The sequence below is a fragment of the Giraffa tippelskirchi genome, chromosome 3 (genome assembly GCF_054371585.1).
Source record: "Giraffa tippelskirchi isolate mGirTip1 chromosome 3, T2T-mGirTip1v1.2.pri, whole genome shotgun sequence".
NCBI classification, from domain to species: domain Eukaryota; kingdom Metazoa; phylum Chordata; class Mammalia; order Artiodactyla; family Giraffidae; genus Giraffa; species Giraffa tippelskirchi.
The window spans coordinates 184,466,684-184,604,971 of NC_137277.1; the positions used below are offsets into that span (position 1 = coordinate 184,466,684).

The 138,288-nt window shown below is 52.8% G+C and overlaps 1 protein-coding gene across 2 annotated transcripts; it reads left to right on the forward strand.

Annotated features, from left to right (window-relative positions):
- The first annotated feature begins 54,458 nt into the window (after window positions 1–54,458).
- Window positions 54,459–119,812, forward strand: RUNX3 (RUNX family transcription factor 3). Of its 2 annotated transcripts, XM_081580608.1 has the most exons (6): window positions 54,459–55,145; window positions 88,546–88,820; window positions 90,755–90,911; window positions 100,011–100,115; window positions 111,375–111,533; window positions 116,657–119,812. In XM_081580608.1, the coding sequence occupies exons 1-6, from the start codon at window positions 55,088–55,090 to the stop codon at window positions 117,202–117,204; spliced, it is 1,302 nt and encodes a 433-aa protein (XP_081436734.1). In that variant the 5' UTR covers window positions 54,459–55,087; the 3' UTR covers window positions 117,205–119,812. The 2 variants fall into 2 exon arrangements, with proteins under 2 accessions (XP_081436734.1, XP_081436735.1); XM_081580609.1 differs by lacking the exon at window positions 54,459–55,145 and having other exon boundaries at window positions 88,072–88,820; window positions 118,842–119,812.
- The last annotated feature ends 18,476 nt before the right edge of the window (window positions 119,813–138,288 follow it).

Here is a 138,288-nt window from a genome sequence, read left to right on the forward strand (position 1 = left end):
GGTGACTGGGCCACGGTCACACAGCAGGCCAGTGGAGCCCTCAGCTACACCCCTCCAGGGGCCCACAACCCTGGGCAGCCCACTGATAGCATCATCACACATTTATTGAGCATCCTTTGGAGGGACCCAGGATGAAATAAGACGACATCCAGCTAGAATCACAAACATAACAACTAGCAGTCAGCGGGGCCCCGGGGTTCTCAGTGCTGGCTTCTCAGCCAGAGCTCTAGGCTTTGCAAAAATACCGATTCTAGTCTGAAACTACGATTCAGCGGATTGGGAATGCGCCCAGGAATCTGCATTTTATAAGATTCCTCCAATTGATCAGATGACAGACAGGCTCTGGGACAGACTATGAGTGGCTCCAGGGCAGATTTGCCCTGGAGGGTGATTTGCAAGGGCTTCTAATGGGAGTCTCAGGTGAGGCTACGGCCTTCCCCTCCTGCACCAACCTTGGCCTGCACACAGGGTCCGGCCCCAAGGGATCCCAGAGATGATGCATCACTGAGGCAGGGGCTGAATGAAAGGATATCCCCCACACCTTCCTCTTACAGGAAAAAGTGGGGGCCAGTACCTGAGCCCCAAATGTCTGCTCGCTCTTGACCTAATACTTAGGAAGCTTGGTTTTCTCTGGCCTGGTGGCACCTCTCTAGGGAATTTGGAAAGCAACCAGAAACTCACAGGCTGGGCTGCCTGGTGGTTAGGGGCTGGCCTGCCAACCCATCCCACCCTGTGCCTGCACTATGTCCAGCCGGGGTCAGGGAGGAGCCCTTGACCGACCAGGAGGGTCTGAGGCAGCTGGAGGAGCCCTCAGGTGAGCAGGAACTGTTTAGGTCCAGCACACGGTGCCCACCTTCTAAGGCCACCGGTCCTCTCAGAGACTCTGTGTCCTCTTCTATATAATGGGCGAAATCATTTCTTCCAACAGGAGCAGACGGAGTGGGGAGAGTGGCTGCTTGAGCGCCACAGTTTGGCTAATAGCAGCGGCCAGCAGGGCGGAGTGCGGGGGTAGGGTGGGTGTCTCCCCCTGCAGGCCCAGATGCTCCCCTGGGTGGGGTGTGTCCCGAGTGCCTCTCTGGTCTGTATGGAGGTCACGGTGAGGCAGCAGAGGGCCTCTTCAACCTCCCCAAGGCCTTTCTGGGGCAGGCCACACCCCCTCCAGGCCTCCATTTCCTTCGGGGAGATACCCCAACTCCAGAAGGTCATTGTGAGGATTAAATGAACACAACCACCTGACTGTGTGAAGAGCGATCCTTACTTCAGTTGATTGGTTTCTCACTAGCCTGTGAGTTCCAGGAGTGGAGGCTGGGTCTCTGCGTCCAGGGCCTGTCAGAGCCCCTGCTACATGGTGGGTGACCCGCTTGTGTTTGTGGAGGGAATAACGGGTTAGAGAGAGAGCTGCCTTCTCTCAGCATGAGTGTGTGTGCACATGCGTGGGTCTGTATGTGTGGGCCTGCACACTCACTCCTGTATGTGGGTTTGAGCCATTGTGGAAATGTGGGTCTGTGCATGGGCCTGTCTGGGTCTAGGTTTTGCATACGGGTCTAGCGTGTGTATATTTGCATGTATGTCTTAGTCTGTGTCCCTGGATGCATGGGCCCATGTGTATGAGTGTGCTCAGCCCACAGGTGTCCAGGCCGTATGTGGTTAGTTCTTTGTGTGGGGGGTGGGGTGGGTGGGTGCCCCTGACTCTCCTGACCTCGCCCTTCCCCTGAGACTCCAAGTAATGGGCCCACCTGGGAGAGCCAGACTATGCAAAACAGAGGCCAGGCCTGGGGAAGCCCCTGGAGAGCTGCCCCTGGGGACTGGCTAGGCCTCCACCCCACTCCGCCCCCCTCACAGCCCCCCTCCCATGCTCCCCACCCCCACCACCCACATAGAACAAACAGCCTGCCCCCTCCAGAGTCCTGTGAGCCTCCACTCCGGGGCCTTCACACTGTCAGGAGCCAGGTGCCTCGATTCCCCTGCTTCCCCAGCCCCGCCCTGCCTGCTCTCTGCCCCGGCCCTTGATGCCATGCCCGGCGTCTCTCTCCTTCCTCTCTGAGACTCCCTTTCACTTCTGCACCTCCCTGAGCTGCTGTTGCGAGCTGTACCTTGCAGCAGGTACTTGGCACTTTACCAACAGAGAGGTCTGGCAAGTGCCCCATTTTACTGATGAGGAAACGGAAGCTTAGAGAAGTTAAGGAAATTGTCCAGGGTCACACAGCAGGCAACTGAGCATCAGACATGAACCAGACTCCATATCCAGATGTCTTACCCACTAGGCAACACTGCTGTCACACTTCAAGTCGCCTATAAATGGCCAAGCCTTGCAAGGCTGACCTTGTTGTGAACCTCCCCCCTTCCAAAAGGGGCCTCAGGGGCTGGGCACCATCTCATACGCTCACAGCTAAAGAGATGGAGGCCTCGGACTCAGAAAAGGCTCAATGGCAGAACTGTGGTCTGTCCCAGGCTCTGGGTCTGAGCCACACTGGGTCTAGAAACTTCTGAGCTCACCCCAGTCAGGCCAACTCGAAGCCCCCCAAGTCTTCCCATTGCCTGGTGGTCCCCATGGAGAGATCAGAATCCCCTTCAACAGGGTGATTATTGTTCCTCCAGATCACGCTTCCATTTGGCAAGGGGATGTGTATTGGGGGAGCCATGTGGCTTTGATTTAAATCTCACCCTGGAAAAACAGTGGTTTGGATTAAGGGAAGAAACAATTGGTGAAAAGTCATGAAAAGAAAGGAGGGCAGAAGCAGGGCCCTTATAGCAAAATTGAGCCCCAAACTTTTAAACCCTTATTCCAGAGGTTTCTCAAAGCCTGCCATCCAGCCGTGATCTCCCACGCCAGCACACTCCTGCCCCTTCAGTAGCTGGGCCGGCGCTGCTGTTTGTGTAGGGGGGTGTCCTCCTGGCCCCCTCTGTCTTCTCTTACAGAGGAGGAAACTGAGGCTCGGAGAGGGTGACAATGGATTCTGGTGGCTTCCATGCAGAGAAGAATAAAGGTGGGGGGAACATGGGGCTCTGGTGCTCCCATTGTGTTGGCAAGGAACTTGCCCTCTTTAGGCCCTCTTCCCCCCTGAGAAAGGGAACGAAAGGGCATTACAGTAACTTATCACCACTGGAGCTGAGTAAAGCCCAGAAGCCCACGCAAAGGCAGCCTGTTCGGCTCTGACCTGCTGACCCTTTCCACTTGCCAGACTCTGCGCCAAAAGCTTCTCACACATCTCCTGCACGAGTCTTCCCAGGACCCCAAAATCCCCATTTCACAGATAAGCAGACTGAGGCTCTGAGAGTCTAAGAAATTGGCTGAGGTTCCCCTCGCCAGCTAGGATGTGGTGATTGTGTCTTGAGGCCAGGTCTTTGTGGCCCTGAGGGCTGTTTCTAACCACTGGGCTGTGAGACTGAGGCCAGGAAGTTAAGAGTGGAGGGGAGTCAGACTAGGGAAGTGAGAGCTGGGAAAAGTCTGGAAGCAGGCCCGCAAGAGCATTTTGTGTCTCCTGAATCACCAACCTTTAGAGCTGGGAAGGCCTCAAAGATTATCTATGCCTCCCTGGGGAATAGGAGGGCAGAGCAGAAATTGAGGCCAAGGAAGGTGGGACACATCCAGGGTCACACAGGGGTTGGTGCAGGGCCCAGTTACAACCACGTCTCCTGAGGGCCAGCCGGTGGCTTTGTGATGTGTATCCAAGCTGTCCCGGAGACATGTGGATGGCCTTCATTTTTGGGGATGACACCCCTGGCCCAGCAGGCCAGTCTCAGGAAGAGAGTGGCCTGTGCTCTTCCAGAACTCACATCTACGTCTCTGGCATGGCTACTTGGGATGCTGTGGCTGTGGTTATGGGTCCATCTGAGACCAGGGTCAGAGCATGATGTGTGGCTGACCCTGGTGTGTCAGTAATCTGGGCTTGGTCTGTGGCTGGGGTCAAGGCTGAGGAGTCCTAGACAATGAATACTGGAGTGGGTAGCCGTTTCCTTCTCCAGGGGATCTTCCCAACCCAGGGACCGAACCCAGGTCTCCCACTTTGCAGGCGGATTCTTTACCAGCTGAGCCACCAGGGAAGCCCGTGAATTGACTACGGAAGACCAAATGGACTTCAAGCCCTAAAAAACAGTGTTACTAATGGCACAGTTGCAGGAGCTATGATGTGCTGAGATAGAGGTAGGAAGCTGGACTCTGGAGTCTCTGAAGGCAGGAGACAGGGGCTCTTCATCCCATGCAGTTCCCCTTCACACCCACTGCTGCCTGGCTTCAGGTGTGCGAAGATGGTGGGAGCACCTGGCAACTCCCCTCCACCCTTTTCCTCTAAGGATAAGCAGCAGGCAATCAGGCCGTTCCCTCTCCCGACTTGCCGCCTATCGGACCAGAATAACCACTGCCCCTCAGTTCTGGGGTTACCTGGGCTCAGAGCCCAATCTTGGCCCCAGTAATGGGGACAAGGACCATCTGGAGGCCAGGAGAAGGGCAGTTCTGCTGGACTAGGTGTGGGGATGCTGAGCAGTGGATTGTCAAGGGTATTGTTCCAATTTAGGATGCTTCAGATCCCTAAACCCACTCCTGCCTCTGAACTATTCCTGTTCCTGGGCACTCAAGCCACATGCTGCTGCTGCTGCTGCTAAGTCGCGTCAGTCGTGTCCGACTCTGTGCGACCTCATAGACGGCAGCCCACCAGGCTCCTCCATCCCTGGGATTCTCCAGGCAAGAACACTAGAGTGGGTTGCCATTTCCTTCTCCAGTGCATGAAAGTGAAAAATGAAAGTGAAGTCGCTCAGCCGTGTCCGACTCTTCGCGACCCCATGGGCTGCAGCCTACCAGGCTCCGCCGTCCGTGGGGTTTCCCAGGCAAGAGTACTGGAGTGGGGTGCCATTGCCATCTCCCCAAGCCATATGAGGTTGAGCCAAATACCCCCATTTTATGGATAGGTAAGTGGAGAGCTCAAGATCACCAGCTGGCAGGATTGGAGCTGGGTTCACCATGCCAGCCAGCTCTGAGCCTGGGCCATACCCACTCTATACGTGGCCTCACCAGCTCCTTGGCTCGTCCTGGGCCCCTGGGGGCACCCCCAGCTGAACGGGCCAGGATGAGGCAACACCTGACCTGCCTTCTCAGGATCACAGGAGAAATGGTTTTCCCTGGAGGTGGGGAGCAAACCTCGGCTGATACAATTTGCTGATCTATCCTCTTCGGGTTTTGGTATCTGGTGTCCCCCTTACCAAGGCAATGATGATAATAGTAATAATGACTGGCACTTCTTGAGGGCTTCATATGCCTGGGGTACTATTCAAAGAAATTCCAAGCATTCACTTATTTTATCTTTCCGACAACCCCATGCTGCTGCTGCTGCTGAGTCACGTCAGTCGTGTCCGACTCTGTGCGACCCCATAGACAGCAGCCCACCAGGCTCCCCCGTCCCTGGGATTCTCCAGGCAAGAACACCGGAGTGGGTTGCCATTTCCTTCTCCAATGCATGAAAGTGAAAAGTGAAAGTGAAGTCGCTGAGTCGTGTCCGACTCTTAGCGACCCCATGGACTGCAGCCCACCAGGCTCCTCCGTCCATGGGATTTTCCAGGCAAGAGTACTGGAGTGGGGTGCCATTGCCTTCTCCGGACAACCCCATGAGGTAGGAACTATTACTAATCCGATTTTTAAAAGTCAGCTTTAGTTTTTGGAACAGTTTCAGATTTACAGAAAAATTGAGAGGCTAGTGCAGAGTTCCCATGTACCCTACACATACGGTCTGTTTCCCTGTTATTAACATCTGACATTCATCTGGTGTCTTTGTTACAACTAACAAATTGATATTATTAATTAATGTCCACACTTTACTCAGGTTTCTGTCATTTTTACCTGCTGTCCTTTTTCTTTTGCAGGATCCCACCTAGGACACCACATTATATTTAGTTGTAATGTCTCCCGAGGCTTCTCTTGGTTCTGACAGATTTTCCGACTTTCCTCTTTTTGTTTTTTTTTAATGTTCTTGACAGTTTCAAGAAGTTCTGATCAGGTATTTTGTAGAATGCCTCTCTCTTGGAATTTCTCTAATGTTTTTCTCACGATTAGACTGGCGTTATGGAATCTGGGAAGGAAGGCCATGCAGGTAAAATGCCATTTTCATCACATCGTATAAAGGTCACATAGTATCCGTATGGCTTACCACTGTTGATGTTGACCTTGATCACTAGCTGAGGTAGCATTTGTCAGATTTCTCTACTGTAAATTTATTCTCCCCACTCTTAAACATTTCCCTTTCCATACTGCTCCCCTTGGAAGGAAGTCATTAACCTATTTTACAGGTGCAAAAACGGGCCCAGAGAGGGTAAGTAACTTTCCTCATGTCACACAGCAAAGGGCAGAGCCAGGATTTGAACCCTTGTAGTCTGGCTCCTGAGCCCATGCTTCCAATTGTACCGACCAGAGTTCTTGGCCTTCTCCAATCAATAGAAATTGACTAGAGGACCAACAAGAAATTCAGGCAAGGCTTTATGGGGGCCACTGCCACGGGGGGGTCAAGAACAAACAACAAGTTCCTTTGTTTGCTCACTTCCCAAGCTTGTTCCTTATACAGGGTAAAGGTAGAGGTGTGTCCAAGAGTCAAACTGGAAGGGTAGCTTAGGTGGTTTGCCCACCCAGTAGGTGGTGGTGTGTGCAAGGGGCATGTTTTTTCTCCCAACACCCTGTTTTTGCTCCAGGCTCCTCAAAAAGTGTGGCAGTTGGAGTTTTTGGTCTCTTTGTATCTTTTGGATCCGGAATTGGCCCCCACGGTGTGAGCACACAGTTATTTTTAGTCCCATGCAGTTTCTTTGTATTTTGTTGCTCCAGGAGAGATGCATCCAGGTGCAGGCATTGCAGCAAAGGGTCCCAGATCCCAGCCTGTCTCACAACCAGTTGCCATAAACTTCCAAGAGCCTAGTGAGTAGCTATCCCATGATTTTAGCAAAGCAGGACAAAGTGGGGCAAAGTGCAGAGACTTGGGGCCACACGGCCTGAGTGTCAGGCTATATCCTGCCGTTGAGACTCTGAGAGGTCACCTCACATCACAGAGGCTGGCATGTAGGGTCAGTCAACAAACAGGGGCCTTCGAGTCTCAGCACCAGGCTGCAGATACAGGTGATGGCACACAGCCGGGGCAGGAGAAGCCAGCTTGAGCCTCCAAGCTGCGTCCCATGAGAAGGTGCCCCCTCCAGCCTGTCCTGCATGGGGACAGTTGGCAGCGCTGGCCTTGACTTTGCCAAAAGGATCGGGATCGGATCCAGGTGTCGCTCCCGACCTTTGTCTGCTCATGACGACCACACCCTCTGAAGACAGTGAAAAAACAATCCCCAAGAACTGAGTAGGAACCACCCTCTCCCCATTTTACAGAGCAGGGAATTGAAGCTTCAGGCTAGGAAGGGACTTGGCCAGCATCGTCCAGTGAGGTGCAAGCACGTGCCTGGCCCGAGAGGTGCCTGATGATAACAACAGGGGCTACCTTTGCCTGAGTAAAGCTCCCGCCAAGCCCCCGCAGTCTGGTCTCATCTAATTCCGTCAGGGCCATCCGACCACCAGCCTCATCTTGTTGGCGGTGCCACGGATGGGGGTCAGTTTAAGGTGACTCATTCTTCCAGCAGATGAAAGAGATTGCAGTCCAGGTTCGATGCATGAGACAGGGTGCTCAGGGCTCGTGCATTGGGATGACTCTGAGGGATGGGATGGGGAGGGAGGTGGGAGGGGGGTTCAGGATGGGGGACGCATGTACACCCATGACTAATTCATGTCAATGTATGGCAAAAACCACTACAATATTGTAAAGTAATGAGCCTCCAATTAAAATAAATTAATTAGTTTTAAAAAAATGAAAGAGGTGAGACTCAAGCCTGGCAGTCAGGCACCAAGCCCTGTGTCCCCACGGTGCTGCCAGCCTCACTCCCAGCGGCCCAGGCCAGCGGACCCCCAGGGTGTGGCAGCCTTATGCCCAGCCCCCCTCATCCCCACATCTTTGCAGAAGTCCGGCCCCTCTTGGTTCCACAAGGAACACTGTTCCCTTTACCCTCCAGCCCGTCTCACGAGAGGTAAGAGGAAGACAAAACCACAGACGCAGGCGAAGTGACCCCACACCTGCCACCATTTCCCCTGGTGGATTTTTCCTCTGCCTCTGAATTCAGAGGAACCAGCCAAACAGGAGAAGAAACTAGGCTGGGGGTGAAGCAGCTGTGGCCAGGGGTGAGTGTGGTAGATGAGGGTGGGCAGTACACGACCAATCAACTGCAATCAGTTCATTGAGCATCAGCCTTGAACAGTGGGCTTCCCTGGTGGCTCAGTGGTAAAGAATCCACCTGCAAATGCAAGAGACAAGGGTTCGATCCCTGGTCCAGGAAGACCCCACATGCCGTGGAGCAACTAAGCCCGTGCACCGCAACTATAGAGCCTGTGCTCTAGAGTCTGGGAGCCTCAACTACTGGGCCCATGTGCTGCACCTACTGAGTCCCACGTGCCTAGAACCCGTGGTCCGCAACAAAAGAAGCCACAGCAATGAGAAGCCGGCACACCACAACTAGAGAATAGCCCCTGCTTGCTGCAGCTAGAGAAAAGCCCATGCAGCAACGAAGACCGAGCACAGCCAAAAATAAATAGATAAAATTTTTAAAAAATAACCTTCGGCAGAGTCAGAATCCTGCTGGGTTGAGGGATGCCAAGACCCAGTTCTGGTGCCACTGCTTTGCTATGTGACCTTGGAGAAGTTGGCTTGGCTTCTCTGTCTTCATTACCCCACTTCTAAAATTAGAAGCTTGAATTCATCAGTGAGGCTCAACTCTGGCTGCACTCAGGGTCCTTTAAAGCATACACTTAGTTAAGGTTCTGGGGTGGGCACCATTTAAACCCACCCCAGGTGATTCAACTGGGCAGGCAGAGTTGAGGTCCCACCGCCAGGCTGTGTGTGGGGCCCTCAGGCTCTGACATTACCCACCCACTACCCCACAACCATCCAAAAAGTAGAACTCCCGTGGTCCCCTTTCCACAGAGAAGAAGCTGAGACACAGAGAGGTGGAGTAGGTTTCCCAAGGTCACAGAGCTAGGAAGGAGCAGAGTCAAGTTTCAAGTCCAGACTGCACACGTGAACAGCTGTGCCTTAAGAGCTCAGGGTAAGGGACCCGCATAAATTCAAGAGGGCTCCGGATTAAGCACCCAGACTTTCCAGCCTGCCGCCTGAAATCTCATCCCAGCTCTGTCACTTACTGGCTGTGTGACCTAGGGCAACTTACTCAACCTCTCTGTGCTTCAGTTTCCCCGTCAATGAAATGGGAATGGAAACCGAACACGTGGGGCTTATGGGGGTTGCTGGTGACGCTTCGTTTGCACATCAGCACGGTGCACAGTCAGCCCCATGTAAGCTGTGATCGTTATGAATATCTTACCTGTGCAAATGGGATGCACCCCAGCTGTGAGCAGTGGTTACTCTGGGAGTGGGCTGGCAGGATTTCCACCTCGTACTCACCACGCTTCAGTAGCATTTTGCTTTTTTTTTTTTTTTCAATGAGCATTTAACCTCTATTGTGATATACACCCTTTTTTTAAATAAAGAAAACCTTGGGCTGAGCTGAGGTGTGAGTAGGCGTCAAGAGGTCTCTTGTGGCAAGTTGCTCTCTTTAGAGAAATAGAAGAGGGGAGCATTTTGATTGTACTTCATAGAACCTGAGTCACGGCTCGTGGGTGTGCGAGAGGCCAAGGCATTTCCATCAGCTTGAACAAGAATCAGTTTCACCCCCACTGCACACTCGGGGCTGCAGGAGGAACACTGGACCGAGAGCCCCGAGATCTAGGATTAGCCTGACATTCTGCCATCACTTGTGATGGAGCCTTTATTTCTTTGCTCAGTATATTCTCCCCAGGGTCTCCTCAGGGTCTCCTCAGGGCCAGGCCCAGGGCCCCTTGGGTTCCGAGGGTCCGCTGCTTGCCAGTCCTGGTATGAGTCTTGGGGGACAAAATATAGGACAAGGCAGAGGTTGTCCTCAGACTTCTGTGACCAGCAGTCCATCAGGGGAGGCCAGTGCTATCAGATCACCCCACCAGCAAATGTTTAGTGGCCATCTAATGGGTGCTAGGGCAGCAGTGGGGGACAGGGGCTCTGAGAGCCTCGATGGGGGCTGGGAATGGTCAAGGTGAGGAGGAGACGAAGGATGCATTGCAGGGAGAGAGGACAGCATAAGCAAAGTCCAGGTAGCTCAAAGGAACATAGTGAGCCTCAGCGAGTGAAAATGTGCCTAGAGCGAAGAGGGCAAAGCGGAGCTTGGTGTGAAATAAGAGGGAATGGGGGCAGAACCAGGCCGTACAGGAGGTCATGCTGGGAATCTGGCCTTCATCCCTCAAAGCCACAGGCCATGAAAGGAAACCAGGTAAGAGTCATGAAGGTCTTACCTAGTGAGATTCCCCCAAAGCCTGGCGAGAAGAGATGAGGTAGAGGGTCAGAGTGGACCCCTTCCTCTAGCTCTAGATGGTCACAGAGCAGGATCAGTAAATAGCTCTTCCTCCATAAACTTCTTCATCAACTCATAGAGGCAAAATTTAGATCAGTCTTTTTTTATTTAATAACTTCTTTTCCTGAATACAAAATATGTACTCTGTAGTGCAGAACCATGGGGAATGACCAAATACAAAAGGCTGCCACGGGAATTAGGGGCTTAGCTTACTTCCTGAGTGTCTCATCAAATGGAGAACCAGGTGCACAGGGTGTAGCTATAAGTGTGTGTGTGCTCAGTCGCTCAGTCGTGTCTGACTCTTTGCAAATCCAAGGACCGTAGCCCGCCAGGCTCCTCTGTCCATGGAATTTTCCAGGCAAGAATGCTGCAGTGGGTTGCCACTTCCTCCTCCAGGGGATCTTCCCGACCCAGGGATTGAACCCGCATCTCTTGCATCTCCTGTGTTGGATTCTTTACCACTGAGCCATGTAGGAAGCCCATAAGGATAAAGAAGAGTTCCTCAACCTGTTCTAGGAGCTGTTAAGCTGCTACGATTTCTGGGTTCCTGGATGAGTAGTGAGTTCCTCATTCCAGGTAATATGTAAGCTGTCAGAGTAGAAGTTTTAAAAAAGAAGTATGACTCTTATTCAAATACAGATTAAACATACATCAAAAGTTTGTTTAACTCATGAATGAGAAAACCAGTAAGACAGTCATACTGATTCAAGGGAGAACAAGAGGAAGACAGTTACAGGATACTGGAGAAAGAAAATTGGAATAAAATAGCTCAGTTAAATACAAAACTGGTTAATGTCCTAAAGGACCAAAAATCTGTAGCCTTTGGGTGTTTTCTACTAGAGAGAAATCTATCAGTTAACGTATAACTTCTAAAGTCATGTCTTTTAATAGTATGTGCCAATTGGTCAAAGTTAAATCCTCCAGATAATTAAATACCCTTGGTGGGCCAGTTATACAGTGCTTCAATATGTCATTGAAAAGACACGTTGCCCTCTATTTGCCTGTTGCCAAGTTTCAGATAATTTTTCTTACAAAGCTGTGAAAATGGCTCCAATGAAAGGCTGCAGGGGAGTTCTGGTGGCAGAGGGTTGGTTGGCATATTATTTTTTGTGAAATAAAATATTACCCAAAACTTTGTGGGTTAAAACAATCAACTTTTATTATGCTGCAACTTCTACGGGTCAGGAATGGGAGAGCGGCCCAGCTGGCATTTCTGGTTCAGGGTCTCTCATGAGGTTGCAATCACATGTCAGATTGGGCTGCATTGACCTGAAGGCTTGACTGGGGCTGGAGGATTTTCTCCCAAGATGATTCAATCATGTGACTGGCAAATTCGTGCAGGCTTTTGGCAGGGCTTCTCATGTGGGTCTCTCCATGGTTGCTTGAGTATCCTCACGATATGGCGGCCAGCTTTGCTCAGTGATCCCAGAGAGTTAAAACAGAAGTTCAGTTCAGTTCAGTTCACGACTCTTTGCAACCCCATGGACTGCAGCACACCAGGCCTCCCTGTCCATCACCAACTCCCGGAGTTTACTCAAACTCATGTCCATCAAGTCGGTGATGCCATCCAACCATCTCATCCTCTGTCGTCCCCTTCTCCTCCCGCCTTCAATCTTTCCCAGCATCAGGGTCTTTTCCAATGAGTCAGTTCTCCGCATCAGGTGGCCAAAGTATTGGAGTTTCAGCTTCAGCATCAGTCTTTCCAGTGAATATTCAGGACTGATTTCCTTTAGGATGGACTGGTTGGATCTCCTTGCAGTCCAAGGGACTCTCAAGAGTCTTCTCCAACACCACAGTTCAAAAGCATCAGTTCTTCAGCAGCAATGTCTTTTATGACCTAGGCTCAGAAATCATGCTCCATCATTCCTCCAATAGGCTATTGGCTACACAGGTCATCCCTGCCCAGTGTGGCTGGGGACTTCACAAGGGGGTGAATATCAGAAGGTGAGGATCACTGGGGCCATCTTGGAAACTGTATCCACAGCTGGACGCCTTTAGGATTATTTCAGCTGGAGGCTGAGGTTAGTGCAGGTAGCAAGTAGAAGTTACCTTCAGCTGTCCCACTGCCCTTGACACTTCCTATTCAGTTCCTTAAAGCTGCTACCCAGCAAAGCTCATGGGGTAGGTGAGTCTGCACCAAAGTCTGTCATTGCAGCACCTGGTTGTATCTTCAGAACAAAAGCTGCTGTTCCCATCCCAGAATCTCAGCCCAGAACCAAGCCTTACTCTGGAAGAGCTAGGCTGATCAATCAGTCACACCTTAGTGTGAATTAGTAGAAGTAGAAAAAGAGATTTGGGATGGGAGCTGTTGGGAAGCAGAGTCAAGGGAAGGTAAGCCAAGCAGGGCACTTAGTGGGATTCTCCAGCAAGGAACAGCCTTTCTGGGGAACTTTCAGAGGGGACCATCTTGGGGGGAGCATTAGAAAGGGGACACCTTGGGCAGTGTAAGCGTGGGATGCTTAAATGGGTCAGTGATTGGGGAACTTGGGATGGGAGTGGGGCCCACTGCTCAGGGTCATCTTGGGGTCACTCAGTGCCCAGGTGAGGGCATCAGGAGAAGGCAGGAGGCATGCAGGGGCAAAGGGCACAGCAAAGAGAAACTTCCGACCCTGGTGGGCAGACACTGGATGGCAATTAGGACGTGGTGGGCTGGCTGCCCGCCGATGTGTCTGGTTGAGGGATGGTCCACGGCCCCCTAGTGACCTGCAATTGGGATACCCCAGGCCCCTCAGAAAGCTCCCTTGCGGAAGTGGAGCAGGAAGAAGAATCTGCACTTTGCACAGTAGGCTGGCAGGGACCCAGGGGATGGTGACCGTCCAAAAGGCTGCATTCCCAGGAGGCCTCTCAGGCATCAGGCCTATCAATAGAGGCCCACCCAAAGCTTCCAAGCGAGGGAGCTGGGACGCAGAGCCCCGAGTCCAGGGTCCAGTCTTGTCCCTGTCCTCCACTGCATCGAGCTGAGACCTCCGGCAGACTCCTTCCCTCCGTCTGATACTCAGTTCCCTTCTGTGGGAAAGGCTGGGGCACCATGATGGTGGAGCCAGCTCAGGGGGCTACCCCAAGGGTTGGCCTCTTCCCTAGCCAGGGCTGGGGGGCTGCCAGGCCAGTCCTCACTGAAAGAGGAGGTGGGCAAACAGAAGGGAGGACAATGATTCCCAGGGGCCCATGGCCAGCTGATGCCCAGGATCTGATCAGGGGTAGGCAACTTCTGGGGGAGGCGAGAGGCAAATCCAGCTGGGATTTGAGGTCTGTGAAACTGTCCTAGAGGCGTTTATGCAAGGAAGAAGGGGAGGGAGGCTGCCAGTTTAGGGGGTAATTATTTTGCAAAACTTTACAAAGTTTCGGAAAATCTTGTTTCCTCCTTCATTGAAACCATTGTTTTTCAAGGGAAATTGAATTAGAAGGTGGTGGCTGCTGGAGGGGTCTGGAGAGGGAAGAGTAAGCCACATGTTTTTCTAACTAACTGGGCGTCTGTCCTGTGCCAGCAATTCCAGAAGCTCCTCAACTCTGCGTCTAGGACCACCAGGACTGCGGCTGGGGCTGGGAGAGAGGCTCCAGCAGCTCTGGAGACAGTGGCAAGGCTGGCAGTGCCCCTAAATCAGTCCCCTTCATCTGGGCTGGGAGGGCAGTGGGCTTGAGCTGAGAAGTGGGGTCAAGCCCCTGGTGCTGGGATGGAAGCCTGAGAGAGGCTTTTGCAGAAAGCCAAGTGGCCTTGTGCCAGTCTTCTTGTCTCTCCACAACCAGTAACAGTAATCAGAAGGCAAGATAGGACAAAAGCTCTCCAGAAGGTGTAAAGTGAGGCATCTTCATTGCAATTAGCATCTCCATCATAACTGTGGTGAGAGATGGTTAACCAGTGCCATCCTTTAGGTCAATTCCATAGAGACTGGCCGGGGTGATTTGGAATTGGAAGTGAGTTCAGTGAGAGAGAGTACAGGGATTGACTGTTGATGCCTGTTATGGATGCAGATGGGGAAGTAATATCATGTGTGCTGGGGATTTGCCTTCTCTAATCCAGTCCAACTCCCTCAATTTTCTGATAAAGAAGCTGAACTCTGAAGAAGCAAAAGGGCGTTTCAAAAGGCGACTCTTGTGGCTTCCCAGGCTTATTGCCGCGTGGTCACTCAAAAATCTTCGGTGACTCCTGCTACCTAAAGAATAAAGTGACACGCTCTGAGCTGCTTCCAAGCACACTTTCCAAGTGTTAACTTCCCTCCCTAGGACTGTGTTCCAGCTGAGCAAGACCCTGCAAGACTTCATCTTACCCACCACCAGGGCTTCGTCCCTATGGTCCCTGTGCCTGTAATACCCTTCCCATGTCCCACCAGATCATTTTCTCTCCCACCCGAACCCTCACAGCCCCCCTCTCTATTTTCCCTCCTGGTCCTGGTCAAGCTTTATATTTTACTGATATTCCCAAATGTTCTCTTCGCTGCTGAGTTGTGAGCTCCTGAAACCAAGCAGGTTGGCTATAATTTTTTCCTCTCCCCTTTCCTCGCACAGGACCAGGCACACAGACCCTCAGCAAATACTCAGTGAGTAAATGAAATGAATGGCTAACCTCACCACAGGAGGCAGTAGCCTCCATAGGCTCAACCCTTGACTCTAGGATCAGAGTTTCTATGGAAATCTGGCTCTCCCCTGCCAGCTTTCTCTTGGCTTACCCAGGCCGGATAAGCCTCTTTTTCCTCCCCCCCTCACTCCCTCCCACTGACCCATCCGTCTTCCTTAGAGGCATCAGGGCTGGCCCCATTCAAGGCTGGCCTGATCTAGACTAACGACTAGAGGTGTGACAACCACCCCTCCCCAACAGAAGAAGAAAGCCTGGAGGCCCAACCTGAAACTCCATCATCTTCCCAGCCCCTGGACGCAGCCCATCTCTCTCCTCTGATGACCCTTTATCTCTAAGTGTGAAGGAACCCAGTGCAGTGAAAGAGCCCTAATTGGAGGGGCTGAGTCATATGCTCTGACTGCCTGACCTTGGACAAGTCCCTTCACCTCCCTGGGCCTCATCTGCACAGGAAATCAAAGGACCCCTCCAACTCTCCATGCTTCCCTGATGGCTCAGCGGTAAAGAATCTGCCTGCCAGTGCCTGCCACTGCAGGAGATGTGAGTTCGATCCCTGGGTCAGGAAGATCCCCTGGAGAAAAGCATGGCAACCCACTCCAGTATTCTTGCCTGGAAAATCCCATGGACAGAGGAGCCTGGCGGGCTATCATCCATGGGGTCGCAAAGAGTTGGACACGACTGAGCGACTAAACAGCAACAAAACCAACTCTAACAGGTGAGGCTCATTCGTGCCTCTCAGCAGAGCGAGGGGACTGGGACAATGGGGGTGGAGAAGGAAGCCCACTCGGTCTAGTCCTGAGGGTCCGGCCTCTTGCCCCGGCGCTTGAGCCCCCTTCTCCAGCACCCTGTGACTCAGACTGCCAGGCTGTGGCTCACGAGCCTGACTGTCCCAAAGACCTTCCTGGGCCAAAGTGATGGTGAGCTGGAAACCAGAAGACAAATCCTCTTTCTCTATACATTTGGCAAACTGAAACACCTTATTTGCTGGGAGGTGGGGGTGAGGTGGAGAGGTTAGGGAGGTGTGACTTTGATTAGAGACATTAACCTTAGTTTTTTTTTTAAGTTATATATATCTATAACTTTTATAAATTATATATATGTAAGTGTATATATATATGTTTATATATATATATACTAATTTACATTGAAAAAATACATTTCTGCAAAGAAAGGGAGGCTCTAGGAGAGAGAGAGGGAGAAAGGGGAGGGAAGAGGAGAACCAGGCACTGAAGACTGGGGCATCTCCATGCACTTCAGAGCTACACGCAGGCGTCCTGACTAGGTATTCAAGCCCTGCTTCACCTCCCACTCCTCCTCCTCACTCCTCCCCTAGGCTTCAGAAAGCAGACTCCAGCCTCTGAACGTTTGCTCCTGTAGTTTCTCCACCAAGAGTGTCCTCCCTACTGGCTCAGCCTTGCTGTTTCTTGGAGATGCAAGACAGGGTGAGATATTCAGGCTCTGGGCTCCAAAAAGATTAGGTTCCAGCCCTTCCTCTGCCACTTTCCTGCAAGTGATCTCACCTCTATGAGCCTAATTCCCTATCTGAAAGGGGAAGTAATAGTAGTAGCATCCACTGGGTTTGAGATTTCAGCTCTCTCAAATACTTAGAAGGGGGTCTGGTATGTGTTAAGTGTTTAAGTTGTCAGCTATTAAAAAATGATAAGATCCATAAATGCCCCGCTGACAGCCTGTCTTTGCTGACTACTCTGCAGGCAGCAGGTTCTCAGCAAATGTCTATCACTGGTGAGGCTGCAGGTGGGGAGGGCGGTGGAAGGGCTGGTCAGCATCTCATCAAAGCCCCAGCCCCTTGGCCGGCTTCATCCACAGCTGATCTCAGACAATCTTGTACTTTTTGCTGTTGGAACGACATGAGTATGTCACTAATTGCCCCGGTTGCTACTGCTGCATAACAAATTACCCTAAAATGCAACGACTTAAAGCAGTGACTTTTTTTGTTTGTTTGCTCATGAGGTTGCTGTGGTCAAGAAGTACTTGGCTGGGCATCTCTGGCGTGGGGTCCCTGATGCAGCTGCAGGCAGGTGTGGGCTGGGCTGCATTCATCTGAGGGCTTGATGGGGCTGGACATCCAAGCGGGCTCCCTCCCACAGCTGGCTACCCATGCTGGGTCTCGACTCGGGGCTCAGCCATGCTGGCAACTGGAGCACCTACATGTGGCCTAGCATGGTGACCTTAAGATAGTCAGGTGTGTTCCACTGAAGCTGACTTGTTAAGCAGCAGGGTCCCAAGAGAAGCAGGAAGAAACTGCATGGCCTTTTACAACCTAACACTGAAGTCTCATCATGTCACTTTCCTCAGATTCTGTCGATGGAAGCCGACACACGTCCACCCAGATTCAAAGGGAGGGGGGCATAAAGCCCACCTCTTGATGATACGAGTGTCAAAGAATGTAGGCTACTTTCTAATCTGCCAGATTGAATTTAATTTAATTGTTAAAACATTTAGAAAAAACTTACATCCCCACACTAAACAGAAAACCAATATCAAAAATAAATATAAGGAAACTGCAAGTGCAAAAGTAATTGCAAACATGAATATAAGGAAAGTAAAAACACTGCATTACTTTCCTATTGCTGTTTAATAAATGTATCAGCTTAACTCAACCGAAATTTATTATCTCACAGTTCCTGTAGGTCATGGCCCAGGCACAGGTTAGTTAGATTCCCCTGCTCAAGGTGTTGGCAGAAATGGGGCCCAGGCTCCTCTTTCAAACGCACTGGTGGTGGCAGAATTCAGTTTATCGTAGCTTTGGGGCTGTCTGCTTTCTTGCTAGTGATCAGCCAGGACGGCCCTCAGTTCCTAGAGGCCGCCCGCAGTTCCTTGTCACGTGGCCTCCCATATGCAGTTCACCAGTGGCTGTTTGCTGTCACCCAGGTCAGCAGAAATCACTTCTTGGCACTTTACCTTCTTTGAAAGTCTCCTCTGATTAGGCCAGGCCCACCCAAGATAAACTTCCTTTGATGAGCTCACATTCATAGATTCTGCTCACACTCAAGGAGATGGGCATACACACGGCATGGATAGGAATCTTGGGGGCCTTCTGAGAAAGCTGTCTACTACAAATGTTCTGAAACTCCAGCTGGATACTACAGTGTGTGGAAGCCTCTGACTCTGAGATCCTCTGTCTGGATGGGAGACTGGCAAGAACAAGAGTGTTAAAGACCCCCCAGCACCTGACTGATGCGAATCAGAGGCGCCAATGAGAACAGAAAAGGGCATCCCTGGCTCACTCTGGAGTCAGTGCCTGTCAACAACCACCAGAAACATCTCAGAGACCAGACAGCACTTGAGCCTTTCCAGCGACTAAATTCTGCGACTTTGGGGCTTCCCTGATGGCTCAGGCGTAAAGAATCTGCCCACAAGTGCAGGAGACTCGAATTCAATCCCTGATCCAGGAGGATCCCACGTGCTGCAGGGCAACTCAGCCTGTGTGCCACAATTATTGAGTCTCTGCTCTAGAGCCTGGGAACTGTAACTCTTGAGCCCACAAGCCGCAACTACTGAAGCTTGGTGTCCTGGAGCCTGTGCTCTGCAACAAAAGAAGCCACTGCAATAAGAAACCTGAGCAATGCAATGAAGAATAGCTCGCTGCAACTAGAGAAAAGCCCACGCAGCAACAAAGACCCAGCACAGCCAAAAATAAAGTTGAAAAAATGATTAAAAAAAAAATTCTGTGACCTTGACCATCAATCTCCGCTGTGTCCTTTGTGGCTACGTGACCTTGGACCGCTCCTGGTGAGCCTAGGATTTGAGAATGGGCTCTACAAACCGTCAAGTGCTGGGCTAGTACCTGGGGTTGTTATTCTTCATCCTGCCTCTTGAGTTAAGCCAAGCTGGACTTTGTAACTCCTCTGGGTTACCCACACAGGTTGGGCAGACTGGAGTTGGGCTCCCAATCTGTTCTCATGGCATGAAGTAGCTTTCAGTGTTCCTGGTGCTGGGGGTGGCTCGGAAGGGGCTGGGCTGTGCCATCTCAGGGGTCTGACAAGAGAGGCGCTCGGGGATCCTCCCTAGGGATAATCACCCTAATCACTCTCCAAGGCCTGTGTCATAGAGGGAGCACCAACCAGTATTTGCTATTTTCACAGTTATTTCATGTATTTTAGGGTGGAAAGTGAAATGTTAGTCTCTCAGTCGTGTCCCGACTCTTTGCGGCCCCATGGACTGTAGCCCGCCAGGCTCCTCTGTCCATGGAATTCTCCAGGCAAGAATACTAGAGTGGGTTGCCATTCCCTTCTCTAGGGGATCTTCCCAACCCAGGGATTGAACCCGGGTCTCCTGCATTGCAGGCAAAGTCTCTACTTAATCAAACCTGCAATTCCACAGACAAGATTTCTTAGGATGAGGTTAAATCTATTAAAGTAAAAACAATGAATACATTTTTTAAAACACATAAAGTAAGGAATATTATGTGCAATACGAGTTTAGAGTAAGAAACGTCTTGAAGTTGTTACTGGAATGACTGAAATTTGGAAAAAACAAAAAAAAAGCATGTTTGGGAGGACAGCTCACCACAGCGGGGTGTGGCTGTTTCTTCCTGAGTCATCAAGCCAAAAGTAAGGGAGTTGAAGTCAGGTCCCTGCCACCAGGCCGAGTTCAGGATGCTCTTCTCTCACAATGGCAGAGGCACAGAATGGCAGAGAGCATCTCTTTGTAAATCGAGTTGCCTGGCTGGACCTGGCAGGAGGTGGCCCTGCTATGTCCCATCAGGCTAACCCGTGTGTAGTCTGCGGCCGTCCTAACCCGGACCAAAGGGTGACCTGGGCTGAGGCCGCTGCCCGTGGGTGCCAACTTCCTGCTGAGGAAGAACCTGAGGGCTCCTGAGTCTGATTTCCGGTGGCCAGGGAGGGGACATGTAGGGAGAGCTTGTGGCCAGGGTGGAGGGGGTCCAGGGTGGGGCGGATGGAAGACAGGGCGGGCAGGGAAAACCCAGGCAGGAAACACGGTCAACCAGCAGGACTTCACCTTGGGGACAGAGAAACCAGCATCAGCGAAGAGTAAATAAACCCACCCTGTCCCGTCCGAGCCTTTGCGGAGAGGCTGGCCTTGTCTCCGCGTGGGCACGGCAGGCAGCTGCCATCGCTGGGTGCAGGGAGGGAGAACCAGGGCGGATGCACTGGGATCTTGTGTGGCCTCTTCAAGGGGCCGGAGGACAAGCCCACAGCCCCATCCCTATCCAGGGACCACAAGGGCTCAGAGCCGGGTCTCTGCTGGGATGTACGGGCCTCTGTCTGTTGTTGGGGAGCACTTGTGGGGAAGGGCAGGATGGAAAAGGAAAGTAGGGGGAGTTTGCACCCCAAGTACATCCTCAGAGCTGTAATAACAAAGTAGGGACACCCACTGGGCACTGACTGTGTACAGACCCTTCACAGCGTTAGCTCATGGGTGCCTCCTAACTCCCCAGGGAGGGAAACACTCTCATATCCACTTTACAGATGTGGAAACTGGGGCCCAGAGAAGTGGAAAAACTTGCCCAAGTTTACACTTGGGGAAGCAGCGAAGTGGCCAGGCCCTGCCGATGTCACCCTCAAGAGCCAAAGTGCATTTTCACATCGAGAAAACATGTCCTTCATATGAACGTAACTGACCGAGATGAGCTCACACCTACATAACTGTTCTGTAATCAGCCTTTTCCCTCGGTGTGCTGAGAACCTCTTGACACCTTATGACCTCAATCCTGACATTTCTCAAGGCTGAGAAAACCTAGGTCTGGACTGGTTGGTCCCAGTCCCGTGCTGGGCATGATGGTGGAAGGGGGTGACAGGGAAAGAAGACAAGCAAGTCTCCAGGACATGCAGACGGTGGAGCCTGGCACCTGGTGGAATGTCTCCAGTGGACATTTGTCCCCTCTGTGCCAAGCCCTGAGCTGGATGCAGGGTGCAGACACATACCCGACAAGGCCCTGAATTCGGGGTGCTCTCTCTGGCAGGGATGTGAGCAGGGAATCAGTTAAATCCAGGGCAATGAGTTGAGCTGTCTGGAAAGAAGAGAGACCCGGAGTCCTCAGAACACCTGACAACTAGCCTGAGGGGCAGCGCTCTGCTGTGCCGGCCAGACAATGGGGTGGTGAGCCTGAGGAGGGACAGTCCTCTTGGGAGGGACCCGTCACCTTGGGAGGATGCGCCCGGCGCAGAGCACAGAAATGATGGCATGAAAGCCACAGGAGGAAGGAGCCTGGGAAGCAAACTGAGACGGCTGGTCACCCTGGAGCAGAGGGCTCGGGGTCAGCACTCCCAATCTTTGGGACCAGCTCTTCTTCATTGAGGGGGGCTGTCCTGCGCTCTGAGGGATGTTTATAAGCATCCCTGGCTCCTGCCCACTCCTTGTGACGCCCTAGCTGCGACAACTGAAAATGTCTCTAGACATTTCCAAACCTTTCCCCCGAGGAGCAGAGTCGCCCGGGGCCTGAGAACCATCACCATTTGAGGAAAAGAGAGGCTGAGAGATGAAGGCACTTCTCCAGGGCCACACAGCAGTCAATAGCAAGTCTAGGGGTGCTTGAATCACAAACACACGGGCTTTCCGCTGGGCCATGTGGCTGCTCCTGGCGCGGGGAATCGGGACGTCTGGACAGGGACCCTCCTTTTGCGTCTCATGTGCTGTGTGTTTCAGGCAAGGCACTCCCCCACTCCGGGCCCCAGTCTCCTCATCCCTCCATCTGACAACATCTGAGGCCCCCAGATGCTCTGATGTTTAGATGCTCTGCCTTCCCAAGGGACCAGGGGAGGGTCAGCTCGGCTGGCATGAGTGGGAAGTGGGGGGAACGGCCAGAGGCAGGGAAGCAGTGGAGGAGGCAGGGTGGTGAGCGGGCGTTGAGCGTCAGGCCCTGCTGACTGCGTGTCTGGTCTTGGTCACCCTCGTGCGTCTGTCTGCCCACAGGCATATCTCACTGGGTTGTGGGAGGGCTCTAAGCTGCTCACGGTGGGTGTGTTCAAAGGAGAACAGAGGGGATGGAGCAGGGGGAGTGAGAAAACAGGGGTCCGCAGGGTCGCTCAGCCCTTCAGGAAGCCTAAGTTTGTCTTCACAGCTATCACCAACACTCCTTCCTTTGATTCCTGCCTGCCAGGGCTTTGCACTTAGTGCTCAAGAAATAGTTGGTTGTTTTCTTTTTTTTTTTTGAATGAATGAATGAATGAACTCCAGCCCAATTCCCACCACAGCCGTGTAGGAACCAGTTCCAGGCACCCTGGGCCCTCCCAGGCCTGTAGTTTAACCATCACCCTGCCTGGTGAGTTAACCATCATCAACCAAGGCTCCTGCCTCCCTGCGGTCCTTCTTGGTCTCACCCTCCTCTTCCAGGGCCTGGCACACGCCGTGAGCACCCCATATAGGGAGGAGATGCTCCTCATCATGGGGTCAATCGCCAGCTCCCTGGTAGAGAGCACCTAGTGTGTAAGCTGGGGGATGCCTGGCAAGGAGGGGCTCGGAGCCCCCCTGCTCCCCTCCTCTCCCGCCCCCCACGCTGCGGTTTGCTCACAGAGGAAGCAGCAGCTGGGCCTGAACACGAGGCCTAGAGGCGTGCTTGTCGGGGCCGTGTGGAAAGTTACAGCCGCCACCACTGAGGTCTTTGAAGACCAAACTGTTTGTGTTCCCCACAGCTATTTGTGGCCAAGGCGCCCCCCCCGCCCCCACCCCCAACCCCAGCCGTGCTGGCTCTGAGCTGGAGGCTGAGCAGAACTCAGAGCGCTGTGGCTAGACCCCAGCCAGCTGGGACCCCAGCCAGACCAGGTCAGCCTACAGCCCAGCCCACCTCGCCAGTCTAGCCCAAGCCAGACAAGCCAAGCAACCCAACCTATCTAAGCCAGCCCAGTTCTAGAAACCCAAGTGACCCATCCCATCCCACTAGCTTTACCCAACTAACCTTGCCTGCACCAACCCAAACCAATCACCCAACCAACTAACCCAAGCCAAGTAATGAGTTCGACCCATGTAACCAAGCCTAATTCTGTCAACCAGACCAACTCAAGTAGCCCTGCCCCACCCACATAATCCAGTTGATTCAGTGAGTTAGCCCAACTCAACCCACCCATCCCAAGTCAACCAATTCAACTTGTTATGGACTGAATGTTTGTGTCCTCTCTAAAGTCAGGTGTCAATGCCTAAATCCCCAACATGGTGGTATTTGGAGATGGGGCCTTTGGAGGTAATTAGGTCATGAATGTGATGCCCTCATGATGGAATTAGTGCCCTTATAAAGGGATGGAGACAACAGAGCTTTCTCTCTACCTTGTGAGGATATAAAAGGAAAACGGCCAGTTGTAAACCAGGAAGAGGGCTTTTACCAAGAACCTAACCATGCCGGCACCTTGATCTAAGGCTTCCAGCTTCAGACCTATAAGAAATAAATGCTTGTTGTTTAAACCATCCAGTCTATGGCATTCTGTTTTAGCAACCACAACTGAGTAAGATTCAACTCAGTAGCCCAATATAGCTAACCTAGCTGAATCCAACTAAACCAGCCCAAACCAACCCAACTTACCCAACCCAAATGAACTAATCCAAGCAAAGCCAGCCCAATAGCCCAGCTCAACTAGCTTAAACTCAATTTACCCATGCCAAGCCATCCCAGGTCTCTCAATCCCAAGTAATCCAACACATTTCAACTAAACAGCCATTTTCCCAAACCAGTCCAGTCCAATGAAATCAATCCCACTTTATTAACTGGCCCCATCCAATTAACTCAGTTTATTTCAACTAAGCGCAGATAACCCAGCCTCACCCAGCCTGACTAGCACACCTAACTCAACTTAATTCAACTCGTTTAGGATAAATCCTCCCAATCCACCTCATTCCTGTTTAGTCAGTCCAGGTCCAAAAAGACTATCCATCCTTTTCCTTCAAAGGGTACCCCAGCCCAGTTTTATCCAACATGTCGCTATTAAGAAGCTACTCTCAGGCTTCTCTGGTAGCTCAGTGGTAACTAACCCACCTGCCAGTGCAGGAGACGTGGGTTCGATCCCTGATCTGGGAGGATCCCATGTGCTGTGGAGCAGCTAAGTCTGTGCACCACAACTATTGAGCCTGTGCTCTAAAGCCCAAAGTCACAACTGTGCCCACGTGCTGCAACTACTGAGCCTGTGCACCCTAGGGCCCGTGCTCCACAAAAGAAGCCTGCTCACCGCAACTCGAAAGTAGCCCCACTCACCACAATTAGAGAAAAGCCCACATAGCAATGAAGACCCAGCACAGCCAAAAATAAATACATAAAATCTTTTTTTTTTTTAAAAAAAAGAAGAAGCTACTTTTCTTCAAAATTAAACAAGTCCCTGACAACAGGATGAGAAGACCTAGGTCCTGTCCTCAGGGCCCTCGTGGTCTCCCAGAATTTGGGAGGCAGCCTCTATGGCATGGAGGGATCCCCTGTTGTGAGTTCAGTTTAGTTCAGTTCAGTCACTCAGTCGTGTCCGACTCTTTGTGACCCCATGGACTGCAGCACACCAGGCCTCCCTGTCCTTCACTGACTCCCGGAGCTTGCTCAAACTCATGTCCATCAAGTCGGTGATGCCATCCAACCATCTCATCCTCTGTCGTCCCCTTCTCCTCCCATCTTCAATCTTTCCCAGCATCAGGGTGTTTTCCAGTGAGTCAGTTCTTTGCATCAGGTGGCCAAAGTATTGGAGTTTCAGCTTCAGCATCAGTCCTTCCAATGAATATTCAGGCCTGATTTCCTTTAGGATGGATCTCCTTGAAGTCCAAGGGACTCTCAAGAGTATTCTCCAACACAGTTCAAAAGCCCCTGTTGTGAAGACCACTTCAAATTTGATGCAGACCTGCAACATGGGAGAGGCTGTAGCCAGAGCTGCAGGGGCTCTGAACACCGGGTACCACGGCTGACACAACCTATGTCAGGGTCCGGTAGGGTGGACAGAAGAAGGGAGGGAAGGGCAAGACCAAATGCCCAGAAGTGGGAAAGCCCTACCTGACAAGCAGAATCAGTGTATTATGGCTAGAGAGCTGGGGGCACAGTGGGGAATCGGCGGGGGTAGGGTGGGGGGGAAGGATGAGAACAGAAGGGAGGGCTGGTAAGAGAGCATAGAGCCCCTGATGGGACTTCTATGTTTTGGGCAACAAGGAGCCAGGGAGCAGGATAGGGTCTGATCAGATACATGTTTTTGAAGATTCACCTTAAAGGACAGAGTGGAACAGGGGGATGGAGGGGCTAGTCTGGGTCAGGAGGCCATAAAGATGCTGCAGGTGGGATCCAGGAGGAGTGGAGCAGCAGCAGGGAAGGGAGGAGAGTCAAGAAAATGTGGAGAGAACAGAGAGCCACACTTGAGATCAGCCTGGAGGGGCCTCAGCGCTGCCCCCAGCTCAGTGCACCCCTTCTGCAGATGTGGGCATTACAAGCCAGAAACCAGGGTGTGTCCAGGGCTTAGACCCTCAGCCCAGTGTTTCTTGCCCAGCAAGTACAGGAGCCCAGCTCTGGAAGCTATCATAAGGACCCTGTGTGCAGGCCCAACTCCTGAGGTCCCCTTCCTGGGGATCAGCCCCAACCCCATAAAGAAGCAAAGACCCAGGGCCCACTCCTTGACTGCAGGGGAAGCTACACCTTGGGAGAGGTACAGGCCCCGGGGATGGGGTGGGGTGGGAGGTAGGGGTAAGTATCATGAGGCCTTTTGAAGGGAACTTGCCAGGAGAAGGTAGGAGTGGGGGAAAGGAAAGAGTAATTGACACTGGGATGGCAGGGGTCAGGCTGTGAAATGGACCAGTTATGCACTGACAAGGACCATACCCACTCCATGAGCCCCTTCCCTGGCTAGTGCAACCTAGGTCCTAGCTAACCTAGCTGAATCCAGCTAACCAGCCAAATCCAACTGTTCTCAGGGAGAACAGAGCTGACTGTTCTTACTGATCATTGGTCTGATCTTCTCCTTTGGCCTCTGGGAAACTGAGGCCCAGAAAGGCCCAGCAACTTCCCCAAGGCTACACAGTAGGTCAGTGTTAGAGCAAGGGCTAGAACCAGATTGATGATCCCAGGCCAGAGCTGTCAAACACACGCCACCAGGCTATTCTTCAGGTTCAAAGTCCAGGGCTAGAGCAGAACAGCAGTGAGTTGAAGCACCAAAAAAGTATCAAGGTTATCCCTGAACCTGGAAGGTGTCTCCTGGGCTAAGTCTCTTCCTCCTTACAGGCTGGGGCTTCCTAACATGCTCTGCGGTCTGGCCACGCCAGCTGACCTCCAAGAAAAGTGTTTCTGAAAGTCAAGGGGAACTATTTCCTGGCTCCAAACCCTCTGCCCTTATCTGCTAGGCTGAGTCCGATCGATTTCAGATTTGGAGAATAACAGCTGTTTTCCCTGTGCTGATAGCACGGATCAATAGAAATAGCCCTGTCCTTGCCAGGCCAGACAGGCTTGCATGGCGGGTGGGCAGTGGATCTATACCAACCAAGACCTTGGAATCCCACCTGCCCCAGCTGTCTGGGGAGAGGCCAGGGATATTAAGGGAGTGAGACCAGGAGATACATACATACACAACCCACTGTTTCTCAGAGTGAGTTCCCAGTGTTTGGGGAGGGGAAGAATGGACCACATGGGGCAGGAGGCAGAGAGGTGCTAAGAGCCCAGAAAGTGGAAAGCATATGGAGCAACTTCTTTGAGAATGCTTCTCTTTGATAGAGGAAAACTGAGGCTGAGAGAGGAGCCAAGACCTCAGGATCACAGGTGAGTGAGGTCAGAGCTGGGATTCCTAGATCTGGGACATGGCCCATTCTGCCTCCTCGAAACTAGAACCAACCAGGAAACTAGAGAGAGGGTCCAAGAGCCATTACCCTTGCTCCACAAAGACAAACTCCCCCTGGCTCAGCACAGGTGCTACAGTGAGTAGTTTAAGCACGTGGACCATGAATCAGACACCTGGGCTCATATAGCAGCTCTCCACAAATTGGCTGTGTGAGCTTTTGGTGACTCAGTTTTCCTAGTTGTAAAATGGAAATAATAGCATTTTTCTCAGCTGTGAAGCATTCAGAGCGGCACTGGGAGCATAGCCAAGGCTTAGTAAATGTTAGCAGTTTTATTTCCCAGCACTTGACAATTAATGGTTTAGTAAATAAATGAGGACCTTTTCCAAGATCACAGAGTGAGTCAGCTGCAAAACCAGCACCAGACATCTGTAAAATGAGTAGGAAAATGCTGAGAAGAGGCAAGGAGAGCATGCCCAAACTTGCTTGGGACAGTGCAGGTCACATGACAAGAGCCATTCCTCTGCCTGAACTCAGAGCTGGGCTCTCATTGGCCCATCTTGGGTCACATGCCCAGCTGCAAACCAGTCAGAAAATCTTTGGGTGGCCAGGTCTGGGTCATGTGTTGGCCCCAGAGATGGGGGCGTGGCCACCAGAACAGCAGGAACTGGACCTCAGGTGGTGATAAGGCACAGAGACGTTACCCCCTCACGTCCGGAGGTTGTGGAATCTGAGCAACCAGGAAGAGAAAGAGTAATACCGCCATCATTTCCAAGCACTGCCCATGGGGGTGCGCACACCCAGCCTGTCAGGTGGGGACTGTCATCCCCAGGTAGCAAATGAGGACACTGGGGCAGCACTGAGTCTTTAAGAGCCTCTGAAAGCTGATGCCTAGGAGGAAAATGTATGGAGCTTGTCTCTATCAGGGGCCTCCTCAAATTTAACTGAGAAGCGTCACAATGTTCTCCTGTCAAATGGCTGTTAGGTATGTAAAAATTAACAGTAATAATAGCTGACACTAATTAAGCACTTACTATATGCCAGACATTGCTTTAAGCATTTTTCATGCATTAACTCGTTTAACCTATGTAATAGTCCTATGTGGTAGGTCCCGCCATAAACTCCACTTTACAGATTAGGAAAGTGAGGTGTGAGTAGGTTAAATAACCTGCCTAAGGTCCTACAGCCAATTATCAGATGTTTCAAGAGAATTTCGATTAACCATGGTTTTGCCATATACAGGGTGGAGATTACAGTTAGTATCTATAGAGAACACCTCCCTTCCGCTTCCTCCCCACTGGACTAAACAACTAATGTTACCTCAGCACCACCTACTTGCCAGGCATTTTTCTGGGTATATGACCTTCATCTAGTTTCTCACTGGCAAGACCCCAAAGTTGGCTTCCTCATCCCCATTTTACAGATGAGGACACTGAGGCTTGGAGTGGCAGAGTGTTGTGTGCCGCAGGTCACATCCACACCAGAAAGAGCTGAATAGAGTCTGGACTGGCCAGGGCCCCTTTTTGCTCTGTGGTGAGGACCTGGATAAATGGGGCACAGCAGCGGTGTGCAGTGGAATGTTCCCTGCCCACCCCAGCTCTCTCCCAGCACATGTCCCATAAATCTATCTTCCAAAAGGACGGGAGTGGCCTGGGTAACCCATGGGCTGCTCTGTCTGAGGCCTGATTCCCGGTGACCTTGGCATCGGCTCCTCCAGGACCACAGCCTGACCCTTGTTTTGCTCAGAAAGCCCACACATCATTTCACACAGGAAATTCAACCTGGCCTTCTCACGTCCTGTTCTCAAGAACAGGGGAAAAAAACCTGTAAAGTGAGTCGCTGTGTTGTTTTTTAAGCCGACTTTGAAAAGTTTCCTGAGAGGGAGGGAGAGTCAAGAGAAGGAGAGAGAGAGAGAGAAACCTGCAGGTAGAAATGGGAGGGGAAATGTGTCAGAAGGACCAAGAATCAGAAAGGAAGCGAGATGGAGCAGAGGGGGCTTCTGGGAGGAGCCCCAGGATGGGAAAGCATCAGACGGCACCGCCAGGTGATGGAGAGAAAGAGAGTAGACGAAGGGAGCCAGTGGGACTGAGAGAAGCACAGGGGAAATCTGAGCCTGAGGAGGATCCCTACCCCCACCTCCGGGGCCACCCTCACCCGCATCTCAGCTCCACCAGCCTGTCCTCCCACCACCCGCTCATTTAGGGCAGTGGAAGGGGGCCTCATCTGGGGGTAAGACAGACCCTAGATATGCACTGGAGCCAGCTGGTGCTGGTTGCTATGAGCTTGCAGGAGGCAGCTGGGAAACCCTTGGGAATTTTGTAGGTCAGTTGTTGGAAACTTGAAATTGACCTTAGTGGAAGTATTTACACCATAGAAGTTGGCCAGTGCTACAAATCAAGGGTTGCTTTCTTTTTTCTTTTTGAGAGCCAGAACACCACTCCTGGAGTCCCATTCCATCCACGTCTCTTGACAGCTGTGTGACTGTGGTCTTGTCACTCTCTAATCCTCTTTCTCTTCCTGTGCAATTAGAAGACTGATACCCACCTCCCAGGGCTGTTGGGGAGATAAACTAAGAGTCTGTGTGAAGCACCTGAACACAGCAGACACCTAGCATATGGTCCCTTCTTCCTTTGGAGAAGTTGGAACCCTGTTTCTCTTCACCCTCTTCACTTCCCCTTTACGTCTGAGGGTCCCCTGCTAGAGGAAGATGGATTTAAGCCTTCCCATAATTCAGTAGAAAAGTACTCCTCTTCCTGGTAGGGGAGGGCATTGGTATGTTTCTCAGGCCTTTAGTCATTTTAATTCAGTAGGTATTAAGCCCTTTGTAGGCCCCACATGCCAGGAAGGGCGTGGGAAGGGAATGGGGAGGCTAGAGGAAAAGATGGAGATGAAGATGTCTTTCCTAGAATCACAGAAAGGAGAGATGAGGTGGCATATCCCAAAATGACTGATGCTAAGAAATATGTGATATGTCGCTTTGAAACATGGAAGTCAGGGGAGGCTCCCGAGGAAGGTCACATTTGAACTGGGCTGTCCTCTCTTCCTCCCTCCATTCCTCATTCCCCCTTTCATCATTCAATTACAATTTATTTGTTCATCATTCATTATTCAGCCAGCATTTCCTGCCCACCTGTCCAGCTGAGGTGATGAGGACACAGGATAACATGTTCCCCCCTCCCTCCTGGAGCTTGTGGGCAAGTCAGGGAGACAGGCCCACAAGTGGCCCATTTCAGTGAGTCGTGGTCCCCTTTGCAGGCTGGCTGGATCGCGACACGTGCAGATGATCAGGAGGTCATTCCAGGAAGAGGAAATGGCATGAGCACAGGCCCAGGGGCTGGTGGAGCATGCTCAGAAGCAGTGAGGAGCCTGAGTGGCTGGAGAGGCAAGACGGGCAGGAGAGCAGGAAAGAGAAGTCAGGCCCTTGAAAGCCTGATACAGGACCTTTTTGCCTCACAGGGCAGGACCATTTCCAAGCACTGGCAGCATAAAGTGAGGAGGAGTGGGGAGGAGGGTCCCCAGAGACCCCAGTCCCCAACATCAGCGCTGCCTTCCAGACAGCCCTGTTCCACGAGCCAGCCTTCCTCTCCAGAGCTAGGGAGCTGCAGTGGACACCGTGTTTGGAGCACCCCCAGAATCTGTCCTGTCTTCCTTTGAAAATGCCATCTGGATTTTCTTGTGAGGAGCCACCCGTCCTCCCTGCTCCCTCCTTGGGGTTCTGCATCATCTGATCACAAGTGAGATCAGGCCGCTTCTCTGCTCAAGATCCTCCAATGGCTCCCACCACCCTGGAAAGATGAGATAAAATCCTTCTAGTGGGCTTCAGGCCCTGCGAGCCTGGCCTGTGTTACTTTCAGACTCCTCCTCTCCCCTCGCTCACCTGCTCGGTTCACACTGGTCTCTTCACTTTTCCTGCGAGCATGCCAAGCCTGCTCTCACCTCAGGACCTTCGCATGTGCTGTTCCTTTGCCGGGAATGCTCTTCCTCCAAGTCACGATGTGCCTCACTCACTCATTTCATTTAGGCCTGTCCTCAAATGTCCCCTTGTCAGAGAGGCCTTTCCTGACACCCACGTAACTTTCAGCCCTCTTATCTTGCATATTGTTTCTTTCTTAGTGCTCCTTGCTGTCTGACATATTCCATCTTTGTTTGTGCTTTGTGGTTTATCTCTCTGACTTCTCCGGGCCTGGCCAGTGACAGTACTGAATCCAAGTGCATCTAGCCCTTGGTTTAAAGGCAAACACATGATCTAAACCAGGCCAATGAGAACCTGTCCTGGGATTTGCCTAGATCTGTGGAAAGGAGAGCTCTTTTTCTGGGACTGCTAAACTGATAAAATGTAAAATTTTGGTTACTAAAGGCCAGAGAAACTAAGAGGAAATGGGTGCCTGGAAATTAGGCCAAGACTGAGGATAGCATTATGGGGAGCTGCAGAAGAAGAAGGAAAGAGACCTTATCCTGATAATGCTGTTTGAGCTTCTGGATCCAGCCGTGCCTGAAGCCATACCCCTTGGAATTTTCAGTTGTATGAGCCAATCATTAGACCAGTCTGAGACATTTCCGTAATATGGAACCATAGACGTCCTTACCAGTTCATTTCAGTCCTGGCCATCCCACAGTGAGAAGCTTTTATCTACTGAACCACAATCAGAAGAAAGCTTCAAGGATAGCAGGGGTTTCTTGAAACCATATCATTTGAGGAACTGTTGAAGGCAGTGTAGCCTGGTGGCAAAAAAAAACACAGGATTTAGAGTCAGAGCAGGCTTCCTACTCTGTCCTGTATTGGTTGGGTGACCTTAAAAAACCCCTTCATATCTCAAGGCTCACAATGAGAGTGCCCACCTCAGGGACAAGGGCACGAGATAACATGAGTAGTATGCATGCCTCGGCATCTGGAGAACAGCTGATAGAGCTGGCTTAGAGGCCTGGAGACTTTGGTGTGGGTGAGGGGTTAGCATAGTGCTGGACTGAGGCAGAAAGGACAAGGGGGTGGGGGACAGAGTGGGAGAGGGCAGAACTGTGACTATTGAGTGAGCAGACTCCAGCTCAACACAAATGGGAAGTTTCACCTAGTCAGAACTGGCCAAAAATGGCATGGGCTGCCTTCATAGGTAATGAATTCCCTGTCACTGGAGGCATGTAACTGTTTGCAAATGGTGTAGAAGTGGCTCAAGAGTTGGGCAGAGGCAGGCACTAACGTCTCCTGAGTTCCATGAAGGGTAGGGAGGCATCATGAGCCAGTTCCCTGGAGATTTCAGTTTCAGCCAAACTGCTTCCCAGGGGAATATTCAAAGCCTGACTCCACCCCCAAAGCTGTTCACATGAAACCCTAGGCTTTGTCACATCCGTGTGCTTTTTCTTCAGATCTGCAGTTTCCAGTTCAGACTGATTCCATCCCCTGGATGTACCGCAAGGCAGGGAACAAACTAACATGTAGGAACTATCGTCAGACCACAGAAAGGAGGGTTACCTGGGCCCCTGGCCGGAGTCTCAGCAGTTGGCTCAGGACAAGTCACATGACCTAAGCAGGCCAATGAGTGGCAACCCCAGAACTTTTGCTGGAATTATTTGAAAAGCAGCCTTCCCTTTCTGTGGTTTGCTAAGCTTAGACAATAACTTAGAACTTAAGGCAGCTTTCTTTGTGCCTCATGAGGAGAGCCTGCTCAAGAATGAAGTCAGCACAGAGGAAAAAGAACAGAGAGAGATTCTAAGGAAGAGGTCCGCTCTGTTGAGCCTGGAAGGTCCACAGTTTGCAGAGGGAGACCTGTGGGAGAGCTGATGTGGCAGCTCCAGCCTGGAGGTCTATCTGCTGACCTCCTCCTCCAGGGAGGTCAGTCTTTTTCTCTCTTAAGGCCATCCACTGATTGGATGAGGCCCACCCACATTAAGGAGGACAGTATGCTTTACTCAAAGATTTAAATGTTAATATCATCTAAAAATAACTTCCCAGCAACATTTAGAGTGGTGCTTGATCAAATATCTGGATGCTAGCACCTCGCCAAGTTGGCACACAATATTATTAACCATCCTGTACAGTTGGGTTCCTGTCACTTGTAATAGGGCTTCCCTAGTAGGTCAACTGGTGAAGAATCTGTCTGCGATCCAGGAGACCCCAGTTCGATTCCTGGGTTGGGAAGATCCGCTGGAGGAGGGATAGGCTACCCACTCCATGTTCTTGGGCTTCCTTTGTGGCTCAGCTGGTAAAGAATCCATCTGCAATGCAGGAGACCTGACTTCGATCCCTGGGTTGGGAAGATCCCCTGGAGAAGGGAAAGGCTACCCACTCCAGTATTCTGGCCTGGAGAATTCCATGGACTGTATAGTCCATGGGGTCGCAAAGAGTCGGACTGGACTGAGCGACTTTCACTTTCACTTGTAATAACCAAAGGGGTTCTGACTAGAAGCAGGGGAATGGACCAGGTGACCTTTCTTTTTCTGGCTCAGGGATTCCACCTAAAACAGAGGCAATAGAGTGTTTTAGAAAGAGCCCTGGATTAAGTGTCAGAGCTGAGCACAAATATCTTTTGTTGTCAGAAAAGACATAAGACATAAGAAAGAAGAAAGAGTAGGTTGAAATGAAAGTCAGTGTGAAAACATCTGATCACTCCTTCCATCAAAAGCCTATTTGATAGAAGATGTTCCAGCTGGAAAGATAAAGTGTGGAGTAGAAACATCCAGATTGTGAACTCAGGAAGGCCTCAGCGCAGTCTCGACGCTGATACTTCCTGGCCATGTGACTATGGGGTGTTCCTTAGCCTCTCTGAACCACAGTTTCCTAACATGGAAATGGTAGCAGTAGTACTGATATCACCACACCACTAAGTAACTTTCAGGAGGTTGATTTTGTGAATTGTAAGGCTGCATGTAGTAAGTGCCTAATATATGTGAGCAAAACCTGAAAGGGTAGAAAATCCAATGAATGCCTTCACTGATGCCCATGCTATATACCACACTGTGCCAGACACTTAGGGGGTGACAGAAGCAGAAGCTAACATCTTGGCTACAGGAAGCACAGAAGAATAGAAGAAGCATCAGGTTGGCAGCTGGAAGCTTCCTGGGGGAGGGGCACTAAGGCCGGGTCGTGAAGGATGAGCCCAATTTAGACAGTGGCAGAAGGAAGGGAGGACTCCAGGAGGAAAAAATCCCTGTGAACAATGATCTGAATTTTTTAGGTGCAAAGCATACCCTATCCTGGACAGTGCAAGATGCATAATTAAAAGCAGCAAGAAGGTTACCTGGAAGGCCTCAAACTCCAGGCTGAGGAGTGGAGAGATGTTACGGTGGGCCCTAGGGAGCCATGGGAGATTGTAGAGCAGGAGACGACCAGGCATTTTGCCTCCCCTGGGGCTGCAATGGAGCTGAGGAATCCACCCCAGCCCGGGCTCCAGGAGTGAGTGGCCTCTGCCCACGCCCTCCCCAGGTTTCCCGGAGGCCCAGCTGAACAGTTAGAACCACCGAGGGAAGCAGACAGCAGCCGGCTCGTCTGACACCTCGACCACATACAAGACAAGAGGCTTATCTGATGTGCCTTAATGTGCAGAGTTGACAGAGCAGGCGAGGGAAGTGTCTTGATTTCTCTCTCACTTCTGGTTGCTCTGCTTTGGAAATGTGACTGTAGGGGCTGGAGTTGGGGATTGGAGGGGGCCGGGTGTGAGTCCTGGACTGTCATTATCGGGCCACCGGAAGCGGCAGGGCCCAGAATGACACCAAGGCCAGGCCCCTGGTGCCAGTGTAGTCGCTGGCCCTGCGAGGCTGGGACGCACTTCCTCTCTCTCTCCCCTGCACCTGAAATCCCACCGTCTCAGCTGCCACCCCGCTGGCCGAACGCCTGCTCTGTCTGCTCACCAGAACGCAGGGGAGGAAGGTGGCTCTGTGGTCCGGGCCTCAGACGGAAGGCCTTTGGGTTGTTTTCTGGGAGTGGATTCTGGCGGGGGAAGGATAGAAAGCATAGAGATGCTAAAGGTTGGGGGACAGGACGGATCAGGCAGGGTAAGGGACAGATGGGGACCCTGGGACTTCTGAAGCCCATCTCTGCCACCTTTGGCCCAGAGCTCCCATGCTGGTCTCTGACGCCTCCTATTCTTCCACATCCTGTCCCCACCACAGCAGACCTTGCCACGGAACCCCCAGGCCCCCCAGGCCATGGTTCACCTTAGGGAGTTTCTTTCCACATCCTGCCTGCTCAGAACTTGACCCTTTCCAGAGTACGCCACCTCTCTGCCCTCCAGGAGAGCCTGTCCCTCCCTCGTTTCCCCACTGTCCAGGCTGCTTCTGGACACTGCCCTGAAGAGTCCCCGCCTTGCCTTCCATGGAACCTTCTGCTCCTCTGGGCCGCTCACCTCTTCACCTGCACCCTTGCCGCAGTCCCCTGGCCACACCCCTCCCACCCTTCCAGCTCTAGGCCCCCGAAGGCCATTTTCTTCTTTGCTCTAAGTCTGAAACAATGAATGAATTGATGAATGGATGAGTGAATCAATGAAAATGATCTGGCATCTGCTGCCTTCACTGAACCCCACTCACCTGAATTGCACCCTGTTGATCACCAATGCCATCCTCCTAACCAAATCCACGGTCATGTCTCAGGTTCTCTCTGCCCCATTCCCTCCCATCCATGACACCTTCCTTCCAAACCCTGGCTTGGACCCCCTCTACCTTCCCAATCACCTTCCTGAGCTCACCTGCCCCTCTCCATCCCTCAGGCTGGTGTATACCAGCTTCTTGCCCTCCATCTGGAACTCTTTGTACCCATCCTCTGTGGCCCTATGTGGACAGGTGAGGCCCCCATTCCTTTTGGGCTCCAGAGCAATACCTCGACCTGCCTGCTCTCCTCCAGGAGACCTGCTCAGGCACGGCAGGACCAACCTGGACCCCTCGAAACTGAGGACCTCCCAGGTTCTGCCCTGTGTTCCACCCTATGCCCCTCACCAGACAGGCTCCAGCCCAGTGTTCCTCACCACCATCCACCCAGCATCCAAGCTATAATGCCAGAGCCACACTTGGCTCATTCTAGCCAGCATCCTAAGTGCCTCTTGAATCTATCTCCCCCCTTTCCTGTCACTTCCAGCCACTGTCCTGTTTCAGGCCTTGACACTCAAGCCCGGACATCACCAAAGCCTGGATACCTCCCTGCCTCCTGGCAGATACCTTAGGTATACGTAAGATAGGTAAGATAACTTACCTATCTCCCTTCAAACCCCTGTTCCCATCCATGTAACTCTTCCCAAATGCAAATCAGCCTCTCGGCTCCCCCTTAGTTCCCCGCGTGGCTCTCCATGGCCTGCCTAGGACTCAGGGCAAATGCTGTGGTAAGACACAGCGGCTGTCCCTTTTGAATCTCCTTTGCTGCTTTGAGGCCCACCTGTCCACAGTCCAGATCCAGGAAGGACTGATGATCAAATACAGAGTTCCCAGTTAAATCTGAATTTCAGATAAACAGGAATCATTTTTTAGTGTATCTCAGGTGATATTTTGCCTCCTGTATTTTTATTTGCCAAGCCTGGCAGCCCGAGGTCCAGAGTCACCTCACGCTGTGTCCACTGACCACTGGCCACCAGTGGTCTTGACCACGGACTGGCTCAGTTGACCTTTGGCATGTGGAGCCGACCTTGTGCGGTGGGAAGGCGGGGAGCCGGGCGCCTTCTTAGTTCCTCTGCACAACCCCGTTTGGGCTGCTTCTGTGGCCTGGAATACAATGTTGTTGTTCAGTCGCTCAGTCGTGTCCGACTCTGAGACCATGGACACACCAGGCTTCCCTGTCCTTCACCATCTCCCAGAGTTTGCTCAAACTCATGTCCATTGAGTCGGTGATGCCATCCAACCATCTCACCCTCTGTCCCCACCTTCTCCTCCTGCCCTCAGTCTTTCCCAGCATCAGGGACTTTTCCAATGAATAGGCTCTTCACATCAGGTGGAATACACTTCTCTGGACTAAATGCCCATGACTCATCCCCTCATTTCCTGGGGGTGGGGGTCTCTGCTTATGTGTCACCGCTGAGAGATCCCCCGACGACCTACCTCGACCGGCCCCTCCCTCTCTCTTTGTCCCTGTTCCTGCTTCAATTTCCTCATCTCACGGGCCCCACCCAGCACGATGCCCACTTACCTATTTGCTGTTCTTGACCATCTGTCTCCTCACTAAGGACTCAGCTTCAGGAGGACAGAGACCTTATTCTGTTCACTGTGAATTTTAGAATTGAGACTCATGCCTGGCACACAGTAGGTGCTAAATGAACATCTGTGAGTGGAGCAAAGCAATGCAGCCTCCTGCCATTTCAGCTCTCTGCCCCCGGGGAGCCACGCACGAGGTGGCTGGACACACTGCCCCAGCTCCCCAAAGTGAAGGGCACCTCGGAAACCAGAAGGGCCTCCTCAAACATTGGTGGAGGGCTCTTTGGAGAGCTGTCACATGGGAGTGGGTGGAAGTGGCTGCAGACCTGGGAATCTGTGCTGTGACAACCCCCAGATGCACATGGGTCACAGACCTTGCCCCCCAAAGACCCAAGTCATTGAGCTCCTTCCCGCAGACACCCCTCTGGCACCGCGGAGCCCACCATGAAGGGCGGCCATCCTCCAGGACACCCAAAGGGTGAGGCTTCCCCAGTCACAGCTCCATCTGTGGCCTGGGCCAGCGAGCAGAAGAGAGGGGGAATCTTAACCTTTATTTGGGCCCTGGGCTCCTTTGGGAATTTTATGAAAACGAGGGACTGGAAACTACACATTCGACATGATTTTGTGTGTGCTTTTAAGGAGTCCCCAGATCCCCCGAAGATTCTGTACTCAGGGGAAGAATGCCTGCTGTGGATTCATGAAAATTCAGCTATGGTAATGACGTCTGGGGAGAAGAAAGAAAAAAAGAAGGGAGGAATAGACCCTGACTCAAGAGAGAGGGACACACACCAAAGTATTGACAGTGTTTGATTTTAAGTAAGAGGCGTGGGGTGATGATTACATTTTTTTTCCCCCTTTGGTCTTCCCAAGGGTTCAGCATTGTACCTGTGTGGCTTTTGTAATTAGGGAGGGAGATGACTGTAACTACAGGGAGAGGAGGAAGGCGGGGGTGGGGGTGGGGTGGCCCCAGGGTGGGGGGCAGGGCAGGCAGGCAGGCCTGGAGGGGGGCTCCGAGGGGCAGAACCCGGCTCCACTCAGGGCTGTGGAGCAGCCCCTCACCTGCAGGGTCATGGACTTGCCTGGCTTGAGCCTCAGTTTCCCATCCATTAAATGGGGACAAGGGTGACCTTGGCCAGCAGGTGAGGGTGACGATGGAGCAGTGGGGGCAGGGAGCGTGTAGAAGGTGGCCCACGGAGCACCCAGCGAACAGAGCTGCACCCCCAGTCAGCTCTCCTCCCGCCCTCCCCCTACCCTGAGGCAACTTCAGGCTCTTTGATCTATTTCCTCGAAAGAGGGAACTTGAACATCCACGCATGAGGGGCAGGTGGGTAGGAGCTGGGGTTGGGGGCAGGCAACTTCCCCTCAGCCCCTCCAGAAACCTGGAGGGCCCCTTCCCCCACGCCAAGGACAAGACCATTTTCAGAGGGCCCTTGGTCCTCTGAGGGGCCACAGGCCAAGGGAGGGGCCTCCTGGGGTGGGCTGATGGGCAAACCTGAGCCCGTGGGGCTGACCCCTGGGGCCAAGAGGACTTGCTGAAACCACCTGCCAACTGGTTGCCCCAAATCCAGTTCCCTGATGCCCTCCTGACCCTCAATTGGGAGTACAAGTTCAGAGACGTTGAGGTGTTCGCCCTGGGTGCACAGCAGCAGGTGGCAGAGCTGCAAATTTAACCCAAGTCCTTTCCATCCGCCGCCTTGACAGGTGCTGTCGTCGCCCCCATTTCTAGACACAAGAGTCGTATCTTGTGCTGTGGAGCAACCGGCAGAAGTGTGGGTGGCCTGGCTGGCAAGTCCAAGCCTTTCCATGTGCAAAACTCACTTCGGTTCGGCTGAGGGTTGTGCTCTGAGCAACACACGGCAGGTGGCAAGCCCCAGGGAGGCATTTTGGAAGCAGGGGCCTAGTCATGTTTCATGCACAAAGTCCGTGCTGTCAGACCCTGGACAGAGCACCAAGCCCCAGTCCAGGATTCCAGCAAGGAGGGGTCTCGGCTGGACGTTAGATTCCTAGGTCTGCCGAAACAAACCATCACAAACTGGGCAGCTTGAAACAGCAGAAACCTGTCCTCACAGTTCTGAGGGCCAGGAGTCCCAAATCGGGGTGTGGGTAGGGCAGTGCTCCCTCCCGAGGCTCTCGAGGACAGCCCCTCTTTGGCCTCGTCCTGCTTCCGGTGGGGCCAGTGTTCCTTGACTTGCGGCCGCATCCCTCAGGTCCCCTCCTCCTCTTTTCCAAGTGGTCTCCCTTTGCCTCAGAGACATGTGAGATGGCACCTAGGGCCCACTGGATAAACCCAAGTAACCTCAGCTCAAAATCCGTAATTTAACCACACCTGTTACCATATAGGGGTGGGCTTCCCTGGTAGCTCATCTGGTAAAGAATTTGCCTGCAATGCAGGAGACCCTGGTTCAATTCCTGGGTCAGGAAGACCTGCTGGAGAAGGGATAGGCTACCCACTCCAGTATTCTTGGGCTTCCCTGGTGGTTCAGCTGGTAAAGAATCCATCTGCAATGTGGGAGACCTGGGTTCTGTCCTGGGTTACCATATCGAGCTTCCCAGGTGGCTCAGTGATAAAGAATTTTCTTGCCAAAGCAGGAGCTTCAGGAGATGATCCCTGGATTGGGAAGATCCCCTGGAGTAGGAAACGGCAACCTGCTTCACAATATTCTTGCCTGGAAAATGCCATGGACAGAGCAGCTTGGTGGGCTACAGTCCATGGGTTCACAAAGAGCTGGACACAACTGAGTGTGCATGATCGTCACCATACAAGGTCATGTTCTCTTTTTGCCATATAAAGTAACCATCACAGCTTCTGGATTCACCACTCAACCCATGACAGGCAGGCAGGCCTAGGGTGAGGTGTTGGGACAGGCTGTCCCCTTCTCCAAAAATATGGGGCTGTGCAGGGAGACCCCTCATGGAGGGTATTAGCCAGGGGACAGGTTCAGAGGAGACAGCCTTATATCAGGGAGGTAGGGACAGGGGCCCCAAGGCTAACCTTAACAGGAAGCCACCACACAGGGTGTGGAGAGGGAGGGAGGGTGAAGGGTCACCCTGTCCTTCTGTCCTTGGTGACAGGGGCTGCAGCGTGCATGCGTGTATGTACACACAGACCCCAGTCCTTCAACTAATTCTCTAGAGAAAACCTAAAGCATGCACATCTGACCATGTTACATCCCTGCCCCAAGACTTACCAACAGTCTCTTCATCTCTGGTTCCCTCAAGATCCTTCCAGAGCTGTCCCCGCTACCTGTTCAGCCTCCCCTCTCCCTGGGCCTACAGCCTCTATCTGCAGCTCCCAGGTCAGGCTGGCCCCTTGCCCTCCTCTGGTCCCCGGTCCGTGCTGAGCCCTCTACCTAGCCAGCTCCTCACAGACCTCACCCCTACCCACGGGTCACGACAGCTCCTGACTCTGTAAAATGTCGCATCACCCATGGCTAAAATTAAGTAATTATTTGTGAAGTTACTTGTCGAATGTCGATTTCCCCCTTCAGCCTCTAAGTCCCATGAGTGGAGAGATCACACCTGTTGTGTTTACCGCTGGGTCCTCGGCACCAAGCATAGAATGTGACACATGGTAAGTACACAATGCACAACTGGTGAATAAATGGCATGAACGTCGAGCCCAACGGCCCAAGCCTGCTCTTCTTCAGAATTTCAGGAAAGGAGGGCCCTTCATTCAATCCCTTCTTTGGTCACGCGATCATGGATTCACTGGTCAAACATCATGTGTGCTTGCTTCTGGGATCTGGAGACACACTTCCTGTTTTTGCAGACTCACAGAGGGTGGAGGGGGCCGGACACAGAAATGACAGCAGCTAGAAATATGGAGCGAGCAAGGAGGCTGGATGGCAGAGCAGTTTCGTGGAGGCCTGAGCTTTCTATGGACCAGAAGCAAGGGCTGGGGGCAGGAGAGATTATAGGAGGGACAGAGTCATGGAGATGTGAGGACACCACACCTAGCCTGGAAGGAAGATGGAGGGAAAGAGCAGGGGTTTTCCTGCAGAAAATGGGAAGTTGTTGAAAACATAGGTGGAGTACTGGCTGATTCTCCACCTACCTGGCTGATAAATGGAGGATGAGCTGCCATCCCACCAGACAAGAAGCAGCACGGGGATTATTTTGAAGGTAAATAGCATATTAAAAAGCAGAGACATTATTTGCCAACAAAGGTCCATCTAGTCAAAGCTATGGTTTTTCCAGTAGTCATGTAGAGATGTGAGAGTTAGACTATAAAGAAATCTGAGCACCGAAGAATTGATGCTCTTGAACTGTGGCATTGGGGAAGAGTCTTGAGAGTCCCTTGGACTGCAAGGAGATCCAACCAGTCCATCTTAAAGGAAATCAGTCCTGCATATTCATTGAAAGGACTGATGCTGAAGCTGAAGCTCCAATACTTTGGCCACCTGATGGCCAAGAGCTGACTCATTGGAAAAGACCCCAATGCTGGGAAAGAATGAAGGCAGGAGGAGAAGAGGACAACAGAGGATGAGATGGTTGGATGGCATCACCGACTTGATGGACATGAGTTTGAGTAAGCTCCAAGAGTTGGTAATGGACAGGGAGGCCTGGCGTGCTGCAGTTCATGGGGTCGCAAAGAGTCGGACACAACTGAGTGACTGAACTGAAATTCAGCAGTCAGACAGAAGAGTGATCCAGGACCTAGCTTGGGGACCAGGTAGATGACTGTGCCACTCACAGAAGAAGGACAAGTAGGTTCTGATGAAATCACTTTGGGAGCTGTGGCACTTGCATCATCTGTGGACCCCAAGCACCTGGGAGATGCTTGGCTAGTTCCACATGTATTGGTTTTTCTCCATTCCCACCACTCAGATCTGCTCGTTATCTTTCCCTACCCCTGCTCTGTGCACCTGGAGGCGGCCATCTGTGACCTACTTGCTTGGTCTTTGTGCTCTCTGACCTCCCTGCTGGGTTCAGCCAGAGAGAGGCGCTGCTGGAGGTGCTCCTTCCTCACCTGGCCAGCTGTGGTTTAGGCAGTGTCTGCATTCCTTCTGTGAGGCACCTCCTTTCCCAGAGCTATTGGGTTCCTGAGCCACCTTCCCCCCAACCCCGTCCCCCCATCCCAATGGCTTCCCATTGCTTCCCGTTGCTGCTAGAATCTGGGAGCATCAGCATGCCTTACTGGCTCCCTTCATCCTGCCCCACCTCCACAAAGCTCTGCTGCCTTCAACACTCTTCAGTCAAGCCTGTTTCCTGCAGGATCCTGACTGATGGACCCTTGTAGGAACGTCAGTTTCTGGGCTCTTCATTCTGTTTCATTGGCCTAATCGTCTTGTGCTAGTACCTCTCTGACTTCATGACTTTAATGTATCCTAGATCCTGATATCAAGCAGGATGAGCCTTCTTGCTTCCTTCTTACAGAACTGTCTTGTCTTTTCCTGGCCACTTATTCTTCTGCAGAGCTTTAGAAATGGTTTGTCAAGTTTTATGGAAAAATCCTAGAATTGCTAATATAATTCATAAGTGAATTTCGGGAAGAACTCACTTTTTAAAAAATTTTATTTATTTTTAATTGAAGGACAATTGCTTTGCAGAATTTTGTTGTTTTCTGTCAAACCTCAACATGAAGAACTCACGTTTTTTAAAGTTGAGTTCTCCCAAGCACAAATAAGAAAAATCTGGAATCTTTATTTCAATCAAAATCTTCCCCACAATTTAGAAAACAGAGGAGTGGGTTGAAGGCCTGTGTTTACCCCTACTTTCCAGGTGTGGAGTGCTGTTGTTGGCTAGGGGATTGCTGCTGGTGTGTTTTTTGGTTTGAGGGGTTATTTTAGGTTATCTGACTACAAGGTCAGAGAGAACAAGAGAGAAGATAATAGTAGCAAAGTGCAGGAACCTGGAAAGCATCTGTGGGGCAAGCCACTGACTTGGCAGACCTGAGTGGCCTAAATCCCCACAGACATGCTTTGGGAAAGCAGAAAGCAGCTCCATTTCTTGCACGGCAAAACTGCCAAAGACTCGGGAATTGGTCACAGGAGAAACATCCAGAGATGTGGGTGGGGTAGGAACTGAGAACAGGAGGAATGTTTCAAAGTCTGTAGGAGGACTTCCCTTGTAGTCCAGTGGTTAAGAATCCACCTTGCAATGCAGGGGATATGGGTTTGAGCCCTGGTCACATGGGTTCAATCCCTGGTCGGGAAACTAAGATCCCACAGGCCACAGAGCAACTAAGTGCACACACGGCCAACTATGAGGTCTAAGCACTCTGGGGCCTGTGTGCCACAACTGGAGTCTGTGTACCCAATGAAGACCCCGAGTCCCACAGCTAACACTTGATTCGGCCAAATAAATAATAAATAGATATATAAGGAAAGTCTATAGGAAGCAGTTAGACCACCAGATTCTCTCTCCTATATCAGAAGGATACTTGAGGTTTATTTTTTGGAGAGAAGAAAAGCAGAGGGTCTCTAGATAGGCGGAGACCAACCACGTAAAAGGCAGAAGCTATGGCATAAAAAATGAAGGATTAAGAGAATGTTACATATATGCATTCACAACCCTCTTGCCCCCAAACACTGGCAGTCAGTCCACTACCTTCTAAGCACATTAGGAGAGTCTACTCCAAGGAATCTGAGCAGACCAAGGTGAAAGATCTAAAGATACTGGCCAAGAGAATGATCTAGTCTGACCCCTCTATGAAGTCCAGAGTCAGGCTGTCTCACACAATTACACAGAGCTTCCGATCAGAGCCTAGTACCTGCTTTTATAAATAGGGCAGACAGCCAAGGGTCATCAGCCATATGAAGAAAGCCTCTACCAAGAAAAATAAGACAAAATAAAATGGAAAAATAAAACAACTCAAAAGAAACACACTAGACAGGGAGATGAAATATGTTTTAAGTCTATCATTAATATCTTCAGAGGGATAAGAGAAGGTACTGCATCTATGCAATAAGAATAGACAGGAAATGTAATAATTAGGAAATTGAAAAGTACAAATTCAAATTACTATAACGAAAATGAGAATAGAGACATGGAAAGAGAAACATGAAGATATCTCCTCCTGAAAGACTACAAAAACACAAGAAAACAGAAAATAAGAGAGGATAGAATTTTAGAATTTATGAAAATCTTAAATTATTTAGAACTTTGGAAGCCTCAACAGAAAGAGAGAACAGTGAAAAAGAAAAAATGATCAAAGAAATAATTCATGAAAACTGCTCAGGACTGATCACAATAAAAGTCTAAGTCATAGGATCAATGGAATGTCCAGAACAATGGATGAAAATAGAACCATACGAAGGCATGTAATTGTGGAATCTTAGGACATTTGGGACAAAGAATATCGTCAAAGCTTTCAGAGAGAAAAAAAAAATTAGCTATTTTCAGAGTTTAAGAATCAAAATGTCTTTAGACTCATCAACAGCAACATAAGAAGCAAGAAGACAATGGAGAGATAACTTTGAAGAGAGGAAATTATTTTAACTATGATTTCTATGCCCAGCCAAACTACCCATAAAGTATGACTAATGACATAATCAAATGCTCAAAAATAAATCTACCTCTTATGCACCCTTTCTTAGGAAGCTATTATATGTGCTCCATCAAAACAAGGAAGTGAACCAGGAGAGAGAGGGAGGATCCAGAAGAGAGCCTCTGGTGGAAGAGGGGGCAAAGAGAACTCTAGGATAAGAGTAGAAAGCTCGCTGGTTGATAATTGAGCAGCAGACCCGGAGGGCAACCAGTCCAGACTAGAGCAGGTTAGGGGATTCCAGAAGACAAGACTCCATAAATGAATAGATACTATTGAATTTCATAATAGGAGATGTGGACAATTAATGAGAGTTTAGGAATACATTTGTGGTAAGCACATAGAAAATTATGCAAATGAAAAGCTAAACAAATTATAACTCCAGGGAAAACAAAAGGCTATGCAATCAAGGAAATGTGATCAGAGCATATTATAAGACTCAGCTGGGAAACCATGTACCCAGTTGAAAAAAGGAAATATTAACAGACAGCTCATCTAACCAAAATAACTACTATCCTAGAGGATAGAAATGGTGCATGGTAAGAAGTTCAGGTAAAAGGAGCTAAATCCTCTTCCATGGGGAAAGTCAGTAGGTAGTGTCTAAAACTGAAGAATCACAATGAGCTTGGTGAACATGTTATTTAGAGAAACAGAAAAAAAGTGAAAGTGTTCGTCACTCAGACATGTTCAACTCCTTGCAACCCCGTGGACTGTAGCCCCCGAGGCTCCTCTGTCCATGGAATTCTCCAGGCAACAATACTGGAGTGGGTAGCCATTCCACTCTCCAGGGAATCCTCCCAAACCAGGGACTGGACCCAGGTCTCACACATTGCAGGCAGACTCTTACCTGTCTGAGCCACTAGAGAAGCCCCTAGAGAAATAGAGTAAGTACTAAGAGTTGAATGTGTTTTTCTGTGAGGATTGGTGAAGAGTGCCTTATAGAAGCACTTGACTGTTTAAATAACTTTGAGGGGAAAAAAGTTAAGATAAATATTAATAAATAAAGCAGACTTCTTCAGCCAAAGTGATGGAGAACAGGCTCTCCTTCCATTCAGCCTACTCCCTGGCACCACCCTCCTCAAGGGCACCCTGAGGCACTGACCCTCAGGGCTTTCAACACTTTTTAAAAATCAGGATCCAAGAAGATTGCTCTGGTGGTCCAGTGGCTAAGACTCCGCACTCCCAATGTAGGGAATGCAGGTTTGATCCCTGGTCAGGGAACTAGACCCCACATGCCATAGCTAAGACCTGGCACAACCAAATAAATAACATATTTAAAAAAATGTCCAAAATGCTGAAGCATGGATAGGGGAAGTTCAAGCTCTGGGATAGGCAGGGAGTGATTTTTTGCCACATCTACTGTGCCAATTAAATTACGTCTCAATTAAAAGACGCTTGTTCTTTGGAAGAAAAACTATGACTAACCTAGACAATGTATTAAAAAGCAAAGACATTACTTTGCCCACAAATGTCCATCTAGTCAAAGCTATGGTTTTTCTAATAGTCATGTATGGATATGAGAGTTGGACCATAAAGAAGGCTGAGTGTCAAAGAACTGATGCTTTTGAACTGTGGTGTTGGAGAAGAGTCTTGAGAGTCCCTTGGACTGCAAGGAGATCCAACCAGTCCATCCTAAAGGATATCAGTCCTGAATATTCTTTGGAAGGACTGATGCTGAAGCTGAAACTCCAATACTTTGGCCGCCTGATGCAAAGAGCCGACTCATTGAAAAAGACCCTGATGCTGGGAAAGATTGAAGGCAGGAGGAGACGGGGACGACAGAGGATGAGATGGTTGAATGGCATCACTGACTCAATGGACATGAGTTTGGGTAAACTCCAGGAGTTGGTGATGGACAGGGAGGCCTGGCGTATTGCAGTCCATGGGGTTGCAAAGGGTCGGACACGACTGAGCGACTGAACAACTACTGTGCCAATACATCACTTCCCTGATGTCATGACAGCTCAGAAGGGTTGAGAGGATGCTGAGGAAGATGTCTTTGAAATACGAAATCCTTATCTCCCAGAGCCAAGAGACGCCTTAGAAATCACACACCCTCCCCAAATAGTTCCCCTAAAGCGCAGATGGGACATTTCTGGTCTTCAGTGACCTTCATCCGGAGGGGTGACAAGAATTGTTGGAGGGTCGTTATTCCTAGGATAACCCTCAACGAAGGAGAGACGGGAGTAGGTAGATACATACGCCAGCTCCCTGGCCTCTGGCGAAGCACTTCCTCAGAGGGTTCCCGGAGGGGAGGCGCTCCAGGGGTCGGAGCCGCAAACCACGGCTCCTGCACCCTGTATGGGCCGCTTTCCCTTCCCCGTGCCTCTTCCCCGACCCCTCACTCCTGCTTCCTGGGGCCATCCCCCAAATAAACTGCTTACACTTATTCCCTAGGTTCAAGGTCTGTCTTTGGAGGAACCCAAAAACTAAGACAGGGCTTCCCAGGTGGCACAGGTGGTAGAGAACCCGCCTGCTAATGCAGGAGACATAAGAGACATGGGTTTGATCTCTGGGTTGGGAAGATCCCCTGAAGGAGGGCATGGCAACCCACTCCAGTGTTCTTGCCTGGAGAATCTCATGGACAGAAGAGCCTGGTGGGCTACAGTCTATAGGGTCCCAAAGAGTCAGACATGACTGAAGTGACTTAGCACACACACACTCAAACTAAGACAGTGATCTCACTCCTACCTTTTACATACAAGGAAAAATGACCCTGAGAGGGGAAAAGAACTTGTTTGATTTCACACAGCAAATTATTCGCAGAACCTCACATCATGGACAGACAATCTGGCCGCAAGTCAGGTGGTGTTGCTTTTTGGCCTTAGCTGTGTGACCTAAGGCAAGTTCCTGCCCTCTCTGAGCCTGTAGCCTCACTGGCCAGGACTGTCTCCTTACCCTAGGCAGCCCCTCTTCCTCCTACAATGCTGCCACTTACATGCAGATGCTCGGAGCATCCTATTTAAAGTCAAGCAAATGCACCCGCGCAATGAGGAGGAAGCCACAGCCCTGGATGGTAGCTAATTCTTTAATTTCCTTGAGGGCAGCAGAAATTCCTGGGATACTAGATCGGTGGCATATGAAATACCTCAGCATTTCCCAACCGCATAATGACACCCCCCCATCTTCCTTTCGCCTGGGTCAGCAAATTTGCTGGCCGGCACACCCCTGCAAATGGGGTCATTATGATTGAAGGAGAGGGAGAGAAAGGGAGGGAGATGTGGGGGGGGGGTGGTCATTAAGACCAAATCATTTTTTAAAAATTGCAGCCCTATCCAGACTCCTTTGGGGGCCTAAACCCCTCAGAGAAAGCAGCAGGGATTTGGGGGGTATGTGAGGGGGGGGATGGGAAGCTGGCAGCAAAGATTAGCAAAGCCTTCAGGAACTCCAGCAGATGAGGCTCACCACCGCTGCCTAACTCTGCAAACTCAGGTGGGTCCCTTTTCTTGTTGGAGCCTCAGTTTCCTCAGGAATATGGGAGATTCTAGCTCCTCCAGCCCCCATGCCTCCCCAGCACACCCAAACACCACTTGTTGCGAGAGTGAACTGAGGCTATAGGTGCTGCACCCCGGAAGCTCAGGGGCTGGGGTGCAGGTCTGAGCCAGAAGCCCTGAGTCGGCTGCCCTGGGTAGATCCTGGCCTCACTCTCTGCTGTCCAGGTGATTTTGAGCGCATTCATTCGTTTCCCTGAGCTTCTGTTTCGTCAGCGGTAACATGAGACCAACGGTTGATAAAATAGACTATCGCGGTTCAAATCCCGGCTCCATCCATCCTGAGTCAAACTTGGACAAGTCGCTTAACCTCTCTGAGATTCAGTCTCCTTGTCTGTGACAATGAAGTGAGTTCATTTACCTGAGGCTCTTGGGAGAGTGCTTGGCCTGTGAGAGGTGCTAGTTTATGATTACTGTTATTATTATTATGTTCGGGTTTGTGGGGAGAAAGCACTGGGTATAGGGAGGTGGCCTGGCCCCAAACAAGCCTTCCCTGAACAGGAAAAGAAGGCGCCCTGAGCCAGGGTCTGCAGCGTGTGGCCCTGGGGACAGGGATGGGGGGACACCCTTCCTCGCTGCCCTCCTGCTCCATCGCCACCCCTCTGAGGGGTGCCCACCTCCGGCAGGGTTTGTGGTCACACGAAGCCAGTCCCTCCGCAGGTCGAAGCCCCTGGCAGAGCTCTTTGATGCTAAAAATAGATTATTCCACCAAAAAACTCAGAGGAAAAGATCGTTTTATGAGCCAAAAAGGGCTACAGCTTGGGGTTTTCTTGCTTCCTCTGAAGAGCCTGGGACTCTGAGGGAGGAAGCGTGTTATGGGCAAGGCTTTCCAGGTCTCAAAGGAAGACCTCCTAGGAACCTGGGTTCAGGTGGCCCTTCGCCTTCAGAACCCGGGAGAGTCAGGGCTGCTGGAAGCAGGGCCTTGGTGGGACTGGGCAGGAGGCAGGGCTCTGCCAGGGGGGCACCAAGGACCCTGGGGAAGTGGCGAGTCAGCCACACGCCCCCTCCTACTGCCCAGTTCTGTCCTCCCCTCACCCCACACACAACACCCTTAAGCATTGCTGCCCAGGCTCTTAGACCGTCAGCCAGAAAACAGCTTACACCAGCCAACAGCCCACGTGTATTCTTCCCCGGGATGGTCCCTCCTCACCTGCCCACCCTGGGAGGAGAGAAAGGCTTTTGATTTTCCCTATCTCACAGATGAGGACACTGAGGTTGGGAGAGGACTAGCCAACACCAGCATCGCACAGTCAGGAGGTGCCCGAGCTGGGACCTGAGGCCAGCTCTCCTGACTCCCAAGACCCCAGCACCTCGGCCTCCCTGGGGGGGGCTTGCGGGAGACAAGGGAAGTCAGGAGGGCCCTGGGGGTGGCTGGAGGTGGTGGCAGCAGGTCTGCTGTTAACTCCCTCTTACCACGCCTGAGACTGCAGGTCTCTGCCCGCCTCAGTTTCCCCAGCTGTATATGGGAGAGAACCATCTCGGCTGTGTCTGCCTGGGGTGCTCGTGTGCAGGGGGCAGTGGGACAGGGATCCTGGGGATCATGATTTTAAGCAGTGAGGAAACTCGGTCCAGAGAGGGAGGCAGCAAGCCCATCCAAGGGCCAGCTGATCAACCCAGTCTGGGCTCTTCCCTCTTCAGGCAGCTCCTTGACTCCTCCACCCACTTTTCTCTGCCTTTTTCGACAGAGAGCTTGTGGCTGAAACATATCTAAACCCAAACGTGTGCTAGTGGTGGAATTCCAGGCGGAAGGAAAGGCCACCGCGTGGAGCTATGGAGGTCCCTGGTGAAGCAGATGCTGAGAGTAAAGACGGTTACAGGATTGTCCTCAGTACCCCCAAGCCTCTGGCAGCTCCACGGGATGGCAGCGAGGGGTCCAGCAAAGGGAGGCCTGCCTACAGAAGGGGGCTGAGGCCGGAAGGTAGCAGAGAGGGAGGGGGGTAGTTCTGAAGGGGGCACCCTGAGCAGTTTTCTGAAACAAACAACAGGAAAGAAAGAACTGGGGGCGGGGAGGGGAGAAGCCCAGAAAGCGGATGGTGGGCAGGTTGGGTTTGATCCTGCTTATTCCACTTGCAAACTGGGTGCCCTTGGGCGGGTCTCCTGGCCTCTCTGACTGCCCCCGAGAAATGGCCAGAAGACCACTGTGCATGGTGGGCCGTCCTGAGAGCCCACCACTGGAGATTCTGTGCATAAAGCTCTCATCACGTGCATCCCACCTGGTAGGTTCTTAGCTAATGATCCTTGGTCTGGGTCTCCTGGCCCCTGGGTGGGCTGCAAGCTTGCAGGACTCATCTGCTACCCTGATCTCATGATAGATCAGGGGGTGGTGACCTGGCTGGTGGGGAGAGGGAAGACGGACATGGAGGCAGGGACATCTTATCTGGACATCTCCGCGCTCAGCTCTGAAGGTGGAGCCCCCGGGCAGCCTGCGTACTTGCGTGCTTCATCGCTTCAGTCGTGTCCAACTCTCTGAAGCTATAGACTGTAGCCCGCCAGCTTCCTCTGTCCATGGGATTCTCCAGGCAAGAATGTGGAGTGGTTGCCATTTCCTTTTCCAGGGGATTTTCCTGACCCGGGGATTAAACCCGCGTCTCCTGCGTTGCAGGAGGAGTCTTTAGCTGCTGAGCCATTGGGGAAGCCTGCAGTAGATATCAGATATCATTTCAGCACCTTCTTTGACCCCAGCAATGTGATTGACTGCTGGAAAGTCGGAATTTGAACTCAAAGACCAGTGCCCACCTCAAATCTGCTGGCTATTCCCTCCAAGCTGGCTCTGCTGACTCCTAGAAACTAAAACATGAGGTTAATCCCTGGGATTAGTCTTTTCCTTGTCAGAAAAGGGAAGAGAGACACCCCCATCCCACAGGTGGTTGGGAGGGTCCAGTGGGCTCAGAAGTGTGCCATCTTTGTAAAGTTCACAGACAGGCCCAGCAGCCAGTGCCTGTAATTCCCCAGTCACAGTCACCCAAAGCCCTAGCGAAAACATCAGCTCTGCACACAGGTTAAGAAAACGAATTTCATCACCATTCACACTAGGTGTTTTCTTAACTGACCCCAATGTAAGTGGCCCGTGGGGTTCATGGGTACTTCTGGGGTAATATACCAGTGGATGTATGACTGGCTGGCAGGTCCCTCACTGGGACCCACACCTTCTGGCCCCATCAGCCCACTGAGCTGTCCACTTGCCAAACATCTGTTGGCTTTGTTCCCAAACCCATCCGTTCCCATTGGGTTTCCATGGTTACAGAACTCCAGGGGCTACCATGCCAGTTTTGGGCCACTTTGCCTTCAGACCTATCTACTCCCTCTCCTGTCTGGCTCTATAATGCAGAGGTCTGATTCCACTAAGTCAGCCTGCTCCAGCTCCATTCAGCCATCGGGAGGCACGGAGAGGCGATGGACAGATGGGAGGAAGGGAGAAGTTTCTTTACTCTTTGTCTCAGGGGCCTCTCCATAGTGGCTGAGTCTCCTCCGTGGCTCCAGTAAATGCAAGACTGGCCCGCCATGCTCCTGCTGCCACTGGGGGCACTGGTGACACCACTCCTCTCATGTCCCTCGGGTGGCGGTGGCTTCTTGCTGTTGGGGCTCCTCCCCACCTCTGTCTGTCTTCTCAGCTCTTCCATCACCTGGGTTTCCAATCATCCCTGAACTCGGCTTCCTTCCTTCCGTTTCCATCACTCTAAGTGGCTTCTGTTTTCGTCATTGGACCCTCGCTAGCGGTGATGTGATGTTATGGGTGGTGTGATGCAAAGCGGGGGTGTCTGTTTCTACGAAAACTTTCCAAGGTTAAATACCTTGGAAACAGTCAGTGAAGGCAAGTTGCTAAAAAATAAACTGAATTAAGTGTGGGTGAAACATTGTGAAAGATTAGGCAAGAGGGTCAGCACTGCTACCGGGTGCTAATTGCTTCATAAGCACCTTTACATTTGTATTCCACATGAAAGAGGACAAACCGGGACATTGTAGGAGACTCCTCCTGGGTTGATTTGACAGAAGAACAAGAGGGAGGCCATTTGGTACACATTGATAAGCTTAAACATAAAGGAGCATCACTGTTTTTTTTTAATGATGTCCTTCTTCAACCAAAATTTTAGATTAAATGGTTCAGAGGCATCTATGGTATCGGATATTTCTTTCCCAGTGGAGAAGGACACTCGACTGCTCACTACATACCGAGAGGATGCAGGGCCAGAAGTGGCACCAACAGGAGTCCTGGGAACTGGGCACCTACCACGTGCCGGGCATGCGCACGGTGTGGTTTTCATTTACTCCTCTTTGCGATTGTAAGTGGGTCCCATCTCACAGGCGAGGAAGCAGGCTCAAAGGAAAATGCCTTTTGCCCATGATCTCACAGCTCATAAGGACCAAAGTCAGGCTTCAGGAAGCTTCTTCCCTGGGCAACCTTCAGAGGTTCTTGCAAAGTCTGGTGCACGCTTCTGAAAGGGCGCGTAGAGATTATAAGCCTCTTGAGGGAGAAACCAAGCTTGTCACCTAGCAGGCTTTTGCCGCACGGTCCCAGGAAGGCAGCAAACCACCTGCCTCACGGATGTACCCCCATGGGCCTCCCTCCCTGGGCCTGAACTCAGCTTCCCAGGGAGGGGGAGTCCCTCAGAGTGACCAAATTATAGGTGTTATGGGGGAGCCCACTCTTACGTGTGGAAAAAACAGCCAAGTGCGTAGGGTGGTACGTTAGAAACTCGAGGCGGCGTCGGCAGAGTGGAAACAGCTCCTGGGCTGGGAAGCAAGGGGCCCGGGTTCCACTGACTCACTGGTGAGTTCAGAGTGCGTCTCTGCCCCTCTGGGGGCCTCAGTTTCCATTCTGTTCAAGGGGGGTCTTTCCAGTTGTTTTCACCTCTGATCGGTTTCACAACATGGCAGACTCCAAAACACTCCAAATTTAGCCAGGAGGCCCCTTGGCGGGCTGTGCCGCTGACCAACCCCCACCCCTACCCCCCAGCCCTGCCCAGCCTGGGCCAGCCAATGAGTTTCCAGCAGGGGCCGTCTATCCTCCTATGTGACTGTGATGGCTCTTTTCCTGCATTTACTCATAACAAAGCCTGAATTACATCACCCAGACTCAGGCAAGGAAACCAGCCTTCACAGTGTCCTCACCTAGTTGCCTGTCCTCCGAGAAACGTGTTATCCCCATTCTACAGGAAAGGAAACTGAGGCCCAGAGAAGGGCAGTGACTTGGCCCCACAGCGTTGCAGCTGGGGTTCAGCAGAGCTGGCTAGAAGTTGAATCTGCCCTCAGAGCCCTGCGCCTTTCGCTTAAACCTGCTTCCTCCCTGGAGAAGTTAGAACCCCCACCCCCACCCCCACCAACTTGCCCACTAGGGAACAGAGGACTGAGTCTTCAGGAGGACGCAGATGAGACACAGACAGCGAATTTCCAAGGGCGTCCTGCTCCTAGGTGACCCCATGAGGCAGTGAGCAGAAGCAAGTCTCCCTGGGACTTTGGACAAGCTCCTCCTCCCCTGGATGCCCCTTCTCCCCTGTGTTAGCCTACAGAGATGACGGGGCCTGGGCCCAAGCTTGAGCTCCCTGGGAGAGGCCAGGTGGTGGGGCCCAGGCTGCAGAGGGCTTTTGGGAGCCTCGGGATTTGGCTTAGAGGACACTGCAGAGCCCTGGGGTGTCGTGGCTGAGGCCCAGCCTGGTGAGCCAGAGGCTGACGTTCCAGTCCCACTCAGAATACTATGTGGCCTCGCACAAGCTGACTTCACTGTCTCGGGCCTCAGTGGTCTGGCCCATGAAATGGGAGAGTAGTAGAGCTTTCCAGGGAAATGGTGAAGCTTCCACCCTCCCCCCAAAGCCTGACCTGGCTTCTGGGAAAACACGGAAGTGTGGAGTTGAATCATCCTCCATGTCTTTTCTACTTCTGGGTCCCTCTGGGAGTTGAAGGATTCAAAAAAGGGGGCTGACGAAGGGCACTGGGAGCCGGCAGGGTGGGGGCGGGTACGGAGGCGGGAGGGTTGGAGGCAGTGGCGACTGGACAGCAAGAGGAGAGGCCCAGAGGCAGGCAAGTCCAGGCACACGAGGCTGGAACAGAGAACCCCATAGAGACGCACAGGTGGGCAAAGTGAGCAAAGAGCCTTGAATGACTGGGTTCAGGCCTCAGACCCCAAGCTCTGCACAAGGCCCCTTGGCAAGGCTATGCCCCTGGCTTCCCCAGGAAGCCATTTCTGGAGGCCCACGGGCCCTGGCGTGAGCACTGGTGATGCCCCTTCATGTGTTTCCTTTGGTGCCTGATCCCAACTCCCGTACAATCTGCCCGAAGTGCCACCCAGCCACACGCGTGGACACTTCTCTGGGACTGAATTGGTTGACGATGTCCAGGTGACAGCCACCCACAGCCCAGGGTGGGGGTGCCTGGAGAGATCTGGGATCCCGGGACTCCCTGCTACCTGGGCCAACATTGGCCTTCATTAAAAAGGAGTCTCCCACAGGATCCAAACCACCACTGGCCACTCCCGCTCCAGCCGCTTTCAGTTCTGCTTTTGGGCCGCGTGCTGAGGCCAGCCCCACAAATAAAAGCCCTCCCTTTTTTTCTCTCTCTCTCTTTCTCTCTTTTTTTTTTTTTCTAAAAAGGGAGCGAGGCAGCCACAAGATCTTCTAAGAGGTTGTGACATCACAGCCCAGGTGACTGACGCCCAGCCAATGGGCCAAGGCCGTGAGCTGGCTTCTTGCATCCTGTGAGCTGAGGTTGGGTTGACACCGTGAAGGCCTGGTCCCTCAACCACAGAACCACAAGGCCAGGCCCTCGGCCGCCTTCGGGGGGCCCTGCGCTGGAGCTGGTTGGCTCCTGGTCCTCCCACCCCCGGCCGCCCTCGCACCCACTGAGCTGAGCTCTGACGGGGGTGAGCCTCATTCATTCATTCCCTTGGCGCTTGGTGCTGGGCTGCCTGTGCTCTCACCGCCCCGCGACTCCTGCCCTGGCTGCCGAAGGCCCCTTCCCGCCATCTAATGATACACTCTGCATACGCTTCTGTTGAAAATTTGTGGCGAGACATTCCTGTGGGACTGGGAATCCAAATTCTTGGGTACAAACAGAAACTTACTTTCCTTGGGGATTTTTTTCCTCTCTCGCTCACACACACACTCTCGCGTTCTTTCCTTTTTTCTTTTTCACAGCAGTAGGTGGGGGTGGAGGGGGGGGAGAGACAAAACGAAAAAAAACAAACAAACAAAAAGCAACCCCCCCCCACTTTATTTTCTAAAGTAGTTAGGAAAAAATAAAACAACAGCCAACCAAGTCCATCCCAACCCAACCCCCAGGAGGGCTGAAACCTCGCCTTCCTCAGAGCGGGGCATGGCATCGAACAGCATCTTCGATTCCTTCCCGACCTACTCGCAGACCTTCATCCGTGGTGAGTAATGAGCGCCCTTTCGGGTGGGGAGCTGGGGCCAGGCCCCGGACCGCGTCCCTCCACTGCCCGCCCTGGCTGCCTTCAAGGGCCCGGGGTTGGTTACCTAAATCCGCTGGCTTCTGAAAGCCGGAGGTGGGAACTGGGCTTGGTGGCCTCCGTGGTCTCCTGGAGTGGGACATGTTTGTGGACTTTTATCCTCAGCTGGTGGGGACCGTTTGTGGTGGGGGTCATGGATACCACGAGACCTCAAGTCCTCAAAGACCAGAGCTCTGAGGGTCGTGAGATGGAGAGGACACAGGGGTGTTCCTGTGACCCGAGGCTTCCTGCCTCCCCCGTGGGGCTCTGGGGCCCTGCAACCCTAGCTCCTGGCCCTCCTGGGGGGCTCAGACCCTCTACCTGTGCTCAGGTAGATACTCAGATTCTCCCATTCCCCTAGGCCCAGCCAGCTTCTGCCCAGAGCCACGGAGTAGGCAGGGGGCAAGACTTACAATGGCAGATTCAGAGACCTTCCCAAGGACCTTCCCCTAACTCTACATTTTCCGAGGAACCCCTGGGACTAGGGAAGGAGAGGGAGGAAGGGGTCCAGGCTTTTGTTGGAATGCATGCAGCTCTGGGTGGCCCTGAGCCTGGATCAGAATGTAGGGAGCAGGCCTCTGGAAGGTTTGTGGATTTGGTCACGGCGAGAAATCAGTTGTTTCTATCTATGGCCTAGAGGGAGCCGGAGGTCTAAGTTATGTCCCTCAAAAAGGATAAAGTTCCCAGATCCCCCACTGGGAACCTCTGATTGAAGCTAGAACTCAGGGGGAGACTATTCCTGCCTCTGTCTGGCCCTTCAAGGTGACATGCCCGGGCCTCAGACAACACTTTGTTGCCTTCCCCCCAACTAGCAGGAGCCCAGATGCGGCTGTGGCACCTGAGATCGGGGGTCAAGAGACCCTGAGGCCAAGATCAGTGGCTACCCTGCTGGGCAGCCTCAGACAAATTACTTAACCTCTCTGTGCCTCAAATGAAGGCCCCTCTCGCTGTGATATTCTGATTGCCTGAGGCTGGGAATGGCCTGTGTGTGAGGGCAGTGCCTCGGGGTTGTACACAGGGATGACTTCTCCTTCGGAACAGAGGAATGGAGTGGAACCCAGAACTCCAGGGCTTGGGGGCCTGGCACTGCCTTTGCTCTGCTGAGGAGGTCAGCTGAGAGGCAGTAGCCGGTCTGACTGTCCATCTGCCCATCTGCCTGTCCTGCTGTGGACTGACTCCAAGCCAGTCCTCGGGCAGTCAGCTCTGTGCAGGGACCGAGGCACATTTGGGTGCTTATTGTTCAAAGGTCTGCAAGGACTTATCTGAGGGCCGTACCCGCTCCTCCTCCCTGGAGAGGGGCTGAGGCAGGCTGTGTGGCTGCAGACGGGGGGCTGAGTCGGGGAGAGGTGGGTTTGGGGGTTGGGGGGCTGCCGTCAAACCTGCTTGTGGCTGGTGACCAGCAGCAGCGCTAGGTCTGAGAGCCAAGCGCCGTGGGCTCCTTCCTTCCAGCGGCTCCTATTATAACGCTGCTCCCTTTGTAGTCCTCCGAGCTAATTAAAGGCAGTGCTGTGGCAAGAAAATAAGAGTTTATAAAAACCATTTGCTGGGTCTTTGTAATCTGTACTTCTTCCTCCGTGAGCAAGATGGAGAAACGTTGAGCTTGAAACAAAGGAAATTTAGGAGCCGGGACTAAAGGGCCACCCACCTAGGGTGGGCTCCTGAGAGGTGGTAGAGGTGATCCGGAGGGAGAGGGAGGGGACAGCTGGTGGCTTTGGGCTGGCTGTGTGCACAGAGATGGGAGGCAGAGCGCGCTGATCCCTGGGGGGTGATCTGGTAAGCCAGGGTGGGGGGTGGGTGCTCCATCTGCCGTCTGAATCTTTCCCTGAAGTTCCGTGTCCTGTCCACACCATCTGGCATCCTCTCTCTTGCCCAGTTCTATCCCCCCCACTTTCCACTCACCTGGACTGATCTGCCTCCCAAATTCTGTCTCCGGAGGTTTCCCAATTCTGTCCCCAGAGAGATCCAACCCCAGGGTCCTGCAGTGCTCGCTCCATGCTATTCCACGCAGGGTCCTTAACCTGCCTGGAGCCGGGGACCTTTGCAGCTCTCAGGAAGTCTATGGACTCCTCAGAATCGTATTTTTAAATGCATAAAACAAAATACAAAGAACTATGAAAAAACCCCCTCAAATCTATAGAAACGCTGTCTTCAAACTATAAAAAAAAGCCAGTGTGTGACACCGTGACCACGGGCCTCTCGGTGGAGACAATAACGGCCGTGATGCGACGGGGATGGGCGTGCACAGTATTTCAGGAGAATCGGACAGCCCTAAGGAGACTGAAGGATGCCTGTGATTTCCACGGGTGACAAAGTCACTGGAGAAAAGATGCTAAACTTTAGTTAGAGGTCAGTGAAAGGAAAGACGTCATGTGTTTCCTGCCTGAGTCCATGGAGGCCCCGAATTCGGGTCTACAGTTCTAGTTCTTTAGCCGGAAGTGGTAAAGCAAGCGGGTCTCAGGACATCACCACCTCTTGAGAGGTTTTTGAAGTTGGATTCCAGGTTCAGTTCTCTGGAGGTTTGGGGAGAGCCTGGCGTGTGTGCATGCGTGCCGGCCAGGCTGCTCTAGCCATGGGATTCTCCAGGCAAGAACACTGGCGTGGGTTGCCATTTCCTCCTCCAGGGATCGAACCTGGGTCTCCTGTGTTCCCTGCAGTGGCAGGCAGATTCTTTACCACTGAGCCACCTGGGAGGATGTGGAGAGCATGGAGAGGCATTTGATCCCCACCTGAAGTAGGGAGTGAGGAGGAGATGGGAAGAGGGTGATGCTTACCCCACAGAGCGGCAGGCTGATGGCAGAATTCCAGGCACTGAGGGGGTGAAGGGGGCTCCTGGGGTGCAATTCTCCACCTTCTCCCATCTCTTCTCCTGAGGATTCTCCCAGGCAGGAGAAGGGGTATGAATCCTCTCTTTGACAAATGGGGAAGCTGAGGCCTAAGGACACACTGCATGACTATGGGCAAGTACCGCCCAGTCTCTGGGCCTTGGGGTCCCCACCAGACAAACAGGACTATGGCCTGGGAATGCCTGAGAGCCTGTCCACAGCCCTTGGAGGGCCAGCACCTTCATTCTGGATCTGCCCACGAGGCCTATCTCTGCACCCCCTGGGGTGTCCTCTTGCAGCAGGGCTCCCCTCATAGCACCCCCAAAATGCACCCTCCCCAGGACACTGAGGGAGGGCACCCCTCCAGGGGGGAAACTGGAGGAAATGCGTCTAAACTGCCACATGCAGGAATCACAGGGAGATAAAGGTTTTTCTGACTCAGTAATTCCACATATCTCATCAAGGAGGAGATATGACCTTCAGGCTGGCTTCTGGAATCAGATGCTCCAGGCTCAAGTCCTGCCTCTGCCCTTCAGAGCATCATAGCTTGAGGCAAGTTGCTTTACCTCTCCATGCCTGTTTCCCCATCTGTAAAATGGGAGCGATGATTACACCGACCTCATGGGCTCTGGAGAGAATTACACAAGCAGGGTACCTGGCACAGAGTAAGCGCTTGCTAAACATCTTCATTTTTCAACTTATCTTGAGCCTGGCCTTGTGCCGGGAGCTCAGCTGCAAGGGTGACTAGGTCAGGCTCTCCACCCTTGAAGAAGTCACTGTCTGGTGTAGAAAGAGATGGGCGAACCGAAAATTGCACAGGGGTGGGATAAATGTTATAAGGGACTAAGAACAAGACAGCTGGGGGATCAGAGGGGGTGACTGGCCAGACAGTTCTCCTGGAGCTGGGCCTTGCAGAGTGAGGAGGTGACCAACGGGGAAAGGATGTCCCAGGCAGGGGGCAAGGTGGGGAAGCAGGAAAGGCTGTGATGATGCCGGGCGCCTCCTGGGATGACTGGGAGCTGCTGGAAGGGGACCAGGATGGGCCTGTCTGGCTGGGGTGCTCCGAGCAGTGGTGGGCAGCTGGCCAGCAGCTCTGCCCCTGAAGACACCTGGAAGGAATGGGAAACGGGCTCTCGGGTGCGAGGCAGGCCTGTGCAGAGGCAGGGGGTGGACAGAACGGCCCTGGGCAGAGTCTGACTCAGAAGTCACCAGACAGTGGGGCAGCTGCTCGGACCAGAGAGGTCACTCACTGTGTCCTTTGCTCAGCTCTAGGCAGTGGGCAAACAACAGGGGACTCTCCCGAGTCCCGGGCACCCCACGATGGTTGGTCACCCCGAGCAGCGTGCCCTTGGCGGCTTCCCCTCCCCCCCCACAGCCCCGGGAGATGAAGTGACCAACCGCCAGCCACCCACACCCACTCTGGCGCTTGCCTGGCGCCACCTCTGCGGAGCCCCTTTGACGGCGGCTCCTGAGGCCGCCCTGCACACGCCCGTCTCCCCAGACCACCCTGCCTGTCCAAAGTACCCCCCAGGCAGGAAGGGCATTCCTGGGAGTCCCCCCACCGGCCACAGGGTCTGGGCGGGCATGAGGCGGCCCCACACAGTGGGACTGTGTGTCCAGGCCTCACCCGTGCCCACGACGGCGGCCGGCGGCCCCCAGCGGCCCCCAGCGGCCCCACTGGTCACATAGAGAGCCCATTGACACCCCGGCCTGGAGGTGGCCGCATCAAAGCTGAGGCCTCCTCGGCTACCCAGGGGGCGGGGGGGGAGCTCTCGGGGGAGATGGGGGCCAGGAGTCGGACGCCCCCAAGCAACAGGGCCTGACTTTCCAGAAGGATCTGACAGCAGGAAGGCAGTGGCACACACACACCGCCCGCCGCCCCATCCTCACCTGGGAGCCAGTCCAGACGCCTTCATCGGTGGGGAGACTGGAGTCCAGGCTTAGGGTTCAGTGGGGCAGAAGGATGCTGGTCCTCCGGCCATCTCCTGGGGATGCCTCATCTGCAGACCCTTCCTCAAACCCATCAAGCAGGGGGGTGCCCCACTGGCAGCTAAGGAACCTCACCCAGTCTTCAAGACTGAGCTCAAACATCCCCTCTTGAGAGCAGTATTCCTCAGGACCCTGCAGCCATCAGGGAGCCCAGGCCTCCTGGGAGCTTCAGACTCAGGCTGGCCTGGGCCTCAGTCACTCCCGCCTTGGTGCCCAGTAGCCTGCCTTACCTGCTGGAAGTTAGGGGGACAGAGGGAGGTGGGAAGGGAGGGTCTTACCCCTCAGTGGATTTGGAGCCCGAGTCTTCCATCCCAACCTCCTTGAAACGGCGCCTCCTGGAGGGACACAGCCTGGTTGGGAGTGAGACTGTCCTACCTGGAGACACAGCGAGAAGCAAGAACAGTGAGTGAATTCAGGAGAACGTTGGAGCTGGCAGGCAGAGCACCTCCGCCTCGGTTTACAGATGGGGAAACTGAGGTCCAGAGAGGTGTGTGGTCTTGTGTGAGGCTGGGACACAGCAGGAACCCCGGCTTTCCCCAGCCACTTGGGGACCAACCTCACACATAGCTTAGGAGTCAGGCCAGGTTGAAGCTGTTAGGTAGCTGGGTGACCCAACATGTGACTTCAGCGCTTTGGGTTGGTTTCCTCCTCCGTAAGATGGGGCTAGAGTGGTTGCAAGAGAGAGGCAACCTTGCCCTGAAGCCCTGCATGGCACTTGGCCTATAGTGAGCGCTGGGTCAGCACAGCTACCTCCTCGAAACTCTCGGCCCCGTGCCCTGCCCTGTTCGCTAACTTGCCACCTGGTGGACATGCCCATGTCTCACCCCACAGCTCTGTGTCTAACACTGAGTCCCTGGTGTTAATGTTGGAGAGGTAAGCACAGGGAGCCGGTCAGAGGGACCGTCAGACCCCTTGTCAGTGGCTCCGAGAGACGGGGATGGAGAAGACCCAACATGAAACGCAGTTAGTCACAAGTGCAGGCTGCAGCCAGGTCCCGCCACTTCCTTGCTATGTGGCCCTGGGCGAAGTGTGGCCTCTCTGAACTCAGTTTTCTCATCTGAACAATGGGGAGAACAAACAGTAGCCACCTTAAGGCATGTTGGGTGGGTTAATGAGCTCATGTATATTTCATGCTTAATATAGGGCTTGGCGCAGAGGCAAGACCTCCCTAATTATGAAAATTATGACTATTTAGTGTTCCTGTTCCTCCTGGGCAAGAATTTGACTCTGAACTGGATGGGGAAGGTGAGAAACCCACCTCTCTCTTCTCAAGGCCCAGTCTAAAGACCTCCCCTTCTGGGGAGCCTCCCTGGGTTCCCTCACTTCTCCTCTCCAGGCCTCAGGAGTGCCCCGCTCCTGCCCGCACCACCCCCTTCCCTCGTCCTGGCAAGGGGGATGCTCCTGGGAGCAGGTTGGGCTTAGAGGAGGGAGTAGAGGGAAGGTGAAAGGACCAATGAATGGATGGACCAACATGGACCCTCGGGAGGGTTCCAGCTCCTACCCTTACTTCCTCTTCGCCGTCTGGCTCGTTCTTTGAAACAACGCTTGCTGGTGGGAGTCTGAGCTCTTATGTCCAATCGGCACAGTCGTGTGAAGGTTTAGGTTCCTCTTTGGGGTTTTCTTTTGCGTCTGGGAAAAGTGTTTTTGGCAAAAGGTTCAGACTTACGTGTGGGCGGAGAATGCGGATGCCCATAACTTATGATTTGCTGAGGTGACCGAAGTTAGCTCCCGCTCTGAACACCCGACTGAAATTCCACCATGGCGTTTGGCCCCTCTGGGGTGAAGGGTTGCCCACTGGGCTCTTTTAGAATGCAGGGTGATTTCAGGGATCTGCTCACCTTTGTAAAGAGGAGAACAATGGCTGGGTGTAGAGCAAGCGGAAGAAGTAAGGGAAGGAAAACTTGGGGCACACAAATGAAAGGGGTGAAAGGAAAGGGGATGGGGAGGAGGAGGGAGGTCCATTTTGGTCATGCCCCTGCCTCAGACTCAACTTGCGCAGGTGCCCTGTGGCTAAAGACGAACACACCACGGCCCCAAAAAGTGCCCCCGCCCTGAGGACTTTCCTTCCATCCTCCCGAGTTCTGCCCCCCTTGCCCCCAATGGAGGGAGCCTCCCACCCCCAGCTCTGGCCAGCAAGGTGCAACAGGGACAAGATGGTTGGAGCAAGGAGCCCCGTGTTCTGGGTAGCAAGCGTTCACGACACTGATCCTGGTTCTCCCCTTTAGAGCAGCCATGTCCCTTCCCAGAGGGCAGAGGACACCACCGGTAGGAACAAGTCAGCCTTAGGAAAAAGACTGGAAGGAAAACACAAAAATGCTATAGTTCGTGCTACATGATGCAATGATAGTGAGGAGCATTTATTTCTAATTCTTTTGATGATTGTAGGTTTTCCAAACTTTAAAAAATTTTTACATATCTACTTTTGGCCATGCTGGATCTTCGTGGCTGTGAGTAGGCTTTCTCTAGTTGCGGCAAGCAGGAGCTATTCTCTAGTTGTGGCGGTGGCTTCTCTCGTTGCAGAGCACGGGTTCTAGGGTGAGTGGGCTTCAGGAGCTGCAGCACGTGGGCTCAGTAGTTGCGGTTCCCGGGCTCTAGGACACAGGATCAATGGTCGTGGTGCCCGGGCTTGGTTGCTCTGGGGCATGTGAGATCTTCCCTGATCAGGGATCGAACCCATGTCTCCTGCATTGGCAGGAGGATTCATTACCACTGAGCCACCAGGGATGCCTGGTTTTCCAAAGTTTTAAACACTGAACATGTATTACTTATAAATTTAGGGGGGAAAACTTTAGTTTTTCAAAACAAAGAAGAGGAAGGGGCAACCCCACCCTGCTAGGAACAGGTGAACTGGGTGCCCTGTCAGTCGGGATTGCAGCGTGGGGTTGGTCTGCTCCCGCCCAGCCAAGACCCCGCTGGCCGCCCCTGGTCTCTGCTCCTCTTCCCACACCCCTGTGCCCGTCACCTTCCTTCCCAGTCCTCTCCCATCTGGCAGTGGAGTGAGGGTCTGCCCTGGGCTGGGTGGAGCCATACATATAGCAGGTGCTCAGGAGTGCTAGTGACCTGTACTGTGGTCCCAATCTGAAGACAGTTTCCCTGGGAAGGGCTGGTTTCCCTGGATTCTGCCACTCCCAGTGCCCAGGACTTGGGTGCCATGTGGGCCAGCTGGTACTGTTCAGTGGACATTTACTGAGTACCATCTACACCCCAAACACTGTGCTGGGCACTAAGGATTCAGGAGCAGACAAAACAGACAAAGCTGCCTGCTCTCTGGAGCCCGGTGATATATGCAAAGAGTTTTTCTCAGGAAAATGCCCCAGTGAGAAAGGCCAGCATCTCTTTGACTGATGTCCTTCCTATCGATACAGAATCTCAGCCTCCTGGGATTTCTGTAAATGTTCCCATTACCCCATTGAATCCTCATCACAGGTCTGCATACTGGGCACCACTACCTTTATTGCAGAGATGAATAAACAGAGACAGAGCGACAGGCGATGGGCTGAAACTAACATCTCACAGAAAAAAGACCCTAAGGAAAGGAGAAGGGAACCATGTTTGTTAATGACTTGCTGTGTGCCAGGCACTGTGGGAGCTCCCATTTTAGTTAATCAGTTAATCTCTAATCCATGTAGTAGGTGTGATCGATGTCACCCCCATTTTACAGATGAAGAAACTGAGGCTCAGCAAAGGGAAATAACTAACCCAACGTCATGCAACTAGTAACCAGCAAAGCCCAAATTTATGTCAGAATCTGTCTGATATCAAAGTCAACCCAACAAAAGTCTCCTGTCTACCTGGCAGACATCTTTTCTTTAAGGTCCCAGCTCACCACCTCCATGGAGGCCTCCCTGATTCCTCCAGGCAAGGTGATCCATATTCTCTTCTATGCCACTAGAGTACCCTCAGGCCCTTCTCACATACTTCCAGGCTTCCCAGAAAGGATGGAATCTGGGATAGATAGAACTTGGAAGGGAGGAACATTGGTGTTCCAGGCAGAATAAATAGCATCAGCAAAGGTATGGCAGAAGGACCTTGCAGAGATGCTTGCTTAGAGATGGGAGGGCCTGGGGGTCCTGCAGCGATGTGGAGGGAGAAGATGCTGGAAGGACGGTGAGCCAAGCCTAGAGGCTGGGCATGGCCTTCAAGGCAGTGGGGTCCAGGCAGGATCCGAGCGAAGCGGTGATGTGGGGCACAGCCTCCCATGATGCACCGGGCTGCTGTCTCTGAAATAGGCCAGTGTAGACGTGCGCCTTGAGCTCCTGTGTGTGAGTAGAGACCACAGGGGCCCTCCTGCACCCGCTTGCAAGTCCTATTTTTATCACTCTCTAGACACACATCTTAGTAACTAAAGCAAACTTGTTCTCAGGCACGTAGAGTGCGCCATGGATGGGCTTGTCTGTGGTCTGATGAGGACAAGTCAACGGTTCAGAGCCGCCAAAATGAGACCCATTCCGGGGAGAATCCCGGGACTGGTGCCCGTGGCACAACTTGCAGGGCACAGTGCAAAAGGAGAGAACGCAGGGCCCCTCGTTCGAAAACCATTAAGAATTTCAGGATGGCAAAATACAGAGCGTGAAACCAAGAGTGGGGCTCTTCTTCTTCTTCATTTGAAATATTTATTTATTTATTTTTGGCTGCATTGGGTCTCAGATGTGGTGTGCAGGCTCAGTGGTTGCGGCCACAACCAGCTTAGCTGCTCCATGGCATGTGGGATCTTAGTTCCCCGACCAGGGATCGAACCCTAGTGCCTTGCACTGGAAGGTAGATTCTTAACCACTGGACCACCCAGTGGGAAGTCCTAGTGGGGGCTCTTCTAAACAAGGGACCCTGTGTGACTGCTTGGCCTGCATGTCCGTGAAGCCGATCCTGCCTAGAACAGCCCTGAGCAGGAGGGACCCTGGGCTAAAATGAATCTCTGTCTGCTCTTCCTTCTTGTGCTTCATTCGTTTGACTTGTGCAGGCTTCCATTCCTCATGCGTCCACAATTTTAAAAATAGTAATAAACGAAGCCTTATGTATGCACATCCCTTGAAGCTTTTAGAACCAGCAAGAACTTTAGGCAAAACATGAATTCACCAAATGCCCACCCCTCCTGCACTTTAGGTTGTAGATCACCTGAAGGACCTAGGAAATGTAAAAATAAACTCTGTAATCTCAACACGCAGAGAAAACCGCTATCATTCAGTGTATTTCGGTCTAGCCTCTTTTCCCCTGTGTCTGGTTTTTGCCTCTAGAGGGTTGTTCCCTTTATGGGTGAAGCCATACAGAGACTTATGACATACCCAGGAACCTCACCAAATATATCAATAATCAGTATGCATGTATGTTGGGATATGTCTTGTAAGAGTCTAGAGCGATGCTATTCAACAGAACTTTCTGTGATGATGAAAATGTTCTGTCTCTACTGCCTGACGCTGTAGCCACTCACTGCATGCGAATATTGAATGCTTGAAATGGGCTGGCCCAGGTCCACAATGAGTTTGAATAAAGCACTGAATTTTTAATATTATTTTATCTTAACTATTTTTATTTAAATAGCACATGTTGGACCATCCAGACCTAGAAGAATATGTGCCCAACTGTCAACCCACATTATCTCTTGAGGTGAGGTTATGAAGTTTTTCATTTTCCAACTCAAAATGTTTGAAAAGTCTTATACCCAACCATCACGAACTGCTTTTTGTAAGCAGAAGAAAGCTGCTGAAGATTTAAGTTTGTAATGCATTCAGTGCTATGGCGGGGAGGCTTTAGATTTTTAAAAGCATATCACCAGGAAGTATCAATCCTGGAAGAATAAGATCTATTTTTTATTTTTCCTATCAACGTGCAGGAGAAAGCATGTGGGGTTTAGAATCAGAAGCTGTGGGTTTGCCTCCTGTATCTGCCACTTACTGGCTGTGTTTCCATTTAACCTCCGTGAACCTCAATTTGCTCATCTGTAAGATGGGGATACTGACGAGACTGACCTTGCCGGGATGCTGTGGGGACTGAATCAGACAGTGATGATGCAAACCCAGGGGACCAGCTGAGCAGTGGAAGCGAGTTACTGGAGATGATTTCCACAGAGGCGGAACCATTCACTCATCTCTGGGGGTGGGCACTGCTCACATCTCTGCCATTTCCTAGAAACCAGGAAGTGAGGGGGTCATCTCCCGACGTGTGTTCGGCAGATGTCATCAGGTGCTGAGCAGAAACGAAGAGGACTCATAAAAAGGAGCGAAGTAATGCCACTTGCAGCAATATGGATGGGCGCAGAGATGGTCATACAGAGTAGAGCAAGTCAGAGAAAGATAGATACCGTATCATATCGCTTATACGTGGAATCTAGAAAAATGGTACAGTAAGTTATTTGCAAAGCAGAAATCGAGTCACAGATGTAGAAAACAAACTTAAGGTTACTGGGGTGGGGGGGGTGATTTGGAAATTAAGATTGGCATGTATACACTACTATATATAAAACGGTTAACTAATGAGAACCTACTGCATAGGGACCTCTCCTCAGTGCTCTGTGGTGACCTAAATGGGAAGCGAAGGAATCTTAAAAAGAGTGGATCTATCTGATTCACTTTGCTCTACAGCAGAAACTAGCACAACACTGTAAAGCAACTCTACTCCAATAAAAATTAATCTAAAAAGAAAAATAAATAAAGGGGACTCTGTGACCAAATAAGATAGAGAATAACTGTACCAACCAGCGCTCCACGGGGGGTTTGTGGAGGACTTTTCAGCCTTTGATATGCTAACAAACATTGGCTTCTCGAAGGAGCTGGTGCACTGAGAGCCCACTTAGGGAAAAGTTGCTCTTGGGACAGCTATTAAATCCATCGTAACCATCTTTCAAATTCCATATATATGCATTAGTATATTGTATTGGTGTTTTTCTTTCTGGCTTACTTCACTCTGTATAATGGGCTCCAGTTTCATTCATCTCAATAGAACTGATTCAAATGTATTCTTTTTAATGGCTGAGTAATATTCCATTATGTATATGTACCACAGCTTCCTTATCCATTCGTCTGCTGATGGACATATAGGTAACCCTCGGAGAAGGCAATGGCACCCCACTCCAGTACTCTTGCCTGGAAAATCCCATGGATGGAGGAGCCTGGTAGGCTACAGTCCATGGGGTCGCTAAGAGTCAGACATGACTGAGCGACTTCACTTTCACTTTTCCCTTTCATGCACTGGAGAAGGAAATGGCAACCCACTCCAGTATTCTTGCCTGGAGAATCGTAGGGACGGCGGAGCCTGGTGGGCTGCCGTCCATGGGATCGCACAGAGTCGGACACGACTGAAGCAACTTAGCAGCAGCAGTAGCATATGCGAGACAGAATAAGAGACACAGATGCATAGAACAGTCTTATGGACTCTGAGGGAGAAGGTGAGGGTGGGACGTTCTGGGAGAATAGCATTGAAACGTGTATATTATCATATGTGAAACAGAACACCATTCCAGGTTCGATGCATGAGACAAATGCTCAGGGTTGGGGCAATGGGATGACCCAGAGGGATGGGATAGGGAGGGAGGTGGGAGGGGGATTCAGGATGGGGAACACATGTAAACCCATGGCTGATTCATGTCAATGTATGGCAAAAACCACTACAATATTGTAAAGTAATTATCCCCCAACTAAAATAAATAAATTTATGTAAGAAAAAAAGATCCATCGTAGCTGCAGGTGCTGTGGGAGCAGAGAGTTAGCTTCTCATGGACCTAGGAAATTATGTGAAACTAGAAAGAGAATTTGCTGGATCCTAAATACAAAATGTAAAGTACAAAATTGGAATCAATAAATGCATGATTGTCTAGCAGTCTCCAGGCCAGAGTACTGGAGTAGGTAGCCTTTCCCTTCTCCAGGCATACCTATCTAGAAAATATAAGTTATGATAACTCTTAAGGAGTCATATTAGTTTCCAGCACTCACATGACTCTTACCATATGCCAGGCACTAAGTGCTTTGCTCTCTTAATCCTCACCACCCTACAAAATAAATATTAGTATTAAGCCCATTTTATGCCTGAGACGACTGAAGCCCAGAGACATTAAACCACCTGCCCAAGATCACCCAGCTGAGGCTCAAACCTGCATCTGGAGCCTGTGCACCTCACCATAGCACATCGGCTCTGAGTTACTAACAAGTGAGGTTTTCCCAGATAAAGGAACATCCCTCGGCTTCCCCTGGCTCCCCTCCCGGGCAAGGCTGGTGGCACTTCCGCAACCCTCGCCGAGCAGAATCAGCTCTGCTGCTTTCTTGCTGGGTGAGTCATTACCTTTGCTGGGTTACAGTTTCCTCAGCTGAGAAATGGGCCAGCGGTCATTTGAGGACCAAGCTGGGGAGGTTTGTGAAACACAGCATGTGGTCTATGGAGAAGGCACTTGATGGGTGGTGGTTTTTTCCTTCATCAGTGCATAGTTGGGGAAACTGATGCACAGAGCGGTGGGGGCCCGGAGGTGGGGGAAGCTGAGCCAAAGCTGAGCTCCGAGAGCACTCCAAGAGCCAGGCCAAAGTCCGATGGCTGACCCAGGTCCGCATACGGCGCAAGCAAAGGGCTCTTTCCCATTTGGCAGGGAGACACCCTGTTGCCCCTCTCATAAGAGCACTCTGAGCACTTCCATGGGGGCCTCTCCCTCCGGGCTCCTCTCCCTGGAGTCCCTCCCACCTGATGCAGGCTCTGTGTGATCCAGCACTGTGCCCCAAGACTCCTGCATAGGCATCTTGCAGCAGTCCTCTGGAATTTTCTATTTGGATCCCCTACATGGGGTGAGAAGCACACACAGACATGCTTCTACCCCAGCTCATGGACCCCCTTGCTTGTCCAGGGGCATATTCCTTCGCCCCAAGTCACCTCTGAAATTGTGGGCCCGTACAGGGCTCAGCACTTGATATCACTCCTAATTCTGAAACCCCAAGTGGTCGGTATTTTTGTCCCCATTTGGCAGAGGAGGAAGATAAGGCCCAGAGAAGCGAAGTCACTTGCCTAAGTTCATATCGTGTGTAGGGAGTGGAGCTGGGGTTGGATGCCAGGCTCTGCTCCCCACTGTCACGGGGTCCCCCATGGGCACAGCCCAGGACACAAAAGGCAGCTCCTGAGTGCAGATGCTGGATACACGCCCCACACTCCTCCCCGCATCCCTGCAAGTCAGAGGCTTTGTTGCTGGGGTGGAAGTTGAATGACTGAGCGGGGTGCGTCCCTCAGGCAGGGCCAGCTTCATGGGCTGTAACCCATGGGACGGCGTAGCGCTCCAACCTCGGAAGGTCCTCACGCTTGTGTTTCATGCTCCACGATTGCCTCTTGACAGTCTTAATAACTTTATCCTGGGCTAAAAGAGGCTGCTGGGGGGTACACGCCAGCTCAGACTCCAGGGTGGCCCCATGCTCTGAGTGGAGGCTTGCCATTCAGCCAAGGCAGGATGGAAGCTGGGCTTCTCTGCCCCGGGGAGGCGGGGGGTTGGCCCAGAGTGGTGGGCCTGGGGCGTTGGATGGGCTCCTGAGGGTCTCCCTGCGTGAGCAGACAATGGGATGGGTGAGGCAGGCACCTGGCCTTGCCTTTGAACACAGCGTGGCCCTCCTCGATAAACTCACAGAGGCCCCTGCTGATGGGGGGAGGCGGGACTGCAGCTCAGTCACTGACACCAGGTGAGGACCAACCTGTGGTCAGGGATGGGGCTCAGCCTGTGACCATTTGGGGCTCCGATTAAGGGCCTGTCTTGTTCACAGCCAGGTTCCCAATGGTGAGCTAGGTTTGATTCCTAGGAGGGCTCAGTAAATACCTCTGGAGGAATGAATAAGGGAACACAGTTTTCCCAGGAGAGTCAAGCCCTGGATCCCTACCCTGGGATGATCTGCACTTTCAAATTAGCCAGCCCTGCGTCTGAATCTTAGCTCTGCTACTTACTCCCCATGGGATATATTTAACCTCCCTTTCACACAGTTTCCTCATCTGGACAAGGGGTAAAATAACAGTTCAGAGAATTAACCAAATAATATTCCAAGTGCTTATCTCTGCCCGCAGCCCCAGTGAAATGCTCAGGGTGTGAGAACAGAGATGATTATATTAAAAAGCTCTGCCAACTCCTTCCTCTTCAAAAATGCATGGTATTTACTCTGATGCTACGATTTCCAGCTTTAATATTTTTTAGGTGGTTTTTCTGTATTTTTCCAAGGTTTTCATTGCACTCATATTACTTGTATCACAGGGACAGGGGTGTGTTATATAAGGAACTCAATTAATGTTGCACAGACAGTAAAGAATCTGCCTGTAATGCAGGAGGCTTGGGTTCAATCCCTGGGTCTGGAAGATCCCCTGGAGAAGGGAATGGCAATCCACTCCAGCATTCTTGCCTAGAGAATTCCATGGACTGAGGAGCCTGGTGGGCTACACAGTCCATTGGGTCGCAAAGAGTTGGACAAGACTGAGCGACTTCCCCAGTTGCTCAGCGGGAAAGACTTTGCTTGGCAATGCAGGAGACGCAGGAAATGCATGTTCGATCCCTGGCTCAGGAAGATCCCCTGGAGGAGGGCATGGCAATCCACACCAGTATTCTTGCCTAGACAATCCCATGGACAGAGGAGCCTGGCAGGCTACAGTCCATGGGGTCGCAAAGAGTCGGACACAACTGAGCGATTGAGCACGAGCGACTAACACAATTACGTTATTTATTAACGGTATTGTTTGAAACAGACAATAAGAAGGAGGTAAGTCAGAGTCAGCTCCCTGCAAGCATTCACTGGGGTCCCAGCTCCTGGGGGCCCTGATGGCATTTGGGGGCTGCGCCTTCACCCACATGCACCCCTCCCCCACATGTAACCCTCTCCCACAGAGGACGCTGTTCCCCGAGATCCATCCCCCACGGGCACACCTTCCCCACATGTACCCCCTCCCTCACTTGTGCCCCTCCCCACCTGGACTCCTGCCCTTCAGGCAACCCCCACTACCCACATGCCTCCCACCTTCAGGTTAGCCCAGCCCCAGTCTAGGGTTCTGGGTAGGAGCTTTGGGTGTGGTCGGGCCACCATCACAAGCTGCCCCAGTTCAGCAGCCAAAGTCTGCCCCCCCCCCACGTTAGGCCCCCAGGCTGTGTACCCACCAACCTCCATGCTCTCTCCACCCCCACTCACAGAGGCAAACACACGTCAGAGGCTGCACGCACTGTGACAGACACCCGACTTTTCAGGAACCCCTGCCTGTGGGGACCCGGGGACACCTGGTGGTGTGGTCTGAGGGAGACCGCAGGGGAAGCAGCTTTGCCCCTACCCAGGCTGGTCCCTGCTTCTCGGGCCATCCTCTTCCTGGGAGGGGGGTCCCCAGACACCTGCCACTGGCCCCTGTCCATGCAGCTGATGCTTCGAGAGGGATGAGGCCTTTGGGAGACCCAGGACAGATGGGCCGGAGTGGAGGCCCCAGCTCAGAAGGAGGTTCTCCAGCTGGGAGATGCTTCAGAGATGCCCGGAGGGGACCTTACAAGTGGGGAAACTGAGGCCATGCAGGAAGGTCCTGCCCTGGGTCACTGCAGAAAGGCAGAGGCAGAGGAGGTGGAAGCACGTGGCAGAGAGGCAGTGAGGAAAGCAGGCCCGGTCCAACCCCTCTGGGCTTTGGTTTTCCCACCCATCACATGGGGACAACGTGGGGACATTCCAGCTCCAGCAGCCGGATCTTCTGGGAGCTTTGGAAGGCTCCAGAGAGCTCCAGGTGAAGTCCACTTAGCTCCCTGGCTGCTGTGGGAGAAGGGGATGCAAATGGGGGGGGTCCCCGGGGACCTGGGTTAACCCCCCTGAGCTCATTTCTGGCCTCTTCTTCCTGTGGGGTTGGTTAAAAAATAGCCTCCCATCTGCCGGGGCTGGAGGGGGGTGGTTCCATCTGGGGCTGTCAGATCCCCCCAGCCTGGCCTAGGACAGAGACTTGCCTACTCCAACCCCCCGAGGACCAGGCTTGGCTGCCTATGATGACGTGGCCCGTCTGACAAAGTTCTCTCTCCCTTTGACTCAGCGCTGAGTTATCACCACTGCTGTGCTCAGAGAAGCCACACGCCTAGGAGGCTATCCTCTGAGTCCCTGCTCTCCCATTTCACAGATGGAGAGGGTGAGGGCGGACAGTGCCCCATCAGATGGTAGCCAGAAGGGGCAGTGGCACTGGGTCTTTGCACCCCCAGATTACAAGGCTCACAGCTCTTTAGGGCAGAATCAGTGGTCTACAGGGTTGCAGCCTCTGGTGGCAGGGCAGAAGAGACAGTTTTACACCGAGTCGGGCCAACTGGAGCTGAACCCCAGATGCCCTGTTTCCTTGCTCTGTGACTTCTACAAGCCACTTAGTTCTTAGGCCCTCAGGGATCTCACCTGTAAGATGGGAGACAGTCATCCCAGCCTCTAAGGAGAGTTGTAGGGCTGCACAGAAATGCACAGGGCCTGCTACGTGATGAATTCAGTCATTGAATTATTAACACATGTGATGTATATGCAGGCCTGGGGCCATGAGCACCCTCAGAGATGTCTCAGGCTGCTGCATTTGGAACCCAGTGTCTGAGATGGAAGTCATGAGCCTTAGACCATAACGTGGACAAGTGGCTGAGTACATGAGTATTTTCGGCCTGGATGGAACCATGGAGGCCTTGGATGTAGATGGCACCACTCTTCCGAGGAGGTCAAATGATTCCCAGGGTTTCCTGGCAAGGCCAGTGGTAGCAGTGGGGCTGGGGAGCAGAGGGCAGGCGGTGTTGAGGGCACAACAGTGTCCACGTGGGCTTCCCAGTCCTGGAACATTCCCCAAGGGAGGACCCAGGAATGCGCCTAAGGCATCCACACTGGGGTATTCCAGGCAGTGTCTTCATAACTGAAATCCGGAAACACCCCAAAGGGCGTAACACGAGGGAGCACCACGGTGGTCCAGCCAGGGGTGGGCGTCTGTCCACACTCTCACCCTCACCATGCCCCATCAGCACAGTCACATTGCCCACAGCTGAGGAGAGGATTAATAACCCGGGGAAATGCACACTGTAGGTTGGTGAGTTTCAAAACCAGGTTCAAAACATGGAATATAGGTTCCCACTGTTAGAAAAGAAAAGGAGAGGGAGGGAGAGAAGAAATTAAATCTATACATACAGTAAGAATACCAGAAGGCTGAAAACCAAAATATTAACAATTGTTCTGGGTGGCAGGATTATGGATGGTTTTAATTTTCTTCTGCATAATTTCATTATTTTCCAATTTTTCTTTAACGAGTGTGTATTATCCTTCTAATTAGAAAAAAATGTGTTTTGCTTCCAGAGATGGGGGTGTAGGGATTAGAGATTGTTCTTCCCCTTTCATAGACTCTAAAACTGAGGCCCAGAGTGAGAGAGATGTTCATTCATTCCCTTGTTCATTCATTCACTCATTCATTGGTCCTTAAATCCTTCTGGAAAGCCCCCTAGAGGAAGGCTTAGTTCTAAGTTCCTGGGCTAAAAAGCTGAAAGTACTCAGTTCTGTCCTCAGGGTGGTCATAGTCTGGGAGAGTAAAGGACACAAAAGCAAGTCCTTATAATGCACTCAGAGGAGGGGACAAGTTCTCCTGGGAGCATCACAGACAGTCTCACAATGAAGGGGAATTAGGACCAGGCTTTGATGTACAAGCAAGGGTTCTCCAGTCAGAGAAGAGCGGGAAGCCACCCCTCACAAAGCACCATGGTCTATTAGAGAAAAAGAATCTGCTATGTGTGGGAAAGTGTATCAGGAGATAAAGCTAGAATGTTCTGTGAGGGAATTCAAGGGCCTTGAATTGCTTGGTCTGCAGGCTGTGTGACTGAGAAAGTTACTGAACCTCCGGGGCCTCAGTTTCCTCATCTGTAAAATGGGCTAATGACCTCATTGGGTTACTGCAAGAACTAAGTTAGCAATTGTAGTGCACTCAGAATGGTACTTGGTATACAGGAAGGGTCATGAAACTGTTTGCTTTCATGCCTGGTTGTTATATACCCTGCATGCATCCTGGGAGCCAAAAGGATTTTTAAGCTAAAATTTAATGTTCATTCATTCATTTATTTATTTCAGTCTTTCAACAGATACTTATTGAGATCCTAGTATGACTCTAAGCCTTTTTTTAATCACTGGGAATAGAGTTACCAGACAAAATACAGGATACCCAAGTCAGTTGAATTTCAGATAAACAATGAATGATTGCGCTTGTTGGGACAAGTTTATACTGAAAAAGTGTTTCTTGTTTATCTGAAATTCAATTTAACTGAGTATTCTGTATTTTTATTTGCTAAATCTGGCAACTCTAACTGGGGATGTGAAACCAAACAGAAAAAGATTTGCTGTAACAAATCACCGCCAATGCTGTCGTTTAAAGCAAGAGACGTTTATTATCATACAAATCTGGGGGGTCAGAAAGCCTGCATGGCTTTCACTGAGAGTAAGGTGTTGGCAGGGCTGTGCTTCTTTCTGGGGGCTACGGGAGAATCCACTTCCTCATCTTGTCCAGCTTCTAAAAGCCATCTGCTTTCCCTTTTCTGTCTTCACAGCCAGCAATGCTGGGCCAAGTCTTTCTCATGCCACCATGTCTCTGGTTCCCCAGTTTTCCAGACCACATCTCCCACTGACTGTCCTTTTCTGCCTCCCTCTTCCATTGTAGGGACCCATGTGATGTATTGGGCCCATCAGATAATCCAGAAGAATCTCCTCATGTCAAAGTCCTAAACCTTCACCATGTCTACAAAGCTCCTTTTGCCACATGAAGTAATGTACTCAGTTTCAGTGGCTAGGATATGGGCATCTTTGGGGGCCACTAATCTGCCTGCCGCTGGGGCTCCAAGAAGGCCTTTCACTAGGGTGTCAGGGACCCGACTGAGGTGGGGAGTTGAGCCATGTGGACTGAATGTAAAGACTTTCCAGGCAGAGGAAATAGCATGTGCAAAGGCACTGTGGTGGGGATATAACTGTGTGTTTGCTGCTGCTAGGTCGCTTCAGTCGTGTCCGACTCTGTGCGACACCATAGACCACAGCCCACCAGGCTCCTCCATCCCTGGGATTCTCCAGGCAAGAATACTGGAGTGGGTTGCCATTTCCTTCTCCAACTGTGTGTCTGAGGACCAGCAAAAAGGCCAGTATGGCTGGAGTGGGATGAGGGAAGGGGAGAGTGGAAAGAGATGAGGACAGACAGATGGAAGGTGGGTGTGGTCATGAAGAACCCCACTGGGCTGACTGGAAGGGCAGAATCAGCCCTTCCACTCCTAGCCCCTGGCCCTAAGACCATCCTGTTCTGCTAACACCCACTCATATCAAAGGCCAAACTGCCCTCCGAGGCACTGCAAGCTGAGAAGGAAAAGGGGTTTCAATGAGTTAGACCTAAGGATCCAATGAGTTAGACTTAAGGATCCTCAAGGTCTTCCCAACACTATGTGTGCTCAGTCGTGCCTGACTCTCCGCGACCCCATCGACTGTACCCCACCAGGCTCTTCTGCCCATGGGATTTCCCAGGCAAGGATACTGGAGTGGGTTGCCGTTTCCTCCTGCAGGGGATCTTCTCAACCCAGGGATCGAACCCTCATCTCCTGTGTCTCCTGCATTGGCAGGCAGATTCTTGACCACTTGCGCCACTTGGGATTCCTCCCAACATTGACCGGCTGTGATTCCCACACTCTAAGACCCTCTGACTCTAGGGATCTTATATTCCAGGACAAAAGCCTCATGACAGTGTGACCTTAGGCAGGTTACTTAACCCTGCTGAACCTCAGTCTCCCTGCCTGAAAGTGGGGTGATCATAGGACCCAGCCTCCTGGGCAGAGGGATGATGCCAGGAGTTAAACTGTACCAAGTGCTCAGCACTGTGCCTGGCACACAGTGAGCACTTAAAAAACGTGCATCCTGATGACAAAGATTCTGACGTTCTTGGAGTCTCGGATCCTGGAGTCCGCGACCCTGTCTCCAGGAGACTGACATTGGCCAGCTGTGGGATTCCAAGTCTCCGGACCGCCCCTCTACACACACACTGCCAGCGTGCCCCTAACGCCTTGGCCTCCCCCACGTGCTGGGTGGCAGGCCTACCCCACGACCACATGAGAGACCATTCCCCCAGGGTGTCCCCACACCTGGGAAAACCGGCAGCCTGCCCGGCGCTGGCCCCGCCTGGTGGCTGGAACACCGGGCAAGATCAATGGAGCCCGGCTGGGCTCCCAGACCCGGCACCTTGTTCCAATCAGGGCCGGGCGCCTTCTGCTCAGGACCCCCGCCCAGGGGCCCAGTACCGCCCCTCCCAGGCCCTGCCCAGCAGCCCACGTTTCCAGCCCCGTGACCCCTGGGGAGCTGTGCCCAGGGCCGGACACCACTTTGGCTGCTGCCTGCCTGGACTTGCAGGTTTTAGAACACGCTGGATGGTGGGGGCTGGCCCGAGGAGCGCCAGGTTGGGGGTGGGCCCGAAGGAGTGCTGTACGAGCCCCTCCCAGCTCCGGACCAGTTTCTTCAGCGGCAGGTTGGGCTACTTAGATTCACCCCACGTGGTTCTCAGGGCTACTGTGGGAGAAACAAAAAGGGAGACACAAGACTCAGAGTCATGGCCACTCCCGGCGCAGAAAAGGCAGGAGAAGGCAGATGGGAGCAGCGGGTTCCTGCCGCGCCGCGGGCCCTCACATCAGCTCCCCGCTCCCTTGCTCTTCCTGAGTCCTTCAGCCTCAGGTCTTGGCTCAGATGTCACCTCTTCCAAGAGACTTTCACTGACAGCCACCCCGCCCTGTCTAGGGAAATTAGTGACCCACCCACTAGGCTTCTCAGGTGGCGCTGGTGGTAAAGAACCCACCTGCCAAAGCAGGAGACATAAGAGACATGGGTTCAATCCCTGGGTCGGGAAGATCCCCTGGAGGAGGGAATGGCTACCCACTTCGGTATTCCTGATGGAGAATCCCATGGACAGAGGAGCCTGGCGGGCTACCCTCAGTAGGGTCACAAAGAGTCGGACAGGACTGCAGTGACTGAGCATGCACGCACAGCATCACTCTGGCATCACCCCATTCACCTACCCCTGCTGGCCTTTTGTCCCTGGGGGTCATCTGCGGAACCCGGGCCACAGCTCTGTCTTGCGTCCATGGTATCTGTGCTCTCTTGTAGGCCACGCAAGGCAGCTCAGGTTGCCTAGGTTCAAAAGCTCAGCTCTGACCTTCACCCAGGGTGTGAACTGGAGCCAGTTATTAACCTTTCTGTGCCTCAGTTTTCCTAGTGGTATAATGGAAATAATAATAAGGTTACCTAACACACAGGTGGGCTTCCTAGGTGGGGCTAGTGGTAAAGAATCTGCCTGCCAATGCAGAGGACGTAGAGGCCCAGATTCAATCCCTGGGTCGGGAAGATCCCCTGGAGGAGAGCATAGCAACTCACTTCAGTATTCTTGCCTGGAGAATCTCATGGACAGAGGAACTGGGCGGGCTACAGTCCATGGGGTTGCAAAGAGTCTGGCACAACTGAAGCAATTTAACACTCATGCATGCAACACATAAGGTGGCTGTGAGGATAAATGATATGATATACATAAAGTGTGAATAGCATTTGTTATTGTAAACGAGGGGCCTGGCCCCTGGGATGAGGCTGCTGCATACAGCAGTGCACAATTTCAGCATCCACAGACCTTGGTTCAAATCCCAGCTCCACCCCTTCCTAACTGGCTCCAGGAGACTTATTCAATGCACTTCAGTCCCTCACCTGTAAAGAATGCCCCATGACAGGTACCTGGAGGGCTACTGGTAAGGTCTAATGAGCTTGGTAGGGACCGTGCTTAGCAGGGGCTGGATACAGTGAAATTCTCAGCATGGTGGGGTTGTCATGATGAGGATGGCTTTAAGTCCACCAGATGATTCAGCTGAGTGAGCTGGTGGACAGGACAACTGGTTGAAACAGTGATTTCGCCAAGAATAAACAGGTCCCAATTTTGATGCGCCATGGGCAATTCTGCAACTCTATGCAAATTTAAGCATTTTTGTCTATTCTTTTTTCAGAAGTTTCAGGGAGGAAGGGCTTTTTAAATATTTTTTATCTTTCGCTTTTCTTTACTGCATAATATAGTAACAGGGAGTGTATATAAATATTATTTAAGTTATAATAATAAAATAGAGATCCATAAACCTACCACCCATCTTTTTAAAAACCTCACTAAGTGGACCTCAGGGTTCCCACAAACACCCCCTCCCCAATCACTTCCCTCCTTCTCCTTCCCTGCTGCCATGGTCAGATGGAGCAACCATTCTTCTGGTCTCTGTGTTAACCATCATCTTGTTCATATGCTTTTTGCTCTCAATGTCATTTTCCACTTATGAGTAGATACTTTGGAATAAACTGAAAGGCAGACATAAAGGATGTGAGCCGTTGAACTACTAAAGTTTACTTGGGAGGAAACCATGGAAGATGCGCGTGCGTGTGTGCTCAGTCACGTCTGACTCTTTGCCACCCCCGCGGGACTGTAGCCAGCCAGGCTCATCTGTCCACGGAATTTTCCAGGCAATAATACTGGAGCAGGTTGCCATTTCCTACTCTAGGGATCTTCCCGACGCAGGGATCAAGCCTGTGTCTCTTGCATTTCCTGCACTGGCAGGCGATTTCTTTACCACTGTGCCACCCGAGAATATGGTCAATTCTCCCCATTTTACAGATGAGGAGACTGAGGCTTGAGAAGGCCCAAGGTCATACATGAGCAGGTAAAAATGCCAGGGCGAGAACTCAAGAGTTGGTAGGCACTGTGTCACTAACTGTCAGGTCACAAATGAAACTTTGGTTTCATTCTCATTTGTTCAATAAGTGCTTACTATGAGCCAACCTAGGCTGAACATTGGCACCTGGTCCAGCCTCCAGTCCCATCCAATACTTGTATTCCCACTACAATATCCTGACCTCAACTTGAATACCTCCCACGATGGGGAACTCTCTACCTCCCGAGGAATATCTCGTTCTGGGAAGGAGGTTAGCAGATACTGGGGATGCGTCTGAAAGCTCTGGGCTCACAAACCACCTAGAGAGTCAATGCCCCTCGACTAAGAACAAATAGAAACTTCCATAGCCAGGCCTCAACTCCTCCCAGTGCCTCAGAGTTGGGTCCAGCTGCCTGCGTGACCTTGAAGAAGTCCCTGACCTTGCCTGGGCTTCAGTGCTCCCAGTTGCAGATTAACATGGAATTCTAGAATACTGAAGATGGACAGTCCTCCTGAGGATCGAGTGTGGGCCAATGCATTTCTCTCCCTGATGGGGTTTGTTGGAGGCCCAGAGAGGGAAGGAACTTGCCTGGGGATACCAGCAAGGAATAAGGGGCTAGAGCCAGGTCATAAGTCATGACCACATTTAGGCTCCAGTCAGGCCCAACTTTCTGATTCATGGAGGTCTGGTTTGAGTTTATCAAGGTGCAAGGCACAACTGCTTCCCCAACCGATGAGGGTGGCAGAGGAAACCTGGAATGTGAAAGAGTGGAGGAGGTCAGTCACAAAGAAGGACTTCCAGATGTTTAGAATGGAGAGCTGGGGCCAGGACTCCCACTACATCCCAGGCCAGACTTAAGGCAATGACCCACATAGAAGACCTAATAAATTTAAAAGTGGAACAAACAGCTATAAAACTGGGACACCCGCCCCCACCAAGTCCTATGGGTCTAGGCCCAGGTCCTCGTTATCCAGCCTGGGACAGAGTGCTCCACTCCCCATTGACTGGGTATGACCATGAGTCCCTTCACTGGTCTGGCCTCAGTTAGCCCTTCTGTTTTGGGAGAATTAAAAAACCTGCCCATGTGCAACACCCTCCCCACGGGGCACGGTGAACATAAAAGACTGCAGAATGGGGAGCGGTTCAGACACCGGCTTTGGCGTCACAGGGACCTGATTCCCAACCTAGGCTTCCTGGCTACATGGAAACCTCTCTGAGCCTCAGTTTTCCACATGTGCCGAATTCAGAAAGTTGTTCTGAAGTTCATCTCAAGGCAATGTAGGTGCTCAGAAAACACTGTCCCCAGGCCTGGACCCATGCAAGGGGCCGGGAGACCTGTGGCAATTGGCTGATGGGAAGACCTGTGGGCAGGACCGGTCGTATCATTACAAAATGAAAATATAGGCCCTTTGTTCACAAAGTAATGAAGAATGTCAAGGCAGGGATGGCAGAGCAGGAAGCCAGGGGCAAGGCCCTTCTGTGTGACTGCACAGGTCACGGGTCCAGGAAGCTGGCCCCGTCCATGGGACATCTGGGTGGCTCAGACTCAGTTCAGGTTGAGGGGCTGAGGCCCTGACACCCCAGCTTCCACCAGCACACAGAGGGCCACCCCCTCTCCCTGGGGCTGCAGCTGGGATCACGACCACTGGGCCCTGCCACGCTCGGTGGCCGTCAGAGGCAGCATGAAAGACCAACTGTTCTCCACCTCGTCCTACCCCGTTTTTATCTCATGCCATGCATACAGCACATAGTTGATTTCTTTCCGCAAAGGGCTGCGCTTTTTTTTTCTTTTCCAAGGGCGACGCTGGAAAGCCATGTGGCTTTTATTGCTGGCAGGAATGTCTGAGGCGTTCCTCCACTACCACATGAAATGGAGCCGTAATCTTCATCTGCGTAAGGCCAAAGCCCCCAGTCTCCTCAGAGCCATCGGCCTCTGAGATTAATTAAGGCTTCACAAGGACTGACAGTCATTAGAACCTTTTTGGGGAGGTGGAAAATCCCTAATGGAGCTGGCGGGGCCGGGAGCCACTGGGTAGGTGGGGTGGGGGGCTGTGAGGAGGGCCTGCCTGGAGAGGAAACCACCCTGGACCAGAGTCAGTGGGGGGCAGCGAGAGGGGGTCCAAGGCTCTGCCCTGGACCTAGGCTGTGACCTTGAGCAAGACCCTTCCCCTCCCCAGGCCTTGGTTCCGCCCCTTGATAAACAGGAGATTTGGATATGCTATCTCAGAGCCCTGTGGAGTCTGACATTATAAAATTCTGAATCCTGCCCCACAATTCTCATGCCAGGATTCTAATTCTATTCCATGACTGTAACTTCAAGCATCTGATTCTGGTCCATGAGAACAGAGTGTGGTAGTCAGGAACGTGGGCTCTGAGGCCAGTCTGCCTGGTTGGAATCTGAGCTCCACAGTTTCCCAGCTGTGTGTTCTTGGGCAAGTTACCTAGCCTCTCTGTCTTTGGTTTTCGCACCTGTAAAAGGGGGGGGGCAGTGATAACTGTACCTCTCCCATAAAAGTACTGGGAGGCACGGATGAACTTAACTGCCGTCAGGAATGATGAATAATGCTCAGAAATTTAATCATGTGGTTGCAATCCTATCCCAAAAATTGGCTTGGAATACCGATTTCTTGGAATCCCATTCTTGCCACCTGCTTAGGTTTGGAGACATGTTGAACCTGGAAACTCTCCTATCTCTCTTCTACTATGCAAGAGGCAAGAGCCACTCAGAGAGGCCTTTCTCTCCATGACTGCCAGACCTCAAGCCCTATTCTGGGTCTAGGGGAAGGCCATGCTCTTCCCAGAAGCCCTCTTGGGCTACAAGATACCAGGTTCTCTCCTGCTCCCAACAGAAGAGTCCTCTGATTTGATGGGTTGGACAGCAGGTCGCTTGGCACCCACCCATCGCCATGGATGGAGAGGCCCTGTGACCAGCCAGCAGAGCGGAGATGGAGCCCAGCTCTGTACCAAGAAGTCATGTTAGAAGAGGGGACTTTGAAGGACTTCCCTGGCAGTCTAGTGGTTAGGACTTGGCAGTGGCCCCGGGTTCGATCCCTGGTCATGGAACTAAGATCTCATAAAAACAACAAAAGAGGAGGGCCCTCAAGACCTTCTTGTTTGAACCTCTCAGGTTTTGACACCCAGAGGAAATAAGTTATTTACTGTCTGAATCTCAACTTCCCCATCTGTAAAATGGAGAAGACAAAATCTCAACCCTGCAGAAGCATCATGAGGGTTAGTGATAACTGAGGTAGCATCCCCAGCACATGGCAGGAGTCTAATCTATTAGGGTAATTATTCATCATAGACCAAAGAGCTCTGCCAGAATTATTTCTGCTTTATAGATGACCAAGGGCTTCCCTGGTGGCTCAGCACTAAAGAATCTACCTGCCAATGCAAGAAAAAGGGGTTTGATCCCCGGGTAGGGAAGATCCCCTGGAGAAGGAAATGGCAACCCACTCCAGCATTCTTGCCTGGAAAATCCCACGGACAGAGGAACCTGGCGGGCTACAGTCCATGGGGGTTGCAAAGAGTCGGACATGACTGAGCGACTAAACAACAGATGACCAAAGTGAGGAACAAGGAGGGTGTTAGGAAGACCAGGTCCAGGGGTGGGAGCCGAAGCCAGAATCCACTTCCCTGGCACTGATGGGGCCACCTCCTCTCCTCTGGCCAGGCTTGTGCTGAGACCAACCCCCTGCCCTCCTTCCGCCCTCTCCCGTTTGGAATCTGGCATCCGGAGGCCATGGGCATCCCTGCAGGGAGGGCGGCATTTCTCCTGTAGCAAGGAGTCGCGACCGGCTGGGGGATGGGCTGGGGTGGGGTGCAGTGTGGTCCTGGCCCAGGGCTCCACCTGCGGGGTTCCAGCAGGGTGGGCAGAAGTCAGGCCACCCCACTTTGGGGGCCGCGCCGTGCTGCCCCCAGCCTTGCCAAGTCTCTCCTCTTCTTCGGTGACATGGGTTAAGTCTCTCCCCATTCTGGACCTCAGTGTTCCTATCTGGAATTGGGGACTACAGCCCCACCTCGCAGGTGGGTTGGTTCCGAGGTGAAAGGAGAGCGGGGTGTGAGTGGGCCTCGATGGACAACTCCTGCAGCCCCTTCCCCGAGTCCGAAGGGTCCGCTCATTTCCCAGTCCACAGCTATTTAACAGATGGCATCGCCTCCAGCTCCCCCACCCCTTTGCAGTTAACTGTATTGAGGTCTTTTAGTATCCATCCGTACTCGAGGCGGGAAGCAAGGAATGTACATAACTATTAGGGGTGCCTCCTCCCCAAATTTTGAGTCAGATTGAGCTTTTAACCTGGTTCTGGTCTCTTTAGCCCAGAAAACCTTGGGCAATGTTCCTTTTCATTTAAACGGGTGTTGACACCTACCACATACAATTGAGGGTTGAAAGACCACTTCAAGCCCAAACACAGTGCCTGGAGGTGGGAACACCTCAGCCGACATGGCTGTTACCGCTTTTCCCGCTTCACTGTCCAGGGGAGCAAGGTTCAGAGAGGTGCAGGACCTGGGCACAAGTCCAACCAGGCTATGGCAAAGCCTGTAGCTGTGTCCTACCCACCATCTTCTCTCCAGCTCCCTCCCCCTCCTCTCAGAGTCTGGCCCTTTCCAAAACAAAAACATCTACAATTGTGAGAGGACACCTGTCCTCCTCCTTCAGTCCTCTCAGCAGGAGCCTTCCTGAAAGGCTATGGGCGGTGGGGAGGTGGGGGGTGGCCTCAGAGCTAGATTCTCTGGGGTGAAGGCTCCCTGCCCTGAAGGCGACAACACTTCAGCCACATTATTATTTTTCATGACCCTTTCTCACTAATTATATATGTATATTTTATAAATATTAATATTCCATGGGTGGCTCAGACAGTAAAGAATCCACCTGCAATGCGGGACACCTGGGTTCAGTCCCTGGGCTGGGAAGGTCCCCGGGAGAAGGGCATGGCAACCCACTCCAGTGTTCTCGTCAGGAGAATCCCCACGGACAGAGGAGCCTGGCGGGTTACAGTCCATGGGGTCGCAAAGAGACACGACCGAGAGACTAAATACACACACGTTCTAATATGTAATGCATATGTAGCATATACGGGGGCTTCCCTGATGGCTCAGTGGTAAAGAATTCGCTGCAATGCAAGAGATGTGGGTTCTATCCTTGGGTCGGGAAGATCCCCTGGAACAGGAAATGGCAACCCACTCCAGTATTCTTGCCTGCAAAATCCCACAGACAGAGGCGCCTGGCGGGCTACACACCACGGGGTCGCAGGAGTCGGGCACGACTGAGCTACCCCCACCACCATATAGCATATATATTCATAATCAAACTTACATATGTGTAAATGCATATATCTGAAATAAGGATGCAGCAAGCCCTAGTCTAATTAGCAGCATCTGCTTTCTTATTCTTGCACACAGAACAACTGACAGTATACCTGATACGGTGAAACACAATGCTCCTCCCCTTCAGGTAGTGAAATGGAACAATCAGAACAACCTCCGTTCACAGTAGAGGAAACTGAGGCCAAGTGAGGGACAGGAATGTTCCTCCTGGAGTTTCAGGGCACGAGGCATGAAATAGGTTTCCCCATGGGTCCCTCTGGACTGGGGGTGTGGAAGCCAGGCTGGGAGAAATCATTAGCTTCTGGTTGACGGTCCTCTGCGTTATTCACTGGACTATGCTCCTGGGAGAGACTCCGGGAATAAAGGGAACAACCACCTCCCGGGGAGGGAGAGGGGGCTGAGGAAAGTTTCAAGTTAGGAAAGTGTCTTCCTGTGGGGAGGTAGGGGGCGGGACCAGTGGGTTTCACGAGGGAGGGTCTGAGAGCCCAGGGGAAGGTGAGTCCTCAAGATCAAGGCATGGGTGGTGGCTGAAAACCCTCCTGCAAGCTGCCTCTGCCTGGAGGCAGGTCACAGACAGTCCTTAGCTCCCCCCTGGGACCCCCCAGGAGAACTATCCGGGACAGGACCGCCATGGACCAGGCTCTGACTCGGGCAAGCTTTAAATGTGAGAACTGGATATTTCACAAACGGAAAGTGTGAGGCCCAGAGAGGGGAAGGGATTTGCCAAAGGCCCTGGACAAGGGGTGAACAGGACTTATTTTTGAGCATAACAGTGCCAGCTCGCATGGATGGAGCACCACCTACGTGCCAGGCGTGTGCCAAGCACTTTACGTATGATTCTAAGAGACCACTGTTATTACTCCCACTTCACAGAAGAAACAGATGAGGCTCAGAGAGTTTTAAGCAATTTACCCCAGATCACGGTAGGTGGTGGAAGAATTCAGGCAGGGGAACCGCAGACCCAAGCTCCTGCCACAGCCAGTGGACCTCTCAGTAGGCTCTCCAGAGCATCTACGTCTACTACCTGCCACAGACGGGGGATCCTCACCCCTCCCCAGGCACTGGGACTGCCTGGGAATCAGACTCGCTCTCAGAAGCTCTCTGGTGGGAGGGGAGACACGCGCGCAGGCACCTCACTACCAGGAATGCAGCGGAAGCACCCTCCTAAATACCCTCCAGCAGCAGGCAGGGGATCATTCTGACACCCTCCCCCTGGCGGAAGGAGTGTCTCCCAGAACTCAGACTCTGCAAGCCCCAGGTTGTGTTTCTGTTTACCCAGCTCTGGGCCAAGGTAGGTCCAGACCTCCTGGCTTCCTCTCCCTGTTCCAGACAACCTGGCATGCCCTTAGATGGGGGCTGTTCGAGAGTGGCTGTCGATGGGTCCCAGAGAAGAAGAAGGGATCCCTGTCCACACAAGATGGGGAACGGAGAGATATCTGTGGGCCCCGGGGGGGAAGTAGGAGATTTCCAACTGAAACTGTCTTTTGAAAATGGGGAGAGACGGGGTGGGGAGAGGAGAGAGAGAGATATGATGCTAGGTCTGTCAGTCTGGGGTGGGGACAAAAAAGGGTTGGTCTTAGGCTGAAACTGGGACCGAGCTGGTGTGTTCCTCTGTATGTGCTCCTCCTCCTGGTTCCCTGAGAACAGGACAAGACTGTGCACATCTACCAGAGAGAACGTTCTGCAGGGGGTCAGAGGGTGCGGAACCGTCCGGGGTCTGAGATAAGGCACAGAGTGTCCGTGTCCATGAGGGGCGGGGAGGGCAGCCTTTGGTCTACCACAAAGCCACTGGTTTGTCCAATACGTGGCGGCACAGATGGTCAGGAATCGGGCGGGAGGTCTGTCCAGGAAGGGCAGCTTGTAGGAGGCGGCCGGTGGCGCCTGGTGCACATCTGTGCCCAGAACCTCTGCAGGCTGGCAGAGTGCAGGCGTCAACTAGCGGTGGGTCCCGGGACTGCTCCTTGCCCCGAAGCTCCAGCGACCTCCGGCTGAGGACCCAAGTTCCCTGGTTCTGGTGCCCACCGGCAGCATGCGCCTTTCTCTTGTGCTGGAGCCGTGCGGGCCCTTGTGGCTGGGTGCCAAGACCCACAGGAGTCCTATTCTCAGGAAACCCATTTGTAAACCGGCCATAGGACAAGAGGAAGAAATCAGGCGGAGAGATCAGGAAGGGCATGGCTGCAAACCAAAACCACTCAACAAATCGAATTTACAAACCCCAGATGCAGCGGGTCCTGACCCCAAAGCCGCTCCAGGGCAGCACGGAGTCACCCGCCCTTCCTGGCCCCAGGCCCTACCTGGACAAGACAAGGTGGGCCTTTGCAGCGGGAAGCTCCCAGAGGTCGGATGCCCCAAGGCCCCTGTTCCTCACTTTCCTCCAGTTCTGCAGCCAGTGCCAGCACTCCCGAGGGTGTGCGGGCCCCTCCCGGCGATCTGCAACTCCAACGTGCAGGCTCTATAAAAAAGTCCAGTGGGGGACCTTCGTTGTCCCCACTCTCTAAATGGTCTGAGGGGGACTGGTGTGAGGCTCTGACAGGGCTGGGGACCAGCTCTCCAGGTGGTCGAGGTTGGGTCAGGGCCGGTCCATCCTAGACTCCATACAGGGCTTGATTTCGTTTGGCAAAGACTAAGTGGCCCGCGATGGGTCAGATCCAGGGCGAGATCTTGCTGCCGCCATTGGATCCTATGCTTCTTTGCTCCCGAGGCTTGGAATCCGTCGTTTTGCACCTGTCCGAGGCCGGAAACAACGAATATCCAAACCGATCTCCAAAACGGCGGGCAGACTCTGCACGCGTTCGTTTCCCAGACTCCAGGGGATCCATCCGGGGCGATAATCCAGGGCGCATGGGGGCTTGATCTTTCCAGTCTTCCTCCTCTTTGTAGCCTGTCTCCAGGCCCGCTATCCCGGAGTAAGAAGCTGGAGAGGGGATCGTTTGCCTGTTTTGCCTCCGGGAGCGGTTGGGCCACGCGGTCGGGAGAGGGGAGATGGGGAGAAGAAGCGAGGACACCGGGCCGGCGAGCAGAAAGTGCCTCGGCAGAGCTGTCTGCGTTCCTGCCGCTGGGCCAGAGAGCACTGCCCGGGAAGACGTGGGCGTGGACCCGCGTGGGCCAGTTTGCATCCACTGGGTGGATGAAAATTCCCTGCTTTGGAAGTCGGGGCCCTTAGCTTTTGCAGCCATTCCCGCGCGTTCTCTGCACGGTTTCCTTCTCATCACGAACTCTGGTCCTCTCCTACGAAGCAGGACGGCGTTTACATGCCCGCGTGGAGGTTGGGGCTTGGGGGTTGGGGGAGCGATGGGGGGGAGTGGAAACGCTCGCGTTTTTCAGGCACCGTCGCGTTTTTCAAAGAGCCATAGGCCGACGACGCAGCGAGGCCTGCGCGATCCTGAAAGTCATTTTTGGAGGGGAGAGCGGAGAGGAATGGTGTTACTCGCCCCCACGCCGATGCGGGCACGGAGGGGACACCCTTCTCTCTGGCCCCGGGCCGGGAGGAAGGTTGCGCAGGGCTCGGTACTGCAGAGGCCTCTGGCTGGTGAGCGTTATCTCGTGTGCGGTGGAGGTTCTGGGGTCAAAATAACTTGCGGGAGGGGCAGGGAGAAGGCACTCTGGGGCCGCTACCCGCTCGGTGTTACCGGCCTTGAGGGGGGCCCCCACATCTGGGGGGTGGGGGGTGGCAAGCTTCACAGGCCGAAAGCAGCTGGAGGTGGGGAGGCCTGGCTGCGGGCAGCCGGGAAGGGCGCCCGAAGAAGCTCGGGGGGCGGCGGCTGAAGGACTAGACGTTTTCAATAAATTCTCAGCCGCGGCTCCAGCTCCCCAGAACTCGAGGAGCCTAGGGCTGTCGCGCAGGGAAGTGGGGGTAGTGGGGGCCCAGCCCGGACCCCGGGCGCCCTCCCCCGGCGGAGCCTTCCGCCCCTCCCCGTTGGGCGGCCTTCGGCGGCCCCCGTTCCTCCCCGGCGAGCGCAGCCGAGGTGCCCGCGATGGGGGCTCCCATTGGCTGCGCTACGCGTCGGTCGGGCCGGCCCCGCCCCCGCGGGCCCCCGGGGGTACTAACCCCGCGCGGGCGGCGGCGGCGGCGGCGCGGCCACTCGGTTCTCGAGGATTTTGTTCTGGGGCTGCGGCCGCCCAGTCGGTGGGGCGGCCGCGAGCGGGCTGCGGGCGGCGGGCGGGCGGCGGGCTCCGCCGCAGCCTGAGCGAGGCCGCCGGGACAGCCGCGAGGAGCGGCCGCACGCGGGCCGCGCTACACGCCCAAGATGCGGGACTAGCGGGCCGGGCCAGCGGCGCGGCCGTCGGGGGGGCGGTGAGGCCTCGCGGCGGGCGTCCCCGGGCGCCGCCCCCCGCCACCCCACCCCACCCCACCCCACCCCACCCCACCCCACGCCCCGGCGCCCTGAGGCCCCAGCCCGGCCGCTTCTGCTTTCCCGCTTCTCGCAGCGGCGGCAGCAGCAGCGGCGGAGGAGAGGCGCCCGGGCCGGCCGCCCCCGGGGGAGCCGAGCCGCCGCCGCCGCCCGCCCGGCGCCCTGACGGCCGCTGTTATGCGTATTCCTGTAGACCCGAGCACCAGCCGCCGCTTCACACCTCCCTCCACGGCCTTCCCTTGCGGCGGCGGCGGCGGCGGCGGCGGCAAGATGGGCGAGAACAGCGGCGCGCTGACCGCGCAGGCGGCCGTGGGCCCCGGCGGGCGCGCCCGATCCGAGGTGCGCTCGATGGTGGACGTGCTGGCGGACCACGCGGGCGAGCTCGTGCGCACCGACAGCCCCAACTTCCTCTGCTCCGTACTGCCCTCGCACTGGCGCTGCAACAAGACGCTGCCCGTCGCCTTCAAGGTGAGTGCGGGGGAGGCCCCCCACCCCCGGGCGGGAGGACACCGGCCCGGCGACTCCGGGCGTCTCCGCTTCAGGAGCCAAAACCCCGGAAAAGGGAGGGGAAGGGAGGCGCCCGAGAGACCCCCGCGGAGAGAGCCCGGCCGCCGGGCCCGCCGGAGCTTTTGCGCGCTCCACCCGGGGACTTGGGCGTACCCTCTAGAATGAACCCGGCACGGATGACTTTTTAAGGGCTTTGCCACCTTCGCTCTTGGGGTGGTAAGGAGTGGGGAGCCCTGCGGAGAGACCGTTGATGCGGAAACGGGCGGATAGGGTTTCGCTCTTCCCCAACCCGGATCCCTCGGATACAGCCCTGCGGGCAGCGAGCGGGGCAGAGAAGAGCCCTGGGACCCGGGCGAGGACCCCGGAGGCGGGGTGCGGAGGGTGGGAGAGGGCCTATCCTCCCCTGCCCGCACCCCTCCTCCTGCACCGCTCTCAGAACACTTCCTGCTCACACCGTCAACCCCCGGCTTCTGAAATTTTAAACCGGGAGGCTGCAGGCCGGGATGGGGGGGCCCTGAACCCTAAACGATTGCTGGCCGGGATCCCTAATGTCAGACCGAGATGGGGTGGCGCTCCCACCCCTGGCAGCCCCTGGTAGCCATCCCGAGGAGCTTTTTTCTCTTTGCTGGGGAGTAGGCGACTGTTTCATTTTCATTTTTTTTAAGGGGGCAGCGAGATGAAACGAAAACGCCTTGGTTTTCCCCTAAACCTCTCAGCTGCCGTGAGAAAGGGCAACGCAGGAAGGGCCAGCGGCTGGGGGTGGCGGGTGCCCGAGGTGGCTGGAAACAGCGGCTCCTGGCAGCCGAGGCCGTCTTCGGTCCCATTAAGACGACTCCAAATTGGAAAAAGGGATGAGTGGCTCTTTGAGGTCTCCCGGGTGACATCTTAAAATACCAGTGGGGAAAATCTCCCGGGGAGGAGGGGGAGGGGGAGGCCCGTGTGACTTTAATCCTCAGATCGGAGGTTTTACTGTCACTTGGAGCTTAAAAGGAATCTTTGAAATTAAAAGAAGACAGGATGTTGACAGGAAATCTGGCCTTTTTAATCAGACCCCAAACATTTTCTCCTTGAAATTTTTACCATCTGGATCCCTAGTCCCTGCACGCGGTGGCCACGTTTAAATGGCTGTGACTGCCTTTGCAGTCTGATTTCCTTTGCAAAAGGCATCTGCCTCTCCACGCTCCTTGGGGCTGGGGGTAGGGGGAGACTGTATTGGGGAGTACATCTCCACCTTCATTTTGCAATTCCCCAGCAGGTGCATCTTCCTGCTATCAGAAGCCCCTCTCTCACTTTAAAGGGGGTTTCTGGGCAGCTCCTCTCAAAACAGCAGTTTGTTTTGCATTTTACATTTTCCCTGCATAACGTTAGAATTCAGGCTCTGCAGAGGCAGATAAACTGGGCCCGGGCCGCATTTCGGGGCCCCATTTCATACCCCAAAGGGCTCTTGCATTAATTGAATATGGGGGAGCAGTCCCGTTATTGTTGTTGTTGATATTATTTTCACTCAGAGACTCGGTTGCTAGGAGCATGTTGATTCCTCTTTTACTCAAGCCGAAGGGAAGAGAGGAACTGCACCCCAGGACATAGTGGCTGTGCTCATTCCCCGCTTTCACTTAGGTTTCATTGCATTGAAAGGATCAATTCTTCAGGACGTGACTTAACCAGTTAATGTAGGATTTGGGTGTGGAAAGTAGAGATTTTTGCCTTCTGATTTTTGTGGTACTGGGGGGAGGGTGCAAGTGTCTGCTGTTTTTAAGCCTCTTCTCCATCCCTGCATTTGAAAAATCCGCATTGCGCCTGGGCCGCGTAGGGGGAAGCTGCTGACCCAGCCCCTCCCCTTCTTTCTCTGGCCTCCCCTACCTGCCTAAGCTGTCCCCCTACCCCCATGCCCTCAGGTGGTGGCGCTGGGGGACGTGCCAGATGGAACGGTGGTGACAGTGATGGCGGGCAACGACGAGAATTACTCCGCTGAGCTGCGCAACGCCTCCGCCGTCATGAAGAACCAGGTGGCCAGGTTCAACGACCTCCGCTTCGTGGGCCGCAGTGGGCGAGGTGAGTGGGAGGGAGACTTTGGCAACGGCAGAGGCGCAGGGAAGTAAGCTGAGAACGAGGCTTTGGGGTCCTTGTGGAAGCCCTCGAAACAGGTCTCCAGGCCCAGCTCTGTCGAAAACAGCAGTTTGGAACCGCTTAAGGTGTTTCAGACCTTTTTGAGGACGTGGAGAAAGTTAGGGTCCTTGGCCAGAAAAGACACAATTTTCTTCCCGTTTCTGGGGTTTACTAACTTGTGAAGCCTTCCATGTCTCTCCTCTTTCCCGATTAAGCACCTCAGCCTAACAAAAAATGCTGGGAGATTGCTGACCAGCAAGCTCAAAATGGGGCCTCCTGGGTCTTTTAAGGCGCGGCGCGTTGCCTAGAAGCTGGTTTAGACAAATCCTTGGTCTTTGGGGCCCCGAACACCCCAACCACTCTCTCCACTAGGGTGGAGTCTCCCCCACACTTTGAGGCTGCCTCTCCCCAGCTGTGGTCTCCCGAAGCCACAGTTTCGCCAGCCCCTTTGAACCTTAAGGTGGTTTAGAAAAGAAAAAAAAACAAAAACAAAAAAAACGAATGCAGTGCAGGATGCTGGGTGCTGGAAAGCAGAGCTTGAAGGCTGCTATCTCCCACTCTAGAATCAAGGCTGGTGTGCCACCCTCCCTATCTGATCTTCCTCGGGCATTATGAGGGAAGGCAGGACCAGATGCCGCTGTGGCTGCCGCCAGGGTCTGTTGAGTGGGAGGCCGGCTGGGACCTGAAACCCCATCATCACTTCTGGGTTGAGAAATCCTAGAACCCCGGCCGGGGCGAAATGGAGACTTGAGGGCTTGCTGGCCCTTTAAGACCAGGCTGCCGAAAAGCGAAAAGCGGGGAGTGTCCTTCCCAGGCACCAGCCAGCCCCTCCAGCTTGTTAAGAAAGCTAGCTAGGTTCCCTCTGCTTCCAGTCTCCACAGAGGCTGAGGCAGAATTGTACTTTTCATCACCAATAAACAGGACCTTCGTAAGGTTTTAGTTCCCTCTGAGCCGCCAGCCCCGCTCGGAAACTGGCATCTGGGCACCATTTTTTCCTCTCTAGCCGTTCAGTGTATACATACAAATGTCAAACATATTTTGACTTTTCAGCATTAATTAAAACCAGGGCATTATTTGCATGTAATAACTGTTTACTTGTTACTTTTTTATGAAACTGAAATAGTTTACATTCTTTCAAACATTTCCTGTTCCTGTTGGCTCCCTTCCCCACGCACAGATTTCTTTCAAACGTTGCCCTTAACTGGTTGCAGGTTGATGGATGGAAAATGTTTGCTTTTATGAATTAAGCTTTCATTGCTGCTCCTAATTAGTCTCCAAGCCCCCTTTGTCATTCCCAATCTCTCAAGCCTTTTGCAACTCAATCCCAGCCCCAGCCCCAAGTGGAGAGTCGCTTGCCACTGGTCGGTGGGGGGCTCGCTCCGATGCGGGTGGATCTCGGCGGTGGCCAGGTCCACCAGTGGCAGTGGAGGCCCCCTGGAGCTGCAGCAGAAGGGGAGGTCAGTGCTGGGAGCCCAGCGAAGCGTCAGGAATGGGTCCCCCTACTTCCTCTCCTGGAAAGTGACAAGTTGGTGATTCTGTGTGTCCTGAGACCTGACCTGGCCGTCCCGCCACTGAAAATGATTTCTGTGTGGTGTTTAAAGCCACAGACCTGCACCCACCCCGCAAGGCCCACAGAGAGGGAGCTAGGTTTCCAAAGCATCGTTCAACTGCAGGCTCTTGGAGCAGGCACTGCGGCGGGAGGCTGGGATCCTGGCTCTAAGAGGTGCAGGAGGCAGAGTTTACAAACTCCATTCTCTCACCAGTCTCAGTGGCCCTAGGAGGCAGAAGAGGCCTGAGCGGAAGTTCCGATGCCCATGGAACTTGATGAGCCTTTCAGATCTTGGAGGCTCATCAGACAGCCTGTGCTCTGCAGCCAGCCAACCCGGTTCCAGTCCCAGCTCTGCTGGTGACTCGCTGGATGACACTGGGCAAATGGCTTATTAACCTCTCTGTGTCTCCGTTGTTTCCTCATCTGTAAAATGGGGCAATACTAGTACGTACCTTGTGGGATTCCTGTGAGCATTAAGGAAATAGGTACTAGCATATTAGTTGGCACCTGCTGAGAACGGGATACAGGTTAGAGATTGTGTTACTTCAAGGGCCTGGGACTGGAGGAGACCTTTGAAGTCCCTTTGAGTGGTGACAGTCACTGATTCTCTGATTATGGTGTGGTTTGAGCGGGGGTGGGGGAAACCCAGAAGGTGTGAATTGTTGAGTGGGAGAAGTGGAGGCGGCTGGCAGTGAGAAAGGAGGACACAGGGGTCCTGTGGCATGCAGCAACGCCTCTGCTGTGCCCAGCCTGCCCATTGGGAAATTCCCTCCCAGGAACACATCGGTGGTTGACACAGACAGTTTGGGCCACGTTAGGAGTCAGGACAGCCTGGGGTTTGGGACTCCAAGCCTTTCCCTGGCTCTCTGACTTCTGCCAGAACTTAAGAAGCCAGGTGGAAACTTCTGTTCGTTTCCTTGCTTTTTATCCCTTGATCCTGCCGTAATTCTAAGTAAGAGATTTCCGTGCAAGACATACACACAGAACTACCACAGAGCTCTCATGATAAACCTGAAAGTGTAAACCAAGAGAAGAAAGGGAAGGAAACCAAGTCATTCTCCTGCAGTGATTAGGGCTGATGTCCCCGCCCTGCCAGATGCAGCACCCCTTCTTACAGAAGATTTTTGCAACATGCCCTCTACCATCCTACGGTTGAAATGTGCATGATATCATTGTACTCTATCCACCTACGTGCATTCTCAAAATCGATATAATTCCATAACTCTAATAGAGAAAAAAAGGAAAAGTAACTTATCACAATGTATCTATTTGAATATGTAAATGTTGGGGCAAGCCGACAGACACTGTGGGGTGGATGGATGTTTGCACCTCTAGCGGAAGCCATGTGACCCCCCACCCGACAGGCCAGGTGTATGTGACTCAAAGTCTGAATATGGCACCGTTGCCAGGGACACGATTTGCTGAAGCTGTGAGAAATTTTTGGCAAAACTCTGAGCAAAATTATTTTGAAACAATTAAGAACTATCTTCCCTCCTGGAAAATTCAATAGATATTAAAAGAGTGCAAAAACTTCTGTTTTATGTAAACCTGAGTTAGGCTCATGGCTCAGAGACTCTCTGTAAGCAGGTTTTCACACACAGAAAGAGTGAATAATCCATCGCCCCGTGCATTGCTAGACATTTGTATCTCCCCTACCCACCACATCCCACCTCTCGGGGACCCATGCACCATAAACTCCAAAAATGGCCCCTAGTCAAGGCTATGGTATTTCCAGTAGTCATGTATGGATGTGAGAGTTGGACTATAAAGAAGGCTGAGCGCTGAAGAATTGATGCCTTTGAACTGTGGTGTTGGAGAAGACTCTTGAGAGTCCCTTGGACAGCTGGGAGATCCAACCAGTCCATCCTAAAGGAGATCAGTCCGGGGTGTTCATTGGAAGGACTGATACTGAAGCTGAAACTCCCAATACTTTGGCCACCTGATGTGAAGAACTGACTCATTGGAAAAGACCCTGATGCTGGGAAACATTGAAGGCAGGAGGAGAAGGGGACGACAGAGGATGAGATGGTTGGATGGAATCACTGACTCAGTGGACATGAGTCTGAGTAAACTCCGGGAGTTGGTGATGGATAGGGAGGCCTGGCGTGCTGCAGTCCCTGGGGTCGCAAAGAGTCGGACATGACTGACCGACTGAACTGAACTGAACTGAACTGAGGAGGGGACCACTGGCCTAGGTGAAGATGAAAAGAACTGAACTGTCATGAACTGGTTAAAAAGAAACCTCAGTATGTTGAGAGAAATTTCTAATGCGATCGTGGGCACAGGCTTAGGGGGACCACTGGTGAGGGAGGAGTAGATAGCTTCTTGGTCGACCCTGAAACAAATCCAGAGGCCCCCAGAGAGGAGTCCTCCCCCTGTCCATGAAGCCCCAGGGGCGGGGACATGTTCCACAGAACCCAGGCCTAGAGGGACAGAGACTTGCCCAGGGCCACACTGCCAGACCCCAGCACGTGCTGCTCCATCCAGCAACCGAAACCCAGGTCCTCCGGTGAGGTCTGGGGGCCGTTCGCAGCCCCACGAAGCAGCAGTTTCCAGACTAGGACCCCTCCCCCCGCCTTCCAGGGCCGCCTGCCCATGGTCCACCTTGATGTGCAAGTCAGCCTGGGCTTCCTGCACAAAGTCCTCTCAGATGGGTTTGCTGCCAGGCAGAGAGAGGCGAGGGGCGCTCTGGGAGACGGCTTCCCGGGGGGCCAGCCTCCTGTGGCACCTGGCCCCCTCCCTCCCACTCCTGCTCCCAGGTCCCAGCTCCTCCCTTCCTCCCTCCTCCCTCCTTCCTCTCTGTGGGTACCTGGGAAGGGTGGTGTCAGGCCTGGAAACTGGGAGGAAGCTGTTGAGGTGGGCTGGTGACCTCAGGGCTGGCCTGTGGTTTGCTGCCTAGTGGGGTGGAGTTTCTCACACTCAAGGAGTAGATGCTTAGGGTCGTTGTGTAGGGGTAGGCTCCAGTAAGTGCTAACCTTTCTGGTTCCTGCTTGGTTATCATGTGACCTGACCAACTCATTGCCCTGCTGTGAGCCTCAGTTTTGTCATCTGTAAAATGGGAGCAGTAACTTCTGCCCTTAATTCATTTCAAACATTTATTGAGCATGTGCTATGTGCCAGATGCTGTCCTAGGGGCTGGGGACAAAACAATGAAGAAGACAAATATTCTGGCCCCCACAGAGCGTATCATCTAGTTGTTGTTCAGTTGCTCAGTCGCGTCTGACTCTTTGTGACCCCATGGACTGCAGCACGCCAGGCTTCCCTGTCCTTCACTATCTCCCAGAGTTCACTCAAACTCTTGTCCGTTGAGTTGATGATGCCTTTCAACCATCTCATCTAGTAAAGGGAGACAAAATAAAATAAATAAGTAGATGGATTATTAGCAATAAGAAGCCTTAGGAGGAAATTCAAGCCTAGCAAGTGGAAGTGGGAAGGTCTATGATGCTTCAGAGTGAGCTTCTTAACCTTTCATCACTCCAGGAACCCCTTTAACAGTCTCAGAATAGTGTTTTTCAACCTAGAGGGATGGGATGGAGCCGGAGGCTGGGAGGGAAGTTCAAGAAGGAGGGGACATTTGTATACCTACGGCTGATTCATGTTGATATATGGCAGACATTTACACAATATTGCAAAGCAATTATCCTGTAATTAAAAATAAGTTTTTTAAAAAGTGGACCACCATGAAAAAAATAAGAATGAAATAAAATGCAAAGGATGGTGATGAAAACCAATTATATTAAAACGTAGTTAGCAAAACATTTTTTGTAATGTGATAAATATGCTGCCTTGTCACAGCGTGTTAAGTAGCAAGATCTAGCAATGGGTTTGATGACGACTGTGACTTTGAAGTTGTGACGAGCACAAAAGATATTTAAAGAAATCTGCGTGGTCTGTAATGTGATATGTTAATATCTGTGACGTCTGTTGGCGACAAGGTCATGGAGACTGCTGTCATGCCTCTGTGGTTTGTTGCCTGCATTCATCCTTAAGGGAGATGCTACATTTCAGCTGGAGGCTAGGGAAGATACAGTTGTTGTCCTTTTCTTGTTTTTTTTTTTTCTATCGCACTTCTCAAGCCCGCTCAATTCTAAGAGGCATGCCAAGATAAAAATGTCTCTTTTAGATAAAGTGAGCTGGGAGGGCCTCCTTGGGAAGGTGACTTCAGTGACGACCTGAAGGAAGTGAGGTTAAAAACAGAGGGCTTCAGTGAGCTGGTATCGGCTCTGGGCTGGCCACCTAAACCACCTGCGGTACCAGGGAGGCGGTGGAAGGGTCAGAAGCCCAGGGACCTCTGGAGAGTGCCTGACTGGTCAGGGAGAGGGTCCATGAGGGAATGGACCTCAGAATGGGAGGAAGCAGTGGTGGGGTAGGAGGGTCCCTGGGAGGGGGTGGGCGGAGAGCCTGAGGCCAAGACACTTTCTGCACACTCTGTTTCCAGAAGCCATGGAAAGTGCCCCTGTGGTCTGAGAGTGAGGGGCCAGGCTGGTTTCTCTGGCCCAGAACGCCAGGTCAGATGCAGGTGCATTTCCATCCCTGCCTCCAGCTGCCAGTTCTGGAAAATTCCTCCAGAGAGGCCCCACTCTGCCCCAGTTCGAATCATACCTCAATTTAAACCGCTACCCTTCCCCTGCTCCCTCCCACACACACACGCACACTCTCCCAGGCTCACAAGCCCCCCTTGGTGTGGCCCCAGCAGCCTGGCTGGTTTTTTACTTTTTTTTAAAAATTTTTATCAGAGTATCTTTGCTTTAGGGGCTTCCCTGGTTGCGACTCATGGGGTCGCAGAGAGTCGGACATGACTGAGCAACTGAACTGAACTGGTGACTCACACAGTAAAGAATCTGCCTGCAATGCAGGAGACACAAGTTCGATCCCTGGGTCGGGAAGATACCCTGGAGAAGAGAATACCCACCAACTCAAGTATTCTTACCTGGAAGATCCCGTGGACGGGGAGCCTGGTGGGCTACAGTCCATGGGGTCACAAAGAGTCAGGCACGATTGAGCGACTAATTGCTCACATAATTGCTTTACACATAATTGCTTTACAATGTTGTGTTAGTTTCTGCTGTAGAGCAAAGTGAATCAGCTATATGTGTGCATATATCCCCTCTCTTTTTTGGATTTCCTTCCCATTTAGGTCACCGCAGGGCATTGAGTAGAGTTCCCTGTCTATGCAGTAGCTTCTCATTAGTTCTCTGTTGTGTACATAGTAGTGTACATATGCCAGTCGTAATCTCCAATTCATCCCACTCACTCTTCCCCTGTGGTGTCCATACATTTATTCCCTTTGTCTGTGTCTCTGTGTCTGCTTTGCAAATAGGTTCACCTGTATCATTTTTCTAGATTTCACATGTAAGTGCTAATACACGCTATTTGCTTTTCTCTTTCTGACTTACTTCAGTCTGTATAACAGTCTCTGGGTCCATCCATGTCTCTGCAAATGGCACAGTTTTGTTCTTTTTATGGCTGTTCTCTTTTGCTCTGGGTAGTCCTGTTTCTGGGGCTGGAATTTTCACTCCCATCACTGGATCATCAAGTACCAGCCGTGCTAAGCTAGCTATTGGTCCCTCCCCCCAACACACACCCCTCAAACTTTTGTCTCCCACCTGTGAAGTGGGCATATAGAATTGGGTCTGCCTGTCCTGGATGGGTGTTGAGAGTATGAGGACAGCCCTGGGGGACGCAGGTGCCCAGGGCCATAGGCCTCTGCCCTTGGGGAGTCCCCAGGCCTGTAACGGGACCAGAGGTAGGGGTGCTCAGAGGCAGAGCAGAAGGAGGCCAGTTTGACTTGGGGATCAGTGATGCTCGCCCACCCCGCCCCCCAGCCTCATACATCGTGGAGTCTTTGATGATAATAGAGAGCAGGGCAGGAAAGGAGACTCCGACTTCAGAAAAGGTGCTGGGAAAATCGAATTGCCCTTTCAGGAAAAACCTTTGCCTTCTACCAGGCCAACCGGTAAATCCCCAGACGAATCAAAGAACAACGTAGGAGGTAGAGAGAATGATATTGATCGAAGGCACCCTTTATCTGCTTGTTCCACGGGGAAACCTCCCCAAACATGAAAAGACAGGAGCAGTCACAAATCAAGAGGTAGAACTGAAAATGCAAATCAGCTCGGAGTCAGAAAGCGAAATGTATAAGGGCCAATGAAGTGGGAAACCGATTGCCACAAACAGGACAAGGAAAGTGTTAACAAGCTTGCTAGAGAGTAGTGTGTGTGTGTGTGTGTGTGTGTGTGTGTGTTTTTAAGGCATTAAAACCTCAAAATTTGGAAGACCCTGAAGCAGTCATTTGTGTTGGATGAGGACAGATGATAAACATATAAAACGTTTCAGTCTCACTGATAATAGAACAAAGGTGTTGAAGTCGAAAGCATTTCAGAGATCTTCTGCCTTGATAGACTTGGTCATGAAGATGCTGACAGCATCACAGTAGACCCAGCCCCACACCAATCACAGTGCTTCTCTCTGGAGAGTCATCTCACTGGAGAGATCAGCGCCCCTGAATCCATCTCAGCCCTCTGATGCGATGAAATCACTCACCGCTGCCTGGAATCTAGTCTAAGGAAATAAGCAGAGGTGTAGACAAAGATTTTTATAAACAGAAGGTCATTTTCCTTTTATTTTAAACGGTAACACAAAAATGATGATTTTTAAAGTTTTTTTCCCTTCCTCCGGAATTTTGAATGGAGACTTTGGGGCCAAATGTCTATCTAAAAATAGAACAGAGCTCTGGAAATAACAGTTGTGTCTACAAATGAAATGTCTGTAGCTCCCAAATCAGTCCTTTTTCAAGTCCCAGCTGCACACACCAATAAGAAATGAGCAGCAGCATAAATACCCAAGATAAGGAGATGGATAAATAAAAGATGAGGCTTCCATGAGTGGAAATATTTTGCAGCCATTAAAAATGAAGTTTATGAAGAATTTTTAATAACATAAGTGCTTATGATGTGATGTTAAGGGAAAAGAAAGAAAAAAAGAGGGTACGGAAATATTTACTTTAGTGTCATTTTTACAACTGTGTAAAAACATACACTCGCCCGAAAAGGGTTGCAGGAGAGAACACCCAAATGTTAATAGTGTTTCTCTCTGGCTAGTGGAACTGTGGGTGATTTTTTCTTCTTTTTTTTTATATTTTCTGTAGTCTCAAAATTTTCTCTAAAGGTTACAAATTATTTTCAGGAAAAAATATGCACCCATCCTATCCCCCACCCCAAAATCCTGAGTGTCTCTGAGGAACAGCACAAAGGCCAAAAAACAGGGAAGAAATAAGCCAGGGTGGCCAGAGCAGAGGGTGGGGGGAATGTGATCAAATGGGTACCAGACCTCCAGGGGGCCTTGAATGCCAAGCCCAGCAGCTTGAATTTCACCCAGAGCCCTCTCTTCTGCCCCGGGGTCAAAGGAGAGAGCCCCGGCCCTTCTGGAAGATGAGGGCTTCAGGCTCTTGTGAATAGCTTCCTGGTGCCAACCTCCTGCCTTTATCCCCGCCCCAGGTAAGAGTTTCACACTGACCATCACCGTGTTCACCAACCCCACGCAAGTGGCCACCTACCACCGTGCCATCAAGGTGACCGTGGATGGACCCCGGGAGCCCAGACGTAAGTGCCAAAGCCACTGAGCCAACTGGGTTGGGGAGGAGGGCCCAGTGGGGTCACCAGAGTCAGGCAGATGGCACTGGATCCCTGGAGCCATGGGGGCTGCAGAACCCCCGCTCAAATCTGCACCCCGGCCCCCTGTACTATGTGCCTATGCTTAGCCTGGGGCTGTAGGAAGCCAGGCTGCAAAGGGGAGGTGATGGAATCACCTTGACCTCCACCCTGCCACCCCGAGGGTTGACTGCCCACTGAGGGGGCGACAGAGGAATATGGAAAGGACTGCAGAGAGGGCGGTGTGTGTTTGGGGTGGAGATGGGGCCAGGTTGGCTTGACTCCACCCCAGCTTCCTCTGCCAGTGTGGGAGGGAGGGAGCGCCAGAAGCAGGTGCTGCTTGGGGTGCGAGGCCGCATCCCCTCCTTGGAAACCCTTCCTTTGAATCTCAGTGTGTGACTTAAGTCTCACAGAGCCCAGACACTCTGACCCAGGACCCACCTCGTGAGATCAGGAATGCAGATCCGATTCTGTTTATTGAGCACATATTCTGTGCAGGGAGCAGGGCATCCATGCATTTTAGCACCAAAGAGGATTTCTGTTTTGTTGCTTCTGCCTGCTGGATGACCCAGAGTTTCAGCTTCAGATTAGGGAAACTGGAGAGGCAGCTGCCACTGTGGGCCAGAGACCTGTGTTTCCTGAATCAATGAGGGAATGGATGAATGAAACGAAGAAGTAGCCAGTCATCTCTGTACTGGTTGCTTCCTGAACTCAGAGCAGAGTGCTTATGTGGACTGGCCCCGACCTGTGGCATGATCAATGTACTGAGAGTTGCCATGTCCTTCTCTTTGTCACTGTGGCCCTTTATAGTTTAGAAAACTCTCTCACATTTCTTGTCTCATGGGATTCTAAACCAGGGGGTCACTGGGTTCCCAGGAGGAGGAATCCAGCCCTGGGGATGTTGAGAACCTGGCCAGGGCCTCATACTGTCTTAGTGTAGGAAGGTGCCCAGTCTTCCCAGAAATAGCTTTCAGTTCCAATTCCAGGGCTGAGTGGGCCTGAGGAAGGAGGCTGGGAAGGGGCTATGGCTGTGCAAGGGCAACATCAGTGAGGACCACCCAGACCAGGCCCTGGGCCCCTCTCCCTTTTGGAGAATCAGGCCTGGCCACCTGATCTGTCCAGCCCACACCAGCACCTGGCCACCAGCGAAGGGCTCAGAGCTGGGTCTTGCAGCCCTGGAAGTGTTTCCCTGCAGGCTTCTCAAGGCCACCTCCTCCAACCCCCCCCAGGCTCCTGATCACAGTCATCAGGCCCAAGTGATTCACCTCCCAGCTGGCACCTGCCCTGGCCAAATTCCTGCTGGTTCCTTCCTGCAGGGATTAGATGTGGATGGGCCCATGACTGTGACCTTGGGCTTTGTGACTCGAGAGAAGTCTTGTCTCCCTTTTTGGTCTGTTTTGTCATCTGTGAATCAGGTCAGTGACCCCAAGAGTCTCAAGGCGGTGATGGCTGGGAAGCCCTTGTGAGCCACAGGTGCATGGGACAGAGAGCAGATTCTGACCCAGCTTGCCTGGCCGGGGGACCTTGGGACAGTCCTTGACCTCTCAGCACCTCGGCTGCCTCTTGCAGAAAGTGGGATGATACCTCCCAGCCTGCCGGCCAGTGATGGCGTGTGGATAGTGTCTGGCAGTAGCAGAGGGAGGGTCCTTGTGAGTCTCCAGATCTCTGGTGTTCTGTTACCCTTGTTGTCTGGCTTCCCCCATACTCCCACCACCACCACCACCACCATTAGTCGATGGGTGAACCTTTCTTTGTCAGCAGCAAGGTGGCTGCTGAGAAACCCAGGTCATAGTAATAGAGGTATCAAGTCTCTAATGAAGGAGGTGCTATTTTACTGTAAGTCTCCAGGGGCCGAATCAGGATGAATGGGAGCCACAACTGGACTCAGCATGATGCTGAGCACTGAGGAGCCACTCCACAAAGTGGCACGCTTCCCGTGCGTAGAGGCAGGCGGGCAGGGGACTTGGAGCTTGGTGGGAAGGCTCCCAGGACCCAGCCGATGCCTGGATCCCTCAGATTCCAGAAGGGTCCAATGCCTGTACCCTCTGTGTTCAGCCCAGAGCTGCCCACCCTCCCCGACTGAGGCCACTGGATGAGGGTGGAGGCTCAGCACTCTGCCCTTGAGAGCCCCCAGTTGAGTCCTGGTCTGCTCGTCTCTCCCTAGGTCTCCCGCACCTGAGACAGCCCCTTCCTGGGGTGAGCTGGTCAGGGCAGGGATGGCATAGTTGTAGGCAGCAAGAGGAAGGGAATGAAGCTGGGCTCTGAAAGACCCTGGAGTCAGAAGCAAGTCAGTGTGGGCCAGATCAGTGGTTTTAAAGCAGTTTGTTGAAACAAAATCTTGGTTGTTGTTCAGACGTGAAGTCATATCTGACTCTTGGCAAACCCCATGGGCTGCAGTACACGGCAGGCTTCCCTGTCCTACCCTGTTTCCAGGAGTTTGCTCAGATTCGTGTCCATTGAGTTGGTGATGCTATCCAACCGCCTTATCCTCTGCCACCCTCTGATCTTAGCAGAAGCTCATTTGTAGAAAAGAGTGGATGTGGGAGGTGGCCCTCCTGGTCTCCCTTCCGAGCACCTGCTTGCTCCTTCCCTCTGCCTGGCCCTCAGGGCAGGTCTCCCCAGAACCCCTGGTGCCAGCTCCAACCTGGCCTTCACCCTGCCACCTTTGGATGCTGCTGCCTCCTTTCTTAGCTTCCATTTCCCCACCTGTAAGTGGTCAGAGGCCAGCTCAGCTGCGTTTGGTCAGCAAGCACTCCCGGGGTGTCGGGCCCTTTGCAGAGTCTCTCTCTTTTTGGCGAGGCGGGGGGGGCTGCTGCACTATGTGCCATGTAGGATCTTAGTTCCCAGACCAGGGGTCAAACCTGCACGCCCCTACAGTGGAAGCGTCTTAACCACTGGACTGCCAGAGAAGTCCCCCAGAGTCTCTTAATTGATCCCGGACAACCCCAGTAGGAGACAGGCCCGCACACAAAGCCGCTTGCCCCAGGGCGAGCTTCGGTACACCCTTGGGGCTCCAGCCTGGGGCCCCAGGAAGCCAGGGCTGCTTGGAAGGGGCTTCCAAGCTCAATGTGCTCATCTGTAAGGAGGGGATGGCATTAGCTTGTGCTGTGAGGAGCTGTGGGTGTTCCATGAGTCTGTCGCTGACTGGCCCTCAAGATTCTCCTGATGGGTATTCACCAGGTTTTGCTTCTGGGCTTTTCTCCTGCTTTGGGACCACCCCCCCACCACCAACCCCATGTGAGGGCTGAGCCTTCTGTGGGGAGGAATGGGAGTCGAGGCTGGTCCTGGGAGCCAGGGAGCAGGCGCCTGCAGCTCCCCGAGGCCCGGCTGTGGGTTCTGTGGCCAGGTCGTTCCCCTCCGCTGCCCTGCAGAGCGTGCCCAGTCTGCAGCCAGGTGGCCAGCTGGGTTTGAAGGCTGGCTTGGTGGCTTCCTGCCTGTGTGGCCTTGGTTTCCGAGGTTCTCAGGGCTGGTGTCCCTCAGAGTCACCAGGGGCTGGTTAAGAAGCAGGTGGAGCAGGATCCTGAAACATGGTGGCAGGCGGGGTCGTGCTCGAGCGAGCCTGGGCTGGACCACCATTTGGGAACCGCTCACCCCGTCTCCCAGGCTCAGTGGTGTTGTACTTGGGAGGGCTTCCTTGGTGGCTCAGGCCATAAAGAATCCGCCTGCAATACAGGAGACCCGGGTTCGATCCCTGGATCAGGAAGATCCCCTGGAGAAGGAAATGGCTGCCCACTCCAGTAATCTTGCCTGGGAAATCCCAACGACAGAGGAGCCTGGCAGGCTTCAGTCCATGCGGTTGCAAAGCGTCGGACACGACTGAGCAACTAACACACACTTGGGAGGGTGGGGTGCAGGTTCCTCACTGAGGCACGGGCCCATCTTGCCTGGGGGAAGGGGTCTTTTCTTCCCCAAAATATCCATGGAACGATTTCAACAAATACTACTTTCCTGGGTCCCGACCATGTATCAGGCATTGTTCTAGAAACCGAGGAAGCTGTAGTGAACCCAACAGACCAGGTTCTGGCCCTCCGGGGTCTCACACGCTCGGGGTGGGGAGAGATGGTAAGTCAGGCGGCTGTCCCCATGGCCGTGAGGCCCCAGTCTGATGTGTGACCGGGACCCCTCCACCCTCCTCTCCTCCACCTTCCTCTTTGCTTACCCCACTCTGGCCGCCCCGGCCTGCTGACCCGTCGTTGAAGTAGGCAGCTTCACGCTCCCGCCTCTTGGCCTTTGCCCTACTGTTCCCTCTACTGTTCTCCCAGAGGCATCCCTCTGGGCATGCCTCTCCCGACACCCCCAGACACACAGACATCCCCGTCCCCCTAAACTTCCTGGCTTTCATTTTACTTATCCCCTTCTAAGATGCTATATAGCTCACTCATGTATTTCACCTATTTTTCATCTTCCCTGATTACTGTCTGTGCCGCCCGCCAAGGGGGGGGTCCTTTCTTTGCCAGACATTGGTGTAGACCCTGGAACAGAGATGTGAGCACGTCGTAGGTGTTCAGTAGATATTTGTTGAATGGAAAAACGAGGTAAAACAAATGATTAGCTAGTTAGATTCCCGGTAGAGAGAAGTCCGGTGGCAGAGAAAACCGAAGCTGGGGGAGGAGTGGAGCGAGCAGGGCTGGGACCCACTGGGGAATGTCACCGCCTGAAGGGGTGACGTTGGAGCAGAGGCCTGAAGGAGGTGAGCAGACAGCCACGGGGGCGGCTGGGAGCTGGAGACAGCGTGGGCAGGCTCCAGTGACCCTGAGCCAGCCGCCGTCCCCCGGCTCCCAGGACGCCCCCCTCACCCCCAGGGAGTGCACCCAGCAGGCGGGAAGGGGTTAACCTCAGACCTCCGGGGCTCCCCCCTAATCAGGCCCAGGCCACTGGAAGCCCCACTTGTGGCCCCAGGAGGGACCCACTGGCTCCTCGCCCGCCCGCCCGCTTCTCTGCCCAGCCGCTGACCGGCTTTCATCTGCTCACAGGGGGCCGATTCACAGCGGACCACCCCGGGCCCAGCACCCGCCTGCGATGCCGCGCGGCTGTTAAGAGCCGGGTGTAAATCTCCTGACAGGCCACAGAGCGGGCCTCGGGCCCGGGTGCTCCACCCGCGGGGCTGGGCAGACAGTGGCCGCTGTGTCTGAGCTGCGGCCGCACCAGGCCAGGGCCAGGCAGCCGAGGAGGTGGCCGAGAGGCTTCAGATGGCAGAAGGGCCTGGTGGCTGGGGCCCACATTGTCGCCCGCAGACCGCGCCTCTCCTGCGGCCCCACCCAGCGCTGCTGCTGCTGGCTCCCAGCTCTGGTTGGCCTGCTGCCCCCCTCGCCCCTTCCACGGCAGGACATTGAGCTGGCCTCCCGCCAGTCTGGCCTCGCTGCCAAGGAGCCCAGCTGTCCTCTCTCTTGGAGGTCTCGGGAAGCCAAGCCCTTAGCAGCTGAACTCCATGCACCACGCTCACCCTTCCAGGTTTGCCCTTCACCATGTGCCTCCACTTTCCCATGTGGAAAATGGGTGTGATGGTAGCAGCCTCCCAGAGAATCATCATGGCCCTTGGAGATGATACGTGTGGCCTGCCTAGCACAGTGCGTGGCCCATCGAAACGCCTGCTCACGTGGTTGCTACACTCATCTCGGGGGGCTTGTGTTGGGCCAGGGTGAAGGCAGGGGGATGGCCCTGATGGTCCTCGGGTTTCCCCCTGGAAGCACCAGGTCCCTGGCAGTTCCTGAGGACCCAGTGCTGGCCCAGTGACAAGTGGTGCCCTGGGAGTAGAGAGAAGGGAGCCCCCCCGCACCCCGCTGGAATCCAGCCCTGGTCCTCAGGCTCTGCCGCTGTGACCCCGGGTGAGTCACCCGTCTGGCCAGGATCCAGTGTTCGTCCCCCAACTCTGATCCTCCTCACACACCTGTGAGGTTGCGTGCACACGCCTCCCCCCAGCACTTCCCTCCCACCCACCACTGACCAGGTCAGCAGATCATTGAAGAGGAGCTGTGAATCTTGAGGGCCGAGGCCAGGCAAGCTGTTTCATTCTCCCTAGCCTGTCTGCGCCCTCAGGAGTTAGAGTGTGAGCTCCGTTTCGCGGCCCAGAAGAGAGAGTGACCTGCCCCAGTCACCAATGGGTGAGAGCTGCCCAGGACAGGCCCTGGGTCACTGGGCCCTGGAGGCTCACACACGCGGTCGGAGCCCTAATCAAGGTGACGTCGGAGGGGCCCTCAGTGAGTTCAGCCCGGCTGCTGCAGGAGGTCGGGCCACCAGGTCCAGACAGCAAGGGGGCCGCCCTCCCCCAGCACCCCATCCTCTTCCCTCTGTTCTGAAACACCTGGGGGCCCGTCCTCTGGCTCAGCCTCAGCCCAGGGCTTAGACAGTATGATAACCACTCAACAGGTGCAGAAACCGAGGCCCAGAGGGAGGAGAGGGACTTGGGGGATTAGAGCAGGGTGTGAGTTTAGAAAGTTGGACTGGGCTTCAGAGCGGGGCAGGGTTCCTGCTGGGGTCCACTGAGACCCTCTCATCTTCCTTTTCCCCGGCCCATCCTCCTGCACCTGCAGAGAGCGGCACTGGGCCCTGGGCCTAGGCTGGGCCCTAACAGCCAACTGTTTGGATCCCCCCTGACTTTGCAAACCCAGGCTCCTTCCCTGCAGGGTGGGCTCCAGGAAGGCAAGGTGGCCAGGTGCTTCTGTGTGACCTCGAGCATGTCACTGGCCTTCACAGAGCCTCAGTTTCTTCACCTGTGTACTAGGGACAGTGGCAGACACACCCCCCCTCGCCGTTCCCCACCCCTCCTTCCTGCCATGGGGATGACACAGGTGAAACAGCGTCAACTGCTGAGACCCTGCAGTGGAGAAAGCGCCCAGTAAGCGTCAGCCACTGTTTTTCTTTCCATTCCTGCTAGCTACTGCTCTTAGCCTTGCAGAGGAGCTGTGGGGCTCCGTGCTGGGAGAAAGGGGCTTCCTGGGGGGGGGGGGCGGGGGCTCTTGGGCTGAGCCCCAAAGCACAGGTAGACTCCTGACAGGGGCTGTACCTGAGCCGCAGCCCTGAAGTGTGCGAGGCAGAGAATACTAGAGAAACCCTACAAACAGCAGCAGAAGGAGTAGACAGAGGGGCCCTGAGCCAGAAACCCCTGCCTCCCTTCCTTCTGGGGCCGCTTCCTGGCCAGTGGCTAGTTCTTGCAGTCTTAAGTCAGGCACTTTCGAAGCTGGAGAGGCCTCGGGGAGCAGTGTGTACAGAGGGGAAACTGAGTCCTAGCCTGAAAGAGCTGTGCCCCAGGTGACCCGGTGAACTGGGCCAGGACTCCCTGCCCCCAGCCCTCACTGTGGGCGGCCGAATGAAAGAGGTCTATTCTGAAGGCCCATCTTCTTTCCTCGGGCACAGGGAGTTCCGTTCTGCTCCCACTGTGAAGGCCGGGGCCCCGTGGCTTTGAGACTCTCTGGCGCCCTGGCCCCATGGAGCCGCCTGGACTCCCCTTCGCCCCTCTCAGGCCTTGACTCAGGGGTTCCACAGCAACACGGAAGTGGTTCCCCACGTGCTGTGAAAACTCCTCTCCAGGAAGTCTGCCCTTCGCAAGGGCAGGGTAGCACGTGGTTGGAGCGTGTGCTCCGGGACCACACCACCTGCTTTATATCCCAGACCAGTCACTTAGCGTAGGGTTCATCTTGAAGCCTCAGTGGTCCCATCTGTACAATGGGGAAAAAAGGGAAGTGTCCAGAGAAGGAGCACTGGACTTGGGGTCAGGGGTCTGGGTGCTGACGCTGGCTCAGCAGGCCTGGCTTTGTGTCCCAGACAGGACTCACTGTCCTGGCCTCAGTGTTCTGGCCTGCATGTGGAGATGATAATCCTGCCTCCCTTGGCATGAGCTGGGGTAGAAGTGACCATGCAGAGGACAGTGACCTGGCAGGAGGGGTGGTGGAGAGCGTCCAGAGACCTTGTTTGGTCAGCACCACTACCCGCAAGGGCACCGTGTGGCCCTCCCACTGTGGCTTGGGGTGGGGGAAAGGGGTGTGACTCAAGCAAGGCTACCAGGCTGCGGGCGATCCTTGAACCCAGGCGGGCTGTGAACCCCGCCCTCCTTCCACCGGCCCACAGGCGTCTCTATAAACACTATGTACTCAGTGTGACTCAGAAACGGGACGTTATCCGCCAGCGACAATAACAGCAAGGCCTGAGGTTTTGCACCAGCTTTTGTGTAGCCCCATTGGCTCACTTCAAGCTTGTGGTTGACTAAGACACCCGGATCCTTTGCACCCGAGCTGCTGTCAGGTCAGTCTGCGGTCTCCACATCTATCCATCCGGCTTCCTGCCTGTTGAGATTGTTCTGAATGCTTTCGTGATCCAGCTCATCCACATCACCCTGCTGTCTCCAGTGGCCGCAGCAGCCAGGGCAAGAGCATGCCCTCCAAGGCCTGCCAGGACCAAGGCTGAGCCCCGTGGCACTCCCCTAGAGACCCTGTCCCCAAGGATATCCTTTAGTCAGTCCTCAGTGGCTCACGTCAGACAGCCAACCAGAAAATGAAACCTCAAACTTGCAGGCTGCAAACTGGCAACCCCTGAGCAGGACACATTCTGCCAAATGGGTTATTTTGTTATTGTTGTTGTTTTTAGTATACCGGGCTTCCCTGGTGGCTGAGCTGGTAAAGAATCTGCCTGCAATGCAGGAAACACTGGTTCAATTCCTGGGGCGGTTAAGATCCCCTAGAGAAGGGAATGGCTACCCACTCCAGTATTCTGGCCTGGAGAACTCCATGGACTGTGTAGTCCATGGGGTCGCAAAGAGTCGGACATGACTGAGCCACTTTCATTTTTCAATATTTGGGTTAATCGCCAACATATAAAATATGGGAGATTTCACAGAAAAGCAGGTTTATCGCTTCTGGTAAATTGGAAACTCTGGCAACACTGGGCACACCTTCATCAGGGCACCAGTTAGCTGGCCTGGATGGCAACTGCCCCTTCTACAAGGCCCACCCTCTCCAGTCTGCCCCAGTCCCACCCATCCCATCTGCCTCATCTATGAGACTTGCCTGGTCCTCTTAGGCATCTGAGTTTGCAGCCTCAGCTCCAGCCAAACTCACCCCAGCCCACTTTTTTCCTGTTTCCAGGGGTCCTGGGAGGCAATAGTGGGGCCTGGATGGTGTCAAGTGGTCTCATTTTGGCTGCCACGTGTCCCATGGGCCCAGGCCTGGGGCCTCCCTGGAGGAGAAATTGGGTTCCCTGGTTCTTGGTGGCTTGCTGAGCCCACTGTGGCCCCCAGGACAACCAGTTCCATTCCTCGGGGCTCTCAGATGCCTATGTGAGCTGGTGGCAGGGGTGTGGAGCCAACCTGGGGGTCTGTGGGTACCATAATCCATTGCCCCCTCATTTTGAAAATCAAGAATCAAGCCCATTCTGCAGCCTCCAGCTCTGTCCCCTCATTCCCAACAGCAGTGAAGGGTCCCGTCACACTTTCCCACGCCACCCCACCCAGGTGCCATATTCTGAGACTGTCTTCTTTCTCTGTAAAGCTAGAAAATTCCTCATGTCACTGCAGACCCCAGGACTCAGGCGAGCCTTCTGCTCTCCCCCAGCCCATTCCCCACGCTTCTTTTCCAAGAATCCCAGGTCTAGAAAATCCTCCCCACTTCCTCGCTGTGTGACATCAGGCAAGCCTCTTTACCTCTCTGAGCCGCAGTTCTGTTGTCTTATAGAAAGAGGACCAGGCCAGCCTGCCTGCCTCAGCAGGAACGTGGGTCACACATGGGCTCAGCGAGGCCACTCTGGCCCCACTTATGGCTCCTCACCATGCCCCGGGGTGGGCTTCCGAGGTTTCGCAGGAACTCTGGTGTTTCTCTGAGGCTGGGGTACTCTCTCCATGTGTCAGATAAGGAAATTGAGGGCCCCCCTCCCAGGTGGGCTGTGGAAGAGCAAGTTACAGTACGTTACAACCAGGCTGAGACCATTCAAGAAAGTTCCATGAGAAACTTGCTCTGTGTTTTCCGTGCACATGAAACCCTAAAAATGGCCTGGAAAGAAAGACCTCCAAACTGATCACGTGAGGATTTCTGGGCAGGATTTAGGGTGGGTCAGAGGAGCCATTAATTAGCCTTACCTGTAATGCTTTGCTTTTTGTAGATATTCACGTGTTGCTTGTGAAATGTAAAATGAGTAATTGAAAAAGTTGTGCGTGTGTGTGTGTGACAGGGTGGTCCCTGTAAGCCTGATGTCATTCAAGAAGGCTTGAGGGTGGCCTTGATTGGCTGCTTAAAGGCAGGAGCATGGCCATCTTGACCCTCCAGGGCCAGCTCCTCCAGGGCCTTGGAGACGAGGCTGGGGTCCTTCTTATGTGGTAACGGCAGAAGGATCCTGGAAAACGCCTGTAGTTTCTCCAAGCTCAGCGCCCCAGGCAGGTGCACTGATCCCCTTGTCTCCAGCTTCTGGACAAAGATGGGAGTCCGGCCCTTCACACAGTGCCCGCAGCACTTGCTGGCATCCTGGTGAATTTCCCCTCCTGTCTGAGGCCCAGAGGGGAGAAGGCATGTGCTAGGGATTCCCAGGTAGCTGTGGCTCTGGACTGGAGGAGCCAGCATTCCCATTCTGGGCCTTCTCTCATCCCTCCTGCAGATGGAAGTACTGGGGGCGGGGGCAGGGAATGCTGGGGGCAGAGAGTGGTACCATCCCCGTGTTCTCTCCTTGCCTCCCACGGAGCCTGCCTGAGCCCCTATGCATGCCTGTTGCCTCAGATTTCCCTTCTGCCAAAAAGTGTAACATAGGGACTTCCCTGGTGGTCCAGCGGCTAAGACTCCACACTTGCAATGCAGGGGCCAGAGTTCGATCCCTAGTCAGGGAACTAGGTCCCACATGCCCCTACTAAGACCTGACACAGCCAGATAAATAAGTAAAAGTAAATATTTTTTAAAAAGTGTAGCATAGAGGTGTAGGTCTCAGGCTTTGAGTTGAACTCCCAAGTTCAGATCTTGACTCTACAACTTACTGGCTGTGTGGCCTGGAACCTCTCTGAGCCTCACCTGTGGCATCGAAAGGTCAGGGTAAGATCATGGCAGCCACAGGGCGGCCCGTACTGACTGTTCAGAAAAGAGGTTGGTAGTGGCCTGTGGGTTCTCCCTGCAGAGGCCTAAGGTTAGACCGCAGGGAGAACTTCCCAATGGAGCGAGGAGTTTCTGCCCACCTCACCTCCCCCCGCCCACCCCGCCCCGAGACTCTCGGGGATGAGCTCCTCATGGGCTCCATACTCTGCAGGGCATCGGCAGAAGCTGGAGGACCAGACCAAGGCGTTCACGGACCGCTTCGGCGACCTGGAGCGTCTGCGCATGCGGGTGACGCCTAGCACGCCCAGCCCCCGGAGCTCGCTCAGCACCACCAGCCACTTCAGCAGCCAGGCGCAGACCCCCATCCAAGGTACGTAACCCAGCGGGAACAGCGGCAGGGGTGGACGAGGGGCGGGGGTGGACGAGAGGCGGGGGCCTGGGCGTGGTCCCTCTGCTTCAGGCCAGAAACTCATCGGAAGGTCCTTGACTGCACCGCCCTGGTCTTACAACGGAGCACGGGTGCCCACTTGCTCCGACACTCGTCCCGCTCTGAGGGCCTGCTCTGCCGGCTCCTGGGCTCAGCCCTTCCTTCCTTCACTCAGCAAATAGATACTGCCACCCTCCCTGTGCCATCACAGTGCCCGGCCTCAAGGATCAATGTGAATAGACAGACACAGTCCCTTCCCTGCCTGCCCCAGGAGCTCCCTGGGGGAGCCATTGGTCCAAATAGCTGTTGGTCCCCCAGCGTGCCTGTTCGAGTTGAACAGGACCTGCCCCAAGACCCTGAGACAGACACCTGTCTCCCGAGGATGTGGTGGGCCCCCAAACCTCGCCTTTCTCATCTGAAAGCAAGGTGGTTGGTGGGTGCCTCTGCCCAGGCCTGGGGTGACGTGCAGATGATCTCACTGTGCTCAAACTTTGTCAAGTGAGGTTGTAACCCTGGAGGGACACAGAACTCTCGCCTAAGAAAGGTCACCACCGACCCAGAGACTTCCCAGACAGGGAGGAGGAGGAGGGCAGCCTCTGGGCGGAGGCGGGGGATGGAGCCTCTCCCCCGTGGCCGGATGGACGTGGCAGGCACGTGGGAGCCCTGGTCTCAGGTGAGCTGTCCAGGTGTACAGGGCCTGGCCCGCAGCAGGTGCTCCGTGGATGGTTGGATGATGAATATTGCTCTCCAGGTTCTCTTGGCCAGTAGGATGGGAGTGCAGGGGGCTGAGTGCACAGCTGACCCTCAAGCTAGGCGGGGACGGAGTGCGCTCATCCCCAGCGCTGGACGGGGCTGGGTGGGCTGGCTGCCGTCAGGCGCTACGAGTGTGCGTCCTTTCTCGGCCCTCCAGACCCTGGTCAGATCCCATTTGGCAGATGAGTAAACTGAGGCTTCAGAGGTGAAGGGCCACCCTTGGGTCACATAGACCATCATTGGCCAGACTCAAAACATCTACAGCACTGCCCTGGGGACCCCTCCTGTACTTCTGAGGGCCCAGGCCAAGGGGGTCCGTACTGGATCTCTCCGTTAAAAGAGGCCCTGCCCTCAGCCCTGGCTGTGTGTGCCAGGCATGATGCCACACTGAAGGACTTGATGAAGCCCCCTGGTGTGAAGATAAATTTCCTCCCTTCTGGCCTGGGGAGCTGGGCCTTGGCCCTGCTGAGCCCCGAAGGTAGGGACAGGTGCCCCCCCTCATCCTGCAGCTGTGGGCCAGAGGCTGTCCACTTTGAGACACTTAGCAACTCTTGAGCCCAGGGAACCGCAGGGTGGAGGGGTTTGAGCTCAGGAGGCGGGGAGAGGCCTTTTGGGCTCATGCCCACTCCTATCCAGAAGCTGTCTGTGTTCCGTAGCCCACCGGCCAGGCTTTGTGCAGGTAAAGTGGTCTAAGACGTCTGCCAGGCTTCTGCCTTGGGCGGGACTGGGGCCCAGCCAGGGACCCCTGGACCCCAGCAGGTGGGCAAAGAGTGATGTCCTGGCCAGCAGCTCCCATGGAAGGAGAGCCCTCCTCTCTCCTTTCCAGCTGTGTGGACATGGCTTGCGAATCAGCACTTGACGGAGTCTGAGACAGACATTCTCACCCCTGTCGGGCCCCAGAGGGCCAGGCCTGGCCCAGCAGCAGGCAGAGGCCCTGCCTCCCCGGGCCTGGGACGAGAGGAGGGCCTGTGTGGGACACCGGCTGACCCCACCCACCTCTTTGGAGTGAGAGGAAGGGCTTCTGACATCCAAGACCAGGGAAGGAGCCCGACCTTTGCGGTCGGATAGACCTGGCTCGGAGTTCCGGCTCTGCCAGGCACTGGCTGTGTGATCTCAGGCAAGTTGCTTCCCATCTCTGCGCCTCGGTTTTCTCACCTCTAAAGTGGGAAGAAGGAGGTATCTGTCACAAAGGGGGTGTTGGCAGAGCCAGGCTTGGGGAGTCCCTCTTTCTGACCCTCCCCTCCTGGTGGGACAGATCTCTGCCTTCAGACTCCACCCTGGGGGTCCTCTTCAGGCCACCCCCACCACTCCTCTTGGTTCCTGTTAACAGCTTTGAACCCCCAGCTTTGGTCGCTGGCAAGCAGTGCTGAGGCCCCAACCCTCCCATACCCCAGCCCCCAGCCCCCTGGCTGCGGCCGCCCACAATGGGGGCTTCTCACAGCTCAAAGGCCTCATTCAGCCACCATGCAGCAGCTGGGGCAATTTGGAGAAGAAAATAAACATTTCCTTCCAGTGTTGGGATTGGCTGCTCGACAGCGGCCTGGCCAGCTCGGGTTTCCTGGGGCTACTGGGCTGGAGGGGGGTGAGGGGTTGGCGGGGGCAGGAGCTGAGGGGTGCTGAGGGCAGATGTTCACCCCGCCACCCTGCCCTGGGAGGGAGACGGCAGGGGATGGTGGCAGATCCAGGCAGGCCTGCCCTCAGCCCACGGGACCCCCCGAGGGCCACACACACTCAGGCCCACCCAGCATATCACCTGTGTTTCCCAGACTGCGGTCCTGTCATCGCATCCTGGGGTCCCTGTTTGGGTACCCTTTGTTTTGGAAAAAGGCCTTCCTGCCATAGGGGCAGCACTCACTTCCCTGAGCTCAGAGCAAGCTGTTAGCCTCATGCTTGGCTCTTCCGGGGGGTGCCAGGCGATGCCCGCAAGGCTTCTCCCCCGGGGTTGGGAGGTGAGGATGGAAGCCAGGCTCCCCTGACCCCCTAGGCTTTGGGGCAGCACTGACCAGTCAAGGGATCTGTTAGGGAAGGTACCAGGTGTGCCAGAAGACCCCAGTCTTCCAGACCCTTGCCCCCCATCTCCCCAACCTGGAGCCTGGGCGCAACATTGCATTCTGGTCCACTTCCAGGACCAGAGCCTGCTGCTGAGGAAGCAGTCCCCAGGTGAGCCGGAAAGACACCAAAGCCCAGAGAGGTTACAAGTGCTATCTGAGGCCACACAGCACCTCAGGCAGATCGGGGAAAGCAAAGCCTGAGACACCTGCAGCTCTTATTCCAGCCACGCCTCAGGCCCTGCAAGCAGTGGCTGCCTGGAGCTGGCCAGGAGAAAGGCTGGGCACCTCCCGAGTCCTCTCTGGCCCCTAGTCTTTGGTGGACAAAGGGCTTGGGGACAGACTGACTTCCCAGTGGAACTGCTGCTGGGAGCTCACCCACCCCCGCCCCCACACTTGCTGCCCAGAGTCACCCCTGTGACCAAGGTACAAGGGAGGACAGATGTCAGGGGCTCGTCTTTGCCGGGCCCCAAATGGGCCGGTTTTCCTGGGTGCCAAGAACGGGAGGTGTTACAGCGCCAGCGGCAGCACAAGCCCTCATCAGGCCCCTGCTCTGTGCCCAGTGTCAGCACTTTGCATGTATTAAATCCCTAGGGCCTGTTATTGTCTCCATTTTTCATGTTGGACAATCCGATGCACAGAAAGGTTAAGTGACTTGCCTAGGGACACACAGCTAGTCAGTGTCAGAACCAAGATCTGTATCTGAGCTTGGCAACGATACAGTTGACTTCCAATGTGCTGCCTCAGAGATGAGACAGCTACCCCTTCAGGCACAAGGAAGTGCTCAGGACCGAGAACTCCAGGATTCCGTGCCAGGTCCAAGGTGCTGTGTGACCCTTCGGCAAGTGCCTCACCCTCTCTGAGTCTCAGATTTCCTACTAAGGGATTTGGACTCGTTCCTGATGCCTCTTGGGAAGTTGAGGGTTTGGGAGTCTGTGATTACAAAAGGTGAGGCAGAGGCCAGGATACCCTCGTCTTGGAGCCAAACCCCTGTGGGAGTCAGGGCAGGGCTTGGGCTGGACACTGGGTCTCTCTGCGATGTGGACAGAGTCCAGGCCACCAGACGCCTCTATCTGCTGTCTCACTTTGTTGTGGAGGCAGGTGAGGGTGGCATGTGACCCTAGTCTGGCCACCAGGCAGCTCCAGCCTGTGGGCAGCCCTGGAGATGACAGGCCCAGGGTGAGGCCTGGTGGCAGGCAAGGACGGAGCCGCTGTGGACACAGTCCCCTCAAATGCAGGCCACACGGCTCCTATAGCCTCGCTGAGCCCCGCTGGGCAGAGAGGTGAGGCGGGGGCACACACTCAGGTACATCCCAGTGGGAGCAGAAAGCAGAAAGCCCCTGACAAGCTCCAGTCCCTGTTGTGCAATATAGGAGAAACTATCTTTCTCTCTCCGCCTGTTCCCTTTATCTGCAAAAAGCAGGGCTAACTCCTTATCTCGTAGGACCACCAGAGACCCTCTTCACACCCACGGTCTTCCCAGCTCTTACTTAACCCAGAGGGAGAGAGGGAGGCAGGAGCTGCCAGGCCAGGCTGCTGGGTGGCCAGTGCTGGCCCCGTCATGGGCGCCCCTGACACCAACAGCCCAGCTGGGGGCCCAGCTTCACCCCCTTGATGGACGTCTGCATGGCCAGGCTGAGACGAGGACTCCGGGAAGAGAGAGACAAGCCTACCCTCTCCTCTCCATGCACCCCCCGGCCACCCGCAGCCCAAACACCTGCTCTCACCTGTCCTCAGGTGGGAGCTTGATTCGGAGTCCGCAGGCTCCAGCCCCCTAGCAGCCCAGAAGGGTCAGAGCAGAGCCAGGTCTAGAACCAGGGGGTCCCCCACACGGGCCTATGAACCAGAGCCTGAGGGCCTTTTTTTTTTTTTTTCCTTTCTTTAAAAGTTAATTTATTTTTAAAATGTTCGGGTCTTCGTTGCTGCCCGTGGGATTTCTCCAGTTGGGGCGAGTGAGGGTCGTTCTTCCTTTTGGGGCGCAGGCTTCTTACAACAGTGGCTTCTCTTGTTGGCAGGGCACGGGCTCGGTAGCCATGGCCCAATGGCTCAGTTGCCTTGCTCGTGCGAGATCTTACTGGACCAGGGATCGAACCCACGTCCCCTACCCTGGCAGGCGAATTCTTAACCCCTGGACCAACCAGGGCTGTCTCCCGAGGTCATTCTTGAAGAAGGGTCCTCTGGGGCAGGGGCGGGGGCGAGGGCGGGGGGCGGGCGTTGGGCTGCGACTGACCAGTCCTCCTTGCTGTCTACCCCCACCCCCGCCAGGCACCTCGGAACTGAACCCCTTCTCCGACCCCCGCCAGTTCGACCGCTCCTTCCTGCCGCCCCTCACGGAGAGCCGCTTCTCCGACCCCCGGATGCATTACCCGGGGGCCATGTCGGCCACCTTCCCGTACAGCGCCACGCCCTCGGGCACCAGCATCAGCAGCCTCAGCGTGGCCAGCATGCCAGCCACCGGCCGCTTCCACCACACCTACCTCCCGCCGCCCTACCCGGGGGCCCCGCAGAACCAGAGCGGGCCCTTCCAGGCCAACCCGTCCCCCTACCACCTCTACTACGGCGCGTCCTCGGGCTCCTACCAGTTCTCCATGGTGGCTGGCGGCGGCGGCGGCAGCAGCGGGGGCGACCGCTCCCCGACCCGCATGCTGGCCTCCTGCACCAGCAGCGCCGCCTCGGTCGCCACCGGCAACCTCATGAACCCCAGCCTGGGCGGCCAGAGCGACGGCGTGGAGGCCGACGGCAGCCACAGCAACTCGCCCACCGCGCTGAGCACGCCCGGCCGCCTGGAGGAGGCCGTGTGGCGACCCTACTGACCGCCTGCGGCGGAGTGGACAGCTCTCGCCAGCGGCGTAGTAGGGGGGGACCCCCAAGAACCTTCCAGACGAACGCGGCAGGCCCAGCTCCAAGGCTCAGGGCACCAACTGGACTTAACGCTCCGGGGCAGTCGTGGGCCCCAGGTCCACCGTCCCGGGGAGCGGCCCAGAGCTGGTGGGCCGACTCTAAGAGCGTCTCATCCCAGAGCCCCGTCTTTGTACAGAGGGGTGGGGACCTCCCCCAGGACCCTGACCCCAGCCCAGATCCTGTTCATCTCATCCCACGTCCCCATGGGAGAAGTCCCCTCCTGCCACCTTCCCGCCCCCACCCCAGGGTGACCTGGCTGTCCCCAGCTACACCCACTGCTGTCAGGGGCCCAGGCCCCCTGGAGAGAGACCATCTCTTTCCCAAAGAGAGATGATATTTGCCCACATGGTTTAGCCTCTTATTCACAGAGCCCTAGAAAGACCTCCCTCCGCCCTGGCACCTTCCTCAGAGACCCGTCACCCTGTGGGCCCAGCCCTCCCCCCGCATTTACACAAGTTGAGTCACAACTGGAAGGTTCCCCCAGCCCTGAAAGCGGGGGCTTCCTCATGGTATGGATGAGGAAGCAACCCCTCCAGAGGTCCCGGGGAATCACTAGCAGAGATGGAAAGAGAACACCCCAGGCCCGCCCCTCTCCCCGAGCTCTGCTCCCCCACAAGTCGTAGCAGCTAAGAGGCCCCGACCCGGCCCCAGGGCCCCAGAGCAGGCTGGCCTGTGGCAGCGGGTCCCTAAAACCCGGGCAGGCACCTGCAGACGGGTCCTCCGTGCACTTTACCAGTTCAAGCCATTCGCCCTCTCTTCTCTCCGTGGGGACTGGGAAGGGTCCCTTTTCCCCTAGGCTGGTCTCCATGTTGCCATTTTTGGAGAGAGCACCAGGACCAGACAGGTCCTAGCGGAAAGCCTTGAGGTGAGGGGTCATCATGGGGTCAGATGTCAGCCTCCCTGTCCTACCTAGGTCCGGCCAAGCTGCACACACCCCTGACCCCCAGCCTCCTGAGAAGGCCCAGCCAAACCTCCCAACCTCTGGCATACAACCCTCCATCTTTAACCAGTCTGCCCCCAAAGCAGTCTTGAACAAGAAAAAAACCAGTTGTTAAAGCCGATTTTAGAAAAAGAAGTTTCTCAAACGTTTTCAGACACCCAGTCCCTTACAGGAAAAGGCCCCGTGATAGTGAATGATCCTCCCCCCACCCTGTGGAGGGTGTGGAATTGTTAGCCACCCCCTCCCCCCCGCAAAACCTCCTCAAGATGTCACATTCCTTCAGCAGCATCCCACCAGCTGCCACTAAAGGGTAACCCTGCTGCGGAACAAAGGAAGTGCTGGTGAAAGGCTGGAATCTCACGTCTGTGGCTCTTCAGGCGTTTGTTGGAGAGGGTGTGAGCTGGGGCGCGGTGGCTGAGTGACGGCAGATCACGAGAGCTGTGAAGGGCTTGGCAGCCTCAGCCCCTGCTCTGTTCACGGGAAGTGCTACAGTTTGCAGATGGGAACACAGGCCTGGCCCCCAGGTTTAGGCACATCCAAGTGTCCTGGTTCCAGAAAGGCATAAGAAACACACGCCTGAGGTTTGTTTTTTTTTTTTTTTAATTCTAGAATGGCACAAGTGGAAAAGGACAAGAGAACTCTTAGAAGCACTGGGCAGCATGTGGATTTAGTCACAGTTTTCGGCCCCATCTTCTGTGGAGGTGCCCCTCCGCGGTTGTCTCTATAACAGCACTTGGCCGGCCCGTCACGCCAGCCTGCAGCAACCGCCGGAGAAGCACGCGGGATGCACGCTCAGGCAGCTTAGGAAGTCCTCCCGGTGGCCTTACTCAGCCCCCCTCTTGCTGCAGTTTGTCTTGTTCTGCCCTCACTGGAAAAAAAGCACATCTCCATCCCTTCAAAACAGCTGCTGGGGGATTCCACTGACCCCCTCAGGCGGGGCACAGGTTCTGGGGGTGGCGGGCTCCCCACTTCTCCTCAGGAAGCAGCTACAAATTCACTGCCCTGGTGTCTTCTCTCCTGTTCCCTGTGGTTGTAGACGGGCCCCAGGCCCCAACGGGAGGCACCCTTGGGTCCCCAGGGCCCAGCACTTTGTAGCCCCCTCCCCAGATGACTACCCGCTTCCTGGTATCCAAGCCCTGCTGGGGGCAGGGACCAGAAATAAATTGGCCCCCTTGCCCCCTGCCCAGTCCCCGACTAAAAGTGATGGCAGCCGTGCTGAGTCTTATTTTTTAATGCCCATGGTGGGTGCAGACAGCTTGGGCTGGTAAAAATGGGTCCTTATTTACAAGGCTGCTTTAAACTCATACGAGGCAAACACACTGACTCGGAAAGCACAAGGGAACGAGGGGTTTGGGTACCATTAAGCCTATTGGTGATGGGTACAGATTGGTTGTGACATATTGTCATGCTGAGGTGTTCATATCTGCTATACGCATACCTTCCGTGAAACTGTCCCAGGGCTGGGAAGAGGGTGGGGGAGGGATGGAAACTTGCTTTGCACTATAATTTGCTTGGTGTGTTTGTTTTTAATGCACAACTTGCTTGTACAGTAAACCATCTTCTATACTATTTAACTGTAACATGAAATTTTGACTGATTTGTTACAATAATAGGGCTCTGAGATGTGTCAGAGGATCCTAGTGCCAGACCTCCAGGGCTGTGTGCATTGGAGGTGGGGGGTGCAGTGGGAGAGAATGGAGCCCTCCCACCATGGCCAAGGAGGAAGAGGGCAGGGCCTGGGGGCAGGACCAGGACTGACCTCACTGTCTTGGAGACCCCCACCCCAGCTCCCTGGCATCCCTGCTTCCAGCTCCATCAGGAATGGCCAGAGAGACCAGTCTGGGCAAGGGCAGCTGGCGAGTCCTCTCCCTGGTGTGGCTGGAACACCAGGGAAGCTGGCGTCTGCAGGTGCCAACATCCCTCCTCCCCTCACAGGTGACCCATGACTTCTCACAAGTCCACAGGACAAACAGAGCGCCTCCTCCAGCTCGTCCCCTAGGCCCTGAGTTAGGAAGGGGCCAAGGCAGGTGGACTCTGAAGCGGCCTTGGTGAGAGCCCCTCACTGGAAACTGTTTGCTGCAGCACTTGACAACCTGGCAGCGATCAGAAGGGCAAGGCAGGCAGCTCCAGCAGCTCCCCCAGCATGCGGATGAGGGGACTGAGGTGCAAAGAGGGGGTGTCATCTGGCCCCGCCTCCCCACAGAGATGTTTGTGGCTGATGGTGGGCCCATGGGTGTGATAGTGTGGGGACCCGGCTGGGCAGCCTCCCTCCCCACCCCAACAGCGAGGAGGCCTGGCCCGCCGTGCCTATCCAGCTGGGACTTGAGGAGGGGAAATTTCATAAAACAGACCTTATTTTTGAGTGAAAAGACTTCAAAAGCTAATCCCAAGACTTTGCCTTGTTCAGTTAGGTTGGTCTGCCCGAAACCCAACACCCAGCAGGAAGTTCCCCTTTCCCCACCCAAACCCTGATCCCCGCCCCTCTGCCCTGCAGCACCCCTTCTGCCCCAGGGCCAGCAGAGTCTTCTCTGAGCAGGATTCCAGCCAGAGCGGCAGGCTGGCTCTGTGGGTGTGCTCTGAGTGACCTCTGCCCGGATGAACAGGACCGGTCCTGAAGCAGCATCTATAAGCCAACACTCTGCTTCTGTGTATGTGTTTACGTGGGGGCACTTTGGAGGGCTTCCCAGGTGGTGCTAGTGGTTAAGAACCCTGCCTGCCAATGCAGGAGGTGTAAGAGACATGGGTTTCATCCCCAGGTTGGGAAGATCCCCTGGAGAAGGAAATGGCAACCCACTCCAGTACTCTTGCCTGGAGAATCCCATGGACAGAAGAGCCCAGCGGGCTACAGGGTCACAAAGAGCTCAGTGTGACTCGGAAGTGACTTAGCAGGCTTGGAGGGGATGATGGAGGTTATCAGTGAGCCCCAGTTCAAGCTCCTTCCCGCCGGCCACCCTTGGGTGCCGCAGCTGAGAGAAAGAGGTGTGGCCTCCACAGCCCCTGACTCAGAGCTCCAGCGCCTTCACCCCAGAAGGCACAGACTGGCACACCCAGCTTCCCAAAGGGAAACGGAGGTCCAGAGAAGTCGAGGAGTTGCCTGAGGTCACACACTTCTGGGGCTGTCAAGGCAAACGCTGCAGTGACTACATCAGCCTGCAGGTGGCAGCAGACGGGGAGCGCGGACCTTTCCGGTCAGAGAAGGAGGAAAAGGGACATGGACTCAGTTACAGCCAGAATTCAGGTTAGGTATTAAGAAGAACTTCCTAACCTCAGGAGGGTCATCCCAGAAGGGCCTGGGAAATGTCTCGATATGGAAAAAGAGTTTTCATTCCATCTTGAGCTCTGTGGCCATGGGAGGTCCCTGTCCCTCTCTGAGCCTCCGTTTTTATTCAGATATTACACAGGCGCCTACTATGTGCCAGGTATGTAGTAGACCCCAGGTCCCATGGTCCCTAGAGGCCCTGCTTTGGGACAGAGGTTTACTTGGCTTGCCGGGAAGGCTGACGTCCCTGGCCCAGCTACTGCAGCCTACAACTGGAGCCCTGGCCTGGGGCCCCACCTCCTGCACCTCCTGTCCAGGGTAAGGCCTTTCTGTTCCAGAGTCTGTGAGCCCTTGAACCCTAGAATTCCATTTTGAAGCTCGAGGACTTGGTCCAGTTTGGACAGAACCTACAGGCTCACCAGCCCCTGCCCAGCCCCACGGGCCTGTGTCTGGCCTGGCCAGAGACTGAGAGAAGTGGAGTGGTCCAGGCCTTGGGACTCCCAGGGGTGGTCTGCTGGGCACCCCCGCTGAGGGATGAAGTGGCCCCAGACAGACTTCTAGCCTTGGAGAAGGCTTGGACTTTCATTGTGAGAGATGGACACCTGGGCAAGGGTCTCCAGGCCCGGGGTGGTGGGGGAATTGCGAGGGCCAGAGGAGACTGTATTGAGGGGCTGCTTGGTGTGGGGCCAGCCCCGGTGTTATGGGGAAGGGCCTCAGACCTGCCTCTCTCCCCCGCTGCCCCAGACTGCACCCCATAAACACAGCCAGCCAGGCCCCCCCAACCCAGCATGGCCCAGGGGGCAGTGCTGAGCCACACCAGACACCCAGATTGGCCACGTGAGTCGGGAATGCACCTCAGTGGGTCGGTTCATTTTGGGGTCGTAAACGAAATGAGCTGTCAAACGGACGGGGGGCGGCGGGGGTGGGGTTGGGGGGGGCGCCAGAGTGAAAGAATGAACTGTTCCTTGCGGAAACTCAGGGTGCCCCCCATTCCTCCCCACGAGGGCCAGGGGAGCTGGGGTGAGGGGCCGCGTCCCCCAAGCATCCGCATCCACACCTGTGTGGCCCAGCAGCTAGAGGAGCCGGGGAGCCAGATTTCAGGCTTCCTATTTTTAGTTTTGCAGCTAAAGGCCTGCTGTTTGTTTTATATATTTATATTCACCCGCAGAGGGAGCCGGTCCTGAGCCCAGCCCGGAGGGGAGGGGAGCAAGCCCTAGAGCCCGCGTTCTGGAGCCACCCTCCCTCGGTGTCTAGGCCGGCTGCTGAAACCGCGGTGGCCTCGCGGGTGTCCTGACGGGTGGCAGCTGTTTGGGCCACACACCCCACTCTGCTCTTCGGGTCTGGTGTCTTCGAGGCCTTGGCCAGAGTTCATTCACTCATTCACCAGAGACCCAAGCCCCGCACCACCCCCACAGGCTGGACCGGCAAGCAAAAAAGGCCATTAAGACATGGCTGTGCCCCCAGGGAGTTCATGGGACAGGCAGACAGGAGGGCTAAGCCAGGGGATACAGGGTGTGGGTGACAGGATGGAAAGATGAACAGAAGTTCTCTAAGCAGCAGGAGAGCCTCTAGGTGGAGGGAACCACACGCGCAGAGCCTGGAGAACAGAAGTGCGTCTAAGCTGGAGTGGACAGTGGGGAATATGGAGGAATGGTGAGGGAACCATATGGGAGGTGAGCCGCCCAGGAGGTCACGGGGCTGAAGGTCGAGTTGAGGGGCTTGGATTTTGGTTCTGCAGGCTTTGGGGAGTGGGGGTATGTTCAGATGGGTGTGTGTTGGGGGGATCACCATGGCAGCCTGGACTGTAGTCTGCATGGGGGTACAGAGACCGGCTCACAGGCTACTGCAATAGTCCAGACAAAGAAGAGTGGCACCTGTTCAAAATGGCTGGAGGAGGAGCTCAGTTCCTTAAGGCATCTTCAGCACAGAAGTCACAGGAAGGATTGCTGTTGTTCAGTCGCTAAGTCATGGCCGACTCTTTGCTACCCCACTGATTGCAGCCTACAGGCCTCTGTCCTCCACTGTCTCAAAGCTTGCTCAGATTCATGTCCATTGAATCGGTGATGCTATTTAACCATCTCATCCTCTATCGCCCCCTTCTCCCTTTGCCTTCTGTCTTTCCCAACATCAGGGTTTTTTCCAGTGAGTTGGCTTTTCCCATCAGGTGGCCAAAGTATTGGAGCTTCAGCTTCAGCATCAGTCCTCCAGTGAATATTCAGGGTTTACTCAGGAAGGATCCAGTGCCCCAAACCTCAGATTCAAGTGTCTCTTGGTTCCCTGGGTTCATGGGATTTGATGGAGCCACTGGGGACAAAGTTTTGATAATAGTTTTTGTTGTTGCCAAGTGTGTAATAACAGCAGCCCTGCCCTCTCCACGATCCTCAGGCTCCTACCCCGCACAGGTCTTAGTGAAGCCTTATGTCCTGGCTCATGACAACTCCTCCCCACCCCCACGGTCACATACAGCCTCTCAGACTAAAGGGTCCAGGGCTCAAAATCTGGTCCTGGCACCCCAAAAAATGTAATGATTGTAAGACCTAATGTCTGAGGTTCCCAGATTCTGTGTATTAAATTTTAAAATCAAAATTTTAAAATTGAAGTATAGTTGATTTAGAATATTATGTTTGTTTCAGGTATGCAGCATGGTATACTCTATTTTTCAGTATTTTTGCAGATGATACTCCATTAAACGTTATTACAGGATAATAGCTGTAATGGAAGGACTGATGCTGAAGCCAATACTTTGGCCACCTGATGCAAAGAACTGACTCATTTGAAAAGACCCTGATGCTGGGAAAGATTGAAGGCAGGAGGAGAAGGGAACGACAGAGGATGAGATGGTTGGATGGCATCACCGACTCAATGGACATGAGTTTGAGTAAACTCCGGGAGTTGGTGATGGACAGGGAGGCCTGGTGTGCTGCAGTCAGTCCATGGGGTTGCAAAGTCGGACACGATTGAACGACTGAACTGAACTGAACTGAATAGTTGTAATTCCCTGTGCTATATAGTATATCCTTGCTGCTTGCCTATTTTCTACATAGTAGTTTATATCTGTCAACTCCATACAAACCCCTAGTTTGTCCCTTCCCCTTCCCTCTCCCCTTTGGTAACCACTAGCTTGTTAGAGAATATTGTGTGGACACGTGTTTAGTCATGTCCGACTCTTGTCAGCCTCATGGACTGTAGCCCACCAGACTCCTCTGTCCCTGGGATTTCCCAGGCAAGAATACTGGAGTGGGTTGCCATTTCCTTCTCCAGGGGATCTTCCTGACCACATCTCTTGCATGCTGCATTGGCAGATGGATTCTTTACCACTGCACCACCTGGAAAGCCCTTTAAAGAATGTTATGCTTAGTGAAACAAGACAGAGAAAGACAAATACTGTATGATATCACTTATACGTGGAATCTTAAAAAATAATACAAATGAATGTATATGCAAAACAGACTCACAGATATAAGATCACATTTTAAAATTACACCAAATAATTCATAGTCATGGGAGAAAAAATAGGTTATACAGGTTACCAAAAAGAGCACAAGAAAGGTAACCCATAATCCCACCTCTCCAAAGATAACCATTGTTCATATTTTCAGGAATTTTCCCTCCATCCAGATCTTTATTTTCTATAAATATATAAATACTTTTCCAGGAACAAAGTTTTTTCTAGCCAATACAGTGTATATACAGAATGTCAATTAATATTATTAAAAAACAAATGAAAGGAATCCGGAGTGAAATCACTGAAAGATTGTGGTTATAGCTGTTTTCTGTTTTCTTTTTTATATTTTTCAGTGTTTTTTCAAGTTTTCTAAAGTGAGCACACTTGTTAGGGGCATAGTGTATTAAACTTCTAGACCTTGATAAATATGCAAGCAGAGGAGTTCGAAATCACGCTTGGACCAACTCTTTTGACATTAGCTGAGGTGTCACCTTTTCTAGGTAGCCTTCCTTGATAACCTCATGCTGAGTTTGGGGCCTTCTCTGTGCATTTATCTTTGGAATAATAATAATAGCTAACACTTCATGCCAGGCACTATTATAAATATTTTGCCATGTTAACTCAGTTCCTTAAGGTTTATACTATCATTATCCCCATTTTAAAGCTGAAAAAACTGAGAAACAAGGAAGGAATTCCCTCCCATTTCTAATAAGGGTAGCTGCTAAGCTGCTAAGTCACTTCAGTCGTGTCCAACTCTGTGCGACCCCATAGACGGCAGCCCACCAGGCTCCACCGTCCCTGGGATTCTCCAGGCAAGAATACTGGAGTGGGTTGCCATTTCCTTCTCCAGTGCATGAAAGGGAAACATGAAAGTGAAGTCGCTCAGTCGTGTCCGACTCTCAGCGACCCCATGGACTGTAGCCTACCAGGCTCCTCCGTCCATGGGATTTTCCAGGCAAGAGTACTGGAGTGGGGTGCCATTGCCTTCTCCAATAAGGGTAGAGCAATACCTAATAAGGGCTTCCCTTCTGGTTCAAACGGTAAAGTGTCTGCCTGCAATGTGGGAGACGTGGGTTCAATCTCTGGGTTGGGAAGATCCCCTGGACAAGGAAATGGCAACCCACTCCAGTACTCTTGTCTAGAAAACCCCAAGGACAGAGGAGCCTGGTAGGCTACAGTCCATGGGGTCACAAAGAGTCGGACACGACTGAGCAAATTTTCTTTCTTTCAATACCTGATAAAGTTGAGCTGAAATGTCCCATCAACTAAAGGTATAGGTGGCTCAAAGTAAGAGCTGACTTTAGGAAAAAGTTGTTATTTCTTGCACACCTGAGTTTGTGCCCCATGAATCATCTTTGACATAAAGGCTGCCCATTAAGAGGGGAAAGAAAGGAAAAAGTTATGGGAAAATGCCTTAAAAAAAGAAAAAGAAAGCAGAAATGGAAAGGACACAGACTTACAGTCCTTTCTCCACATCTGAGAATAATGCATCTGTCTTTCTGAATTGTGAACCTGAAATTTGACAGAAGCGTGAAATCAAAAGACAGAAATGACATCTCTAGACCCTCCGGTGACCCCACCACCGGTCCTGCACCCTCAAGGGCGAGGGTGCCCTGTGAATGAGGCCTCCCGGGGAGCCGGAGCCCCTGGCGGCAAGCTCCCTCACTCTGCAGGGGGACACACGGTGGGACGACCAGCTGAGGGGGCGGTCTTCCCCTCCTCAAACAAGTGCTATTTCTCTTTCCATGAAAACAACTCAGTTCTAAATCACCGACGCCTGAAACTAGAAAAATACGCGGCGCATATTATCATAAAACTATTTTAACACAGTGGGGCCCTCTGGGCAGCAGGAGGGGTGGCCAGGAGCCCGCAGCAGCCCCTTCCAGTTGCAGCCCCTGGAAACGCTCAGGGAGACGAGAAATTTGGTTTTCATTAACGGCACATGTGAGCAGTTCTATCGCTCTGAATGGACCTTTGATTCTGGCTGGCGATGGAATCTTTCCAGGACCAGTGAGTTTTGTTTTGTTTTGTGTTTTTTTTTTTTCCATAGAAAATGGGCCAGGCCCTTCAGCTTACGTCTCCCCGAACTACGTGGGAATTAGGTGACTTGACTCCCCAACCTCTTGACTTCTAAGATCAACAGTTAGGGCCGACAGGAGGGGCACCCGGGACCATTTGGCTTTATTGACTCTGAGGTTTTATTAAAAATGTTATGTTTCCTTGAGGTCTGTGCCAGACCCAACAAGAAGCCCAGCCAGGGAGGGGCTCGCCAGGCCAAGGGGATTTTCACCACCTGGAAGACAGGCCACCTTGACCTGCCTTCTCTCACCCGTGACCCCCAGAAGTGGTCTCTACTTTAAAATCTCCGCAGAAAACCCTCTGGCTTGCCTCCTATTGATTTTAAGTGAAAGAACACAGACCACTCTTTGATTCATTTGACACATATTGGTTCAGCACCTACTACCATGATGGGGGCTTGGGATGCAGCTGTGAATAAGCCAGACTCCTCAGCCCCTTGGAGCTCAGGCCCTAGTAGGAGAGAAAAGGCCATAAACAAGCAGATAAACATGTGCCATGATTTCAGAAAGCAATAAAGGCTACAAAGAATAAGATAGGAGAATATGATGGCGGGAGATGGAATGCTGGAGGAGGACATTAGAAAAGGCGGTCAGTGAAGGGCCCTCTGAGGAGGGGATTCAGGCTGCCAGGAGCTTAAGCCAGGTGTAGCTGCATCTTCATTCCAGGTGGCATCTTCCCTGGAAGACATCTGGAAGGTGTCCAGCATGTCTGGAATCTGGCAGACAGCCACTGATATGGCCGACTCTGTTCACGAGGTCCCACAGCAGAGAGGGGGCAAAGCAGTTTGCCTATACCAGACAGGGACCGCAGAACCCTCTTCCCGGCCCCGTCTGATCTCCATCAAAACAACGCTCCCTTCGGCTATGTCTTTTTTTCCCTTTCTTTTAATTAATTTTTTTATTTTCGGCTGCGCTGGGTCTCCATTGCTGCACACGGGCTTTCTCTGGTTGCCGTGAGTGGTGGCTACTCTCCCTTGCAGTGCGCTGGCTTGTCATCGCGGTGGCTTTTCTTGTGGGTCACAGGCTCTCGGGCACACGGCCTTCAGTAGTTGTGGTGCCCGGGTGCAGTTACTCCACGGCAGGTGGGATCTTCCCAGACCACGGATCGAAATCCGTGTCCCCGGCACCGGCAGGGGGATTCCTATCCACTGTGCCACCGGGGAAATCCCAGGGGCTGTCTTAACTCAGGCACCCTAGACACAGATCCAGAAGCAGGGATTTGGGGGGGGGGGGTTCAGAAGCAGGATGACATAAGTAGGACAGAGCAAGAGAAGAAAGTTAATTACCATGATGTATTTGGGCTGGAGATTTTCCTCCTTCTGGTCTCGCGGGAGTCTCTGGAGGGTGAATTGCACCACTGACTTGACCCCCAGGTAGCCACTGTGACTGACCTGCCCCTCATAGGGGAGTGACCTCCCGGGTAGGCTCCCTACGATGGGACAGAGTGCAATTCTCCAAAGAAGGGGGAAGATACGAGCTGCTAGAGCCAACCTGGTGGCCCAGAGTAGCGTCTGGAACATCAAGAGGATCAAGAATACTGTAGTGGATGCTGCCAGAACATAACCCACCCTTTCCTCCCTGGTGAAGCAGGAAGTGGCAAGAACATGGCCAAAGGGTGGGACATAAACCCCCATGAAGATTCAGGGGTCCAACATGTTGATGTAGATAGTGAGGAACACGGAGCTGAGGCAGGTCATGCCCTCACCTCTAAGAGAAGTTGCTACATTTTGCACCTTTGACCACATAGTAGGCAAAAAGATCCCCCCCACCAGGGACTTCCCTGGTGGTCTAGTGGTTAAGATTCACCTTCCAATGCAGGGGTTGCGGGTTCGATCCCTATTAGGGCAGCTAAGATCCCACGTGCCTCTCCTCTCGGCCAAAAAACCAAAACAGAACACAAGCAATATTGTAACAAATTCAATAAAGACATTAAAAATGGTCCTCATCAAAAAAAAAAATCTTAAGAAAAAAAGTTCTACCACCAAAAGATACATCCAATATCCTTATCCCTGAAACCTGCGAATATCTTATTTGGAAAATGGGTCATTACAGATGTAATTAAGGATCTCGAGATGAGAGTATAATCTTGGGTTATCCGAGCAGATCCAAAATCCAATGACAAACGTTCTTATAAGTGACGCACAAAGAAGGAAGCAAGGTGACCACAGAGGAAGAGATTGGAGTAAAGAAGTCACAGGCCAAGGAATGTCTGGAGCTACCAGAGGCCAGAGGAAGCAAAGAAAGGATGGTTCCTGGAGACTTCAGAGAGAGCACAGCCCTGCCAACACCTTGATTTCAGGCTTCTGACCTGCAGAACTTTGAGAGTCAGCTCTTACTGTTTTAAGCCACCTTCTTGGCTTCTTTGAATTTCGAAGCAGTATTTTCCACACTTGGGAATATTACTCGGATCTGTTTATTAGGTGATGAGAAAGTTATCAACTTTGTGTGTGTGTGTTAAAATACATATAACAAAAGTTTACTATCTTTACTATTTTAAGCAGACAGTTCAATGGTATTAAATGCATTCACATTATCCTATAACCATCACCACCATCCATCTCCGTAACTCTTTTCATCTTGCAAAGTGAAAACTCTGTATCTGTTAAGTGATAACCCCCAAGACCCTGGCAACTATCGTTCTACTTTCTGTCCCTATGACTTTGACTGCTCTAAGTATCTCATATACATGGAATCATACTGTATTTGACTTTTTGTGATGGCTGATTTCACTTAGTGTTACGTCCTCAAGGTTCATGTATGTTGCAGTATATAACAGGACTTCCTTCGTTTTTAAGGTTGACTATTGTACCACTGTATGGATATACTACATTTTGCCCATCCATCCATCCATCCATTGACGGATAGTAGGATTGCTTCCATGTTTTAACTACTTGTGAATAATACTGTGAGTATTATACTGTGAATAATACTGTGATTCATTTGCGTATATACCCAGAAATGGAATTGCTGGCTCATATAGTAATTCTTTGCACTGATCGCTGAGGAAGGCTTTCTTATCTCTCCTTGCTATTCTTTGGAACTCTGCATTCAGATGGGAATATCTTTCCTTTTCTCCTTTGCTTTTAGCTTCTCTTCTCTTCCCAGCTATCTGTAAGGCATCCTCAGACAGCCATTTTGCTTTTTTGCATTTCTTTTCCATGGGGATGGTCTTGATCCCTGTCTCCTGTACAATGTCACGAACCTCTGTCCATAGTTCATCAGGCATTCTGTCTATCAGATCTAGTCCCTTAAATCTATTTGTCACCTCCACTGTACACTCATAAGGGATTTTATCTAGGTCATACCTGAATGGACTAGTGGTTTTCCCTACTTTCTTCAATTTAAGTCTGAATTTGGCAATAAGCAGTTCATGATCTGAGCCACAGTCTGCTCCCGGTCTTGTTTTTGCTGACAGTATAGAGCTTCTCCATCTTTGGCTGCAAAGAATATAATCAATCTGATTTCGGTGTTGACCATCTGGTGATGTCCACGTGTAGAGTCTTCTCTTGTGTTGTTGGAATAGGGTGTTTGCTATTATCAGTGCATTCTCTTGGCAAAACTCTATTAGCCTTTGCCCTGCTTCATTCTGTACTCCAAGGCCAAACTTGCCTGTTACGCCAGGTGTTTCTTGACTTCCTACTTTTGCATTCCAGTCCTCTATAATGAAAAGGACAACTTTTTTGAGTGCTAGTTCTAGAAGGTCTTGTGATCAGTGCAAAGAAATAGAGGAAAACAACAGATTGGGAAAGACTAGAGATCTCTTCAAGAAAATTAGAGATACCAAAGGAACATTTCATGCAAAGATAGGCTCGATAAAGGACAGAAATGGTATGGACCTAACAGAAGCAGAAGATATTAAGAAGAGATGGCAAGAATACACAGAAGAACTGTACAAAAAAGATCTTCATGACCCAGATAATCACAATGGTGTGATCACTCATCTAGAGCCAGACATCCTGGAATGTGAAGTCAAGTGGGCCTTAGAAAGCATCATTACGAATAAAGCTAGTGGAGGTGATGGAATCCCAGTTGAGCTATTTCAAATCCTCAAAGGTGATGCTGTGAAAGTGCTGCACTCGATATGCCAGCAAATTTGGAAAACTCAGCAGTGGCCACAGGACTGGAAAAGGTCAGTTTTCGTTCCAATCCCAAAGAAAGGCAATGCCAAAGAATGCTCAAACTACTGCACAATTGCACTCATCTCACATGCTAGTAAAGTAATGCTCAAAATTCTCCAAGCCAGGCTTCAGCAATACATGAACCGTGAACTTCCAGATGTTCAAGCTGGTTTTAGAAAAGGCAGAGGAACCAGAGATCAAATTGCCAACATCCGCTGGATCATCGAAAAAGCAAGAGAGTTCCAGAAAAACATCTATTTCTGCTTTATTGACTATGCCAAAGCCTTTGACTGTGTGGATCACAATAAACTGTGGAAAATTCTGAAAGAGATGGGAATACCAGACCATCTGACCTGTCTCGTGAGAAACCTGTATGCAGGTCAGGAAGCAACCGTTCAAACTGGACATGGAACAACAGACTGGTTCCAAATAGGAAAAGGAGTACGTCAAGGCTGTATATTGTCACCCTGCTTATTTAACCCCTATGCAGAGTACATCATGAGAAACGCTGGGCTGGAAGAAACACAAGCTGGAATCAAGATTGCCGAGAGAAATATCAATAACCTCAGATATGCGGATGACACCACTCGTATGGCAGAAAGTGAAGAAGAACTAAAGAGCCTCTTGATGAAAGTGAAAGAGAAGAGTGAAAAAGTTGGCTTAAAGCTCAACGTTCAGAAAACTAAGATCATGGCATCTGGTCCCATCACTTCATGGCAAATAGATGGGGAAACAGTGGAAACAGTGTCAGACTTTATTTTTTTGGACTCCAGAATCACTGCTGATGGTGACTGCAGCCATGAAATTAAAAGACACTTACTCCTTGGAAGGAAGGTTATGGCCAACCTAGATAGCATATTTAAAAGCAGAGACATTACTTTGCCAACAAAAGTCCGTCTAGTCAAGGCTATGGTTTTTCCAGTGGTCATGTATGGATGTGAGAGTTGGACGGTGAAGAAAGCTGAGCGCCGCAGAATTGATGCTTTTGAACTGTGGTGTTGGAGAAGATTCTTCAAAGTCCCTTGGACCGCTAGGAGATCCAACCAGTCCATCCTAAAAGAGATCAATCCTGGGTGTTCATTGGAAGGACTGATGTTGAAGCTGAAACTCCAATACTTTGGCCACCTCATGCAAAGAGTTGACTCATTGGAAAAGACCCTAATGCTGGGTAGGATTGGGGGCAGGAGGAGAAGGGGACGACAGAGGATGAGATGGTTGGATGGCATCGCCAACTCGATGGACATGGGTTTGGGTAGACTCCAGGAGTTGGTGATGGACAGAGAGGCCTGGCGTGCTGCAATTCATGGGGTCACAAAGAGTCGGAGACGACTGAGCGACTGAACTGAACTGAATAGTAATTCTATTTTTAATTCTTTGAGAAGCCAACTTACTGGGGGGAGGGAGATATTTTTTAAGTTGATTTACAATATTATATAGTTTTAGGTGTACAAAATAGTGTTTCAAAAATTTTATAGATTATACTTCATTTCAATTTATAAAAATATTGGCTATATTCCCTATATTGTATAATGTATCCTTGAGCTAATTTATTTCACTAAACATAATACCTTCAAAGTCCATCCATTTGGTTGCAAATAGCAAACTTTCATTCTTTTTTATGCCTGAGTAGTATTCCATTGTAAATATACACCACGACTTATTTATCCATTTATCTGTTGATGGTCACTTACGCTACTCCTGTATCTTGGCTATTGTAAATAATGCCGCTATGAACAGTGGCATTAGTGGTACAGAAACCACCTGCCAGTAGAGGAGACATAAGAGACAGGGGTTCGATCCCTATGTTGGGAAGATCCCCTGGAGGAGAGCACTGCAACCCACTCCAGGATTCTTGCCTGGAGAATCCCATGGATGGAGTAGCCTGGCACGCTACAGTCCATAGGGTAGCAAAGAGTCAGACGCAGCTGAAGTGACTTAGCACATGTGAACATTGGGATAGATCTTTTGAAATCAGTGCTTTCATTTTCTGCAGAAATATATCCAGGACTGATTGCTGGATCATATGGGTAGTTCTATTTTTAGTTTTTTGAAAACCACCATAGTTTCCCATAGTGGTTGCACCTGTTTACAGTCCCACCAGCAGTAACCAAATGTTCCCTATTCTTCACATCCTTGCCGATATTTATCATTTCTGGTCCTTTTAATTGTAGACATGCTGACAGTTGTGATGTGATTTTTCAAGGTAGTTTTGATTTGCATTTCCCTGATGATTAGAGATATTGAACATTTTTTCATACTCCTCTCGGCCATCTGTGTGTCTTCCTTGGAAAAATGCCTGTCCATGTCTTCTGCTCATTTTTCAATTGAGTTGTTTAGAGTTTTAATGTTGAGTTGTATGAGCTGTTTATATATTTTATGTATTAACCCCTTATCCGTCTATCATTTGCAAATATCTTATTCCATTCTATAGGTTGTCTTTTTGTTTTGTTGACAGTTTCCTTTGCTTTGCAAAAGCTTTTAAGTTTAATTAAGTCCCATTTGTTTATTTTTGCTTTTGTTTCTTTTGCCTTAGGAGACAGATCCAAAAAAAATTGCTGCAATTTATGTTGAAGAGTGTTATGTCTATGTTTTCTTCCAGGAGTTTTATGGTTTCCAGTCTTACATTTAGGCCTTTAATCCATTTTTAGTTTATTTTTGTATATGATGTGAGAAAGTGTTCTAATTTCATTCTTTTACATGTAGCCACTCAGTTTTCCCAGCACCATTTATTGGCGAGACTGTCTTTTCTCCACGGTATATTCTTGTTTCCTTTGTCACAGATTAGTTGACCATAACTGTATTGGTTTAATTTGGGGCTGTCTAGTCTGTTCCATGGAGAAGGCAATGGCACCCCACTCCAGTACTCTTGCCTGGGAAATCCCATGGACGGAGGAGCCTGGTGGGCTACAGTCCATGGGGTCGCTAAGAGTCGGACACGACTGAGCGACTTCACTTTCACTTCTCCCTTTCATGCACTGGAGAAGGAAATGGCAACCCACTCCAGTATTCAACCCAATCCCAGGGACGGCGGAGCCTGGTGGGCTGCTGTCTATGGGGTCGCACAGAGTCAGACATGACTGAAGCGACTTAGCAGCAGCAGCAGCAGTCTGTTCCACTGATGTATATATGTTCCAGTACCATCTTGTTTTGATTATTGTAGCTTTATAGTATAGTCTGAAATCAGAGACTGTGATACCTCTAGCTCTGTTCTCCTTTCTCAAAATTATTTTGACACCCTATACTGTTTTTCAGTGGCTATACCACTTTACATGCCCACAAACAGTGCACAAGCGTTCCAGTTTCTTCACATCCTCACTAACACTTGTTATTTTAAAAAGCTGCAATTTCTGAGACAAAGAAAGAGCTAACTCTGTAGAGGCTGAGGCTGCAATGCAAGCTGCCTTGTTATCTAAGCCACATGATCAAGAAGATTCCACAGTGCTAGATAAGGATATTGGACAGAGTCTTTGGCAAACCCTAGTGGAAGAGTGCTAATGCACATTCCTCAGGTTTTCTGCAACAGAGAACTACTCTTTAAAAAAAAAATAGTCTCTGACATTCTCCTGATTCCTAATAGGGACTGCATGCCTGACCATGAGATGCTCAGCAACTATAGGGTAGCTCTCCTGAGTGTCCCTTGTAAGCTGGGTATTATCAAATCCATCAGGTCATAATACTAGGGAGGCACAGCAGCAATCCATTATAGAATTAAAATGACACATTTGGAATGGGGACTGAGCGGTCCAGAGCATCCAAGCAAGTTCCATGAAGAGGTGTGCCAGGCCCCACGTCACCCACTGGTGCTTCGTCTATGCGTCTCCCTCCACCCTCTCCTGTGTCCCCTGCAGCCAACCGTCAGAGAAGTCAAGGATCAGGGCCAAGTCGTGTGTTGGTGCGATGAGCTCTCCACGTGGTCTTCCCTTCACGTGGAGGAAGAAGGACCACCTATTGGCACTAACTGGATGGTCAGAGCCTGAAAGGACAAGATTGGATCTCAAATGGCGTGGCTGGGAAGACCAGTCTCAGCAGGTTGTGTGGCAGATGTCTCAGTGCCCCCAAAGGGCAAGTCCATTTTCAAAGCACCACCAGTCACAAGTCACTGAGTCTCGGGACCTGTGAGGTAGGTCCCTCTGGGGCTCCTCTGGGCTGGGTTCCTACATCAGTCCTGGCCACAACCGGCTCCAGGTATGGGTATCCGTCTCAGGTTGGGATGCCCAGAACAGACTTTGAGAAGAGGACCTTCATGAAAGCAAATTTCTTAAGACATTGCTCCCAGGATAAGTCACAAACAGAGTGGAAGGAACTGGACATGGAGAGTGAACTAGTCAGCTCCACTCTGACCTGTGGGGGGGCTCTGGAGTGTCAGCTCCACCTGAGTTTGTCCCCAGCCGAAGGCAAATGAGCTGGGCTTTCAAACTCCTGCATGAGGACCAGTCAGTCACTATCACGCTAGAGGACATAAATGCCCAGGCACTTCTGGATCTGTGTGTGTGTGTGTGTGCACGCGCGAACAAAATAGCTCTAGTAGCTCAAGGGGATGCCTCTGAAGAGAGCCGTAGCTGTAGGCTGTTAGAAGCAAAGGCATCCAGGAGGGGCTCACAGAAACAGAATGTCAGCTCCAGCTAGTTTCCCAGGAGCCACAGCTCCTCGCCTCAGACGTGGGGTTTCATAGCTTCCCTTCCAAAATCATGTTCTTCCTGGAACCTCAGACTTAATTCGGAAATAGGATCACGGCAGATGTAATTAGTTAAGATGAAGTCAAAAGATTAGCATTAGATGAATAGAGTGGGCTTTTTTTTTTTTTTTTTTTAAGATACAATGTCCTCTTTTTTAAAGTATTTGTTTCTTTGGCTGTACCAGGTCTTAGTTGTAGCACACGGAATCTTTGATCTTCATTGCAGCATGCCAGATCTTTAGTTGCAGCATGTGGGATCTAGTTCCCTGACCAGGGATCAAACCCAGGGCCCCTGCATTGGGAGCATGGAGTCTTAGCCAGTGGACCACCAGGGAAGTCCCCTGAGTAGGATGGGCTTTGTATCTACTATGACTGATGTCCTTGAAAGAGGAGAAAAGAGACAGAGACACAGAGAGAAGGTCAGGTGAAGACGGCGGAAACTGGAGGGATGAGGCCACAAGTCGAGGGACGCCAAGGCTCGCCGGCAGCCCCCAGCAGCTCGAGGAGGAGCGCGGAACAGACTTCCCCCCTCAGAGCCCCCAGAAGGAATCAACTCTGCCGACATCTGGATTTTGAATCTCTAGCTTTCAAACCTGAGAGAAAGTACATTCCTGCTGTTATAAGCTCCCCAGTTCGTGGTCCTCTGTTATGGCGGCCCTAGGAAATGAGCAGACCTGGAAGGACATGGGTGATGGGCAGGAGGCACAGCTCACAGATGCGCTTGGCTTTGACAAGGAGGCCAACCGACCTGCACTGTCACCGTCTGGCCAGAGAGCCTTGGAAAGACATTTATGTTCCAAAAACAAATGAGAAAAAGCAAAACCACATGCTTCCATCACCTTCCAGGAAATGAGGAGCTGCTGCCCCACCCAATAGGAACCTGGGTCTGGGCCATGGATGGGAGCACCATTAGTCTGGGCTGGAAACACATCCAAGTGCTCCCGAGGTTGTTTTTAGAACCACACTTGGCCAGATGGGAGAGGTGCTGGGCCTGGAAGCTGGACCACGGCCCGGTTAGGGGAAGAGGAAGGAGCAGATGGGCACCAGGTGAGCAAATGAGGGGGCTCATTCTTCTTTGCTCCTGGAGACCCTAGTCATGAATGTAGACCTAGGAAGAGCAGTGGAAAAGAAGCTTGGCTGGGATCTTGCCAAGTTGTCCCTCTGGGTGGGAGGCAGCAGCCATGTCACCTCAATCCTGGCATCTTTTACTAAACAGAGCATCTCCCTGGGCCAGAGGAAATCTTCAAGGAGCAAAAAATCCACTAGTAAGAGCTTCACCCAAATTTCACCTACTCAAGTACCACATCCCCACTTTTTGCATATCTGGCACATATCAGCTTCGTAAGTATTTTACGTCACATTTTTCTTTAAACTATTGCCTCTTTTTAGTCTCTTCAACAAATGGTGATGGGATAATTGGATACCCATATGAAAAAGAATGAAACTGGACCCCTACCTCACATCATATACAAAAACCAACTCAAAAATGGGTCAAAGAGCTACATGTAAGCAATGACGCTTATAGAGGTTAAATCTTCATGACTTTGAAATTAGCAATGGCTTCTCAGATATATGGTCCCAAAGCACAGCAACAAAAAAAAAAAGCAGATAAATTGGACTTCATCAAAATGAAAAAATGTTGTGCATCAAAAGACACTACCAACAGAGTAAAAAGGCAAACCACAGATTGAGAGAAAATATTTGCAAGTCACATATCTAATAAGGGATTAATATTGAAAATATATAGAGAACTCCGCAAACTGAACAATGAAAAGACAAACCAATTCAAAAATGGACACAGGACTTAAAAGACAATCTGAAAAGAAGATATTCAGGTGGCCAACCAGCACATGAAAAGATGTTCAATATCACTAACCATTAGGGAAATGCAAATGGAAACCACAATGAGATTCCACTTTACATCCACTAGAATGGACATAATGTTTCAGAGAGAAAATGAAAAGTGTTGACAAGGATGTGTAGAAATTGGAACCCTTGTACACTGTTGGTGAGAATGTAAAATGGTGCGGCCACTTTGAAAACACAGACTGGCCTTTCCTCAAAAAGTTGTGCACAAGGTTACCATATGACCCGTATAGATGTATACTCCAAAGAACTGAAAATAGGCAGTCAAACAAGCGCTTGTACATGCATGTTCACAGAAGCACTATCCACCTTAGCTAAAGGTGGAAACAACGAAAACGTCCATCAATGGGTGAATGGGTAAACAAAATGTGGTCTATCTGTACAATAAACTATTATTCTGCAGTTAAAAAAAATGAAAGACTGAGGCATGCTAACTCCATAGATCAACTCTGAAGACATTATGCTCAAATAAGTCACACATAGACGATCTCATATTGAATCATACCTTTTATATGAAATATCCAAGATAGTTAAAGCAGATGAGTGGTTGCCACTGCTTAGGGGAGGGAGGAATGGGAAGTAGGTGCAGGGTCTCTTTTAGGGGTGATGAAATGT

Bases quoted from the DNA above. Each gene is read 5' to 3' on its own strand.
- RUNX3 (XM_081580608.1), top strand. From the start codon at position 55,088: ATGGCATCGAACAGCATCTTCGATTCCTTCCCGACCTACTCGCAGACC. The intron at 90,912-100,010 runs GTGAGTGGGAGG...TCCCCGCCCCAG, and splicing joins CGTGGGCCGCAGTGGGCGAG to GTAAGAGTTTCACACTGACC. The intron at 100,116-111,374 runs GTAAGTGCCAAA...CATACTCTGCAG, and splicing joins TGGACCCCGGGAGCCCAGAC to GGCATCGGCAGAAGCTGGAG.